The sequence below is a fragment of the Cibotium barometz genome, chromosome 9 (assembly GCF_041138505.1).
Source record: "Cibotium barometz isolate CiBa-2024 chromosome 9, ASM4113850v1, whole genome shotgun sequence".
NCBI classification, from domain to species: Eukaryota; Viridiplantae; Streptophyta; class Polypodiopsida; order Cyatheales; family Cibotiaceae; genus Cibotium; species Cibotium barometz.
In genome coordinates this window covers 11,364,732-11,508,910 of record NC_141054.1, presented here as the reverse complement: position 1 = coordinate 11,508,910, position 144,179 = coordinate 11,364,732, and the positions used below count along the sequence as shown (strand labels likewise).

The 144,179-nt window shown below is 43.0% G+C and overlaps 2 protein-coding genes across 3 annotated transcripts in view; both read left to right on the top strand.

Annotated features, from left to right (window-relative positions):
• Nucleotides 1–10,097, top strand: part of LOC147635268 (thioredoxin reductase NTRB-like) — a 16,137-nt gene extending 6,040 nt beyond the window's left edge. The window contains exon 2 of the mRNA XM_086802496.1: nucleotides 9,742–10,097. Within this exon, the coding sequence (XP_086658622.1) occupies nucleotides 9,742–9,812 (71 nt within the window). The 3' untranslated portion in view covers nucleotides 9,813–10,097. The remainder of the gene's footprint in view (nucleotides 1–9,741) is intronic.
• A 65,125-nt stretch (nucleotides 10,098–75,222) lies between these two features.
• LOC147635267 (uncharacterized) lies at nucleotides 75,223–136,199 on the top strand. 2 transcript variants are annotated; one of them, XM_086802494.1, is made up of 3 exons: nucleotides 75,223–75,356; nucleotides 135,676–135,820; nucleotides 135,927–136,199. In XM_086802494.1, the coding sequence occupies exons 2-3, from the start codon at nucleotides 135,692–135,694 to the stop codon at nucleotides 136,032–136,034; spliced, it is 237 nt and encodes a 78-aa protein (XP_086658620.1). In that variant the 5' UTR covers nucleotides 75,223–75,356; nucleotides 135,676–135,691; the 3' UTR covers nucleotides 136,035–136,199. The 2 variants fall into 2 exon arrangements, with proteins under 2 accessions (XP_086658620.1, XP_086658621.1); XM_086802495.1 differs by lacking the exon at nucleotides 75,223–75,356 and adding an exon at nucleotides 75,414–75,437.
• The last annotated feature ends 7,980 nt before the right edge of the window (nucleotides 136,200–144,179 follow it).

Sequence of the window (144,179 nt, the reverse complement as noted above, 5' to 3'; positions counted from 1 at the left end):
TGTCGGCTGGTGCTAACAACCCCGACATGTTGCAAATGAATGCCTTACATGCACATGAAGACTAGGTGTTGATGTTGGTGTTGAAACAGCTCCATATACATGCTTATGCCTGAATAATACCTAGATGTCCTAATTAATGCTTGATGATGCCATGCCACTTGTACACCTGATGGGTGTGCACGTGACACCACTGTGCACTTGGCATTGTCTGAATCCAGCGTAATACGTGATGGTCATTGCGAACCTCAAAGTCACGGCCATAAAGGAAATGTTTCCAATGTTTCAAAGCTTGAATAACTACGAGGAGTTCTTGATTGTAGACCTAGTAATTCTTTTTTGCGCAATAACTTACGAGACATGTAAGCTACTGGATGGCCATTCTGTTGTAATACACCTCCAATTGCGATGTTACTCGCATCGGTGATCACTTGGAACGGCTCGTCCCATGAGGCAAGCGGTAGACAAGGTGCTTCTGACAAAGCTACCTTGAGGTTCTTGAATGCCTCCAATGCTTGTGGAGTCATGCGAATCCGTTGCCTTTTAGTCTTCACACCCTTTAGTAGATCGGTGAGATCCGTCGACAGGTCAGAAAACTTGTATGTGTGGGTGGAGTATGCCTGGCATATACCTGATGTCATAAGCAGTCTGTGGTACTCCCTAATTGACAATCTCGGCCACCTTGGCCGGATCAAGTCGAATGTCTTCTGCACTAATTGTATATTCAAGGTAATGAACCTCGAAAAAATAAAATTCCGACTTCTCATTGACGTAGAGCTCGTTGCTTTCCAGCAACTTCAGGACTTTCTCCACATCAATGTCATGCTGCTCAACTGGAGTTGAAAATACCAATTTGTTGTCCAGAGATATGAACACACTTTCCAATCAATTCTCGGAACACCTGCATCATCATGCGGTTGAATGTGGCTAGGGCGTTCGTCAAGCCAAAAGGCATGACCACAAATTCATAGTGGGTCCGTTCTGTACGGAAGGCTGTCTTGGGGATATTCCCCTCAACAATCCTCACCTGGTGGTACCCACTCTTCAAACCGAGCTTTGAGAACACCCTTCTCGAGAATATAGTCTATTCGAGGCATTGGGAATCTACTCTTGATAGTCAGCTTATTGAGTGCACGATAATCAACACAATCGAGAAGACCCTTCCTTCTTGACAAACAGGATCGATGCTACAAATGGCGACACTGGGATGGATGAAGCTAGATTGCAATAATTCTTGGAGTTGACAGTCCAACTTTGATTCCATTGCCTTGGAAAGGTGATATGGAAACTTGCTCGGGGGTTCCGAGCCTGGGAGGAGGTCGATCTTGTGGTCCTCCGGTCTGGACAGGGGGAGCTGGGAGAGAGATTGTCCCGAAGAAAAATCTTCTAGAACTTTTCATGGAGCCAAATTCTTCTCGGAGGCATTGGCCACCATGTGGGCAGTCTCGATGTAAATCGTCGCACAATGTGCGTCTTTCCTGATTGCTAGTTTAGCTTGCAAGTGGCTTATGAGCAGAAAGTTCGGGATTCCTAGCTCACACTTAATGGTCACTGGGGGCGTTGGACACATTCCGGCTAATCTGGAAAGTGTGCTTGTCCCACTTGACATTAGGAAGGAACTTGTGAAACCAATGAATGCCCAAGATTATCTCTATTCCTACAAGAGGGGGAACCATAAAATCACGCACGAACTCTGTGCCCTGAATGACTAATTTAGCACCTAGAGCTTCAAACTTGATGCTCGTCGTCATGCCTATGCTAAAACCCTCAACTTGCTTGTCCACCGATGTCATGTGCACAGTGCGTATCTACCGTGTGCTACACGCATGCACGACTAGTTTCGAGGCTTGGGGAAGCTTGGAACTAGGCAGGCTGATTGACGAGCTGAGTTAGGGATAAACTAACGGGTGGGCACCCAAGTATGGACGGGCGGGCGGCCAAGTGTGGACGCTCGATGACCGGCCAAGAACCTATAAAAGGGTGGCCAAGGTTAGTTATTGTATTATAGAGAGTCTTGCGAGTTTGTGAGAGCTCTATGGTCTTGGAGCCTCGATCTAGTGGAGACGTGCACCTGCTTTACGCAGCCGAGGCCGGCAACAGTCTCGAGGCCCGCAAGGGCAGCTTCATGGCGGTATGGGACGTCGCGAGGAGGAGATTGGTCGGTACGTCAACCTAGTTAGCTCAGCTCGTGGCTCGGTGGGGACAGCCAAGACTGTGGGCTTGCCCACGGTTGTCATGGTTGGGAGGTGAGTCAGGCCTGCACCCCCTTGTTTGTTTGTTGTTCGTTTGTTTGTAGGATTCGAGTTTCGAACCAAGATCGATCACGAGGGGATCCGTGGGGATTTGACAGTGGTATCAGAGCATACCTCGTGAACGAGCAAGTCGGTAGGTAGAGAAGAAGAGGTCGAAGAACGGTATGTGTTAAAAAGCTTGCTGTTTTTTCTGTACATACTGCAGATTTCAAAATAGTATGTGTTTTTCTTCATCAAAGACACCCATGTTGATGGGAGATGGTAGGTTTAGAAGGGTCGCTTGCTTTGCAAGGAAGAAGAGTCTTGTTTGTGCAGTCGCATGAGAGAAAACAGAAAAAAGAAAAAAAAAGCAAGTTTGCTTTTCGTTGAACGCATAAGCGAGAGAGCACGTGTGAGACGGAGGCACTGGCGGCTGGCAGGTTGTGCGCTGGCAAGATTTGCAGGCGATGGCTACCGGCAGCTGAAGGCGCCTAAGGCTAGCGCAGCCAGCCCAGGCGGCGCCTAGGCCAAGCGGGCAGGCGCCCAGGCCACGCACAGCAGGTCGGCACCCAGGCACACGTGGACTGGTGGCCACGCTTATGTAGGGTTGTCGCAGGCACAAGATGGCGAGAGCGCAGGTAGTCAACATCCGTCAGTAGCCGTGCAAGCGCCGGCAGGAAAGCTAGCGCTGGCAGCACATCAGGCGACGGCACGTTTGGTGACGACAACAGCGCCGGTAGCTAATCCAAGAGGGATGAGAAAAAAAAAAGAAAAAATAAGGAAAGCACTCGTTTTTGGGCTTTCGTTTTTTTTAATTTTTTAAAGGTTAAAAAAAAACCCCCTCTCCAAGGTTTTCAAGGTGTTTATTTTTTTTAAGAAAATAGAATATATATATATATATATATATATATATATATATATATATATATATATTCAAAGAAAAAAAACACAAAAGAAAAAACCAAGCATAGCTTTTGGGGGCTTTTAGTTTTTTTTTGGGAAACCTTTATAAATCCCCTCAAGTGGGCTTCTTGCCACACATCTCTCAAGTTCTCAAGCTCTCAAGTTCGCTCGCACTTCTGTTGTGCAAAGATCGAATTTTCTCTCCACGTACCCTCTTCACGATGTCGACCCAAGAATCGGAGTTGGAGCCCCAGCAGGTTTCCTGTCCGGCAAAGCTTTGCTTTGATGGAAGGAACTCAACCCTAAGCCAACGACTTGGGCACAATTCGAAGACGTTTTCAAGAAAGAATTCCTCAAGAAAGAGGATGATTACCATGTTGTTGCCCGGTTTTCAGCTTTGACCATGACCTCGCAGTACCTCACTTATGAGGTCTACCTCCAGAAGTTTCGTGACTTGCAGATGAAAGCTACAAAGATGGATCCCACTACTCTTTTGGGGTTTTTCGTAGCTAGTTTACCAGACTCGTATCGATTACAGGTTAAAAATAACAAATGTAAAACTTTGGACGAGGCCATTCATTCAGCTCGTCTCTATGATGATACGATGGTCTCTTCCAAGTCGAAACCCGTTACCGAGCAGGGGAACAAGCACAAAAGAAAGTTCTCCGCACCTATGGCTAACACGACAGTGGGAAAGTCTTCGGACCAACCTTCAAAGAGTTCAAGTTCGACACCAGCGAAGAAGAAACGACTCCTTGGGGCTTTGAAGCTCAAGAAGAAAGGACGTTGTTTTATCTGCGAAGAAAAAGGACACATGCGTAACGAGTGGCCAAAGCAAAAGGGTGCAAAGACTAGCGCAGGATCCAAGCCAAAGGCAGCTAACCAGTTGTCTTTGACAGAAATTGAGTCTTGATACGACACTCAGCGACCATACCTATGAGGTACGCCTACCTGCGGGAAGGCAAGTTTGGGATCGCAAGGTGGAGATGCTTCCAATCCAGATTCAGGACTACAAAGATACTCTAGAATGCTATGTTATGCATCTGAAAAATATAGACTTGTTATTAGGGATTGAGTGGTTTAAGACTCTTGACGTCCAGATAGATTGGTCTAGTCGTATTTTTTCTTTTCAGCATAGGGACACCAAGTATAGTATTTTAGGTGATTGTATTCATCCCTCTCAGGGACCTCTTGTAAATACAATTGATTTTGGAAATATAATGGATTCTTCTTTGTATACCGCTTTCCATTGTGTATTGATTCCACTTTCTTCTTTTCTCATCCCTTCGTTGGATGTAAATGAATTAAGTGTGTTTGAAAGCAAAGAATTACAGAAGATACTTGATTCATTTCAAGATTTATTTCCTAAGGAACTGCCATCGGGTTTACCACCTGAACGGGCAGTAGATCATCGTATTGACTTGATCCCTGGTGCTCATCCTGTCAGTATTCCACCTTACAGGATGAGCCAAGCTGAGGAAGATGAGTTGGCTAAACAACTCGAAGATTATTTGAGGATGGGTCATATCCGTCCAAGTAAATCACCTTGGGGTGCACCTGTGTTGCTTAGGAGAAAGAAGGACAATACTTGGAGAATGTGTATAGATTACAAGAGATTGAACAAGCTGACCATTAAGAACCGTTATCCTCTCCCTAGATCAGATGACCTGATTGATCGGTTAGCAGGAGCGAAATATTTCACAAAGATAGATTTACGTACTAGCTATCACCAGATACGTATTTATGAAAGGCATGTCGAAAGAACCGCCTTTCGGACTAGGTATGGCCATTACGAGTTTCTCGTATTACCTTTTGGGTTAACCAATGCTCCAGCCACTTTTCAGCAAATGATGAACGATCTTTTTTGTGAACATTTGGGAAAATTTATGGTGGTGTTCCTGGATGATATTCTGATTTAGAGTCGTACTCTTGAGGATCATGTCAGACACCTCACGATTGTCTTAGCTATTTTAAGACAGAATCGATTATATGCTAAGTTGAGTAAATGTGAGTTCTTTATGACTGACATCATTTACTTGGGACACAAGATCACTAGAGATGGATTGAGCATTGACTATGACCGAGTTCAGAAGGTTCTGGACTGGCCTATACCGCGAACAGTGAAACAACTTCGTTCTTTTCTCGATTTTGTAGTTTTTCTTCGGAAATCTGTACGGGAGTACTCTCAGCTCACACTACCGATGACTGACTTATTGAAAGGTCGTGGATGTAAGTCAAATCAGCCTATCACTTGGAATAACGATTTGGATATAGCCTTCAGACTTTTGAAAGATAAAGTTAAGGAAGCACTTATCTTAGCATTGCTTGATCCTAGTCGGCCTTATGTTCTTGAAACTGATGCCAGTGACTATGCTATCGGGGCTGCTTTATTTCAAGATGGTAGACCGGTTGCTTTTGAAAGTAAAAAGCTAGACGACACTCAATCTCGTTGGCCAATCCTTGAGAAGGAGCTTTATGCTGTGATTCATGCTCTCAAGGTTTGGAGACATTATTTATATGGCTCCAAGTTTGTGGTATTGACTGATCATCAGTCAATCAAGTATGTGTGTGATGCGGATGATTTGAGAGGAAGGAAAGCTCGTTGGACAGAGTTAATGCAAGATTTTGATTTTGAGATCCGTTATCGGAAAGGGTCCATGAATAGTATTGCAGATGCGCTTAGTCGGATTAGAGAGGTGAATACTTTGTCGTTCACCGAGATTTCTACTGACTTATTTCAGTCATTGAGAGGGCTTTGCAAGACTGATAGTTATTTTGGTCCATTTTGGCAGAAGATCCAGAACGAGAGCTCATTGATTGACCAAGACTCGGTGACTGAGCAGTCTACTATTCAGGCTACAGGAGGCCAGTGGATGATTCGGAATGGTTTACTATTCCGTAATGACAAAATTTGTGTACCACAGATCCCGGACATTAGGTCCAAGATTCTTAAGGAGTGTCACGACGCCCCTTCTGCTGGACACCCTGGGGTACACAGGACGCTATCATTAGTGAAACACACCTTTTATTGGCTGAAGATGAAAGGGTATGTAGAAGATTATCTTCTCAAGTGTCAGATTTGTCAGGCAAATAAAGCTGAACGCTTTAGACAGGCTGGGTTGTTGCATCCTTTGCAAATCCTAGGTAATAAATGGAAAAGTATTTCCATGGATTTTATTACCGGATTGCCAAGAACACATGAAGGCCCCAATTCTATTTGGGTTGTGGTAGATCGCTTGACAAAAATGACTATTACAGCTACGCAATTAGCTCGGCAGTTTATCAAGCAATTGTTTAGATTGTACGGGTTACCGCAGGACATAGTCAGTGATAGGGACTCTAAGTTTACGAGTGATTTTTGGAAACTTGTTTTTGAGAAGTTGGAAACAACTTTGAATTTGAGTTCCTCTGATCATGCTCAATCTGATGGCCAGACTGAAAGAGTGAATCAGATTTTGGAGGATATGCTTCGCGCATATGTATCCAAAAGACAGAGTTCATGGGAGGATTATCTTCCTATGTTAGAATTTGCATATAATAGTACTAAGCATACGAGTATAGGATTTAGTCCTTTCATGCTTATGGATGGTTTTCAACCTAGATCACCTGTTACAGTTGGATTCTCAGGACTTCAGCATGATGCAGCACGCAATTTTTTGCAAGATATGCAGGAAATGTTACAAGTTGCGAAGGAATCTATTAGAAGTGCTCAAGATCGAGATAGGTTTTATTCTAATTGACATCGTTCACTTAGAGAGTTCTCTGAAGGAACGATAGTGTATTTGCGAGTTCCGAAAGATTCCGAGACTTTACGGACAGGTAGATCTCCGAAATTATCCCCTCGATACTGTGGACCATTTCGTGTTACACGACGGATTGGTTCAGTTGCATATGAATTGGATTTGCCTTCTCATGTGAAAGTTCATCCCGTATTTCATGTCAGTAGACTTAAGGAAGTACTGGGTGGAGCAGATCAGTTAGTTACTCCTCAAGAAATAATAGATGTTGAGGACATGACATTTGTTCCGCACGAACCTGAAAAGATTCTTAGATTTCATGAACGAAGATTGCGTAATACGCTTATCACGGAATACAAGATCAAGTGGAAGGATCGTGTTGAGGAGGACGTTACATGGGAGACATTGACTACTCTTCAGAGAGATTATCTTGACTTTTTAGTGAGCTCAGGAGTGAGCTCTTAGAGGAAAGGGAGTATGTCACGTCCACAGTGCGTATTTACCGTGTGCTACACGCATGCAAGACTAGTTTCGAGACTTGGGGAAGCTTGGAACTAGGCAGGCTGATTGACGAGCTGAGTTAGGGATAAACTAACGGGCGGGCACCCAAGTATGGACGGGCGGGCGGCCAAGTGTGGACGCCCGATGACCGGCCAAGAGCCTATAAAAGGGTGGCCAAGGTTAGTTATTGTATTATAGAGAGTCTCGCGAGTTTGTGAGAGCTCTATGGTCTTGGAGCCTGGATCTAGTGCAGACGTGCACCTGCTTTACGTAGCCGATGCTGGCAACAGTCTCGAGGCCCGCGAGGGCAGCTTCGTGGCGGTATGGGACGTCGCGAGAAGGAGATTGGTTGGTACGTCAACCTAGTTAGCTCAGCTCGTGGCTCGATGGGGACAGCCAAGACTGTGGGCTTGCCCACGGCTGTCATGGTTGGGAGGTGAGTCAGGCCTTGTTTGTTTGTTGTTCGTTTGTTTGCAGGATTGGAGTTTCGAACCAACTTCAACCAAGATCGGTCTGTGGAGTGGTAGTCTTCTTAGGACACTCCCGAGCAGTGTGTCCTTTTGTATGACAAAAGAAACACCTACCCTCCTCCTTGTACTGAGCTATCTCCTCAGTACTCAACTTACCATCGATCTTACCTGCCTGAGTTTTCTGGTATGGAGTAAAGCTTGGGCTCATTGGTTGAGTTCTTAGAGCCAGAGGCTCCCACGCTCTGTCCTGGGGAAGACCTCGTCTGGTTTTGGCCTTTTCTCCCCGAGGTGTTAGCCTTGGGAGTAGCAGGCTGGGGAGTCTTGGGCTTTCCGCGATTGTGCTTCTGCGCAAGCGAGAGTGCGTCTTCAAAGGTGGTTGGCCTAAACATACGCACCTCCCACTGGATTTGCGTGTTAAGGCCATAAAGGAATTGCCCTTTCTTGTCCTTATTAAATAAGCCCAACTGCAAACATAAGTTTGAAAATTTATTGGCAAACTGAAGGACTGGTTGCGCGTTTGGACGCGCTCCCCTAAACTCGTCTTCAAGTCCCTCAAGGTAATGGGGCGGTAGAAACCATTGTTTAAGGTTGAGGACAAACTCGTCCCAAACATAAGCCACCATACCTAACTGGTGTGGGCATGAGCCCACTGGGTCCACCAAGGAATGGCCTCACCTTCCAAATACCAACTAGCTAAGATCACCCTCTCAGTATCACTTTTCCGAATTACAGCAAAGTAAGCTTCAAATTGATGCAACCATGAATAAAGAGTTGTGGGGTCGAGTTTACCATTATACTTATTGAAGTTCAATTTCTCGGGAAAATGACTTGAGGAAGCCGCTGGTGTCAATCTTGCGTCCAAAGTTGCAAGGTATCGTTCATGTTCCACGCGCCGCATGGCATCGTCTTCACGTCGTCGAATCTCCATTGCACGCATCTACAACTCAAGCATCGAACTCGATTGCGGTTGTGACTCTTCTAAAGGGTCCCTGTGTAGAGGATCTGGAATGTGGGAAACGGAAGGAGAGGGAGGAGGAGACGGAAAAAGAAGAGCTGGAGAACGGGTGCGCTCTTCCAGAGCCAATATTTGTGCCTTCTGCTCTTCCAATTTGGTACCCTGCTCTGCGATTGCTCGCATCATCTTTTGGAACATCTCTAGTACACTCATGCTTGATGCCCTAGATGGACTGCTTGGTGCACTTCGGTCCCAAGGTGCTTGTTCTCTCTCGTCGTCGTAGCTCGCCATAGCAGGAAAATGCACTACCTTTCCGGAGTGCAATCTGACCATCCACTGTGGCACACCTCAGTAGGAGAAGCCATTTCAGAGGCAGTGGCTCGCAGATACAGAAGACGGCCAACAAATGGATAAGGTAGACAGTCAGCGACAGCTAGCAGGTACAGGCGACATTCAGCTGTAGACATGGCGACCAGGAACAGGATACACACACACACACCACATGCATGCACACTCGCTCTCTCGTTCATACTCACTCACACTCACACTCACACTTGGAAAATGATACCTAATGTACCTTGGTCCTTAACCTAATCAAAACTTTATGTAGACATACTCTATGTACTGTACTCGATGTTTCTAACCACATTGGTTTCATGTGAAAAGCTTCCTTTTGAGATTTCTCCTTGGACCACGTATAATTTTTGGCACTCTATCTCCTAATAGTACTAGCTTATTATGTCGTACTCTTTTAGTGATGCAATTTATAAATTTTTTTGTCTGCTACTCTTGTAGTGATGCAATTTATAATTTTTGGCACTCAATCTCTCCTAATAGTACTAGCTTAATATGTCTGGTACTCTTTTAGTGATGCAATTTACATGCATTGAGTCAGTATTGTTTGTTTGAATTGACTTGTCATCTTAATGTGGACTTTGGTTTGCCAGGATGCATGGCTGCATTGGAGGCAGAGCACTTCTTACAGGAGCATGGCATCCAGAAGAACAAGTCAGATTGACTAAGTTCGGCAAGTGGAACTCCTCTCTTACATAGCTCAACTCAATCCTGCCGGTTGTGATTCTCATATGGTGTAATGCGTAGTTTTTTGGAGATTCTTTTGTGGGGGATGTGGAGAGGTTATTAGTAGTTGCTGCTATTTGAGTGAAGAGGCTTGCAATCAGTGACAAAAGCTCCTATTGATTGAATTGATTACTATCGACTCAATTAATTATCATTTAAATGTCAGCTTTATTATCACATCAGTTGAATCAATTATCACTTTATATATCAGCCTTTTATCTCAGCTTGATCTGATTCGACATGCTAGCATCTTTTGTTGGGCATAAATCATTAAGTGAATCTCAGTGTTGTACAAACTTTGGTACACGGCAAGATCCTCCAGTGATCCTTGAATAGGTCCTTGTTTTTTGGCCTGCCCTTGCAAAGGGAGGCATTACTTTTACTACAGAACGAAGTAAAATTTTGTTAGTGAATGCCTTTGTACGATCGACTTTAGAACCTTTTTCTTCTCCCTCTCAATTTGTTGAACTTTTTTTGATCTGCCTAGGCAGGACTAGCATTTCTTTCTATAATCAGGAGAAGACTGCATCGGATATATTATCACATGACTTCATTAAAATCTTCACCCCCCCCCCCACCCCCCCAAAAAAAAGCCCTTATGAACCCATAATATTTGTTTTCCCTTTCTGGCCCGGTTCAATACATACCACTTTTGAGATTTATGCTTTGGCCCATCCAGTATTGCAACATCACTATCCCATGATAAAAATAGTTGCACTAGGAGTTAAGAGTTGACTCATGCATCTAGTTTATATGCTCATCACTTTGTTGATCATCCTCATCCTCATCCTCCTCCTTGGAGCATTTACAGTTCTATTCGTTGTGTTTGAGGTTATGTCAAAGTTGCTTTGTACTAATATTTTACGGCTTGAGTTTAAATTGTGGTTGAACCCTCTTAAGTTTTGCAATTAAACCTAGGATTTGCTCAAAGCCACAATCAAGGTTATGAATCAGCATTTTGTGATCCTCATTAACGTATATATCAGACCAAGTAGCTTATCCCTTTCTTGATTTGCTAATTTGATGACTACGCGTATGTTTTGTAGTTATGGACATGCCTATCAGTCTTGTACAAGTCCTCTCTTTCAGCTTGTAGCAATTATAGATTTTGATACAACTTGATATACAACTCTTTAGATTATAGGGTTCCATAGAAAACAATAAATCCCAGCAAACACCATAAAAATTGCATGGGCATGTGTGACTTGGCAATGTGAGCACAAAGAGTAGGCGTTGACACCTGTTAGGTCAAAATTGTAGAATGCCAAGGTAGAGATGCTTGGAGGTCTTGCCCCAAAGCTAGACCTTTTCTTGTCCCTTTGTTAACCACTCCATTGGTTAATATGGTTTCGCTCGTCTGACTTGTTGTAAGGCGCTGTGCCAACTTGTAACTTTTGTAAGACGATGTTAGAACATATAAAACAACCTTACCATGAGCTTAATGTCAAATAGAGAACAAGATAAAGATAAACATCATAGTGTATTCCATTTCATGTATATCATATTGTGTACATAAGAATCATGTACAATTTGCATACAAGAGGGGCTTTATATAGCCATCCAACCATGTGACTCTTGGGATACCCATGTGACTATTAGACTACCCATGTGACTATTGGGCTCCCATACATTAGGAGAAATGTGGGCTCAGTTTTTGGCCTTTTAGTTTTAGAGAGAGAATGGCGCTCAACCAATGAAGAAGAGGCTTCCGTAACAGAGAAGTGCGGCATTTCTTACTGACCTTAAAATAAGAATTTAATAAATTACAGTAAAATAATACTCAAAACGCATCTTAAAATAATAATAACTCAACTTAAAATAATACTAAGAATATAATCATGAATCTTCGCACATACAAACTTCGAAGCTGAAAAGATAGTGGTACTTTTTTTTTCTAAGTTCCCTCAAATTTAGCTCTCATGTTCTTCGTCTCTCTCTCTCTCTCTCTCTCTCTCTCTCTTTTGCTGCACAAAATGGCAACCTTTAGGAAGCCTCGTACTAGCATTTCAGCTGTTACTGTATTCAATAATTATAATACAGACGATGGGACATGGATACCATCCACAATTACATAGTTATAATAGCATTTCAGCTGTTACTATATTCAATAGTTATAATACAGATGATGGGACATGGATACCATCTACAATTACAATCGGGAGTTGGGTACTTTTACAGAGGAGGAAGAGGAAGAGGAGAAATGCTAATGAATTTATGGAGCCATACAAGGGACGGGTTAAAGAGTTCAAGGTTTGTGAATCTAGCAAGCGTGTGACAGAGGTACTAATACAACATGTTTTTCAGCATGTAGACTTTAGGGTGAAAACATTTCCAACTTTGAGTAATATCATCCCAACTTTGGGTAATATCTCAATAAGAGCTTCTTTATGCTATTTCTTTAATTGTTGTTTTAAAAGTGTCTAATCTTTTGGTATTATGCAGATATTTATCTATCCAATAGGATAGATTAGCAACCGATGGAGAGTATACGTGGGATTTTTGATGCTTTCCATGCATATGTAGGAGAACAAATTTACAAATGAAGAACTCAGAGAGAGCTTGCAGAACATGGCATATTAGATTGGCCATTGCAGGGATGGTCACCGAGGGAGCTTTTCTTGGCTACCCTCTCTCTCTAACTATTGCCACCACCATCTCCGCCCACCACCGCCTAGCCCAGCCCAGCCCACCAACCTAGCCCACACCACCCTCTCTCTCCTTCTCCCACCCTCTTCCCTCCCCCTCTCTCTCTTCCCTCCCTTTTCCTCTGCCACCCTCCCTCCCTCTCTCATCCTCTGTAGGAGAGAGTGTGGTGTGGGCTATATCCATCTCTATATCCTCCTCTCTCCTTCTCCCACCCTCCGTCTCTCTCTCCCTTTCACTCTCCCACCCTCCCTCTGTAAATAACGGTGGATATAAGTTGTACATATGAGGCCAAGGGCAAAGCATAAGTTGTATTGGGCCAAAGGGTCAAGTATAAGTGGAGACATAGACTTATGGGCCAAAAGCCAAGTAGGGTGGACATTAATAAGTGTGTGAACAGGGGGCCATGGTATATAGGCCAATGTGAATAGCTAATCACAATTAACTCACACTAATTAAATTTACAAGAGCTAATCAGCTTTCATGGCAATCTTGCCCTTCTCCTTACTCATGGATGGTGCTCCTACACCCATGTTTCCACTCCATGCTTTGAGTGGCCATAGCTAGTTCTTTGCAGTGGTATAAGAGCTTTCCATTGATCCCATTTTTTTCAAATTTCATCGTGTATTGTTGCAAAATTTTAAGCCCCCCTTTTGTGCTCCAAGAAAACCCTAGAATCCTTTAGATTTCACCAAATCTAGTGCTCAAACTTCATGTCCATGTAGCCAAGCCTCCAACCAAACATTATTCATGATTCTTGAGCACCATGGCTACTTGATTTGAGCTTGGTATTCTCTACAGCTGGGCGGCGAATTCAAAATGCCCGGAGGCAAAAATCGTCAATATCACACTCCATAAAGCTCATCTACATGTTTAGATGCTTCATTTGCCGTAGCAATGGTGTTTCCTACCATACTTGACTAATTTGAGGCACTATTTCTTGATCTATGAAGCTATGGGACTCTCCAAAATCTAAAAAACAAAGATCCACATTTTTCTTCATGGCAAAGGCATTCTCCACCATACACTCATAAGCAAGGCCTTGAGGTAATCTTTGAGCATTTGCTAAGCTTCTCCTTGCATTTCTTGCTTGAATCTTGGAGTTCTTGAATCCTCCCTTGAGATTTAGGGCTTTCTTCCAAGAAATCCTAATTTCTTGATGTTGGCCATTCCAACTTGCCATTAGCCTTGTCTAATCATCATTAATTACACTAATGATGCCATTACACGAGCTAATGCTTCAAGTAGACCAATGATCAAGCCATTTGTCTCAAGTTTGGGGGTTTTTTATTAAATCCATACACCATGGGATGCCGTTGGAACCGTTTGATGCTTCTTCATCATTGGTGTGACATTCAAGCCATCTCTATGCTTGAGAATGTCAAGATACATGCCAATCCATATGACTTTTGCTTCACCTTGTTTGTTGCATTGGTGTTGATGGTGTTTTGGACAATGGAGCTTGGGAAGTGAAAGTATAGCATGAGTACATGCTAATGTAATAATGGATTGTGCATGAGTTCATGCAAAGCATGGTAAGTCATCATACCTACATCTTTGAAGGTCAAATCACACCTATCACATCACTTTGTACCATCATCATCTCTTTCCCCTTCTTGGTTTAGGTACAACACCCCCTCCTCAGTAGCTCTAGGAGCTACACATCTTCGATTGAGAAGCTGTCTTTGCGGGAGCGGAGCTACAGGGAAGGTATATTGTCCTATTGGATAAAAAAATTTCCAGCTAGATTCGTGTTTCGGGCGCATTACGGGCCCCGTTTCGTCACTGCAGAGGGCAATTCTCTGGAATTTCTTGTAGAGAACTGTTTTTGCTCGAAATCTGGTTATTGCAGTGTAGCAATGCATTTTGGAAGTGCAGACAGGGTTTGCACATGCATTGTCGATACTGGGTGTATGTACATGTGCTCTGGTCACATTTATGGACACACAAGCTGTGCTGAAGTACCGCTACTGTAGCAGTATTCTAAGGAGATACTGCTGCATTACAGGTTGCATACAGAAGTTATCTATTTGCAAGTTATTTGATTGTTGCTATAGGAAAACATGTCTGACGGAATTAATCAGATTGTTAGTGAGAAGCTGGATAAGAATAACTTCCATGCTTGAAAGTTCAAAATAACTAATTTTCTAATGGGGATAAAGGATTTTGGGATTATGTAGAAGGAGACAATGAGGAGCCTCCAGAGTTATCTAAGGACAATGCCATTCCTGCAGATATAAAGGCGTTCAAGGATTGGAATCAGGGTGCAAGAAAAGTTATACAGGATGCAAACACTCCAGCAATTGCATGAAAGTATCTCGTTCAAATGTTCCAGACTAACACAAAGGCAAGGAAGTTGCAGTTAAAGCAAGAGTTGCATACTGTAAAGCATGTCCATCAATGAATATGCCTTAAAGATCAAGGGCATTGTTGAATCCCTTGGGTCTATCAATGTATCAATGGAGGATGATGATTTTGTGAGTGTCTATCTTCTGAATGGGCTTGGCAAAGAGTACAAGTCATTCAAGATCTCCAGTGTAGTTAGGGAGAATAGTCCCAACTTTCAGGACTTGATATCTATGCTGATCATCATAGAAGAAAAGGCTTTAGGTGAGGATTCTTCTTCACAAAGTAAGAACACATCGGAACATGCCTTCTACTCTAATGCAGATAGAGGCAGAGGTAGAGGCCGTGGTCAACAAGGAAATCAGAATTCTGGACAACAATAGTCCAATGATTCACAGCAGTAATTATACATAGGTGGAAGAGGCTAGTCTAGAGGCAGGGGGAGCCAAAGAGGCCGAGGTGGTTGGCAAAGAAATCAAAATGAAAATATCATAGAGTGCTATTATTGTGGCAAACCAGGACACATGGCAAAAGACTTCTACAAAAAGCAAAATGACATTAAAAGTGGGAAGTTGCAGCAAGGCAACTTTGCATCATCTAGCAAACATGGAGGTGATGACAGAAGTGAGCAGATGTTTGTGATGCAGCACATGCTTAGTTCCATAACAGGGGATGTGTCAGGATCTCAAGATATATGGTATGTGGATTCTGGCACCTCTAACCACATGACCAATCATGCTGAGTGGTTTAGAGATATGCAGAAAATGGAAAAACCAGGTAATGTAGAAACATGTGATGATACTGCGCATCCCATTGCACATGTTGGTAAAGTACCATTATCTATGTAGGATGGAAAAATGAAGTACTTGGCTGATGTACTTTATGTTTCGAATATTACAAAGAACTTGGTTTCTGTTGGACACATGGTTGAGCAGGGTCTGCAACAAGTGAGGTTTAATCCTCAAGGATGTTTTATGTGGAAGACTTCAAAAATAAGCGTCGCTTGGTTGCAAAGGGTAACAGAAATGGCAGGATGTACTTTGGATGTGAACATGCCTGCTGAGATAAAGGCAACCATGTTTGCACATGGAACATGTGTCATTGTACTTTGGATGTGAACATGCCTGCTGAGATAAAGGCAACCATGTTTGCGCATGGAACATGTGTCATTGTAGATATTGACATATGGTACAAACGCATTGGTCATGTGAATGTACAATGACTGAAGTCTATGTAGGCCCAAAATATTGTTGCAGGTTTGCCAAAGTTTAAAGGTTGACGGTATGCATAAGGTATGTGAAGCATGCTAACTTGGTAAAGCATGCCAAACATGCTTTCCCACATGAAAAGCACGTCAGTGCAAGGCTATTGGATGTCATACATTCAGATGTATAGGGACCTGACCAAGACTGCAACAATTGCAGGTTACAGGTACTATTATGTTACATTCATTGATGACCACACTAGGAAAGTGTGGGTTTATTTCATGAAGAAGAAAAGTGAGGTGTTTGCTCACTTTCAGAGATTTAAAGCCTGGAAAAAGGCATGCAAATAAAATGCCTAAGATTAGATGGTGGGGGAGAATATTTCTCCAATGAGTTTAACGATTTCCTGAGAAAGCAGGGAATCAAGAGGCAGTTTACATGCAGGTACACTCCAAACAGAATGGTGTTGCAGAAAGGAAAAACAAGCACATTGCAGAAGTGGCACGTGCCTTGATGGCTGAAAAGAATATGCCACATTACTTTTGGGAAAAAGCAGTAGAGCAACTGTGTACATTATGAACAGGACACCCATTGCAGCTGTTCATGGTATGACTCCTGAACAAAAGTTTACAGGCATAAGACCGGATGTGTCTCACTTGAAAGTGTGGGGGTGTATTGTATATGTACATGTTCTTGATGAAGTGAGAACAAAGTTGATCCTAAGGCAGAGAAATGTATCTTCATTGGTTATGCTATGGAGCATAAAGGTTATAGATGCTATAACCCTACCACTTGTGAAATGCGAGTACGTAGAGATGTTGTCTTCGATGAGATGAGTAGCTGGTATGCACTAGTAGTGAAGGCATAGAAGATGAAGATGTAAGAAGTGCTGATGTTGCACCACATGTAGAGCAACAATCACATGTGTTGAGTGGACCTAGGGAGTCCTCGAGTAGTGGATCCAATGTTAGCCCATGGTTAGAGGCAGGTTGAGGAATGATGCAGGTACACATGTATCATGGAAAGGGAATGAAAAGGTACATCAACCTTTTGTGCTGTGCCTGATCTGTCAGTAGGTCACTCATATGTGGATGGTGACTCTAGTGGCTCTAAGCAGAGCCTTGATGAGGAGCTTGGTATTTCATCTGTGGTTACTCTTGGTGTAAGGAGAACCACGGCTGTTTTGAGGACACTTGGCAGTGATCCAGGTGTACGCAGGTCTACGAGGGTTAGATACCTTGTTGACAGGTTGAGATATGATGGATATACAACCCATCATTATGCTTACATGGTAAAAGCAATACAGGAGGTTGAGCCCACTTGCTTTGAGTAGGCAATTGGAAATAAGAAATGGGAAGTTGCCATGGATGAGGAGATGGTAGCATTGGATGCAAATGTAACATCGGAGAGTTAGTGCCTTTGCCTAAGGAAAAGAAGGCAATTGGATGTAAGTGGGTGTATAAAGTCAAGCACAATGTTGATGCTTCAGTGAGACAGGTACAAGAGGCAAGATTGGTTGCCAAGGGCTATGCGCAGACTTATGGCATAGACTATGAGGAGACATTCAACCCGGTTGCAAGAATGGCAACCATGAGAGCTGTCATTGCTATGGCTGCAGCGAAGGGTTGGTCTTTACATGAAATGGATGTAAAGAATGCTTTCTTGCATGGTGATTTGTAAGAAGAAGTGTACATGATGTAGCCACCAGGTTACGAGAGTGATGCACATCCAAATTTTGTATGCAGGTTACGCAAAGTCTTGTATGGCTTGAAGCAGGCACCTAGAACATGGTCAAACAAGATCGGGGAGTATCTTGTTATTTACCATTGGATTTCAGATATCCAATGCAGATTTTTCACTATATGTGAAAAAGATAGACATAGGGATCATGCTATTAGTTATCTATGTTGATGACTTGATTATCACTGGTGATAGTGATGCAGACATACATGATGTTAGGATGCTTTTGAAGCAGAAGTTTGAGATGAAGGATTTGGGTAAGATGCAGTATTTCTTGGGCATAGAGGTGGTAAGATCACCTCATGGCATTTTGCTATTTGCAGAGGAAGTATGGCTTGGACATGTTGTCCAAGTATGGTATGATAGGCTGTAAGCCTATTTTAGTGCCATTGGAGCAGAACACAAAGCTTTCCGTCGCAGATACAGGTGAGCTTTTGGAGGACCCCACTACATACAGGCGCATAGTGGGTAGTTTGATCTACATGACCATTACAAGGCCAGACTTGAGCTATGCTATTAGACTTGTGAGTCAGTTTATGCAGGCCCCTAGGAAGCCACACTTGGATGCGGCTAGACAGATCCTTAGGTACATAAAGTCCATAGTTGATTATGGACTTTTCTATGAGGCTGTACAGAGATACAATTGCATGGGTACATAGATGTTGATTGGGCTGGTAGTATTGCAGACAGGAGATCTACCAGTGGTTTTATGTTCTTATTTGGGAGTGCTGCTGTGAGTTGGAGCAGTAAGAAGCAGCCAACAGTTGCCTTGTTAAGTACAGAGGCAGAGTACAAGGATGCTGCTATGGCAGCTTGTGAGATAGCTTAGTTTCAAAAGCTACTTGGTGACATGGGAGAGCCCGTGGATAGGGCAGTTGTCATATATTGTGACAACATGAGTAGCATACAGTTGGCCAATAACCCAGTATATCATGCTAGAACAAAGCACATTGAGATGCATTATCACTTTGTGAGGGAGAGAGCTATTAACCTTTTGAATCGGACACCCCCAAATTAGGGTTTAGCAATAAACTAAAAACCCTAATTCAGTCATAGAACCTTAGGGTTGTCAAAAAGGTGTTTAGAGGTCTTCATAATACTCCCTTAGAGCTATCCAATGAGCCAAGAACCACTCTATTCGGACATCATTTGATACATTAGGACATTTTGGAGGTCATTCGTAGGGCCTTGTAAGAAAATCGTCGATTCTTATTTTCTCTCTCTAGAAAAAATCTTGAAATGCTAAAATAAAGAGAACGTAAAAGTCATAAAAGTGTAGTCTCTGAGCCAGAGGTAAATTTTCTCCTAGGTGGCCATCTTAAAGTTCGTTAGAACCCTCTTTGAAATGATACATTCGAAACTGCAAGAATAAAGTTCGTTCAGGAGGATATTATTTGCACGGAAGATAGTTTGGATGGAATTAGAATCTTCATCTCCAATTTCAAAAGACAAATACAAGCCTTCTCTCACCATAGCGAGTCATATTCTTTCACTTTGCCTCATATAGTATACTTACTCATTCCTAGAACAATCCAATGGAGAACAACCATGTACACACTTATTGTATTGAAGAGTCTAATCATGAAAGCATTAAGAGAAATTATCATCTGCACATTGATTTACATAGTGCGTATGCGCCCATTCAAAAATGCAGAAGTGGACAACTATTGCTCTCATCAGATTTCAAAGATCATATGAGGTTATCGGGGATGCAACACATAGACCTTTGGTGTGATGGCTCCTTCTATTCTATTGATCCCCGTATTGCTTCACATCCTCCCATTTCAAATCCCACAACTCTCTTGCGTTTTGCAGATGATGGTGCAAAGGGTTACTAGGATATTGCAAGTCAATTTCTTACATGCAAGAAAGAGAGGCATTATTCACAACACTTAGTAAATGAGCTTCTTGTGCAAGACACAAAAAGTTAAATTGGAAGAACAAGAATGTCAAATCAACAGTCTATCATCATCATGGCCATTGTCACCATCATAATAATAAAGGTCTCTCCTTTAAGGATGCTCATGAGTTCTCAAATTGTCCATTTTGTGTCATAAAAAGGTTGACTTTTTGATTCTCACTTGCCTTTTTGGGAAGATGCCAATATATCCCTAATTTAAAATTCAAAAAATATCCCCCCCAAACAAGGAAATTCAAATTTTCCACTAGACTGCGAAAAAAAATCGCATAAGCCACGTAGCTCATGCCGTGAACCATTTATGCACTCTCATGCCTTAAGGGTTCACGTAAAAAAAATGAAAAATTGGTTCATGTCTTAAGCGTTTCATGGCGTACATGTTTATTTATGTCAAACAGTGTGGTAGAATTAATTAGAAAACAAATTGACACGTGAGTAGGGTGGAAAGTGGGAGGATTAGCCACAATTATAAAGTTATGCTTACAAAGTCAACTCGTTTTGAAAGATAGCGGGCAGCCAATGAATAATTAGCAACACAAACCTACAAAGTTAGGAAAGCAATATACAACAACCTATACAAGCAGAATTGAATACCAACAGTGGAAAAAGCTTCATAATGCAGTGAAAGACCATGAAGGTGCTTCAAGGAATGTCAAAGCAGATGTTTGGCATTCAATTGATACTCTGTTCCAAATGTGTGAGAAAGCCAACTACTCCCGCAAGACAAAAAGAGCTTTCAAGACAACTTACAAGCATTCAAAAAAGCATTCAAAGCTGCTTGGACTGACACCAACATTACACACTACATGGTATGCTTCTAGCTTACTGTTGTTTCCTAGCCCTCGATACTAACTTACATTGTATGTTTTCTTATGCAGCATATTCTCTATAACCACATGCCTTACTTTATCAACAAGTACGGAGATCCTAGCATTTGGAACACACAAGGTCTTGAGAAATCACACTATATGGCTCGAAATGCATATTTCAGGCACACACAACATGGTGGTGGAAAAAGTAAGGCAAACAGCCTACAAGAAGTGTTCCAATGGTTCTATAGAAGGATACTACAACAACTACACAAAAAGAAACCTTGAGGTCATCTAAACTGATGCAGACACTCAAACATATGGAAAGGAAGAGATTGAAGCATTCCAAAGCATTTAAAAACTCAGATGCCATACAAGCACAAAACAAATGGAGAGAACAAAAGATTTTTGTTAATCATCGTTGGACAGATAGATGTAACACATGTCTTTTACAATGTATCTTTCCATTCTAATGACTTGCAATTCTTGTGGTTCTGGCTTTTGTTTATACTTTAGCAAACGGTGTTTTCCATACTCTTCTAGTTCCTCTGGGTTCTCTATGCCTAGAGATAATGCTACTGTAGCATATGTATGAAATTATCCCCTTCGGGTGGTGTTGGCATAACCAGGGTAGCATCCAAAAATTTCTAAGGCAGTAGACTTCTCTATCAAAATAATCTTCTCATAACTTTTAGGAATAATTATTCCACCTAGAAACATGGACAATGTCTTAAATAAAAAATTTGCAACTCTCCCTTCCTGGCTCATGGCATTGTGGTAGATTATCATCTTTGCCTAGACAATTTAGGTAGGTAGTGAGAGAGAGCTACGTCTCGGCACGGAAGGAGAATAAACAAGAAAGAAAGATCCATAAAAGATATAAGAGAAAAATAGAGCAAAAAAGAAATGGATATAAATAGAGGTGATATAAATAAAGGGATAAATAAAAATAGAGGGATAGATATAAATAGTGGTATTGAAATTAGGGTTTTGAAAGAAGATAAAGAAGGAACAAAAAAAGAAGAAGAGAAAAAACAATTAAAAAAAAAGAGGAGAGAAAAAGGTATAGAGAGAGAGAGGAAAAAAGAGAGTGAAAATAGAGTTGGTGAGAGAGAGAAAGAGAGAAAGCTTAGGATTTAGAAAAGTAGAGAAAAAGCTTTTTTGAAAAGAGAGAAGGGTTTTATTTGGGGGAAGTATGGAAAAGTAGAGTTGGTGAGAGAGGACAAGGCTTAGGATTTAGAAAAGTAGAGTTAGTGAGTTGGTGAGTTGGTGAGAGAGGACAAGGATTTTGGGAAAGAAAACAAAGCTTTTTTGAAAAGAGAGAGAAGGGTTTTGTTTGGGACGAGTATGGAAAGAGTTTTGGAGGGAGGGAGAGAGCGCTTTGTTTTTTTTTTTTGGGGGGGGGGAGGGCGTTTTGAATTTGGCGAGGGAGAGAGAGAGAGAGAGAGAGAGAGAGAGAGAGAGAGAGAGAGAGAGAGAGAGAGAGAGAGAGAGAGAGAGAGAGAGAGAGAACGCGTGGAATGCTAGGGGGAAGGAGAACGCGTTTTGAATTGGGAGGGGGGGAAAGGAGAACGCATTTTGAATTGGGAGGGTGGGGGGGAGATTGTGTGGAAAGCTAGGGGGGAGAGAGAACACGTGGAGCGTAGGGGGGGAGAGAATGCATGGAACGTAGGGGGGAGAGAGAGACAACGCGTTATTTTGGGGGAGGGGTGCCCCACTAAGGGCTACCGGGTTGCCCTTAGTGGTGGGCAAGCCCCACTAACGGCAAGCAACCCCCCCAAATAATGCTCTCTCTCTCTCTCTCTCTCTCTCTCTCTCTCTCTCTCTCTCTCTCTCCCCCCTCGAGGGGGTCACTCGTATAAATATGTAAGTATCACGTGGGTTCAACAGAAGGACATTTTAAATATTTAAAACTTACAGAAATATATTTACCGAGGGGATTTATTTATTGTATTTATAAAAAAAATTACAGATTTGAATAGGAAAGGATGCATTATATTCACTAAAAAATTCACAGATAAGGGACTTTTTAAATAGGCCTTGAACGCACATGATATAGAGGATTTACATATAGTGACCCCCCCGAGCTCTCCCCCAAATAAAGTGCTCTCTTCCTCCCTTCCTCCCCCCCCAATAACACGCTCTTTCCCTTCTTTCCAAATAACACGCGTTCCACGGTGCCATGTAGCCATGGGATCTTAATTAAAAACAAGTGGTGATTATGGACCTCTTTTACATTCTCTTGATCAATTTAAAGCATCTACAAAACCTTTAAAAAAAACTGAAGTTCAAGACATCTATATGTAAGAAATTGTTGCATTTTGAATCTTTTCAAATTCTCCCATGCATTGTTGGGCAATACAAGGATGTACTCTTTATTTGAAATAAAAATGGATGGAATCATAAAAGAGATGATAAAAGTTTAAAACTTAAATTGGGATCATGGCAGAGATAAAGTTATGCAATCATTATATGACAGTGGGCTATGGAATAATCATTATATAAGAATTAGCTATGGAATAATCATTATATAGAAGTTAGTTATGGAATAATCATTAAATGAGAGGTAGTTATGCATGCATTTATTGTATAGTATAATTAATGAAAATGAATTTTAGATTTTGTGTATTAAATGACATTATTTATAATGATCATTTTTATAAAATAAGTATATATATATATATATTAAATTCTAATATGTATAGAATTCGTGTTGACTTTGAATTCATTGTCATTACTTTGGTGTATGTTTGTGAGATGGTTTTTTAGAGCTTATGTGTTACTGAGCTAGTTTTCTGAGAGCTTTTATTGCCATGGAGAGCACTTATTTTCACATTTTTGTGGGAGGTTTGGAGAGTGATCCTATTGTTAGAACTGTACGGGGTCGTTATTATATTACTATAGTTTATGATTTTGATGGAATATTATGTCCTCACTCTAGATTGAAAGTTTTTGCAATCAAACCATAAGATGATGGGGTAGAAAATCTTATACCTATCCAGTCAGCTAGACCCACTGGAGAGGAACCATGTTATAACAACATAATACCTTGTTATTCCAATAGTAGGAGAGTCAAGCAACACTACAGCAAGCACCCCAAAAGAAGTTATTATTGACCTTACAATAGGAGATTCTCCCACAGGTACACAACTTTAGAAGAGTGTGGTCAAGTACTTATTGTCTGAGGAATCTCATGCTGGTGTTCTTCGTAGATTGTTATTAGCAAGCACACATATTGATAAAGTAGAAGAGATTCCTCATATCTATAATGGTAATGTGTCTTTTGAGTTGCCAAATGTACATGATCCTTCAGCCTCTCCTCCAATGCAAGGAATGGAGCAAGCACATGATGGCCATTGTTGGGTGAAACCTGCAGAGAGTCATGTGAAGTTTCCTAGGGTTGTACGAAAGAGTTCTTGTGGAGGCTTATTTGAGTGCACTTCTGCCTTGTGTGGAAGCAGAACTATGAATGGCACACCGAATACAACATCATGGAGTTGTAAGCTTATTGTCTTGGCTTAATTTCAGTAAACTTTGATTTATAAGAGTATTTATTAGAACTTTGTAATTTTTCACATAATAGGAAAGCTCACACAAAAACTTCCCTCTTTGGGATTAACAACGGATGTATATGGATCACTAGCTTGTTTCTACTGTAAGAACAAACATGTATATAGAAGAATGTGTAGTGCTACGATGTGCTATTGTATGCCTGTTGATCCACATATGTCGAGATTGATGATACATCAAGGGAAACATTTGCATGAGGTGTAAAGGGGCACATCAAGGCAAACATTTGCAAAAGATAAGAGAACTTGTGCAAGAGGTAGTTTCAGAGGTTGCTACAAGTGGTCCAAGTGAAAGATCCCTGCCCCCTCCACGCAAAGAATTCGGGGGTGCTAGCAGCGGGAGTAGCACTTCTTGCGCGGGGCAGGGCCTCTCACTCGGGGCCTCGCCCACGGATATCCGGACAAGAGACTAGTCCCCCGGTTCTTCCAAAACCAAACCCGAAAAAACTTCCCCTGCCCGGAAAGCACGGCGATTCCTCCAAAATATTTTTACTCTAACGTAGTCAAGGTCATCTCTGACCAAACTGATCCGAATGAACCTGTAAGTCACTTGGTCAGATCAAGGAAGAAACTTGCACTTGGATCATAGAGACCAACGCTTTTTTCCTCATTGAGAGGCACAGCTGCCGTTGATTCTTTTCTATAGAATAATTTTTATCCAGGATTTACTTCATCTATCGTACCATAACCGAATTGAGTCTCATTTTAGGGATCCATCAGTCCAGCCTACTAACCCCATTCCTGTGGGTTAGCCAACCGCCCAACCATTGTAGTGATGGGATCCAATTAAGAATTTGGTTAGGTTTTGTCCCGTGTACCAAGGAAAAGAGTTCCCAGGCCCCCTAGCCGGATATTCATGCAAACTTAAAGCTGGTCACACCACTTACACACCCAATATGAAATTGCCTTTTTCACAGATTTAGCTAACTTTAAAACAATCTTTTAATAAAACCATAGTATCACTGATCATAATCATTCAAAATATCTGGTTGGATCCTAATTTTCAATTATTTCTTCATCGGCGTACCTATGGCATCACTGGCAACTAGAACGCATAAAAATCAAAATGAAATCTCCGTTGAAGATCAGCAAGATCAACTAACAGATCCATATAAAAGAGCCATGGACTCACCCGTTGAGGACCAGCAAGGTCAATCAACCAGATCCATGCCCGAATTTAGAAAACAACTCTTACTCCTTGTTCCAATATCTTCCACGACGCACCTGTGGGTATCTTCGGCGACCCAGAGCCCGAGCACCGTATGGTCAGCACCCTCTAGGAACCTTCGCAGGTCACCTAGCACTTCACTCATAGACTGCTTCCTTTGTCCCTCATCCACCGTACCACCAAAAGCTCACCATTTAAATCGAACCGAGGCTAGTCAAGACCTCGGCCGACCTTGCTACGCGAGATGTCCTCCATTGACTCTCCGTCAGTTGTTGCAACTTTAACAATTAGGTCTCCACGACCTCATTCACAAGACGGTCAAAATGCTTCCCCAGTATTATTGACATAAAACAGTCATTTTAAAACAGGTCATAAATACAGTTCCTATAATGAACTCTCGTCTTTCCACATTGTTCCACATCAATCTACATTATTTAATCTATTAAATTTGCAACAATGTGATGAGCTATGGTAGATTAAATGCTAGAATCAACATCATTAACAAAGAGATTAGATGATAATTAAGACGTGATTAGTGAGCAATTAACTGATAGCTTAATGTAGGCATGGATAATAAAAAACCAGCAAATTCTCATTAGGCCAATGTCTCAATTTATAGAGTTTACATCCAAGCATCTAATCCCACTGATTTCTCCTTAATTCACTCCACCTCTTTTGCTTGATTCTCTCCACCTCTTATTTTGCTTGATTCTTTAGTCTAAGGAGAGGCCCCCAACCAATCAATTGTTTAGTATGTTGGTGAAGACTCCAAAGAAGGTTGAAGAGAGAGAGAGAGAGAGAAACTCCATTCTCTCCAAATTGTAGAGGATTTTTAGAGGATAATAGAAAATATCATTATTTCAATATAATACTGGCATGGTATAGTTCACATATTTTGTTTTACAAAGGGCTAAGGATCTATTTATAGGTGAGGGAGGTCTCTAACGAAGTCCAACTAGTTTCTAGAATTTTCCAGGTCCAATTTGGCTTAATTTGGATAAGATTTGGACCAATTTGGCTCCCTTTTTTATTTGGTTTGATCCAGAAGAGAGGAGAGATAAAAAATATCTTATTATTTTTGAGTTTAAAACTCCTCCTTACATGTGAAATAGGCGCCTCCTTGAAGAGCCCCCTTCTCCTTACCAAGGTGTCAAAAATGTATCATTATATCCAAAATATCTCATTTTTTTAGTAATATTCATAGTTTTTTACTAATAAAGCTTGTACTCAGTCAACTCTTCATCTTATGTGGGCATGTACTCATTTTTGGGTATTTTTCTTTTATAAATTAGATTTATCTCCTCCTCACACTTGGATTGATCCTATTGATCCATAGGAACATTAATCGGACCATAATCTAAAAATTTCTGAAAATCTAGACCCTTAGGCTAAGGTCCTTTATACCTATTTTCAATTGATTCCAATTGCACATTGGAAAGTTGTTTTTGAATCTCTGTTTTAGGGGAAACCATTTTAGACACTAGGAGGATTTTTATATCCAAAAATATCTCAATTTTGGATTCTCTCTCTAGATATTTTCTTTCTCCAGGCCAAAACAGGATCTTTCTTTTATTTCACAGGGGAATAATTATAAGATCAGAAGGGGAGGTTCTTACACCTGTACACCTCAAAAGCTGGAGGGAGGAATCTTACATCCCACCCCACCTAAAAAACGTGAGAGGTCCTCATCTCGCCAAACTAGAGGACAACTCTTTCCCTTAAGATCCAACTGATTCAGGGGTTCCTTATAGTCTGGTCAACCCAAAAGAATCCTGGGATAAACATCCCTTATATAGAACTCATCATCAGATAACAATTCATCAGATCATGTCATTCATATCCTTAACACAATAATGGTCCATTAGACCAAAATTTCCATCTGAACATTCCTCCATGGAAATTTCAATTATACAGGTTTTTAATTTGTCATCCCTTAACTTGATCCATTGGGTCAAGTGTTAGCAGTATTTGTCAGCATAATTCACTAATCTGTCATTCCAGTTACGAACATCATCACAGGGACTCGTCCCATTCATCCTCATTGTGGTTTTGCTCAGCTTATGCCTTTCAACCAAAATTCAGGAATCATCAGAGTTTCCCACTCAGGGCCTCGCCCACGAATGTCCGGACAAGAGACCAATTCGGCGGCTCTTCCAAAACCGAACCCAAAAAAAAAACTTCCCTCGCCCAGAAAGCATAGGCGATTCCTCCAGGAAAAATCTTCTAACGTAGTCAACAGCCTTAACTATCCTTTGTATTCCGACTGACCCCGCGGGTCACATGGCCGAATCAAAGGAGGAACTTGCACTCGCGGTTCATAGAGACCACACTTTTTTCCCCATCTAAAGAGGCACAGCCGTTGATTCTTTTTCCATAGAACAAGGATTATCCTGGGACTTACTTCAACTATCGTAACTTGAATAGAATTGAATTTTATTCCATCAGTCCAGTCTAACCCCATCTAGTCCCATGGGTTAGCCAACCGCCCAACCACTGTATTAATAGGATCCATTATGAAAATTTGGTTATATTTGTCCCGGGTAGTACCAGGGAAAAGAATTCCCAAGCCCCCTAGCCGGCTCTCATGCAAAACTTAAATAGTCACACCACGGGCTGCTGTGCAGAGCGGAGGAATCAACCTTGCGAGACCAGGGACAAGACCAGGGACAAGCAAAGGTCTTATCAACAAAGAATGTCCCTGAAAAAGCACAAGATGCTCAAGAAAGAAAACCATGAAGATTAGCAAGGGAGACAACTGGGTAGTGAGTGGTTTGCAAGCAAGGAAGCGGTTTATGAGTGAAGCGCTAGGTGACTTGTGAAGGATCCTAGAGGATGCTGACCATACAGTGCTCGGGCTCTGGGTCGTCGAAGATACCCACACATGCGTCGTGGAAGATATTGGAATAAGGAGTAAGAGTTGTTTTCTGAATTCGGGCATGGATTTGGTTGATTGACCTTGCTGGTCCTCAACAACGGATGAGTCCATGGCTCTTTTATATGGATCTCTTGGTTGATCTTGCTGATCTTCAACAACAAAGATTCCATTTTGATTTTTATAAGTGAATATATTGCCGGATACTATGAGCTAGGAACTATCGAAAAAGGCCCCTCAGTGGATAGGTGGTGAGCGTTCTGGTTGCCAATGATGCCATAGGTACACTGATGAAGGAATAATTGGAAATTAGGATCCAATCAGATATTTTGGGAGACTATGATCAGTGATACTATGGTTTCATTAAAAGATTGTTTTAAAGTCAGCTGAATCTGTGAGAATGACAGGTGAATCTGTGAGAAAGGCAATTTCATATTGGGTGTGTAAGTGGTGTGACTAGCTTTAAGTTTGCATGAATATCCGGCTAGGGGGCCTGGGAACTCTTTTTCCTAGTACTCGGGATAAAACCTAACCAAATTCCAAATTGGATCCCATCACTACAGTGGTTGGGCGGTTGGCTAACCCACGAGACTGGATGGGGTTAGGCTGGATTGATGGATCCCTAAAATGAGACTCAATTCTGTTATGGTACGATAGATGAAGTAAATCCCGAATAAAAATTGTTCTATGGAAAAGAATCAATGGTTGTGCCTCTCAATGAGGAAAAAAGTGTTGGTCTCTATGATCCAAGTGCAAGTTTCTTCCTTGATCTAACCAAGTGACTTACAGGTTCGGTCAAATCAGTTTGGTCAGTGATGACCTTGACTACGTTAGAGTAAAAATATTTTGGAGGAATCGCCCGTGCTTTCCGAGCACAGGAAGTTTTTTTGGGTTCGGTTCTGGAAGAACCGAGGGACTAGTCTCTTGTCTGAATATCCGTGGGCGAGGTCCCGAGTGAGAGGCCCTGCCCCGCACAAGAAGTGCTACTCCCGCTGCTAGCACCCCCGAATTTGTTGCGCAAAGGGGGCAAGGATCTTTCAGCTGGTATCAGAGCGAATTGGCTAAAGTGGATCAAGCGAGAAGCCAGAAATGTCAAAAATTTATGAAGTAGCAGTAAAAGGTTGGAATTGTGTGATGAAATTCATACAAGTTGATATTCAGAATGAAGATTCATAAATACGTAATTGGGTCTTCAGATGGAAGTACCGCAATTGTATGGAATCCATGACTTGCTTGAGGCCTAGACATGATGGTATTTACCTTATAATTCCAAGGACTGTGACTACCCATACATACCGACGACGGTATAACTGCGGCTCTTTACTGGTAGTATATACGAGTAAATCTAAGACCTTGAAATTATAAGCAAAAATGCAATCCAGATGAAAAATGATGATTCTTGAATTTTGGTTGAAAAGCGATAAGCTGAGCAAAACCACAATGAGGATGAATGGGACGAGTCCCTGTGATGATGTTCATAACTGGAATGATGATAATGACTTCAGCAAATCACTATGAGATTAGTGGATTGTGCTAACAGATTGCTATTGTTAACACTTGACCCAGTGGATCAAGTTAAGGGATGACAAATTAAAAACCTGTATAATTGAAATTCCCATGGAGGAATGTTCAGATGGAGACCATTATTGTGTTAAGGATATGAATGATATGATCTGAATGAATGGATATCTGATGATGAGTTCTATATAAGGGATCTTTATCCCAGGTTTTTGTTGGGTTGACCAGACTATAAGGAACCCCTGAATTAGTTGGATCTTAAGGGAAAGAGTTGTCCTCTAGTTTGTAAGATGAGGACCTCTCGCGTTTTTTAAGTGGGGTAGGATGTAAGATTCCTCCCTCCAGTTTTTGAGGTGTACAGGTGTAACAACCTCCTCTTCTGATCTTATAATTATTCCCCTTTCTAAAATAAAAGAAAGACCCTGTTTTTGGCCTAGAGAGAGAAAATGTCTAGAGGGAGGTAATCCAAAATTGAGATATTTTTGGATATAAAAATCCTCCTAGTGTATAAAATGGTTTCCCCTGAAATAGAAATTCAAAAAGAATTTTCCAATGTACAATTGGAATTAATTGAAAATAGGTATAAAGGGCCTTAGCCTAAGGGTCTAGATTTTCAGAAATTTTTGGATTATGGTCCAATTAAGGTTCCTATATGTCAATAGGATCAATCCAAGTGTGGGGAGGAGATAAATCCAATTTATAAAAGAAAAATACCCAAAAATGAGTAAATGCCCAAAAATGAGTAAATACCCAAAAATGAGTAAATGCCCACATAAGATGAAGAGTTGACTGAGTACAAGGTTTATTATTAAAAAACTATGAATATTACTAAAAAAAAGAGATATTTTACGTATAATGATACATTTTTGATACCTTGGTAAGGAGAAGGGGGCTCTTCAAGAAGGAGCCTATTTCACATGTGTGGAGGAGTTTTAAACTAAAAAATAATAAGATATTTTTATCTCTCCTCTCTCCTGGATCAAACCAAATAAAAAAGGGAGGTAAACTGGTCCAAATCTTGTCCAAACTGAACCTGGAAAATTCTAGAAACTAGGTGGACTTGGTTAGAGGCCTCCCTCACCTATAAATAGATCTTTAGCCCTTTGTAAAAAAAAATATGTGAACTATACCATGCTAGTATTATACTAAAATAATGATATTTTCTATTATCCTCTAAAAGTCCTCTACAATTGGGAGAGAATGGAGTTTCTCTCTCTCTTCAACCTTCTTTGGAGTCTTCATCAACATACTAAACCAATTGATTGGTTGGGCGCCTCTCCTCAGACTAAAGAATCAAGCAAAATAAGAGGTAAAGTGTGATTTATGGTCTTTTTCTTAATCTCTAAATGTTTCTCACTTCTCAACCCCTCTCAAGCTTGAGAAGTATTCAATTGAATGGCTCTTTAATGCAATTGAAGCTCTCTAATGAATTTTAGTGATAAATCTTATAAAGTTTCCATTTATACTTAAATTAAAATGTTTTTTTTAAAGCATATCTCTCTCTCCCCCCAAAGAATGGTCATTCCTATGACCTATTCTATATTCATTTAATGCTTCTCATGGAGAAATTCTCTATTCATAAATCAAACTCTAGGCTTGTGAAGCTAGAGGTTTAAGAAAATGGTTTTTATACTTATATGCTTGTAAAATATGGTAATATTATGAGATAAATCCATAAATTAGATTTAAGAGTAAAAGATAGTTATACTATCATAATTACATTACTATGTCTTATTCTTTTCATAAAAATTAAAAATTGCCAGTGATAGCAGTGGACCTATGGTAAATTTTTTAAGAAATTGATGCATAATTCGTTCTTACGCATAACATGAAAAGAGGACTTCCGATCATATTCTAGGATTGAATATATCCTAGGTTAAAAGAATGGTTTTTGTCACATTCAATGGAAAACTAATTTTTAAGTTTATGTATAATTAAATAATTAAGAAATGAGAAAATTATGATAATTATATTTAATGATAAAAGAGGAATTCCTATGACAATTGAAATTCAATCATTTAGATGGGAAAAGAGAAACTCCTAGCATATTGGAATTATTGGATATTTTATTCAAATTCAAAGATGAATTTTAGATAAATTTTGTTTTATCTATGAGAAATATTTAAATGGTAAAAGAGGAAAATAACATTTGGAATCCAATCATTTAGGTGGGAAAAGAGAAATTCTTAGCACATTGGAATTATTTTATTTGAATTTAAAGATGAATTTTAGATAAATTTATTTTATCTATGAGAAATATTTAAATGGTAAAAGTAGAATTCCTATGACATTTGGAATTCAATCATTTAGATGGGAAAAGAGAAATTCCTAGCATATTGGAATTATTGGATATTGTATTTAAATTCAAAGATGAATTTTAGATCAATTTATTTTATCTATGAGAAATATTTAAATGGTAAAAGAGGAATTCCTATGACATTTGGAATTCAATCATTTAGATGGGAAAAGAGAAATCCCTAGCATATTGGAATTATTGGATATTTTATTTAAATTCAAAGATGAATTTTAGATAAATTTATTTTATCTATGAGAAATATTAAAATGGTAAAAGAGGAATTCCTATGACATTTGGAATTCAATCATTTAGATGGGAACAGAGAAATTCCTAGCATATTGAATTAATGGATATTTTATTTTTGATGAATTTATTTTATGAGACATATTTGATGATAAAAGAGGAATTCCCATGATATTCGAATGCAAATAATCAAATGCAAAAAGAGTAATTCCCATGATATTTGAGGTCCAAGAAATTAAAATGAGAAAAAGAGAAATTTTTAGTATAATTCAATTTATGATTATTTATCAGAAGTGGAAATATGGGTAGAATTGATTTCTGTAAATCCCATGAATTCTTCTATTTCAAAAGAGGAATATTGAATATAATTCAATTGAGGAATTGAGAACGAATATAGAAATAGTCTTCGAGAAAAAGAACCTTTATCTAGGCCAATCAATTGACAGAAATTTAGAAAAAGTCCCATTATCGGTATCAAAGTAGTAAAAACTACTAAATGAGAATAGGATGTGGAACAGATGTGATAAGATGTAAATGGGATGTGATAGGATGTGAACGGATGTGATAAGATGTAAATGAGATCTGATAAGATGTAAATGAGAGGTGATAGGATGTGAATGGATGTGAAAAGATATAAATGGGATGTGATAAGATGTAAATGAGATATGATAGGATGTGAATGGATGTACTAAGATATAAATGAGATGCGATAGGATGTGAATGGATGTAAATGAGATGTGATAAGATGTGAATGGATGTGATAAGATGTAAATGAGATGTAAATAAGATGTGATAAGATGTAAATAAGATGCGATAGGATGTGAATGGATGTGATAAGATGTAAATGAGATGTGATATGATATGAATGGATGTGATAAGAAGTAAATAGGATGTGATAAGATGTGATGTAATGAAAATGGATGTGGATGTGAATGATACGATGAGAATGAGATGAGAGGATATGTGAAAGGGTGAGATGGGAAGTACATGGATGTGGATGTGGATGTGGATGTGGATGTGGATGTGGATGTGTATGTGAAAGAATGGATGTGGATGTGTGTGTGAAAGAATGGATGTGGATGTGTATATGAAAGAATGGATGTGGCTGTGTATGTGAAAGGATGTGATGTGATGTAAAGGGATGTGGATGTGAATGTGATGCAGGTGTGGATGAAATGTGGTGTGATGAAAAGAGATGTGGATCTGAATGTGATGTGGATGTGGATGAGATGTGATGTGATGTAAAGAGATGTGATGTGATGTGAATATATGTGGATGTGAAGTGATAGATGTGAATGTATGGATAGATGTGAATAGTCGTGCATGTGAATGATTGGATGGATATGGATGAATGAGATGAGATTCGTATGAATGAGATATGATATGGATGTGATGTAATGTGGAAAGAATGTATGTGATGGGATGGGGATACAATGAATGTGATGAATGTAGATATGATGTGATGTCATGTGAATCGGGATGTGAATGAATGATATGGGGTGTGAATGGATGATATGTGATGTGAATGCATGTGATGTGATGTGAATCAAGATAGATGTCAATGAATGAGATGTGAGGCAAAATGGATGTGATGCTATGTGATGTAATTTGGATCGGGGTAGATATGAATGGATGAGATGTGAATGAATGTGATGTGATGAGATGTGGATATGGGTGGATGCGAGTGGATGAGATGTGAATGAATGTGATGTGATGAGATGTGGATATGGGTGGATGCGAGTGAATGAGATGTGATGAGGATAAATGAGAAAAGATGTGATGAGATGGGAAATGATGTGATTCGATGAGAATGGAAATACATATGAATTGGATGGGGATTAAATAATGTGGATTGATGTGGAACAATGTGGAAAGATGAGAGTTCATTAATTATATTTATGATTGGTTTTTAAATGACTATTTCATGTCAATAATGCTGGGGAAGCATTTTGACCGTCTTGTGAATGAGGTCATGGAGAGAACCGTCTTGTGAATGAGGTCTGGAGACCTAACTGTTAAAGTTGCAACAACAGCTGACGGAGGACGTCTCGCATAGTAAGGTCGGCCAAGGTCTTGACCAGCCTCGGCTCTATTTAAATGGTGAGCTTTCGGTGTAACGGTGGATGAGGGACCAAGGAAGCGGCCTATGAGTGAAGTGCTAGGTGACCTGCGAAGGATCCTAGAGGGTGCTGACCATATGGTGGTCGGGCTCTGGTCTGGGGGGTCACCGAAGATACCCACACGTGCATCGTGGAAGATATTGGAACAAGGAGTAAGAGTTGTTTTCTGAGTTTGGGCATAGATCTGGTTGATTGACCTTACTCGTCCATACGGATGAGTCCATGGCTCCTTTATATGGATCTATTGGTTAATCTTGCTGATCTTCAACAGAGATTCCATTTTGATTTTTATAAGTGAATATTGCCGGGTACTAAGAGCTAGGAACTATCGAAAAGGCCCTTGAGTGGACATGTGGTAAGTGTTCTGGTTGCCAATGATGCCATAGGTACACCGATGAAGGAATAATTGGAAATTGGGATCCAACCGGATATTTTGGAGGATTATGGTCAGTGATACTACGGTTTCATTAAAAGATTGTTTTAAAGTCAATTGAATCTGTAAAAAAGGCAATTTCATATTGGGTGTGTAAGTGGTGTGACTAGCTTTAAGTTTGCATGAATATTCGGCTAGGGGGCCTGGGAACTCTTTTCCCTCTGGTACCCGCGACAAAACCTAACCAAATTCCTAATTGGATCCCATCACTGCAGTGGTTGTGTGGCTGGCTAACCCACGGGACTGGATGGGGTTAGGCTGGACTGATGGATCCCTAAAATGAGACTCGATTCTGTTATGGTACGATAGATGAAGTAAATCTCGGATAAAAATTGTTGTATGGAAAAGAATGAACGGCTGTGCCTCTCAATGAGGAAAAAAGCGTTGGTCTCTATGATCCAAATGCAAGTTTCTTCCTTGATCCGACCAAGTGATTTACATGTTCGGTCGGATCACTTTGGTTAGTGATGACCTTGACTACGTTAGAGTAAAAATATTTTGGAGGAATCGCCTGTGCTTTTCGGGCAGGGGAAGTTTTTCTAGGTTCCGTTTTGAAAGAACCGAGGGACTAGTCTCTTGTCCGGATATCTGTGGGTGAGGCCTCGAGTGAGAGGCCCTGCCTCCCACAAGAAGTGCTACTCCCGCTGCTAGCACCCCCGAATTCGTTGCACGGAGGGAGAAAGGATCTTTCAGCTGCTGCTGGTATCAAAGCAAATTGGCTAAAGTGGACCGAGAAGCCAGAAATGTCAAAAATTTATGAAGTAGCAGTAAAAGGTTGGAATTGTGTGATGAAATTCATACAAGTTGATATTCAGAATGAAGATTCATAAATACGTAATTGGGTCTTCAGATGGAAGTACCACAATTGTATGGAATCCTTGACTTCCTTGAGGCCTAGACATGATGGTATTTACCTTATAATTCCAAAGACCGTGACTACCCGTATATACCGAGGGTATAACTATAGCTCTTTACTGGCAGTATATACGAGTAACTCTAAGACCTTGAAATTATAAGCAAAAATGCTATCCAGATGATGAATTCAAATGTGGTTGATATGATTTTAAAATTCTGGTTGAGAACTAATGAGTTAATTTGGATTCTGATTGAGCTCACCATTTAAATCAAAACGAGGCTGGTCAAGACCTCGGCCGACCTTGCTACGCGAGATGTCCTTCGTTGACTCTCTGTCAGCTGTTGCAACTTTAATAGTTAGGTCTCCACAACCTCATTCACAAGACGGTCAAAATGCTTCCCCAGCATTATTGACATAAAATAGTCATTTAAAAACAGGTTATAAATACAGTTCCTATAATGAACTCTCGTCTTTCCACATTGCTCCACATCAATCCACAATATTTAATCCCCATCTAATTCATATGTATTCCCATTCTCATTGAATCACATCATTTCCCATCTCATCACATATTTTCTCATTTATCCTCATCACATCTCATCCACTCGCATCCACCCATATCCACATCTCATCACATCTCATCCACTCACATCATCTCATCCACTCACATCATTTCATCCACTCACATCCACTCGCGTCGTCCACCCATATCCACATCTCATCCATTCATATCTACCCCGATCCACATCACATCCATTTCGCCTCACATCTCATTCATTGACATCTATCCTGATTCACATCACACCACATTCATTCACATTACATATCATCCATTCACATTTATCCCAATTTACATCACATCACATCTCATTCATTCACATCCCAATTCACATCACATTACATCTCCTCCATTCACATCCCGATTCACATGACATCACATTATCACATTCATTTTTTGTATCCCCATTCCATCACATACATTCTATCCACATTACATCACATCAAGATCATATCTCATTCATACACATCCCATCTCATTCATCCATATCCATCCAATCATTCACATGCACGACTATTCACATCCATCCATATATTCACATCTAGCACTTCACATCCACATGTATTCATATCACATCACATCTCTTTACATCACATCACATCTCATTCACATCCACATCACATTTAGATCCACATCTCTTTTCATCACACCACATCTCATCCACATCTACATCACATTCACATCCACTGTGACATCACATTTAGATCCACATCTCTTTTCATCACACCACATCTCATCCACATCTACATCACATTCACATCCACATCCCTTTACATCACATCACATCCTTTCACATACACATCCACATCCATTGTTTCACATACACATCCACATCCATTCTTTCATATACACATCTACATCCATTCTTTCATACACATCCACATCCATTCTTTCGTATACACATCCACATTCACATCCACATCCATGTACTTCCCATCTCACCATTTCACATATCCTCTCATCTCAATCTCATCTCATCATTCACATCCATATCCATTTTCATTACATCACATCTTATCACATCTATTCACATCCTATCGCATCTCATTTACATCTTATCACATCCTATTTACATCTTATCACATCCATTCACATCCTATCGCATCTCATTTACATCTTATCACATCCCATTTACATCTTATCACATGTATTCACATCCTATCACATCCCATTTACATCTTATCACATCTCATTTACATTAATTTACATCCTATCGCATCTCATTTACATCTTATCACATCCATTCACATCCTATCGCTTCTCATTTACATCTTATCATATCCCATTTACATCTTATTACATCCTATCACATCCCATTTATGTCTTATCACATCCCATTTACATCTTATCACATCCGGTCACATCCCATTTACATCTTATCATATCCGTTCCACATCCTATTCCCATTTAGTAGTTTTTACTACTTTGATACCGATAATGGAACTTTTTCTAAATTTCTGCCAATTGCTTGGCCTAGATAACGGTTCTTTTTCTCGACGATTATTTCTATATTCCTTCTCAATTCCTCAATTGAATTATATTCAATATTGCTCTTTTGAAATAGAAGAATTCATGGGATTTACAGAAATCAATTCTACCTATATTTTCACTTTTGATAAATAATCATAAATTGAATTATACAAAAAATTTCTCTTTTTATCATTTTATTTCTTGAACCTCAAATATCATGGGAATTCCTCTTTTTGCATTTGATTTTTTTGCATTCCAATATCATGGTAATTTCTCTTTTATCATCAGATATTTTTTATAAAATAAATTCATCAAAAATAAAATATCCATTAATTCAATATGCTAGGAATTTCTCTTTTTCCATCTAAATGATTGAATTCCAAATTTCATAGGAATTCCTCTTTTACCATTTAAATATTTCTCATAGATAAAATAAATTTATCTAAATTCATCTTTGAATTTTAATAAAATATCCAATAATTTCAATATGCTAGGAATTTCTCTTTTTCCATCTAAATGATTGAATTCCAAATGTCATAGGAATCCTCTTTTACCATTTAAATATTTCTCAGAGATAAAATAAATTTATCTAAAATTCATCTTTGAATTTAAATAAAATATCCAATAATTTCAATATGCTAGGAATTTCTCTTTTTCCATCTAAATGATTGAATTACAAATGTCATTGGAATTTTTCTTTTACCACTTAAATATTTCTCATAGATAAATTTTTTTAATTAAAATTCATCTTTGAATTTAAATAAAATAATTCTAAAATGCTAAGAATTTCTCTTTTCCCACCTAAATGTTTGAATTCCAAATGTCAAAGGAATTCCTCTTTTCCCACCTAAATGTTAAAATTCACCTTTTAATTTAAATAAAATATCCAATAATTCTAATATGCTAGGAATTTCTCTTTTTCCATCTAAATGATTGAATTCTAATTATCATAGGAATTTCTCTTTTATCAATATAATTATCATAATTTTCTTAATTTTTTAATTCTTTGATTACACATGAACTTAAAAATTAGTTTTCCATTGAATGTGACAAAAACCGTTCTTTTAACCTAGGATATTCAATCCTAGAATATGATAGGAAGTCCTCTTTTCACAGTATGCATAAGAATGAATTATGCATCAATTTCTTAAAAATTTTACCATAGCTCCGCTGCTATTACTAGTAATTTTTAATTTTTAGTAAAAGAATAAGACATAGTAATGTAATTATGATAGTATAACTATCTGTTACTCTTAAATCCAATTTATGGATTTATCTCATAATATTACCATATTTTACAAGCATATAAGTATAAAAACCATTTTTTTAAACCTCTAGCTTCACAAGCCTAGAGTTTGATTTGTGAATAGAGAATTTCTCCATGAGAAGCATTAATTGAATATAGAATAGGTCATAGGAATGACCATTCCTTGGGAGAAAGAGAGAGATATGCCTAAAAAAACATTTTAATTTAAGCATAAATGGAAACTTTATAAGATTTATCACTAAAATTCATTAGAGAGCTTCAATTGCATTAAAGAGCCATTCAATTGAATACTTCTCAAGCTTGAGAGGGGTTGAGACGTGAAGCAATATGGGGCCAACAGGATGCCAATGAGCCTCTTAACGCTTGGTACTGACCCGATGAGCAACATGACGCTAAGGGGGGTCAATACCAAGCAATATAGGGCAACAAGATACCACCGATTCTCTTATCACTTGGTACTAACCCCATTAGCAACATGACCCTAAGGGGGGTTGATTCCAAGTGATAATGGACTAGTCGGATGTCTGCGAAGAGCAACTTATCACTTGGTAGTAATAACCCCTGCTAACCAGATGTTATGGGGGGTTTGTGAGTAACATGAGCCTAAGGGGGTCAATTCCAAGCAATATGGGGCCAGCAGGATGCCAACGAGACTCTTATCACTTGGTACTAACCCCATGTGCAACATGACCCTAATGGGGGTCAATACCAAGCGATATGGGGCCAGAAAGATGCTAACAAGCCTCTTATCGCTTGTTGGTACTGACTCGGTGAGCAACATAATGCTAAGGGGGGTCAGTACACCAACCAATATGGGGTCAGTACCAAGCCTCTTATCGCTTGGTACTGACTCGGTGAGCAACATAATGCTAAGGGGGGTCAGTACACCAACCAATATGGGGATAATAGGATGCCAACGAGCCTCTTATCACTTGGCACTGACCTCGATAGCAACATGACCCTAAGGGGGGTTGATCCCAAGCGATAATGGACTAGCAAGATGCCCATGTGATGAGCAACTTATCGCTTGGTACTGACCCCCCTTAACAAGATCTTATGGGGTGTCTGTGAGCAATATGACCCTAAGGGGGTCAATTCCGAGTGATATGGGGCCAGTAGGATGCCATTGAGTCTTTTATTGCTTGGTACTGATCCTGTGCACAACATGACTCTAAGGGGGGTCAGTTCCAAGCCAACAGGTTGCCACAACGAGCCCCTTATCACTTGGTAATGACACCGTTAGCAACATGACCCTAACAAATCACAATACCGATAATATAAAGAGCTCAAAAAATGCATGTGAGTCCCTAATTGCACAGTATTGACCCTTGAGCAACCCCTAAATCCTAAGTCTAAAACTGTCAACAATATCTACAGACGCGATGGATGTAGAGGGGTGAGTGCACAAGACCCCGTGGAGGAGATGCTCTAGCGATGAACCCTCAAAGCCAGAGGAGACCACTGGTGATGGTGATGGCATTGGCTAATATAGGGGAGGAGGTTGATCAGGAGGCAAATGGCAATGGCGATCGATGCGGAGGCAAAAGAAATAGGGAACCACGATAAATAAATCAATCACATGCAGGAGAGGAGTGAGCACCTACCATTCTGACGCGTCATTCATGTGTTGCCACTTACGATCAGTACAAGTGGTGCTAAGACCACGTGGTACGAGAAAAAATTAAAATAAATCAAACATGCAGAAGAGGAGTATTCTCTAGAGTACCTACCATATTGACGTGTCATTCACACATTCGTTCATAATCTCTCTCTCTCTCTCTCTCTCTCTCTCTCTCTCTCTCTCTCTCTCTCTCTCTCTCTCTCTCTCTCTCTCTCTCCTTCTTGCTAAATATTTGATTTTGTATGGTTTGGCCCATTGTACATTGTACATATGTTGGGCAAGGTTTATTTTTGATGAGATACCTTAAAAGCATTGGACTATGGTTCAATTTTGTATGGTTTGGCCCATATGTTGGGCAAGGTTTATTTTTGATGAGATACCTTAAAAGCATTGGACTATGGTTCAATTTTGTAAAAGTCCAAGTTTGGAAAAGCTATGCTATTTATGGTTCCAAGGGCTAAATTTATGATAATACGATTTAAATACCGCGTGTGGGAGTGGATCCACACACGTTGGGGGGGGGGGGTGGGAGATTACACCCAATCTTGTGTTCTTTGATTTTTATGCTCTTGAATTATGCTATGGTGTATATGGTTTATTCTTCTATTATTCAATTGTTTAATTATTCATATTGATTAAGAATATAAATCCATGTATCCTATTTTGATATACATTTATTCACTTTCTTTCCTTTTTACTAATGCTAACCTAACAAGGTTTATTTAATGAATCTAGATTCTAAACAGATAGACTATTCATCAACTTATGTGTGAACAAAAAGATGTTTAATCTCTTAGGAATCAATGGTCCATTTCGTCATCATTCATCCTCAATTTGGTATTGGATAATCAAAGGGCTTTCTATCAAGTATTCAATTCATTTTATTATCATTACAATAAATTTTGCTTTAGACTTTTTATAAACTTCAAGGAGAGTTCTTATGCATCAAAAGTATAACTTCAAGGAGGAACTGGCCCTTCCATCTTAAACTATACTTCATGAATTTTTCACTATGTATTAGTCTTGTGGTATGGGACACGAGATTAATCTTGTGTGAAGTATTCCGATGCATACTTATCTCTATATTTGTGTGGGATAATTTCTGGTGGTATGGGGCACTAGAATTTTTTACGCACATAAGTCCTGGGGATACAATGTCTCTTTTACATGTCTGTGAAGACACTCATGTTACTATCTGTGAGAGATACTCGTGTTGGTGTCTGTCAAAGATACTCGTGTTAGTGTTTGTAAAAGATATGCAACTGAGGTCAGTTACAACCCAAGAAAGAGGTAATGCTATGAATAATAATATCGACTATTTATTTGGGGTGATCCAAGTGTGATTAAAGAATAAATTGGTTGTGAGTGCATCCAACCAATTGTGACATGCGTGATGCATGTAAGGAATGTGTGAGTTTGATTGTAAGTGAATCCAATCAACTCTTGTGAAATAAATTCTTGATGAGGGTGACCCAATGTAGTATAAGAATCAAGAGTGAATCTGATTCTTTAGAGGGTGACCCTAGCTGGTTGTGAGTGAATCCAACCAGCTATGATACGTGTGAAATGTGTGGTGTACTCTTTGAATATGTGCGACACATATGAAGACATTGTGAGTGAATCCAATGTAGGAGTTTGATTGTGAGTGAATCCGACCAACTCTTAGACACGTGTGATATGTGTAAAGGTCATGTTAGTTTGATTGTGAGTGAATCCGATCAACTCTAAGACATGTGGGACATGTATAAAGGTTGTGTGAGTTTAATCGTGAGTGAATCCGATCAACTCTAAGACACGTGTGATGCGTGTGAATCCAATGTACAATCTACAATTCTGCCCGTACTTGGGCTTGCATCTCGCCCTTCATCTTTGCATACATGTCTGCATACGTTTCAACCAAACAGGCATGTGTTTCTTGCTGCATTTCTTGCTTAACTTCCTCACGCAGGAGGCGTATCTCTGTCCTGACCAATTTGTGTATCTCATCATTTATTACTTCATCGATTCTCTTGGATGTCTTCCCTAGTCGTTTTGACCTCGGGGAGAGTGTCCATTCTCTACCTTTTCTCACATGAAACTTCTTAACAGAAGGGGAGGGAGAGGGGACTTTACCGGTGTGTATGAAATGCAGCATCGGGGGCTCCTCCGAGTTCGGCGACAATCTCCTCTTCATCCATGTAGCATTGGTAGCTCCTCCAAGTTTGGTGACAATCTCCTCTTCATCCATGCAGCATCGGCGGCTCCAAGTGAGAGAGAGAGAGAGAGAGAGAGAGAGAGACATGAGAGAGATGGATAGCTGAATTTTCTTCTATCTTCCTCTTCTCTACTCAACCAACAAAGCGGCAGAGAGAGAGAGAGAGAGAGAGAGAGAGAGAGAGAGAGAGAGAGAGAGAGAGAGAGAGAGAGAGAGAGAGAGACAAATTCAGAATAGGACCATGGTACATGGATATTAGAATATTCCATAAATTGAATAATAGAAGAAATAAACCATATACACCATAGCATAATTCAAGAGCATAAAAATCAAAGAACACAAGATTAGGTGCAATATCCCCCCGACGTGTGTGGCTCCACTCCCACACGCGATATTTAAATCATATTATCATAAATTTAGCCCTTGGAGCCATAAATAGCATAGCTTTTCCAAAATCAGGCTTTTACAAAATTAAACCATAGTCCAATGCTTTCAAGGTATCTCATAAAAAATAAACCTTTGCCCAACATATGTACAATGGGCCAAACCATACAAAATCAAATATTTAGCACACATGTGCTCGGCTAGATAATCTCGTCCATTGTCCACCTTGGTTATTCCCGAACTCATGATCTATACTCATCAACATAGTCCACAATGTTAGATCACCCCCATTAATTTGGAATCACTCTCAAAAATAATTTTGACAAATGGAAATCATTCACTACCATGCTTTTCACATAAACCATGAATCACACATAATTAATTAGATTCAATCTAAAAAATCTCACTCTCGTGATAGTCTTCCCGTTTAAAAAGACAATCGTCTCCTTCGTTGTAACTATCAGCACACACATAGGAGATTTAACACATTAATTTGGAATTAAGGGCAGAGTTGAATGGATGGAAAAGTTAGACCATCAAAATGAGGGACAAAGCATGACTGCAGCACCTCAAATACATGAGGAAATAAAAGAACTAAAAATACAGGTGGAGAAGGAGATAAAAACCTTCGTCGAGGTTGCAGAGTGCACCAAGGCGGAGGTGGAAGAAAATGCTAAGTGGATTGATGTGGTAAAAAAGCACAAGGGGATGCTTGACAATAAAGTGGAGGTGATGAATGCAACCCTCGAAGAAGAAGCTAAATGGCGAGCCAGAGCCCTACATGTATGGGGAGAAAGGTACTCCTCAAGAAGATGCTAAGACACTGAGTACAAAGATAGGAGCCATAGAGATTCCTATAGTAGTAGAGGCCTAGAGAGTGGGAAAGGATGCCACCAGAGCACGAGCATTGATATTGAAATTTGCGGATATGGATAAGAAGACCTTTCTCGCTAAGAGGGCTGCGCTTAAGGGAGAGAAAATTTATCTAGATGAAGATCTTGCGTCGGCCCAGGTAGCACACCGGAAGGAAAACATGCCTCGAGTGCTTGAAGCACGTAAGGAGGGGAAGTGGGCTGTATATAGAGATGGGCAAGTATTTATCCGAGAGCGCCGATCATCCTGATGGGTATGGGACCTTGAAGTTATCAGTGTGGAACTGCAATGGAGCCCTACGAGTAGATGCAAGGTACTTCGAGGACACTTTTAAAGGCCGGGATATTGCCATGTATATAGAGACACACCAATGTGCAAGGAGTTAATTACCGGTTCCTGGGTATAGATGGGACTAGAGGAAGTGGGGGGGTAGCAGTACTGTTTTAAGGGAGGACTTATGGGAGGCAATACATGTGATGCATAGAGGTGCAGACGTACACTACATGTGGATCGAAGTGAGCACAAATAAACCTTGGGACATTTACATTGCAGTATGCTACTTCCCACCGGCAGATTCTAGATACGCTATGCCAAGATAATCACCATATATGCCGCTGTACGAGGACATCATGAGATTTGCGAGAGCTTGGGAGATGTACTACTAATGGGGGATTTTAATGTTTGTACAGGATGGGAACAATCGGCTCTCTATGCTATGGATGAGCCCATGTACCGCGAGGCTAGCAGCATAAGATGAGATAGGGATGCAGAGATCTGCCCAGGACACAGGAGAGGTGACAAAATATGGGAGACACTTCCTAGCTTTCCTAGCTTTGGGGAGTGCACATGGGCTAGTTATCCATAATGGCCTATCCCGTTGGCCAGGTTCATATGCTCTCACATGCTGGAACAAAAAGGGAGGAGCTAGTACTATGGATTACCTGATGGGCTCACCTACCTTGATACATGATATACAAGATCTCTCCATTTTAGGCAGACCCATCGGGATAGCAGTAGACCATGCATATTTGACATTTTCTGTGACTTGTGGATATGTTAGAGGCACACCACCCGCTAGTCATACCAGATACCCAAGATATCACTTTACGCGGGAGACCTCTAGGGTATATGGAAGTGTAGTATATGATGTTCTGTTCACTCTTGACGCGAGCAGTCCACTTGATGAGCTTACGAAAGAGTTGGCACATGTATTACATGGTTCAACAGCATATGCTTTCTCGTATACCCCCCTCTTTCTACCCCTCCTTGCCATACAACCCCATAGAATGGTTCGTACGATGATGAATGTCGCGAGACTCATGATTGCTTTACAGCGGAGATCACCCTTGGCATCCACACACATACACAGGCGAGAATGCTCTTCAAACGCCTTGTGCGAAAGAAGAAGCGGGATTACCTGGACAAGCTTGAGATGGAGATATACCAACTATTTTTGGGGCAAGACATCAAGAGGGAGTGGAAGATGTTCCATGAGCGACAGCAACCCACACCTATCACATCACCTGAGGCATGGCATGAATATGCAAGAACTTTATATGAAGTACTAGGGCAGCCCCCCATCCCTCATAGTACTTTTGTCACCATTTGGATGGTTTTGGATGCTATTGACAGACTACATAATGGAAGAGCCCAAGACCAGGATGGTCTGGTGGGGCAGAACATTTTTCACATGCTAGAGATGTATTGGCACCACTGCTAGTACACATGTTAATAGGGCCATTTGCGAAGGTTTCCTAGACAGCTGGTCGGCACATACTATTGTACCTCTATTTAAGAGTGGTGACCCCATGATACCAAGGAACTACAGGACCATCGTGGTTGGCCATTGCTTGGCCAAGATATTTGGATCGAGAATTGAGTAGATGGGCTGAGACACATGGACTCATAGCACCTAGGCAGGCACATTTCAGACGAGGTTTCACGACTTTGGATCACATATTTACCCTCAGGGCACTCATTGAGGAGGACGAGCATGGGGGAAGAGGATATATTGTTGCTTTGTGGACTTTCGCAAAGCCTTTGACACGGTGACACGTGCCAGACTCATGAGGAGATTGCATGACATTGGTGTCCCGAGGAGATTGCATGACATTGGTGTCCCGAGGAGATGGAGTGGGGCATTTATGCATTACATGAGGTGGTGATAGGTAGAGTAAAGACTCCCGGAGGCATGTCAGATACAGTGACTAGCACCATTGGGGTGAAGCAAGGATGCCCACTATCACCCACCCTTTTGGACTTTACATTTATGAGATATCCGACTACATTGACAGGATGGGGGGGGATAGGGGGCCAGTCTGGTAGGGGTTTGGATACCCATACTACTATATGCTGATGACATTGTACATTGCAAACTCCCCTTAGGGTTTGCAATAGCATTTGGATGCTTTGCAGTCATTCTGTGCAGGTAGGGACCTCACAGTGAACCTTGGGGAGACTAAGATTATGGTCTTCAATACCTTAGAGGCTTGGGTGACTAGATCTGACCTTTTAGAGGTGAATCAGTGGAGTACACCAGATTATATGTGTACCTAGGATTCACATTCAGCGGACCATAGTTCTCTATGAGAGGCAAGCAACAGAGGCTAGGTTGGCACGTGGATATGCAGCCCTAGGGGCACTAGAGAGACAATGTGCCTACATTCAGTTTCAGGAGCCGCGCACCAAACTCTGGTTGTTTGACACATTGGTCACACCTACACTCTTATATGGATCACCCATATGGGGACCCAGCCTCTACCACATGAGGGAGCCGCTTGTTGACCAGGTCAGACCAGAGAGAGATTTCTATGATGGATGGCAGGTACTAGAGAAACCACTGGTGACTATGATCGCACGCATGATTCGGAGCAAACCATTGGTACCTCATGAGATTGTCAGAGCAGAGATAGGAGCCGCACCAGTGGTTATCGAAGCCCTGTTCCAGTCAGTGACATTTTTGCAGAGGATATGGGAGCTCCCTAGACAGAGATACCCACACCTAGCACTTATCTCTTCTAGGCAGTTAGAGAGCAGATGGCAATACACGATGTTGGTACACCCAGATGTGTACCTGGCTGAGATTACATGGCATGACGATTGATGCACTCCCTCCATTTGATTACAGCTTGGACTGCCCCTTCTTGGACCTTAGTCACTCGAGCATAATAGGGTGATCAGGATGGAAATTGCGAGGCTAGATGCAGAAAGGACATGGTCCAGCCCCCCTACCACTAGGCACGAAGATGGCCCACTATCGGAACCATTTTCTACATCTTTCCCCGGATGGCTTTGTGACACGGACTACATAAATGGACACCCATCTCTCACATGGCATTCGCAGTACCATTGGACAGATCCACACTTCATCACATCAGTTGAGGGTAGAGACTGGTAGATACGAGGGGATGAAGCCAGAAGACCGTATTTGTCAGGGGTATGTCACCAGGAAGTGGATCAAAGGAGCACTACATATGTCACCAGGAAGTGGATCAAAGGAGCACTACATATGTCACCAGGAAGTGGATCAAAGGAGCACTACATATGCCGATGTACTATGTACTATGAGATACAAGGGAGATACTAGTGTCTCTTCCGAGAGGGTTTTGGACCATTACAACATGTGATGGAGTTTGAGGATCAGAGGTGTTTGGGGCTTTTCTTATTGGAGCTCAAACACCATCAAGACGCTCTCCTATGAGCCAGGACAACACACAAGGATCCACCCTGCGAGCCATGACATATTTTTTCAGGGCTAGGACCACCCCGAACAGATATGACCACGACCTCCACTACCCCCTTGGTGAGCCAGACGTCCTTCAGGAGGATTCACCCTTGAAAGAGCCATAGCACTTTGTCAAGTGAGATGCCCACACTTACCAGGACCTCGTCCACGGCCACTTCATCACCGGTGGATTAGAGCCATCATCACCCACCAAAACAGGAGACAACTGCCCCGTCACTTTAGTTTCTCTATCTTACAGTACCCCATGAGAGAGATACTGAGATGAGCAGATTACACTAGTCTTATGCTAGTTGTAAATATTATACACTTTTATTGTACCTCAATAGGAGTATTTTCCTTTCATAGTTGTTTAGGACTGTTTTAGGACTTTTTTAGTCCTTTTTATCTTACTTTTAATGAGACACCATCAGCTGTGTACTATGTTTTGGTCTCATAGGCCACTTCGCAGGAGGCAAACGTTAATATATCTTTCTTTCTTTCTCTCTCTCTACTACATATTCATGATCTCTCTCTAACTAATAAGAGCTAATAGGAGAGGAATACCTACCATATTGACGTGTCATTCATGCGTGAGACATTATAAATGCCATTTATGATCAGTATGCACCACAAATGTGGTGCTAAGACCACCACAAGGGTCTATAATGACCCGAATCTCTCTTGGGACATTCATTCACGTGTCGAGTTCCCTGAGAGCCCTCCCATCACCTTGGTGTCGAGCTCCCTACCTTTTGCGTCGTCCCTCTATGTCACCATCGTTGCTCTACGTGGCCATCGACTAACCTCTGCCTTGCCATTTCCGATGTGTCAAGCTCCCCTACTGCTACCATCATCGTCGCCCATCACCAAAGTAGGTATTCTTGTAGTGCCTTGTAGCTTATTTTACTTACTCCCTTTTCTTTCATTTTGTTATCAGGGTCAATACCAAGCGGTCAAGGGCTTGCAAGTGTCGCATAAGCCCCTTATTGCTAGATACTGACCCCATTTGTTTCCTTGTTTTTGTGTTCAATACCAAGCAATAAGGGGCTTACCCCTTTAAGTCTCTTTTGTAAAAGGGCAAGCGATGAGGGCTTGTAGACATTGCATAAGCCTCCTACTGCTTGATACTGGCCCCTTGTAGTGTCTTTTAAGCACTAAGGGGCTCAAGGGCATCCCTCTAGCTCCATATGTCCACGTACTAAACCCCTTTTATTTACTTTAATACACAAGGTGTTAGTACCAAAAGCGGTAGGGGACTTGCAAAGCAGGCATCACATAAGCCTCTTATTGCGCTTGATATTGACCTTCTTTTATTTTCTTTTGTTTTTGGGGTAAATACCAAGCGCAACAAGCGGCTCACAGCATTGCCGTAAACCCCTTATTGCTTGATACCGACCCCCTTTTGTTTTCTTTTGTTCTCGGGGTCAGTACCAAGCGACAAAGGGCTTGCAGGCATCGCGTAAGCCCCTTATCGCTTGGTAATGACCTCCTTTTGTGTTCTTTTGTTTTTGGGGTCAGTACCAAGCGATAAGGGGCTCACACAGGCATCATGTAAGCCCCTTAGTGCTTGGTATTGACCCCTTGTGTATTAAATATGCTTGTTCTAATTGACTAAAATGTTTCTTTAGGCATGTCGGTGAATGAGTTGGATATTCTCTTGTATATTAGGATGATGAGGCGGAAGAGACTTGCATAGAAAAGCTATATATGTTCTTATACACAATGCACATTCCCACCACCATGCTCCTAAACTGTCCTTAATGTTCAATGCAAAATTTCCTTTTGAGAACATCATCAAGACCTCTCGGATTGTTCTCGGTGACCGGGAGCATGATTATGAAGAGATTGTTTCTGGCAATATCATGATGTCAGATGGTAAACAATCTGTTCATCCATATGATTTTGTGACAGATAAAGTTATGAGGAGAAGGCCCAACTGTTATCTTAAAAATATCCCCAACTGCGCCATTAGAGTAGAGGAGAAATGCCCAATATACTCAAAGAAGTCCTTCTCCAATATACTCAAAGAAGTCCTTCTCCAATATAGTTATGGATTTCTTTATTTTTTGCATCTCGTTTCTGCTCATGAATTTGAGCCTTAGACAGCAAATTTACTAAGTAGTCAAGTGCCAATTGAGGATGATGGAGTTAAGGAAGAGGTGGCTATCGATGCAGCAGAGGAGAGGGCGACAGAGGATGAAAAGGAAACATTTTTGGCTAGTACATCCCTTGTCCCTTTCGATGCAACACCTATGAGTATAATCCCATTGCAAGCCAGTGAATGTAATGAGGATGAATAGGGAGACTTGTCACTTCCTTGTATGTGTAGCTTTACTATGGCAGAACAATTTGATTATGTATTATTAATGGACCTAATGCATCATTTTAATATTCATGAAGACTATAGCTTGGCCGCTTTAGCAAATTATAGTGAAGCAGACATGGGGTGGGTAGAGCAAGATGTTAACAAATACCTCCTAGTTGATTCTGCAATCAAGGACTCCGAGTATCTGCCTGGCAAAGGAGATTCTAAAGGACATGTTCAATGAAGCTAGGAGATATGAAACCCAATTGCCTTCCAAGGAGGATGCTGTAGTAATTGCAGTCCAGCTTGGTGGTTTGGCAGAGATGGGAAAATCAATAGGTAATAGTAGCAATTTATTTTTGAGATATTAGTATTTGATTTACATGTATTTTGTCATTTAAATGTCTTACATTGCTACTAGGTTTTTGTATATGATGATGAATTTATGAAGAGAGCAGGAGGCTCAAAATCATCTGGTGCTAGAAGTTCAAAAGCAACAAGTCATCGAAAGGATGCTGAATATATAAGACATTTAAATCATCAAAAGATACATATAAATTATGACACTCACACTTAATTATAATTGATAGTTAGTTGACTTGAATCATGATAATTACAATTTTGATCTGCAGATCATTATATTTCAAAAGACAATGCACAATTTTCTTTATTCACATTGAAAGTACTCTCCATGTTTTGTGGTGGATATGATGTGCCTTTGAATGCTGAGAAAGTACACTCCAGGTTTTTGTGGTGGATATGATGTTCCTTTGAATGCTGAGAAAGTGGTGCTAGTTGAGAAACAATTTGCATTGTGGGTGTTTGGTCAAGGGCATGGATGTCAAGCGCTAAGATGCCCTTACTACCTGCCATACACAACTCAAGCTGTTGCATTGGGAATTAAAGAGCCGGACACACTACCTCATTATGGGAAAAGATATCTGATGAGGACAAGAAAGACCTGGTGTATTCTTCCTCCAGAACCATTACCTCCAAAGGTGCAACTGCCAAGAATAGATCTCCCAGTAGAAGAAGAAGAAGAAGAAGAAGAAGAATGAAGACCACTTCATCTCCCGGCAGATGAACTCGAAGAAGAAGAAGAAGAAGGAAGACCATTGAATAAGATCCACCTCCTCCCAACCTTGAGTCTTGATTGATGCCACAACTCATGGTGCTCTTTTGCAGATGACTGATTCCAGGTGCGTTCTTATTTTCTTTATTAATCAATTGTATTGCATTTGTCACTAATGAGAACTTCAATTTGTCTCTTTGTTCTGATCTATGAATCAATTTCATGTGAGTCCATTGATGTAACTCTAGAAGACTACTCGGTCGTCTTATAGGCATCTCGGTAGTTTCCTCAGTGTTACTGTTCATTGAGGGAATTGAAGAGGGTACCTGCTTAGGTGACGCCCGAGAAAACATTAAGAATTAAAAATGTTCAAGTAGAAGTACTTGTGCCAGCTCTGCTGCCCAGATTGGACACCTTGCTCTACTTCACTTTCGTTGTTAATATTGTCATCAGCACCACTGTGCCCAAACCCTAAGGAATGAAGACCAATAAGTCCACTCATAGATCTATACCTGGTGACACCCCATTCTTGGTTGGCTTCACTAGCAAGTCCTCTGACTAGCGGAAAAGGAGACATAACTTTCCTGATCCATACCCGAATCTGTAGTTGTGAGATTGAGGGCTCTTAAATCCGGCCTTGGACCCAGACCAGATGCTAGGTCTGCAAAGTCAAAAAGCTCCCAAGTAACATAAACCTGTGAACTGGGGGCTGTTGGTACCACCATGCCCTTGCCTAATATTAAGTGGATGGCTCTTGAGACAGCAACATGCAAACTAGATGTGGTCCCAATGCCTTTGCCAGTGAAGACAAAGGATCTTGAGGTGGCTTCAGACAAAATTGACACCCTCACGTAGAATCAAGAGCTCCTGTAGCCAAACCGAACGTAGATGCAGCAATGGAGGTTGCGAGACGAAACACCTAAATTAGGGCATAGCAATAGTGCCAAAAGACCAAAACAGAGGCAGCATCACTATCCATCATGAGGGCACACATGCTTATTGAAGCGCTTGGGAAAGCACCTAGAAGCTTTCAATCTGTTCTGAAAATGCAGATCGTGGCAAGGCAACCCTACAAGAGATGTTGAGAGAGAGAGAGAGAGAGAGCTGAAAGGGAGGCGTGTTTCTCTCTCTCTCTCTCTCTCTCTCTCTGTCTCTCTCTCTCTCTCTTTCCTTTAATGGATGAAGGGCTTGATGGGAGCACGCACAGCCTAGATGAAAGTATCCAGCTTTTGGCCCTTTCTTGACTCAAGGCTCTTGAAAACGTAAAGCTGCAAGCCATGAATCAACATTTCATGAACACCCTTTGTGAATGCTTTTAGATAACTAAGAATAAAACTCCCAAAATAATTTATAATATAATCTCAAAGATCACCAATAATCATGCTAATCTCCCTTCTCATGGGGTTTTGAGAGAGAAGATAAAACATTATGGGTAATGTATAATCAAGAAAATCAAGAAAGAATCACCAATAATCATGCTAATCTCCTTTCTCATGGGGTTTTGAGAGAAGATAAAACATTATGGGTAATGTATAATCAAGAAAATCAAGAAAGAATCATGCATGCTACTAATCTGCCTTTCGGTAAGATGCTTAAGGATTAGATTCTAATCAAGAGATTATGGGCAAGGAGAAGATTGAAGCTTCTCGTCCCACCATTATCGCCAAGTGTTAGCGTAGCCTTGCTAACATGGGAGAAATCACATGCTCCTACACACATAGCCATGGAGTACACATGTACACATGAGTATGATGTAAGAGGCATGGATCAAGAACAAGATAAAAGGCACAAGATAAAGATACAAGAAAAACATCATAGTGTATTCCATTTCATGTATATCATATTGTGTACATAAGAATCATGTACAATTTGCATACAAGAGGGACTTTATATAGCCATCCAACCATGTGACTCTTTGGATACCCATGTGACTATTGGGCTCCCATAACCTCCACAAGATCCTTACTCCCTACTAGCCCTCTTGTATGGCACTTCTTGATATGACATCATTTAATGACCAAATTCCACAGCTCATTAGCCTAAGCTAATGCTACTAATGCTACGGGTGCTTACACCCAAGCTAATGCTAAAATGCTAGGGGATGTTCACACTAGTCACAGCTTGGACACGTGAGCCGTGAGGTAAGTATATCTAATATTGTATGAACCAATTATTACTACCATAAAGACTCGTATTATGAACACACCTACTCATATCCTAGGAAGATTTTCTTCTCATAGAAAATTCTTGTCCTTCGTAATTATTAGGAAATTAAGTATATTATTACCCATACCAACCTTGTCATATGCTCAGTTCCTAGATTTTTGTGCCTTAGATAGGTTCCTTTTATATAAGGGAAAAAGACAAAAGATGTCTACATACGTGAACCTGGACACATGAGCCTAGAGACGTGAACCTAGATATGTGTTATAAAAATAAAAATTATTGAAATGGTATTTTTGTGACGTGTTTCATTTATCATGGATATTTATTTTTGATTATTTGTTGCATGGTTAGTGACTTATCCATAACATACTAGCACCATGTTAGGTAGATAGTCACTGGATATAATATCTGGCATATGTTTTTGATAGTAGATCAGTGGTAGGGCTAGTGCGGGCGACTCAATGACGGTTGCACATGAATGCATATTTTTTGGCGACATTATATTTTTATAGTATATTTATGGCTGTTATTATTTTGGATTTATAGACATCATTACTTTGTAGCCAAATGGCGGTCGATTACATTTGTTTATATGGTTTATTTACCCTTAGTATGTTCATGGCCCAATTTATTTAAAGTTATAGCAAGGTTCATTCATAAAAGCTTACTTTTCTACTTTTAAGAGCAAGGCTCAAAGTGTCTAGTGTAGAATCTATTTTTGGTTTACAAGAAATATAAAAAGATATCTAAATACACTTGCTTGTAAGCATGAGCCATCAAGCAAGTGGAAGAGATTTAACCCATTTTGGTGTCGTGCATCTTCTTCTTCTTCTTCTTCTTTGTGTATTCTAGCAAGTTGGATATATTTTTATGCTATGGTTTTGAACAAGTTGGATATATTTTTATGCTATGGTTTTGAACAAGCAATTAGAAAGAGAGAGATATGGGCATTATTTTTGTGTAAGAGAATCATCACTCTTTTGCAAGAGTGGTAATCTGAGATAAGGACAAGTCTAAATCTTGAAGCCGTGAATGCCCAATGGACAAGAAGGTAAAGAAATTGAAGGGAGAAAGGCCTAATCAAAGGTTTTAATCAAGCCTTAAAAACCAGAGATAATTTTATACATTGTTATTGTTCAAAGGTCTATAGGAGGTGAAAAACCATTTATGGTTTCACAAATCCACTCAAAAATACAAAACTATCATAATCCTCTTCCTAATTGGACACCATAGATGTGTTTTTCCAAGCATAGGAGGCTTCAAATGCACTCAAACATGATCAAAAAGATTTAATTTCACCCTTTCCAATAATAAATGGCTATAGGTAACTCCACAAATTTATTTATTTTTTGAAAAACCATGGTTTTAATGCTTGCACAATATAATCTTATAAGTTTTTAAGCTTAAAAAAGACCATATTAAAATAATTAATGGCTATAGGCAACTCCACAAATTTTTTTTTTGAAAACCATGGTTTCGAAGCGTGCACAATACAAGCTTACAAGCTTTTAAGCTTAAAAAAGACCATATTAATTATTATTATTTTTAATTCTTTTTTCCAAATCGCATGCTAAAAATTTTTGTAGCTTCCTTGAGAGTTCCAAAATTTTATCCATATTTTTAAAAAAATTCCAACGTTACCATCTACTCTCCAAATATCATTTTAACCCAAAACCCAAAAATGTAGAAAAATCCCAAATAAATGCACTAAAAATATTGGAGTAAGTGCACAAACTTTAACTTCATTTCATGTTTCTTGAATATTGTGCAACTAAGGCTTGCTCAACAAGCAACAAATTGAGAGACAATGATTGAAAGATTAATTGAATCTTGAAAACTTCTGACAAAGATTGCACAACAATTGCAAATAAATTCTGAAAGCTTCAAGAGCAGTGAGTTATAGAGAACAGCAACGAATGATGCAATTCTTGAGCAAAAAAGTGTGCAGAAATTGTTAACTTTTTTCAGATTTGTGCAAAAGCAAGGTCTTATCATAGATTATTGTTAATCTTTCAAAGATTAGTACTAAGCATACTTCTATAACAAAGATTAATCAAGCTATACTAATTTTGATGCAAAAGTGTATAAGCTTTACAATTTCAAGACAGAAATTCATTTACAATTCCAAGTGCAGAAATTCAAAAAAGTTTGTTGGTTAACACTATGTTTGCAAATATGGTCATGCTTGGAATTGAACCCACTCCACTAGTGTGAGCTAGTGTGCCCCATACACCACAGGGTTCTCTTAACTTGCATATAAGGTTTCTTGAGTGTGAAGATATCCAAGCAATAGTGCAATAGTTTGTAGCTTGGATGTTGGCATCATTAAGCCTTGAGTTTCCAGCTCCCTTCAAGGATTTACAGTGAGTTGGGCAGCATAGGAGGAGTCTTCTAACCTAGCTAACCAAAGGGAGCATCAAAGTGTCTTGACAACAATAGGAAAAGCCTAACATCATCACAAATAACCAAGAAGCTCTTGACAACAGTAACAAGTTCACACATAGTCTCTTCATTGAGCTTTTGTAGCTCTCTCAGACATTGGTTGTAGAGCACCATTGGAGTGGAAAAAGGGCAAAGCATCATAGCCTTGTGGGGCTCAACAAGCAAGCAAGAGGTGCTGAATAGTAGTTAAGGGTAGACATGGCATGCATCTCATGTAAATTTGACACTCAACAAAATCAAGATGGGAATTAATACTGGTTTGAAGACTTAAAGGCCTTGCTATAGACAATACAAGCTTCTCAAACGTAGCCATTTGTGAAGCACATGCTACTGTGAAGTCTGTGTCCGGATAGAAGGAAACCCATCATACTTCATGCATATGCACAAGAGGCAGTGCATCATCAATGTGACATGCATAACAGGCACCCATCCTCAGAGGCTCAGCATAGAATAAACAAGCAATCAAATGCAGACTTCAGCTTACAGTGCATAAGCTTGACATCATAGAGCCTAGAGCTCTCAGCTAGGCAGAGCTGTAGGGCGTCCTGTGCAGCGCATCATCACGGTGTAATTCATTCGATGAAATGCTAACATGTACTTGCCCTTTTGCATGATGGTTGTGAATCTCAGCACGCAGCATTCAAGTAACTCTTCGGTTCATCTCAGGCCAGCAAAGATTGGAAGTTTTTGTTTCATCTCAGGCCTTGTTTCGTCTCAACTCAACAAAGAAAAGCGCTTGTTGCTGCAAACCTGGATCCAACACAGTAGCTCGAGGCCATCGTTGCTTCATCAAAGAGAGAAACAGTGAGAGAAGCGCAACGTTCAGCGACTTTCTCTCCGTTTCATCACAAGTAGGGTTCAATGTAGCTCGAGGCCATCGTTTGCTTCAGTAACGAGAGCAACAAGCGTTATAGCGCATCGCTCTACTGTTTAGGGCATTCTAGAGCAATCTATCGTTGGCACGCGTTGTGCAGAAAAGAGTGTAGCAAATCTCTTTCACAGAATGCGGATACCAGCAGATAGCCACAACATAGCTGGTAACGGCATCACCATGACGTAGCTGGTAACGGCAACCCCTGCCACTAGAATCATTTCACTATGATCCGCTATGATCCGCTTGTAACGTCTATGTGCAACCCCTGCCACTAGAATCATTGCTTCAGTAAGTGTAGAGACTTACTGCAACACTTCATCGCCTTTACCTAGGAGGCTCAGCAAGCTCAGACGTTTGTTCACAGCGGGGTCAAGCCAACGTAAGATGCGCTTCATTGCCTTTTAGACTCAGTACATAAAAAAAAAAGGGAAAAAAAAGAGAGAGAAGGAGCCACCATCATTGACCTCTCAGGTATTGGCTGCCTGCATTTGAGGGAAGGAGAAGGAGAGAGTTAAAAGAAAACAGGCCACCAGAAGAGAAGAAATGTTTTGTTTTGTTATTTTTTTGTTTTTCTCTTAAACCCCAAACGATCCTCTAGATTGTCAAGCCCACTCCCACACTCATCTACAACTTGGAACTCTTTACAAGAGCCCTAAATAAGAATGTCACTTGTTTTTCTGCTTGCATCTTTTTGTTGTATCCTTGCATTGATCTCCACTCGTCACGCAACACAGACCATCCCCCGGCTCTGCCGGGTGCCTGGAGTGGCCGGAGCAACGGGGGCAAGGGGGGAGATCATGACTGTTTGGACCGCCTCCACCTCCACCTCCATCTCCATCCACCTCACCTCCATCTCTGTCCACATCGCCCTCTCCCTCACCATCGCCGCCGCCCGCCCCCATCTCTAAGCATACGCCCGGGCTATCTTCTCCACCGCCGCCACCTCCAACACCGCTACCGGCTCTAAAATTAACAGAAAGAGAACAGCAGAGAACAGTACCTTACCTGTTCGAAGTTCAGAGATGCGTTCACCAGCAGAGCTGAGTTGAGAGTATCCACACCACCTCTTTTCCTTCACAGCAAGCACTAGTTCATGAGGCTTAGCACTAGTTCTATTTGTGGTCGAGATGGTTGGGTCTTTGACTTGGAACTAATATAAAAAGATACATATAATACTTAGAACCAATAAATGTATATATTTGTATATTTTTTTATATATTTGTAGATACATATATTTTTTTTATTTGTATATTTTTTAATATATTTGTAGATACATATATATTTGTATATTTTTTTATATATTTGTAGATACATATATATTTGTATATTTTTTATATATATTTTTTATCTCGTGACCATTCTCAATCGTGATTGCTCCACCTTGTTTTATCATTTCAACCGCCTTCATTCTCAATCGTGATTGCTCCACCTTGTTTTATCATTTCAGTCGCCTTACCTGACAATGATTGATTCGGCCTAGATACCTGATCGTCTATTTTTGTTTTATAAAGTCCACATGTTCCTTCGTTTTTATATTTTCATTTCACATTTTCGTCTCTCCTGTCCTTTCTGCATCTTCGTATTGCCTTCCCTGTGGAGCACACTGTCACCTTTGAGAGTGGGAGCTTGATGGCTGCAGCAGCAAAAAATCTCAAACTTGAATACTTCTCCACCAGACCATGCTTGTCAGTCATGGATATCTACAAGGGTTTCTGCCTTCATCACACGCCCTTTCTGGAGTGAAAGCTACTAGGACCAATGGAAGCCTACAGGAAATCATCGCTCATTATGATATGGAGGGCAATAAAAACAACCTTGTAGTAGATATTACTCGAAGTAAAACATATATGCTACAATGTAGTCCTCTCTATGCTGCTAATAGTCTTGATTCTAGTGCTAATGACATTGCCCAAGATGTCCGACATTTGGAGACCTCAGTGGAGAAAGAATTAGGGACACAAAACACCCATGTTCATATCTTGAGCTCCTCCTCTGAGAGTGACTTGAATGGCTCAGCAACTGTTTTGCAACCAAGTGAAGGCACAAGCAATCCAAAAGGTTCAAAGCACAATATCTCTGAAGATGAATGTATTGCTTCAGAGAGTATACTTTCAGTTCTTCGTAAAGAAGGAGCAACCTTCTCTTCTACGTTCATTGTTGGAAAAAGTTACTCGAGTCATCCAAGTCCAGGAGGTGCCAAGACATTATGATGGTGATTCGATCCTAGAGTTTCCACCAACATATGGCAAAATAGGAAATATGGATGGAATGGAGCAAAAATATGATGGTCACCTATGGACACGTCCAGTAACATCAAACATGTCTGTAAGTTGTACCGTGCGTATTAGCTATTGTGTTGGTACTTTGGAGTGCCATAGGCTCATCTGTCCTTTTTACTTGAACAATAAAAGGTATAACAACACCTTCTTTAATGGACATCTAACAAAAAAGATTGCAGTTGGACTTCTGACAGAGGATGAGAAAACTAAAATAGTTTGTCACTTTTGTCGCAAAACTACACACTGTGTGCAAGTGTGTAGATGTGTTGTGTATTACGTAATGCCTCGTGACACAACTATTACAAGAATGATGCTCCACACTGGGCTGTATGAACATCCAGTTCAGCCAGGAACTTCAAGGTCAATGTTGGAGCACGTGAAAATGTTTGTTTCTCAAGTGTTGAAAGCCCAGAGAAGTGCAGGTCCTCGAAAAATACAGATGGATATTATGAAGGATATGGTGTTTTCCTCCATGATGAATCAAAATAATGAGCTACCTACAAGTATTGGGGATCATGAGCTCTGTAATTTTTTGGAGGAGTTGAGTCCTCTTGTAGAAAACCAGAGGTGAGTATTCATTCTGTAACTTAATTATATTTGGATGTATTTTTCTACATTCGGTCCTCTCTTTATTGTGAAATTATATTTTTTAGGTTTAGACGCATTGTATTCCAAGAGAAAAGAAAATTGATGCTGATAGGAGAGGGCTTTGATAGCATCCTTCTTATACAGAGAAGATCTCGCTATTCATTTATACAAGGTAGCCGTTTCCCAGGACAAGGTGGCCCTGATGACAAATGTTATGTCTTTAAAAAGTCTTTGCGAGGACCAGCATCAAGCGTGGACTTGGTGAATCGCATGCGGTGTGATAGTGGAGGTGACTTGGCAAAGTCCTGGGTTTTGTTTGATCACTCATCAAGTTTTTGGTTGGTCAACAATGGCTTGTCATGTTTACGACCCAAGGTGAGACTACGTACTTCAATTTTTTTTCTTTCTTTCATTTACCTTGAATGATAGCTGATTAAAAAAAATTCTCTCCAAAATCCTATAGTGTTCAAGAGCTGTTGACAATTGCCACATGCGAAATGAAGGAGGAGGATACAAAAAGCCAAGTACTATTTTGGGGGAAATGCTGAATAGCACAATGGAGCAATGCCGTTATGCACCCGCACACTTCTATGGGTTTATGGCTGATGAAGCAGGGTCAAATTGTTGTGCAATTAGGACCGTTTTCAATGGGGGTCCGCACAAGATTATGGAGGACAGGGAGCGAACGTGCTTATTCCATTGGAAACAAAGTTTGATGAAGCATGCTAAACAATGCGTGAAGGCAGAAAGTCGACAACACCATATTGACTTGTGTGAAGAATGGAGATTGGCAACCAATAAGGAGTCAGCTTTCTTAAAAAGTAAAGAGATTCGTGAGTGATGGAGAAATGGACATGTTCATGAGGAAAAACTATCAGTAATGGATACGTGGATGAGTTGGTGGGAAGTACGAATAGCACATTGGGGCAACCTCATGTCAAGGGTGAGAAATTTTATGGAAAAATGATATGTTGTATGGATGTATTTGCATTGGAGTCAATTTTGTGAATTCATGTATGAAACCTCTTATGTGCAGGTGGTCTTAAGCTCGGTGGATTTAGCACAAACCCCTCGAACAAACTTATCTGAAAGTGTACATGGGAGTTGGCTTGCTGGTGAAGGATATAAGGAAAAGGTTAGCTTGTATGATGCGTGCATTTCAGATATGGCAAACGCTTTACTACAAAGTGCAAAGCAATATGCATATCAGATGGGGAAGCACAAAGGTGAGGGATCAAGCTTGAGCAAGTTGCTGGACAGGGTGGCAGCAAGGTCAAGACCGACACCACCACAAGTGGCTCGCATGGTCCATGAAACAGTAGCTAATACTCCTATGTATGAGGAATCAAGGCCTCTAGATGGAGATAAGGAGACTATTCAACGGAGGGTGAGGACAACAGAAGTAGACCAATGCTCACATCGTCCAGGTTATGTCATGCAGAGCAGACATCGTCAAAACCGGGGAACAGCAAGAAGAGTAAGTTTTGGAGATAGATCTAGAACAAACAGTGCAGCAGGGAGGACCAAAAAGTCCAATGACTGGAGGAAACAAAGATGTCGGACATGAAGAGCCTAAACAACATTATGGCACAATGAGCGGAGGACAAATGCATGTAAAGGAAGAGGCCGTTGGATGCACAATGTGGGCCATTAGACGAACCCCATTGAACTCAAAAGTCAAATGTTTGGGAGGTATTGATGGAAGACTTAAGTGCAACTCATACATACAGGGAAGCTCTATTGGAGTTGTTGCCCCTACCTTCTACTCAGAGCGACGACATCCTGGTCTGGGAGGGCCAAAGGCTCAAATGATGTGGTTTTGTCCTTCAGATGTTTCACACACATGGCATGTAGATCCAAACATAATATACAAGCCACCATGTTTGGATCTACATGGCATGTAGATCCAAACATAATATACAAGCCATCATACCCAGATATGTGGAAAGTGGATGTTGGGACCAACATAACCAGCCAAGAGGTAGAGAAATTAGTAAAGGCAGGGTTCAAGGTAGATGTTACTCATGAAGAACCTTTTGTATCAGGGGTGGGAGAAACGTCCACACAAGCAGCGGGCAACAAAGAAAGTGACAAGAGGCCACATGATGCTACACAGAATACAAAGAGATCAACCAAGTGGCGGCATTGGATTTCCAAAGAAGCAGAAAAGAGGATTGGTAGTGCCGAGGCCATGACAGCGACAATCCTTAATGAGAGTGCAATGCAACCGTCCCTCTACTCTATTTTTCATTTGGCATGGGAGAGTGGAGAGGACTATTTTATACACATCAAGGTACACCCTTGGTGTACATGTCCTGATTTCATGCAAAGAGAATCTAGAGGAAAGTCTTACGTTGCATGTAAGCATATCTATTTTGTCTTCTTGCGAGTTTTGGGATTACATAAGAATGAGGATATGGTAATGCTCACCAGAGGATGTGGGCAATATACTATCACGTCCTCAAAGCAAGGATGTTTGTGCCTATATTTAAGCTTTAATCAAGCCTCTCATGTTTATGCCTACTTAAGCTTGTAAGGAAATGTGAAGTCAATCTTTTTGTAAGAAAATTTGAACCCAATATTTTTGTCTTGCTTTGGGATGGAGTATAATGTTACGTACTCTAAAGTCTTATTGTAGGTAGCTTGCAACGCTATGGTGAAGGAGTTGTACCAACCATATATCTTCTTGTAAGGAAATGTGAACTCAATCTTTTTGTAAGAAAATATGAGCCGTGTATACTTGTTTTTACTTGTGTTAAAATTATATTGGAAGAAAGATACATAGATAGGTATGTTTATGCCTATATTTAAGTTTCTTTGACATAAAATGTGTGTTTATATATAGGAAGGTAGGTAGGTAGGTATGTATGTATGTATGCATGCATGTATATGTTTGGAAGTATGCATGCATGCATGCATGTATGTATGTATTGTACAAATGTGTGTATATATGTATGTATGTATATATGTATGTATATATGTAGGAAGGTAGGTAGGTAGGTAGGTAGGTATGTGTGTTTGAGAATATATTGTATGCATGCATGTATGTGTATGTATTGTACAAATGTGTGTATATATGTACGTATGTATATATGTATGTATATATGTAGGAAGGAAGGAAGGTAGGTAGGTAGGTAGGTATGTGTGTTTGAGAATATGCATGTATATATGTATGTATGTATGTGAATGTATTTATTTCTCTTTCATAAATACTTACTATATAAAAGCTCACCAAAATGTATAATTTTTCTTACAAGCTCGCATAAAACTATCTTATCTCCAAAAAGCTCGCCAAATAAAGCTCGCAAAAAAATCAAACCCAAGATAAACGAACGGTGTCACATGTGCCACATGGAAAAGGACGCATTCGAAAGATGGATGAGTCCATGTGCAAAAAGGTCATTACATTTTGTCTTCTTAACACTTATGTGATGGAAAAGTGGATTGCGAAATATGAATATGCAAGAAAGATAAGAGTAGAGGAGAGAAGAGCATTTAAGAGATCAACACAAAGGCACATGGCATACCCACCCAACCTAAAGGCTTTTCCAAAGGATTGCAATATTGAATGGCTTAGAGATTCCCTAGAGCAAGCCAAAAGGACGGGAGAGTAGATTACAAGAGAAGAATGGGAGTATGCTAAGGGGATGTGACTACCATGTAAGTAAAGATGTTTTAATATTTAATTAACATATATTGTATTTTGCTAAGATATATAATGTTGAATACTAAATTGCTTACATATAAGCTATATTAAAGATTTTTGATTAGGTTGCAGTATAAAGTGCATAATACAATGTGGTCAGAAGGTCAAAATTTTTGCACTCAACGTGTGGACTCCAAGAGAATCACATATAATTGTGGTGTAATGGCAAGTTTTGACCAAGATAGTCAAGCTAGTAGAAGAGATAATAATATTATAGCGGAGAAACTTGAATATTGTGGAACAATTCAAGACATCTTAGAGATTGGATTTAGAGCTTTCAAAGTGGTATATATCTAGAGGTACACAAGCAACCGTCAAGAAGCATCCAAGTGGATTTTTTACAATTGACTCAACTAAATCATGGCAAGATTCAAGAGACACATATGTTCTACCACAACATTGTGAACATGTTTACACTTGATTTTCAATTTTGATGAATCTATAGATGAAAGGAAGACATTGTATATAATTTCTTATAAATATTTTGTTGTTCTTCTTTTTAGGCTGCGTTTCATCAAACCAAAGATCATAGTGGTATGTAATACAAGTTACTCCTCGATCTAAACATATATTTTAAGATCCAGATGTTGAAGAAGAAATGCATGGTGGACAATCAATGGAGGATGCAACTAACAATCAATATGATGACAATGAGGACCATGATGATAATACATCTACATCTTCTTTAAGTAGTGGAATAGGACTTTGTATTGATATAGGAGCCATCGAAATAATGGATTTAGAGGTAGACCAATTGGCATGCATGGATTTATTGCAAGATGGATTTGATGATAGTACTAATTAAATATATATCATCATAACATATGTACACATTGATCGGTTTATATAACGATTTGGTGATTTTTTTTGTTTTATTTCAAAAATATTTAGATGTTTGTCAAGCTTTTTGGATTTTAATTTATTTTAAGTTTTTATTTCCACTCAATTTCAACATTCTGTTTTTTTCCCAGCGGACTCTCTATGGCCTTAAGCAGGCTCCTAGAGCATGGCATGAGAAGATTCATTCATACTTGGTTGCAAATCATTTTTGCGAGCAAATAGTCCAACAAAGAGTACCCTCTATGTGAAGAGGAGTAAGGACACATTTTTTGTCATCCTTCTATACGTTGATGACATGCTGCTCACGACGGGACCCAATATAGATCAGATTTCAGCCTTTAAGGCTGATTTGCAATCATCATTTGAGATGTAAAATTTGGGACCCTTGCATTACTATTTGGGGATTTAGTTTATGCAGCGCAATGATAGCATTGTTATGCTGCAGTCTAAATATATATAGAAGCTCTTGAAGAGGTTTAATCTTGAAGACTGTAAACTTGTACAGGCTGTTAGATCCCTTCTTTATGTATGCAACATGAGGCCAGATATACAGTATGCAGTCTGACAGTAGATCAGATTTATGCATAGCCTAGGTACGAAGCATTGGTAGGCTGTTAAGCGAGTTTTCCACTATTTACAGGGCACTCAGTATTTTGGATTGTTTTATCCAAAGGGGAGTGAGTCACAACTGCATGCTTTCAGTGATTCAGATTGGACTGGATGTTATGACACATGAGTGTCCACTAGTGGGTTTTGCTTTCACCTTAGTGATTTATGTATATCATGGCTCAGCAAGAAGCAGCATACAATGGTGGCCACTTCTAGCTATGAAGCTGAGTACAGGACAGCTTTTACACCTACATTTCAGTGTGTGTGGCTCAAACGTCTTATGGACTGATTTGGGTGTTAGACAGTTGTCTAGCACTATGATTTTCACTGACAGCTAGAGCGCATTAGCAGTTGCGAGGAACCCAGTGTTTCATGCTCACACTAAGCACATTGAGGTGCATTACCACTATGTCAGGGAAAGACTCTCTGCAGCAGAGATCAGCTTGGTCTATGTGCCTACACATGACAACATGGCAGATTTATTCACGAAGGCTCTTCCTCGTCGTGAAAAGTTTGAAGCTTTTCGTAAAGCTTTGGGCTTACTAGCTTTTCAGGATTGATCGGCCATACCCTGTACATGTTCACATCATCACTCTAGGGGGGATTTGTAGCATTATATGGTAGTGATGTGTGTGAACACACTTAGGACCGTCGGGGCACTTTTTTCCTCACTGGGAGGTTTTCCCCCGTGCGTATGTACCCCGCTTATCTACTCATTTTGGGGTGTGTACTTATCTTTTGTATCTGGCACACATTTGTTCATTCTAATCTAGTGAGTTTGTGGGCTCTCAAGCTTCTCTATCTTGTGTGTGTGCATTGTTGTAACCCTAACCCTAATTCCAACATACAGTTGCCTACAAAACTAAGGCACTCTATGGATAGTTGTTTGAAGATGGGGAGAAGCTTGCTTGATTAAATATTAAAGAGCCCAAACTTTCCCAAGCAAGGATGCCAAATTGGTTGGTCGCACGCCTTAGCAACAACAACAAGTGGGAGTTGCACTAGTAGAGATAGGTTGAAATTTTTGATAGGGTATGGGCATCATGGGTCAAACCTAAGCTTAAGGTTTTAGATGGCGTTTAATTCACAAGGGCATGTGGGACTATGTAAGGGCTTGAACAATGTCATCTCTTGTTTTCCCCCTGTGTTGTCTCAAAGACAAAACGTTGTAGCACCTATTTTAGGATTGTAAGATCACAAGAAAATGTTTATAGTGGGTGTGGAAAGTTGGGGTGTAAATGATAGTTGTGGAGTGAAAATGGTTGGATTTCCTTTTTGGGGAAGGCTGGCATGAAGATTCAGAAAGGATAGTATGGATGATCGTTGAAGCCTTGTGGGCTTTTTTGGTGTTGTGAAACTAGATTATCTTTTGGGTCGAGGAAAACCTGTAATAATCAGCTTTGTTCCTACTTATCCATGAACTACAACAAGATTTGATCATGCTTTGAGGTCAATTATGAGAATTGTTGAATGTCTTTATTGGGAGCTTAACAATGCCTAAGTTGTAATGTGTAGGTTTTCCATCCTTTAGGTGGCCACATATTACCTTGGAAAACCTTGTACATTTCAAAAGAAGTGTTAATTATGACCTTCCATGTCTCGCAACAACCAATGGGAGTGCATCTGTAATGCCTTGTATGATAACATCACATAGAATGTGGGCCTATTGGGGCAGATTGATATGGAGAAAATTTGGGCAACAATAGAAGTTGTACAAGATAACACATGAAATGATTTAGAGCATGGTGATGAAACTGCAAAATGAAGACATTAGTGGGAGTGCCACGAGCTTTGGGTCCATTCTCACTTCCATTAACAACCACCTTAATGAAGAAGAAATATAGTTTAGAGAGGATAAATTTGCTATCTTGGAGCCAGCACTCGATGCCACATAACATATCGCTAATCTGATCGACTAGGGAATGAAGTCGACTGCCATTGAATTGACTACTATAAGTCACAAGTTATGTTGCTCTATTAGTCTCTATGAGGGACAAACCACAGCCTCTTAGAAAATGTCCTTGATGCTATTTACAACTCATTTGGTATGTTTGGATTTTTTGTAGGATACACTAATTGGATAAAACCGTGTCCTATGAAGGCTTTTCTATGTAATTTTATTCTTGTCTTTTAAAGTAATATAGCTATAAAAAAATAATTTAAAGAAAGCTTATAACTGATTGGGAACTCTCCCCTATTTAAAGGCAATTTGCATGGCACACATGATGGAGTCTATCCCATCTCTCTCTCTCTTTTTCTCTTTCTCTCAATAGCTGACCTCCAATCTCCTACTATTGTGACTATATATCTCCTTCTAATAGCATAATAGAGGAACACTACAACTTCAATTTTATTAGCGTTATTTGATGTTTTATTTTTGTACTATAGCTTTATCTTAAGATGTTATTGGTCTTCTACTTCCTAGATGTAATAAAATACCTTTTATCTTGTAAAATTTTTTGGTCTTCCAGAGATGTTAATATAACATTATTTCTCTCTCTTGTTTTTTTTTAATACATGCACACACACCACGATAGGTTATCATGATTTATGAGGATGCCACAACACAATGCTATCATGGTGAGGAGGTCTAAACGTGCTCGGATCACTTCTCTATATTATATAAAGGTTTGGGGATTTTTGGAAAGAGAGCATTTAAAGCACCTTTCTTCAATCAAAACTTTTTGGAATTTGAAAAAAGTGGACTTGAACACTTTATTTGGGGAGAGGAGAGTAGGTTGATGATTGCCCTAGATTTGGGAGAGAGGTGATTAGATTTTGCAATGGGGGACCCTATGCATCCCCCTCCCTTTCTCTTTTTTTTTTTGACTATAACTTTTTCTTTGCATGCTTACAAGTTGCAGGTTATCACCTTCTACTATTTTCTTTTGCTTTTGACTCACCTTCTAGTATTTTCTTCTGCTTTTAAAAACTTCTTATTTTTTCTTGAACATGTGAGTGTGATGTAGAGAGAGAAAGAGAGTATATTTTTAACTTCTTCTTTTTTGCACGTTTTTGTAGGTTGCAAGTTTTCATCGACTTTGAAAGGTGAGATCTCAATCAACATATGATTTTTTTAATGGTTCAATATGTGTGTGTGATGTAGAGAGATGATGCATGCTTGAAACTATGTGCGTGCATGTGTGTGTGTGTGTATTTTAGTATGTATGTATGTATATATGTATACACACACACACACATATATATATGTATAGCCTAAACATATATAGCTTATGCACTTGTGCCTGGAAAATTTGCAACAAGCTTAATGATAAGCTTATTAAATGTATTTTTGTAGAGTATAGCTCTAAAAGTAGGGTTATCGTCTCTATCATCCTGCTACCAAGCGGATTCTTGTGAGAAGAGAAGTTGTATTTGTGGAAGATGCAATTTAGCCCTTACTTTCATGTAAAAAACAGCAAAATGTATGTTCGCAGGATATATTTGACACTCTCCTTCCATTGTTCAATGCAAGACACATTGATGTAGAGCATTTGGGTAATCAAAGGAATGCTGAAAATCAGCCCACACAAGTTACAAAAAATCAGCATGTATTTCGACCCACAGATCGGCCTATTGATGAGGCAAATGTGGATGATGTAGTTGATGAGGAAACAAGGGAAATTGAGGAGTCAAAAAGTATGCCAAAATGGCTAGTGCAGACACTACATGACATCAAACTGGCCACTTCTTTTCTTAGAAGCAGATACGTGCATGTTCTCATCATGCATTTAATGTTGCTACATGTCATGCTCTTATTGCCAGTTTATATAATGAAGAGGAGCCTATATCCTTTGATGAAGAGGAGCCTATATCCTTTGATGAAGCAAAGGAATCTAAAAAATCGGATGAATGCTATGCAATCAGAGAATGATTTGCTACTAAAAAATGATACATGGGATTTGGTAGCCTTGCCTCATGACAAGAAGACCATTGGCACAAAATGGGTTTACAAGCTTAAACGTAAAGCTGATGGTAGTGCATGCGATACAAAAAGCAGGGCTAGTTGCAAAGGGCTGTGCATATGAAAAAAGCGTTGACTATGGTGAAACCTTTGCACCCACATGTCGTATGACTACCATGCAGAGTATTATTGCATTGGTACACATAAAGCTTGGAATGTATGCCAGTTGGATATCAAAGCTGCCTTCTTGAATGGATATTTGCATGAGGAGGTCTATGTATCTCAATCTTGTGGTTTTGTTCAGAAAAGTTGAGAATCAAAAGTATGCATATTAAAGAAAGCTTTATATGGTCTTAAGCAGGCTCCCAGAGCATGGTACGAAAAGATACATGTATACTTGGTTGCATAGGGTTTTTGCAATAGCCCAACTGATAATACCCTCTATATTAAGAGGACTACCTCTTAATATAGAGAACTAAGGATGTTTTATTAGTCATTGTGTTATACGTTGATGACATGCTACTCACAGGCCCTAATGATGATCATATTTCAACTTTTATAGATTGATTTAGAGAAGTCTTATAATGATCATATTTCAACTTTTATAGATTGATTTAGAGAAGTCTTATAAGATGCTAGATCTTGGACCGTTGCACTATTATTTAGTCATGGAGTTTTGGCAATGTAATGATGGCATTGTTATGCTGTAGAGAAAATACATAGATGCATTATTGAAGAGGTTTAATCTTGAAGACTGTAAACCTGTGGCTACACCTATGGAGCCAGGTTTATAACTAAGTCTTGAAGATGTAGGTGAACCTTTTGATGCTGGCTTGTATCAAGAAGCTATTGGATACCTTATCTTTTTGTGTAATACCAAGCCAGCTTGACATTCAATATGTGGTCTTAATATTGAGCACACTTATGCATAGACTAGGCACAAAGCATTGACAGTCTATCAAACGAGTGTTTTATTACCTAAAGGACACTAGGCACTTTGGGTTATTTTATCCCAAGGGGGGTAAATCATAGTTGCATGTATTTATAGACTCAGACTGGGTTGGATGTTACGACACACAAGTGTCCATGAGTAGTTTTTTCTTTTGCCTTGGTGATTCATGTATATCATGGCTCACAGCAAAAGAAGCAACCCACTATGGCCACTTCTAGCTATGAAGCTGAGTACAGGGCAGTGTTTATAGCTACAATTGAGTGTGTTTGCTCAGTCGCCTTATTGCTAATTTGGGTATTCATGAGTCCTCAGCCACTACCATCTGACAATTAGAGCACTAGGTAGTTGCAAGGAATCCAGTTTTTCGTGCTCGCGCGAAAAGCACATTGAGGTGCACTATCATTATGTCATGGAGAGATGCTCTACAAGGTAAATTAGCTTAGCTTATGTGCCAACATAGGACAACTTAGCAGATTTGTTCACGAAGTCTCTCCCACGAGAGAGAAGTTTGAAGCTTTTCCCAAAGCTTTAAACGTACTTCCCTTTGGGGACTAGTCTAGGCTCCTTATTACTACAGTCCAAAGAGCCTGGCACATCTCTGTACTTCTAGTGCCAACTCACCCCTTATTCATCATCACTCCCAAAGGGGATTTTGTAGCCATATTTGGTAGTGATGTGTGTGAACGCACTAGGACCAGCCGAGGTACTTTTTCCCTCTTTAGGAGGTTTTTTTCCCCATGCTAATATACATCCATCTTGGGGTATACTTATCATCTTTATACATCACACATTCATGATCTATCTATCATCTCATTGTGTGCTCCCTCGAGCTTCTCCACTGTGTGTGTGTGTGCATTCCTGCAACCCTATTTCTAACAACAAGTACATGAATGTAGGGAGCAACATGAGTATAATAATCAAACCCAGAATGTGCTAGCACAAACTTCTACAAGGAGAGTCGGAGTAGTTGATCTAAATCAATATATATTTACTCATTTGGATGTCACATGTAGAGCACGTCGCAACAGTGCTACACAAAGGATAGTGGTTGGAAATTAAGCATCTAGGTGAACAAAGGGTGGTATTTAGGAAATGAGTAAGTGAATGTAGAGATCAACTTGAGTGTAATAATCAAGGTTAGAATGTAACACTATGGACTTCTAAACAAAGAGTAGTAGTAGTTGATCAAGATCAAAATAGTAATCAAGTATCTAGGTTTATAGGAGAAAGGATATCATGTGTTAGAAGAGGAGTAAGTGCATGTAGGGGCATCAACTGAGAGTATCAATCAGGCCTAAAATGTGACACTACATAGTTTTATAGAGAAGTAAGTGCATGTAGAGATTAGAGATTAACCTGAGTGTATCAATCAGGCCTAAAATGTGACACTACATAGTTTTATAGAGAAGTAAGTGCATGTAGAGATTAGAGATTAACCTGAGTGTATCAATCAGGCCTAAAATGTGCTCTGGTCCTCCCTACTTAGTTACTGGTTAAGCTCTTAGATGTGGAAAAATTTGCGAGTTAATATTGTAACCTTCTTTTGTTGATTATTCTTTGTGAAGGAGATAGTGTTCTCTGGTACATACATAAGTATAAGGGATAGTGTTATAATAACAAGTATATTCTTGATGTATCTATGTTTATTTTGACTTTTTGGGCATGATCCTTACGGTCTTGAGTGAGTATTTTGTTTTAGCTTGATGGGGTTGTAGGCGTTAAGGGTTCATTTTGCATTGATGTGTTCTTTTTGGCTACTAAAATCCTGTTAACTGGGAGCCTATGGGACATGTTTGTAATGAGAACTATTTATATAGCTTTTTTGAGGTCAATCTGTACTCCTGTTGAAGAAGATGTAGCATCTATTAACCAAGGTTGGTTGAATATCGTGATTATATAATTATAGAGCTCTTTATCTTTGAAAATCCAAAGTTCTTATGGGTTGTATATATTAACTAGGTATGGTCAACTCCAGAGTATAGGTAGTCTATTTTGTTGGCTATCTGTGTGATGCAAATTAAGTTTGAGAAATTTTATGTGCTTACAAAGCTTTCTATTTTAGCCTCTGCATACACATTGACACATATCTACTTTAAATAGGATTAGGATGATAAGATCTTTTACGTTTATCACCGACTCTGTTGCTCAAATTGAAGGTAACAAATGTGCAAGTGCTAAACATTTAGCTTTTGTGTTTTTAAAAATAATACTAAAGTTATTTACCTAAGAAAATATGTAGATCCCTTTCAATGATCTGTCCTCAATTATTGGTTGACCCCTCAAGATGGTAAGTCTTTGTGGATATTTTTGCTGCTAATTATTCTTTATGAAGAAGAGGGTATTGTTTGGTTCATATATAATTGAGTATAAGGGATTTTCTTTTTGTAACAGGTTCATTCCTGATGTGGATATGTTTATATTGGAACTCTCTGTATGTGATTTGTTCTTCCATGGAGAATACGTTTTGCTTGGGTTTTATAAGGTAGATCTTGATAGGGTTTTGCAGGCCCTTGCAGTTTGAATTGCATCACTGTGTCTTACTTAGGCTATCAAGAGCCTACTGACTGGCAAGCTATTGGGCATGGTCATAATGATGACTATATGTATAGCTTTTTGAGGCCTATCCATACACGTGTCCATGAAAGTACGTCATCTATTAACCAAGGTATGTTAAATATTATGATTATATAATTGTAAAGCTCTTTTATCTAAAAAATCTGAAGTTGTTAATGGGTTTTTATGTATCATAGAGCTGGTAATTTTGAGTATAGGCGTCATTGTAGCATGTGTAGGACAACACGTAGACATCGCCTTTTTGATGACGAAGGATGCTCTATGTCTATAGCACACCAAGATTCTATGGCACCATCTGATTCTAATTAGATATTTTATATTTTCTAGTTTAGGGTCGTTGTATATGAGTTTTTTTTGGTGATTCTTATATAGGTTATGATGACCTTTGTATGTGAAATGTTTTGGTTACCACATTTTAGTATAGTCTTTTATATTCATGAGACTTTTTGGTGACCAATATATAGCTTATGGGGACTTTTATATGAAAAACTTTTTGGGCACCACATTTTCGTTTAGTTTCAAATGTATTATTTTTTGTGTATAATGTTTATTTATGATTCTAGTTATCGTTTTGGTCACTTTGTTGCAAATTTTTCAAGTTGAGAGAGAGAGAGAGAGAGAGAGAGAGATTGTAGAAGATGATGAAATCTATGAGAGAGATTGGATTACCAATTGAATTGGAGTGGATTTATACCTATGTCCAACCTATCGTCTTGGGGTGAACCCAACAAGTTAGTAGTTTTGCTACACTAGAGTGAAGACGCTGCATAATCTGTTTACAACATGGTGATGTAAGTCAAGTTACAATCATTTATGTTATGATACCCATCATTCATGTCCCAAAATGTAAGCTTTGGCGGGACATTGGATGGTAAGGTTGTTATGAGATTAATGAGAAGATGGTAGGGAGATGCGTAGCCCAATATGAAAAGGGAAAATATCCATATTCCAATTCATAGAGGAGCTCTGTTTGAGCATTTGAGTGAAATTGTGCCCAACCCCTACCCGAAGATGGGTCATGTAAGGAAAGGAAACACCCTAACCAACAAGGGCTTTAGTACAAGCTTCCAAGGGCTTAAATATAAGGTCAACCATGAAGCTTCGCATGAATATATATGTATAATAATATACCAGCTATCTAATTATTTGGAGTGATGCGCCAAGCTTATTAGCGACATAGTTATCCATGAACACATAAGCCCGTTCAAAAAGATAACGGGGGACAAACAAACCTTGTTCTTTGAATTAGCCGGTCCATAAACAGCGTAAAGCTGCCGCCCTCTTGTTATCTCTTCAATTGGAGCTATTGTGCGAGAAGAACTTGAAATGTGGTTTGTGCAAGTCTTTCATGCAATACCCAAGCATAGCTTCAAACGTATGCATTCTTATTTGACGTAAACCTCTACACATGACTATACCGCCTTCTAGTTTGAAGAAGTCCCAATGCAAGCACCTTTTGATAATCTTACCAATGCTTATGAGTGACGAAGCCATGAGAGTGACCATCTGGAAATGTAAATGATTAAGAGTGCCTCCTTTCTTCAATGCAAACAAACCCTTCAAACATTCCATTCTCACAAACTCTTCGAGCGGTTCCCAGGAACACAGATTGATGTTTGCATTTCCTATGGCAATAATGAACAGAGACTTCAAAAAGTTTTGTTCTCTTTTCTATTGGAAACAGAGGTGTCTTGTGCATAGAAGGCTTTGACTCAGTGTGCTTATCATTTGGTTGCTGAAATGGATTTGATGCAGGCTGCTTAGCTTTCACGGCAGCCTCTGAGGACCTTAACATGACAAAGATGACAAATCATTAAACAAATAAGTGACAATATGCACACAAAATAAGCAAACAAACAACTGACAATATGCATATGGACGCAAAATAAGCAAACAAACAACTGACAATATGCATATGGACGCAAAATAAGCAAACAAACAAGTGACAATATGCATATGGACGCAAAATAAGCAAACAAACAAGTGACAATACCCATGCATACCCGACGACCGTGCTTTCTGTTTTACTGCACGAAGGCTGCGAACTATATACTGCCCTTCCGAAGGTGTAACAATTCGAGAACACACTTGATCGCATTTAGCCCTAGGTACAGTCGATGTGAAAGGTTCACCTTCGTGACCGAGCAACGTGGAAGAAGAGGGGCGACCATGTCCTTAACGACAAAGCAACGAGACGAGGAGCATGGACGATGGTCAACTTTCATCAGGTTGGTAATATCATCAAGAGCCTTCCTTCTAGTAGGCATGATGTTGACAACACAAGAGGACTTGACGACATAAGCAGTAGAGGCCGTTATATAAGCAAGATAGACGTAGTAAAGGTTGTTATATAAGTGACAAACAGTCCACAAATAGCAAATATACATGACAGTGTGGCAAATAACAGGAGATACCAATGATAGAGAGACATGCATGCTGTTGTAGAACATGGCACGTGAAGAGTATGGCAGAGACAATGAGAGGACGACATGCACGCACATGTAGAACCTGGCAAGGAAATGAACGTTGCATAAGCCAGAAAAAGAAGGCACTGTTGTCACAACGAGCCGCTCCAAGACGACGTAGGCAACAAAACTCCACAATCATGAGACGGTGAAGCTTCTGCAAAAGACCACAGCTGGTGAAGCTTCTACAAGGGCAAAGCTGGCAAATTTTCTACAAGGCCACAACTGGTGAAACTCCAAGACCATAAGGCCATAGGCAGTGAAGACGATGAGCACCTGACAAATGACCACACCCAAGGAACAACCAATGGCACAATGACGAGACGACAAGAACGGACATCATCTTGAGGAGAAGGACAACTGCTGAAGACCCAAGTGACCAGAGCGGACGCATGATCAGCCGTGCAAAGATCCACGCAACGAGCCACTCCAAGACGAGGTAGGCAAGAACACTCCAGAACCACGTAGGCCACAACTGGGAGCCTGCGAATCTTCTGCAACGCCACAACGAGCAGAGCGGCCGAACGATGACCCATGCAAAAAAGACGACCACATAGGCCACAACTTGTAGCCTACAAATCTTCTGCAATGCCTTAGCGACGAGGAGAGCGGGTGAATGATGACCCATGCAAAAAAGACGGGAAGATCCACACTAACAAAGTAAATAGACACGTGTCTGAAAGCCATGCCGCACAAGGAAAGTTAATTAATTAAAAGCCACCCATAAAAACGTTTTGGGTGCATATATATTATCGATTATTTATTTATTGACGTAATACAATTTACTCAATATAAATAATAATGATAAGAAGAAGAAAGTAACGAAAGGTAGAAGTCGGATGAGCGAGCTATCGAAGAAAGTTACCACACACAGCAAGGTTAGTAGCATTGCAAATTGTTTTCACCGCCTCATCTTCTACCAAAGATTTGCCCTTTCCCTAAAGATCCATACTCTGTGTGTGAGTGTGTTTTTTTTCCCTGTTTCGAAGAAAAGCTCCTTTCATTAATCGGAAAAGAATTTGTTTGTTTGTTTTTTTGACTGCATAAAACCAAATATCGTCCTCATCTTCGATAGGTCAGAAAATTCTCTCTTGAAAAAAATTTAACATACATTGCCATATTCGTGATATATGCATATTAACATGTACATGGTATGTATACTCGTGTGCATATGCATGTATGCATACATAGACTTCTCCAACCTATTCGTGATATATGCATATGGACGTGTACATGGTATGTATACTCGTGTGCATATGCATGTTATTTCCAAAGAAAAGTGGCCCACAAAAGATACCGATGCGGCTGAACCGTATCAAGTGAAATGGCCTCAATCTAGTCCACTCTACCCAATCATGTTTTACAGAAGAATGTGTATCACTATATTGTTTCTACCCAGCTATGAAGTTGGCCTTATACTCATATAAGGTACAGTTATCACCACCCACCATCATCTACCTCCCAGAAGCTGCATATTGACATCGTCTAAGGCTACCCTAGGCAAAGAACATCGAAGATAGAACACATGGCCACATAACAAACATAGTAGCTAGGCGTTTCATGAAGTCCGTTTCCTAAACGTTTCTCAAACGTTTCATAAAGATCCTAGATGTTCCAAAAATGTTTCATACAGATATGCCTTAAAAAATGCTAGATATGCTACATGCATAAATAAACTTGACAGATGCAATTCAGTGTAAAAAACACACATAGATAAAAGTTCAAACTTAAGACTTCAAACACAATGCACATGCAAAATATGTAGACAAATTGGCGACATGCTGCACAAGTGCTCTCAAAATAGCACGGAGTTTGAAATGCCAAGGAAAGACCCGAGGCATCACAAGCTGGTCATAGTAGTAGGGGCTAGAGTAATCAAAATCACAACAATGAACAGTAGTGTAAATGGCTTGAAAAGTGTTTAAAAAGTTTGCTTATGTTACCATATGGTCGGGGGAAGGGATAATACTCTAAATATGAGTGTGGGTGCAAAAAAAAGGGAAAAAATTTAACAAGCAATTAGTTGACCCCTCTTTCAACTTCACATTTTTTAAAGGGACTCTCCTATGTAAAGGGAGAGAAAGATGGTTCTGAAAGATTGTGGGCGAGCATGGGCCATTTCATCCAAGGGAAGGGATCTCTTCCCAACTCTCTCGTGCTTCCCCCCTCCCCCCCCCCTCCCCATGGTAAAGAGATCCTCCTCCGCCTCCCCCCCCCTCCCCATGGTAAAGAGATCCTTCTATTAGTTATTGAACAAAACAGCCATACTATCTAAGTACAAACTCAGCTGCATAGAGGGGAGCAATAATCAAGAAAATTGAAAAAAGGGGAGGGTGCTCTTCTCCTTCAGTTGCCGCTCTGGGAGGAGAAGGCTACCTCATACAATGGGGGGTGGGGGTGGGGAAGAGAACCATACACGTGGTCTATAATGCCAAGTGGGCTCAACACCACTGTTAGTGAGAAAAGGACCGTGACGCCAAATCAACAGGAAGGCCCCACGACACTTTCGCATATGGTCGGAGCCACCTTGAAGCTTCCTCCACTGTCCACAGAGGGTATGAACGATATCAAGTGAGATGCTCCGGTTGCGGGGTGAGTGTGCCCTCGATGGCCTTGCTATAGACGAGCTTTCCAAATATACCACGCAGGAATACTGTTTTGCAAATTCCCATCTTTGGCAAGAACCGGGAGTCCAATGATCAAAAGAGGGAACTAGAATTGGAACTGCACAGACACGGAGATGAGAGACCTACAAGGAAAGTTCCCCACCATCCTCCTTATATGCCATGGTGACCTTGGCCTCAGTGGCCCAAGCAATTGTGGGGTGGGAGGGTCCACCGGGGTGTTTTGGGGGTCGTACACTGTGACCCCATTGTGAGCCCTCAGTCCAAGGACAGTCAAGCACGAGCTACGTAGGCCAGTCTTCGAGCCACAGAGGTTAGTCTGGAGTCAGTCCGCTTAACCCACTTGGAAAATTCATTAGATAAGTGCATGTAATAGTTAGCCTTAGTAGTAGGTTTGCATTAGAAGCATGACGTTAGTGGGGATGTTTTAGTATCTAGTCCATACTATGCATAATGGAGTTGATAGTTATATAGTCTTGTGGGTTGACTACCATGAGTATATAACATGCACATTCCTAAAAGGTGAATTTGGGCATGTTCCTGGATTCATCTAGGTATATAATTCAGCCATATTAGCGGACATGCAGATTTCACATTGTGAAGTTTTCATCCGAGTTGCGGGCAGTTGATATTGTGCTTATTCTTTCTATCTTTAGCGGTGCATTTGCCCTATCAACTACTTATTTGTTGTACTAATTCTTTCTATTTGCTACTTCCCTTAGTGCTAGGCTTCATTATGGTTGAGTCTGCCCTGCATCTCTGGAGGTTTGACAGAAACTCAGTACGAAGGGCTTTGTGTTAATATATGCTCTTATGTGTGTGTGTGTGTGTGTGTGTGTGAGCATATCTTGATACAGAGTTCTACACCTACTATTGGGCACTAATGACGTTAGTGGGGATGTTGTAGTATCTAGTCCATACTATGCATAATGGAGTTGATAGTTATATAGTCTTGTGGGTTGACTACCATGAGTATATAACATGCACGTTCCTAAAAGGTGAATTTGGGCATGCTTCTGGATTCCTCTAGGTATATAATTCAGCTGTATAATACGGAAGCGTGTTCACAGAAAACCTTATCCCATACATAACACCATGGCATAATACATAGCATCTGACAATACATAATGATACTTCGAAACCACTAAATCAACAATATGAAAACCTGCACAAACCACAACACTAGGGGCTGAAGTTGGTGTCACAAATCCCTATATTCTAGGGACATGCGGATGCGTGTCAGGCCTAGAAACATGCGGATGCATGTATGTATTATACCTGGGCATGTGTATGGATCATATGAGTGGATGCATATGAGTCCAAGGACATGGCAGGACATTTGTGGACTTTCGGGCGGTGCCCGTGTGGATTCCGGTCATGCACACATGGTGTGTTATGATGGCAGGCGGAATATTTTCAAGTACAAGAATGATGATAGGTGGTTCTCCAAGTTTACATGTGCACAATGCATAAATGATGCATGCCATAACTTTATTTTACTTTGTGTGACTTTGTCTTACTGCCTGGACAATGCTTGTTATTTTGGCTTGTGAAGTTTGAGGGACCGGGGACGCCCGGGCACCTTGTGGACGCGTGTGTGCACTCCTGTGTGGGCCTAAAACTGTGGGCTTATGGGTTTTACAGGTGGTAAGTGCGTCCACACTCAATTTACAGCTTATTTCATTTACTACTAAATTTTATTGGTTTACAGGTACACACTCATTAATAAGTGGCCGGACAACTTATAATGCGTTCGCATTTGGTTGGACCAAAATTAATGAAGTCCGGACAACTTATGGCCATTTTCCATTTGGTTGGACCTAAACTTATACAAACAGGACAAATGGAGCACTATGGGCTGGACACCTACCTGGACACCTTATGGGGATACTTGTCAGCCTGTATGTGTACCCACCAAGCCCCTTAGGTGGCACTGGAGAAAGGCGCCTCCTTCAAGAGGCCTTTTGGGCTGTTTTATTCACTACTCAACACATTGGAGAGCTGGTTGAAGCTTTTGGAGTTGCTACAGGGCTGGTTGCTTGCTTCCCGGACTCACACAAGCTTCCCCCCGGCTTCTAATCAGTTGACCGTAACTGAAAAGCCTCCAGATAGGCCTTCAAAAGATCTGGGTAATCCTCGAAGTAGGCCTCATCCATCCATTTCGCATCCAAAGCTGAATAATTCTTGAACTTCACAAGGTACCTACGAACAAGTTTGTCTCCCGCAAGCTTCCGTTCTTGTGAAAAACAATCTGTTCAAGTTGAAGAATCTCTTCCAGCTCATCCACCTCGGGTGGGTCTTCCAAAACCGGCTCAAACGGTGTTGGTCCCACATAAGGCCTCAATAGGCTCACATGAAAAGCATTATGCATGTTCCAATGATCTGGGAGTACAAGCCGAAATGCAACATCATTGATCTTCTCTAAGATCTGAAAAGGTCCATAATACCTGTTGGAAAGTTTAGGGTACTTTCCCTCTTTCCCTGGCCTCTTCCGAAGGCGTGCCTTTTCAAATTTTAGCAAGACCCAATCACCTTGTTTGAATTGTACATCCTTTCTATGCTTATCAGCTGCCTTTTTAATCTTGGTTTGAGACCTCTCTATGGCTGTCCGTACCTGTGCAAATGCAGTATCCAAGTCTCTGACATACTCATCTGCTGCAAAAATCTCATCCTTTGTACGAAGGATGGGTGGTAGTACTACCTTGCCATAGATAATCTCAAAGGGCGCCTTGCCCGTAGAAGTATGTACCGTATTGTTGTAGGCAAACTCCACAAGTGGTAAATACTTCTCCCAATCCGATTTGCGGTCAGATACATAAGATTTCAGCAAGTCGATGACGGCTGAATTTGCTATTTCACTTTGCCCATCTGTCTGTGGATGGTAAGTTGATGAGAAGTTCAGCTTTGTACCCATATTGTCAAACAATGCGCATCAAAATAAGCTTGTGGTTCTAGGATCTCTATCCCCCACAATAGATTTAGGCATGCCATGGTGTTTGAATATCTGTGCCAAAAACATCCTAGCCATATGATCTGGCTTTATTGTCTTGCGCACGGGAATGAAATGTGCTTGCTTGCTAAACCTGTCAATAATGGTCCAAATAGCATCATTTCCCTGTGGCGTCCTTGGCAAATCCATAATGAAATCCATAGCAATGCTTTCCCATGGTTCATTTGGTACAGGCAAAGGCTGAAGCAATCCAGGTGTTTTATGTCAATCAAACTTGACCTTTTGACACACCATACATTCACGTACATATGCTTCAATATCCTTGCGAATATGTGGCCAAAAGAAATACCTCTCCAAAGCTTGTGCTGTGGCCAAAATGCCTCTATGACCTGCATATGGAGGAGCATGACACTCATCCATAACCTTATGGCGAAGGTTCTTTACCACACACATACGATTTTGCATCATGAGATATCCATCTCTTATGACATAAGATGGGACAGCAATACCCTCTTGCAAATCAGCCCATACATGTGCAAAATCCTCATCCAGATGATAAGTATTACGCATATCCGATAAGTCCTCATGGTATGCAACTGTAATAGCATGAACCTGTGGTCGTCTAGATAAGGCATCGGCCACCACATTCTTTTTCCCTGGAGTGTGTAAAATCTGAAAATGAAACATTGAGAGGAAATTTGCCCATCTCATATGCTTCTCTGAGAGCTTACTTTGAGTCAAAAAGTATCTCAAACTTTGATGATCAGTTTTGACCATAAAATCAGCCCCTAAAAGATAGTGTTTCCAAATAGTAAGGGCATGAATTACAGCCAACAACTCCTTCTCATAAACCTGTAAGTGAAGTTCTGCATGTTGCAAGCGTCTGCTCTCATAGGCAATGGCATGTCCTTGGTTCAAAACAGCCCCTATGCAGTCCCCACTTGCATCACATTCCACCACAAAAGGTTTGTGCAAATCCGGAATAATGAGTACCGGTCCCGAGATGATTGCACTCTTCAACTTTTGAAAGGTATCTCTCTCTTCTTGTGTCCATTTAAAGATTGCTTTCTTCTTCGTTAGGTCATGTAACGGAGCGGCAATGAAAGCAAAATGCTTGACGAACCTCCTGTAGTAAGCACATAAACCAAGGAAGCTCCTCACTTCATGGACTGATTTCAGCTCTGGCCATTCTTGCATGGCTTGTATCTTTGCGGGATCCATGCGCACACCATCCTTTGATACAATGTGACCAAGATAGTGAATCTCTGGGAGGAAGAATTCACTCTTTTTTGCATTTATGTAGAGCTGATTTTCCTTAAGCTCTTTAAACACAATAGCCAGGTGCTCACGATGTTGGGCTTCATTCTTTGAGAATACAATAATATCATCAAAGAATATACCTGTGAACTTTCTATGTTTTCTGAACACCCTGTCCATCATCCTGTTGAAGGTAGCGGTTGCATTTGTAAGGCCAAAAGGCACCACCAAAAACTCATAAAGACCAAAGGCTGTCCTAAATGCAGTCTTGTGTACATCTTGAGGTGCCACTCTCACTTGATGATACCCACTCTTGAGGTCTATTCGGCTGAAACATGCCGAACCTTCAAGCTTGTCCAAGATGTCATCAATGCGCGGAATCGGAAACCGATTCTTGATGGTTATCTTATTGAGGGCACGGTAATCCACACACATCCTGTAAGTACCATCCTTCTTTTGAACAAGAAGTACCGGCGAGCAATATGGCGACGAACTAGGCCGAATCAAACCCTTTTCCAAAAGTTCATTCACCTGTGCCATAATCTCTTCTTGTTGACTAGCACTCACCCTGTATGGTGGCCTATTAGGTGGAGAGCTACCGGGAATTAGATCTATGCAATGATCTTCCGGCCTCTCTGGTGGCAACCTTGTTGGCAAAGCATTTGCAAAACAATCTTTGAATTCATTCAAAAAGTTAAGCTTGTCTTGATCTAATGCACTAACATCAACACTAGAATGTTCAATGGTATCACGTACAAAAACCAAGTAAGAACAAGCTGATTTCTTTATTGCCTTATTAATTTGTACATGGCTTACAAGAGGTATGGTACTTCCAGTAGTACCAGCATCTATAGAGTGCTCGCGGCCTCTATGTACAAAGCTGATTTTCTTCTCTTTGTAAGCCTTAACAGGCTCTAAACGGTGATGCCAGGGCATCCCCAACAAAACATCACAACCTGTAAGAGGAGCCACTAAAAAGCTCTCATAGTCGAGGTAGTCCTGTATATGTACACGGAGCTTACCAATGACCGGAGTTACATCAACCTGTTTGCCCTCAAAGGCGGCATCTGCATTCATTTGCATTCCCATGTCATCCACATTGAGACCTATGGCGGCAGCCATCTGTACGGATATAAAGTTATCTGTGGAAGCATCATCAAAAAGAAACAAAGCGGGCTGATCCTTCAATTTGCCCCAAGCCTTGCATATGACTCTACTCTTGGGCTCATGCCCTGTATTACCCTGCACATCGGGTACAACATTCACAAGAGGCTTTTCCACATTAGGCTCAGCATTCTTAGGATTCTGTGGGCATTTAGGATATATATGATCTTTACTGCCACACTTAAAGCATTTTCTAGCCTTCCTGTACTCTTCCAATTGCTGTTTTGAGAGCCCAAAATTGTGGCGTTTACCCCCCGGCTTCTTTTCGGAGTCATCCTTTGCATCTTGGCTATCTTTGCGAGCATTCTTAGGTGGCTGTCCACCCTTTTTCTGGTCATAACCAGCCCTGAATTTGCTCTTGTTTTGACCTGCAAATGGCTTATTTGTGGGTGCTTTTATGTGCAAGTTCTCCGCAATCATGGCTGAGTGTATAAGCTCTTGTATGGTCTTATTTGGGTACACTCCCAAGCTTTGTTGGATGATGTGATGGAGCCCCGATTCAAACTCTCTTCTTCTCGTCCTCTCCAATCTTCATGAAGGGAGTAACCTTCAGGAGGACTTTCCAAAACTTTGCTATGTATGAAGCAACGGACTCTCCCTCATCTTGGGACAGCCAATCCCACTCCTTGCGTACATCCTTTGCAAAGTTTGGTGGTAAGAATTGATCATAAAACTGAATTTTGAAAGAAGACCAAGTTGGGGCAGCACTTCCATCAAGTATTTTTGCAAGCCACCAATCACTTGCCGTATCCTTGAGATGCATTACCACATGCCTGAGCATAGACTTTTCCGAAAAGTCTTCATTGCAAAAAGCTATCTCAAATTGTCTGATGAAAGCAAGTGCTTTGGTAGAGTCCATCCGTCCCCGAAAGTTTTCAAACTTTACATCCTTGTCACCGGACTTGAACTCTCGAGGCTTCTTCCTTCTAGAAGCATCCCTATGTACATCCTGTTCATCTGCATGATGATGATGCCGCGATGAAGATTCACGATCCCTCTTCGTTCTCTCTTGAGCCACACTCTCCAAATGAGTGGAAAGCTCAACACGAGAACGGACATGTCTTCTTGGAGCAAAGCAGGAATGAGTAGAGGATCCCTCATCCTTACTCTTCTCTTGACCTGCATCAAGCCTAGCACCAGGGACTCTTGTCCTTTCAGCATTTGGCACTTGCTGTGCTCTTTCTGCTTGTTGTGCATCATATGCATCACCACGGGCAGCCATGAGGGGTGGCTTCTTGAAAGCCAAACTACCATCTGCTTCAGTGTATACATCACCCTTAACCATTAGGTATGCAAGTGCAAGCTCTCGGGGTTTCTCAACATCCATTTCCTTTGCAATTGCTTCAAAAGTGACTTCATGGACTGAAGCCTTTGTCTTCGCAGCCAACACCCTTTGTACATCCGGGTCATTTTTCAATGACCTAAGCTCTTCGGTTTGAGCCCTATAGCGTCGCACTTGACGCCTCAAAGATTCCAAATCAGAATGCATAGTGTCATGAGTACCTGCATCTCCATAGACATCATTGCCTGCAGCATCTCTTGCATCCCTTGTACCATGAAGTTCACGGTCCTGTGTGTTCTCCACACTGTCAGAAATGTGGCTGTCCATGACACTCAAATCAGGTCACCACTTATGATTCCAAGCCTCAGACCGTTTTCCAATGAGGGGAAAAACTGAGCTCTGATACCAATGTAATGGGAGGCGGACGCGTGTATTGGAATCGTATAAATGTGAACAAGATTCTGAGCACTTAACACTTGAGCATTACAACCACAAAGCTGAAAATGACAGTACACCACATAAAGGGGCCGATGATAGGCTGACCCCCCCCCCTTTAGGTTATATTACCAAAAGAGTCTGCAAAGTACAAGATTACGAGTGCCTGGGGATTCACCACCAGCCTGCACCTGATTCTTCCAAATACATCATGAATGAATACATTTCAAACAAGAGAATCTGTAGGTACATCCGCCCTACACACAGGTACATCCGCCCTGCACAAGCCTCTTCACAGGTACATCCGCCCTGCACAAGAGTATCACAATCCTCACAGGTACTCCGCCCTGCACAAGATGTAAATGGATCTTTAGGCCCTGTTTCCACGCGAGAAACTGATCCAGAAACCTGTGTTCTCCGCGAGCAAGTGTCCCCAATGCTTGCCCTAAGCACCTGTTATACCAGGAATCCTTGAGACACATCCATGCTCACATATTCCATTGCTGTCCGGCCTGTTTTGTGCAATAACCAGTCCAAAACAGCAACTTTCTATCGCGAGAAATCCACCTAAGGGGTCCTACAGCCCTGTGGAGGTCCCTAGAGCTGTCCTGTACTGTCCAAGTTGACTTTGGACACCTGTAACCAGCCCAAAACTCGCAATGACCAGAAATTACAGGTCTGAAATTTACCAACCAGCCCTTTAGAAGAGTGTGGGGATCGATATCCAAGCTTGTGTGAGTCCGGGAAGCAAGCAACCAGCCCTGTAGCAACTCCAAAAGCTTCAACCAGCTCTCCAATGTGTTGAGTAGTGAATAAAACAGCCCAAAAGGCCTCTTGAAGGAGGCGCCTTTCTCCAGTGCCACCTAAGGGGCTTGGTGGGTACACATACAGGCTGACAAGTGTCCCCATAAGGTGTCCAGGTAGGTGTCCAGCCCATAGTGCTCCATTTGTCCTGTTTGTATAAGTTTAGGTCCAACCAAATGGGAAATGGCCATAAGTTGTCCGGACTTTATTAATTTTGGTCCAACCAAATGCGAACGCATTATAAGTTGTCCGGCCACTTATTAATGAGTGTGTACCTGTAAACCAATAAACTTTAGTAGTAAATGAAATAAGCTGTAAATTGAGTGTGGACGCACTTACCACCTGCAAAACCCATAAGCCCACAGTTTTAGGCCCAAACAGGAGTGCACACACGCGTCCACAAGGTGCCCGGGCGTCCCCGGTCCCTCGGACTTCACAAGCCAAAATAACAAGCATTGTCCAGGCAGCAAGACAAAGTCACATAAAGTAAAATAAAGTTATGGCATGCATCATTTATGCATTGTGCACATGTAAACTTGGAGAACCACCTATCATCATTCTTGTACTTGAAAATATTCCGCCTGCCATCATAACACACCATGTGTGCATGACCGGAATCCACACGGGCACCGCCCGAAAGTCCACAAATGTCCTGCCATGTCCTTGGACTCATATGCATCCACTCATATGATCCATACACATGCCCAGGTATAATACATACATGCATCCGCATGTTTCTAGGCCTGACACGCATCCGCATGTCCCTAGAATATAGGGATTTGTGACAGTTGGGCCACCCACCGCCCCCCCCGAGGTATCTTTATTACCAACAGAGTGTTCCAGTACAAGACGGGTGCTAGAGAGTAAACACTCTTCAGACTGGCACCAGATACATCCAGAATATGATCAAACAATCTCCTGAGACTTCAATCTCAGCTTTCCAAGAGTTCGTGGGGCACAACCACACTCTAGTATGTGATCACACCCTCTAGCAGTGGTGCTGTCCCAAATAACCAGCCATGAAAACCTTGGCTTTGGCCACCCGAAGGTTCCACCCTTAGAGCCACAGGCTTCACGTAGGTTTAGATAGTGTTTGCCTTTGAATCTGTCGCGAATTGGACTGAACAGCACTGTTTTCAGCCCACAAACATGTTGTACAGGTCACCCCAAGAGATGAGATGGGTGCCCTGTTGTTTGCCTTGAGTCCAGAGCCTTCGGAGCATCAAATCTCAGCCCTGAAACCTGTTGTACAGCAGTTGACCAGCCCTGTAGAGAAGCCAGAAGGGGTTGCCTGTTGACCAGCCCTAAAGAGCTGTTTTGCATGCCAAATTGACACTTGTATGAAGCCCAAGGTGTTCCACCTCCAAAAACAGCTGGAAAGGGGGCTGCCTAGCTGATTTTGGCCTTTCCCCTCCAAGAATAGCAACTCGTGGATCTATTATGGCTTGATGGGCTGCCCACCTTGAGTAATGGCTAAGTTTCATTAAAAACTGGTCCTCTTGATGTGAACACTTTAAAAATTGTCCGCCCAAACTTAAGTGTATGTGAACACTTTATAATTTGTCCACCCAAATTTAAGTGTATGTGAACACTTGCACTCATAAACCTTGGTATAATAAAATATAAGCTGTAAATTGAGTTTGGGTTTGGAGTAAAAATTTCATCCTTTGTGCGAAGGATAGGTGGAAGCACCACCTTGCCATAAACAATCTGAAAGGGTGCTTTCCCAGTGGAGGTGTGCATCGTATTGTTATAAGCAAACTCCACAAGGGGCAAGTACTTCTCCCAATTTGATTTCCGCTCAGCTACAAAGCATTTGAGCAAATCAAGTGCAGCTAAATTTGCAATTTCACTCTGCCCATCTATCTAAGGACGATAAGCTGATGAAAAATTCAGCTTTGTGTCCATATTATCAAATAAACCCCGCCAAAACAAACTTGTGGTTCTCGGATCCCGATCTCGCACACAAGTCTTTGGCATACCATGATGCTTGAAAATCTGGGCCAAGAATATTCTCACCATGTGCTCAGGCTTAATATTCTTTCGCATAGGAATGAAATGAGCCTGCTTGCTAAACCTGTCAATGATGGTCCATATGGTGTGATTTCCCTGCTGTGTTTTAGGCAAATCCATGATAAAATCCATGGCTATGGACTGCCATGGCTGATCCGGAATAGGCAACGGTTGAAGCAAACCAGGTACCTTATGCTTGTCAAACTTCACTTTCTGGCAAACCATACATTCGCGCACATAAACATCTATGTCTTTGGGCATGTTTGGCCAGAAAAGTATCTCTCCAAAGCTTGCATAGTGGCAAGAATTCCTCTATGCCCTGCATATGGCGGTGTATGGCATCATCCATCACCTTAACGCGTAAATCCTTATGCACACAAAGCTGCGCACCCCCCCATCCTGCATTGCGTTGTTGCCGACGCCCTCCCCCCCTTGCGTTTGCTTTGCCGTCTGCACCCCCCTGGCTTTCTCTTCCCCTTTGCCTTTTCTCTTCCCCCCTTGTTTGTGCCTGTGCCCGCCCCCTTGTCTTGTCAGACTGCAGCCCCCCCTCCCTTCGTTGATTCTTCCTGCGCCCCCCCCCCCACCCACCTCCCCTTTTGCTGTTTTTTCCTGTGCCAGCCCTTTCTCCCTTTGCCCGTTTCTTTCCTCCCCTCCCTTTCCTCTTTCTGTGCGCTCCTTCCCTCCCCCCCTTCTCTCCTCTTGTTAGCGCCTCCCTCTCCTCCCCCCGCCTGCCCCTCATTTCTTTTTTTTTTTTGTAGCCTCGCTTCCCCCTCCCCTTCGCTCTCTAGCCCTTCTGCTTCCCCTTCTTCGTCTCCTCCTTGTTCCTCCGGTAGCGCTCTCAGGTTGTGGGGTGTTCTCTATTTTCGGCAAGTTTCAGCCTCTTCTGGTCTTCGCCCTCAGGAGGACTCCATGGCAGCTGCTCGGTCTCCCCCAACGGAGGCCACCCTTACTTGCCTTTCGTTTTCTGAAGCACGGTGGCAGCACGGCTTCGACCCGGCATTCGAACCTTTAGCTAGAGTTTCAGGCTTTCCTGTGATAGTCTGCTTTCCAGGCCTCAGGAAGGAATACCTTCCTCTTCTCCCGGTGATTGGTGGTGCCATCGGGAGAGAGATGGAATCCCCCCCCCCCACCACTGCCTCGGCCCTGGCACGAGCAGTCGGGATTCCATCTCTCCGCATCTGGGTTGCCTCACCGGATTCTGTGCCTCACATGATATCTATTCCCAGCCTTCGGGCGACCCCATTATGCAGCGAGTGGAGTATTCCGGCCTTCCAGGCCAGTGCTTCATTTGCAGATAGATAGGTCATTGTCACATGCACTTTGCACTCAGTGCATGGTGACAAGATGGCTCATCATCAGAAGTGCAACAGTTGTACAGTATTAGAACCCAGTAGGATGATAATTGTCGTACGCCGTGACCCCATTGTACATCCTCAGTCCAGGATAAGTCACGTCGAGCTACGTATGTCACGTGCATCCCGCACTTGGATGCCACGTAGACATTTCTGTACAGAAGGTGCAGGACCTGGGATGGTGAACTGGTCCCATGTGAGCCCAGTCCGGGATGAGTCAGCCAGGGATCCATCTCAGATGTCTGAGGTCAGGTGTGCATTGTCCTGCACAGGAGTCTAAGGTCAGGTGTGCACTGTCCTGCACATGAAACAGTGCCAGTCCGCGCTGTGAGTCTCCCTCTAGAATGATGTCAGTGGTTCTATGTATCTGGTATGGTACCGGATGCCAGATCACTGAGTAGATTATGTTTAGGACAAGGGGCGAGCCCATAGGGCTACCCTGGAGCTTAGTATGGGCATGGGAATGGTGTGAAAACCATCCCCATGAGGGCCAGGAAGGCCCAGGCTGGACCCACCAGCCATGGAAGGGCTGTGGGACAGCCTTAGGGCAAAGATAAGGCTATTTTCAGGAGCATACAGTCTTTAGATGGCTGTAGGGCATGTATGGGGCAGCCCATACAGGCTGCCCAGCCTTGGGATTGTGGACAAAAGTGGTGTCCAGCCAATCAGAAGCAGGCGCATCACTTTCAGCCTGATAGGGAAAAAAGGCAGTATTTTTTGAATTTAATTCAGCATTTATTGCTGAATTTCCACCAGTCGTGGGGCATAGCCTGTTTTTCAGCTGGCCGACTGCTCCTGAGGAGGAGTATAAATAGTGGAGGCCATAATCCCATCATTCATCTCAGTTTTCACCAAGTGCTCAAGCCAATCAAGGGCCAGTCAAGCCAAGGAGATTGCCAACCAAAGGGGTGGACTTCTGAAGGTCAAGGGCAGGATTTTCCAGCCAAGAAAAGGTCAAGTTTCCTGTATTTGTTTTCAGATTTACATCATTCTAATAAAGCAAATACACCATCCGTGGTGGGGGCCCTACAGAGGGTAATTGGGACCCAATACTGTGTCCTCTCCATCTCCCCCTTCTCTCTCTATTTTCTGCACATCTCCTTTCAGTTTGTGCGTTAATTTCCATCGCGAAAAGAGTGCTGATTTCTGAGTTTTGAACTACCGATCCTTCTCCGAAGCTTCCGCATACTACAGTGGTATGAGAGCCTACTTCAAAGACAAAGATTCAGCAAAGAAAACCAGAAAATTTTCTCGCTCGTGTGGTTGGTTTTTTGACGCCGGTGGACTACCCCTTTCGGAGTGAGTCCTGTCCCTCGAAGGACGGTTGGTTTTTAGCCTCCGGAAGCCTCCGAAAGTCTCCCACACAGATAGTGGATGGTCAGATTGCGTTTCGGAAAGGAATTGCATTTTCCCGCTATGGCGAGCTTCGGCGACGAGAGAGAACCAGAACCATGGGACCAGAGTGCACCAGGCAGCCCAGCTAGGGCTCCAGGCTTGAGTGTCACAGACATGTTCCAGTAGATGATGCGAGCAATCTCGCAGACCAGACAGCCAAGTTGGATGAGCAGAAGGCGCGGATCTTGGCTCTGGAGGAGCGTTCTCGCTCTCTAGCGTCCGTTTTCCATCTCCTCCTCCCTATCCTTCCGTATCCCAGATACCAGATCCTCGTCACAGGGACCCTCTCGTAGGGTCACAGTTGCAGCCAAGCTCCTTGCTTGAGTTGCAGATGCGTGCATTGGAGATTCGACAACGAGAAGACGACGCCATGCGACGCGTGGAACACGAGCGTTACCTCAGAGCTTTGGACGCCAGATTGACACCGGCGACGCCCTCGAATCATTTTCCCGAGAAAATGAATTTCAGTAAGTATAATGGTAAACTCGATCCCACAACTCTTTATTTATGGTTGCATCAATTTGAAGCTTACTTTGCCGCAGTTAGGAAAACAGATACTGACAAAGTGATCTTAGCTAGTTGGTACTTGGAAGGTGAGGCCATTCCTTGGTGGACTCAGTGGGCTCATGCCCACACCAGAGCAGGTATGGCAGCTTATGGGTGGGACGAATTCGTCCGCGACCTTAAGCAACGGTTTCTACCGCCCCACTACCTTGAGCGACTCGAAGACGAGTTCAGGGGAGCGCGTCAAAACGCGCAACCAGTCCTTCAGTTTGCCAATAAAATTTCGACCTTGTGTCTGCAATTAGGCTTATCTGATACGGACAAGAAACGGCAGTTTTTGTATGGCCTGGACACGCAAATGCAATGGGAGGTGCGTATGTTTAGGCCAGCCACCTTTGAGAACGCACTCTCGCTTGCGCAGAGTGCAGAAATGAAACACAATGGTGGCAAGCCCAAGACTTCCCAGCCGGCTTCTCCCAAGGCTAACACCTCGGGGGGCAAAAGCCAGAACCAGACGGGGTCTTCCCCAGGACAGAGCCCAGGAGCCTCTGGCTCCAAGAACTCGCACAGTGCGTCTAAGCTTACTCCAGACCAAAAAGCGGAGGCAGGCAAGACAGGTGGCAAGTTGAGTGCTGAGGAGCTTTCTCAGTACAAGAAGGAGGGTAGATGTTTCTTTTGTCACACAAAAGGACATACTTCTCGGGATTGTCCGAAGAAGCCTCCACAGGCCGCTGCCACCTCCACAGCTTCCGTGGTGAGCACAGCTCCCACACAGACCCCAGCGGCTAGCCCTAGTTCTTCAAACCCCGGTGCTTCAGTTGGAGCAATTATTAGCCGGGAGCTCGAAGATAAGCAGAAGGGCGCCCATGACTAGGAGTATGAGCGCAACGAATTGCTCAAGTCCTTTGGCTACATAGGTGGCCAGAGAGTCGTCGTCTTGTTTGACAGCGGCAGCACGGAGGATGTGGTCACGAGTTGACTCCGGTGGACAAACAGGTGGAGGGTTTTAGCATAGGTATGACAACGAGCGTCAAGTATGAAGCTCTAGGTGCTAAGTTAGTGATTCAGGGCATCGAGTTTGTGCGTGACTTTATGGTTGCCCCTCTTGTAGGAGCAGACATAATTTTGGGTATCCAGTGGTTTCACAAGTTTCTTCCTAATGTCAAGTGGGACAAGCACACGTTTCAAATCAATCGGAATGTGTTGAACACCCCGGTGACCATTAAGTGTGAGCCAGGTATTCCAAACTTTCCGCTCATAAGCCACTTGCAGGCTAAGCGAGCAGTCAGAAAAGGCGCACAGTGTGCGATGATTTACATCCAGACAGCCCAGACAGTGGCCAGTGCTTTCGAGAAGTACTCGGTCCTCCATGAAAAGTTCTAGAAGATTTTTCTTCGAGACAGTCTCCCTCCCCAGCTCCCCCCGTCCAGACCGGAGGATCACAAGATTGACCTCCTCCCAGGCTCGGAACCCCCGAGCAAGTTTTCGTATCGCCTTGCTAAGGCAATGGAATCGGAGTTGGACCGCCAACTCCAAGAATTGTTGCAAGCTGGCTTCATCCGCCCCAGCGTGTCGCCATTTGCAGCACCGATCTTGTTTGTCAAGAAGAAAGATGGGTCTTCTCAGTTGTGTGTCGATTATCGTGCACTCAACAAGCTGACTATCAAGAGCAAATTCCCGATGCCTCGAATTGACTATATTCTCGAGAGGCTGAATGGAGCTAAGGTGTTCTCCAAACTGGATTTAAAGAGTGGGTACCACCAGGTACGGATTGTAGAGGGGGACATCCCCAAAACAGCCCTCCGTACAGAACGGGCCCACTATGAATTTGTGGTCATGCCATTTGGTTTGACGAACGCCCCAGCTACATTTAACCGCATGATGATGCGTGTTTTCTGGGAGTTGATTGGAGAGTGTGTGTTCATATTTTTGGACGACATACTCATATTTTCAGCTACAGTTGAGCAGCATGACATTGATGTGGAGAAAGTCCTTAAGTTGCTGGAAAGCAACGAGCTCTACGTCAATGAAAAGAAGTCAGAATTTTATCTGTTCCAGGTACATTACTTGGGATATATAATTAGTGATGAAGGCATTCGACTGGATCCGGCTAAAGTGGCCGAGATTGTTAACTGGGAAGTACCACAGACAGCTTATGACATTAGATCATTTGTGGGTATATGCCAGGCATATTCCACCCACATTGACAAGTTTTCCGACCTCTCGGCAGACCTCACCAATCTGCTAAAGGGAGTGAAAACAAGAAGGCAAAAGATTCGAATGACTCCACGAGCGTTGGAGGCATTCCAGAACCTCAAGGTGGCTTTGTCAGAAGCGCCTTGTTTAGCCCTTGCCTCGTGGGACGAACCATTTCAAGTGATCACCGATGCGAGTAACATCGCAATTGGAGGTGTATTGCAACAGAATGGTCATCCGGTAGCTTACATGTCTCGTAAGTTACGGCCCGCCGAAAAGAACTACTCAGTCTATGATCGTGAACTCCTAGCAGTTATACAGGCCTTGAAACATTGGAAACATTTCCTGTATGGCCGTGACTTCGAGGTTCGCACTGACCATCAGGCATTGCGCTGGATTCAGATGATGCCAAGTGCACAGTGGAGTGATCGACAACACCGCTGGAGTCAGATATTCCAGCAGTTCGGTGGTATGATTGAGTACCTTCCAGGAAAGGCCAATCCAGTGGCCGATGCTTTGAGTAGGGACAAGTATCTGCGATTCAGACCACTAGACTTGACCTTGTTGGTACAGGACTAGAAGACATGAGCACACGTGCGCGGATTCCGAGGAAATCGGTACTCAGTGGGAACAGGCATTGGATGCCACAGGACCATGCCATTTCCTGATACGCAATGGTTGGCTTTTCTACAAAGGCCGACTATGTATCATGAAATCATTCCGGGCAGCTCTTCTCCATGATGCCCATGACGCCATTACAGGTGGTCATAGGGGCATGAATTCGACTCTGGAGAAATTAGAACGGCAATACTATTGGTCAAAGATGAGGCGTGATGTGTTTACATATGTACAACGCTGTGACATTTGTCAAAAGGTGAAAGCTCCTCGTGGAAAGAAGATAGGGTTGTTACAGCCTTTGCCAATTCCTGAGGGTCCTTTCCAGGACATTTCGATGGACTTTGTCACAAATCTGCCTCCCAGTCCGAGTAAGCGTAATACGCAGTGTTTAACTATTGTTGATAGGTTCAGCAAATTTGTTATGCTTATTCCTTGCAGGGCCAATGTGACCGCCGAGGATGTTGCCCAGCTATTCATTCGGCATTGGTACCTGATTGGCGGGATTCCTAGAACCATAGTGTCAGACCGAGATGCCAAGTTTACCGATCATTTTTGGAGGGCATTGTTTGATAATTTTGGTACTAAGTTGAATTTTTCCAGTGCATTCCACCCACAGACAGATGGCCAGACAGAGATATACAACCAGTTGGCCTTTGATGTGCTGAAGTGTTATGTCCACGATCAGCAAGGTACGTGGGAATCGTTTTTGCCTTTAGTTCAAGCTGTTTTGAATGACTCTTTTTCTTCAGCTATTGGCAGGACTCCATATGAGGCAGCGTTTGGAAGGCCTTTCCAGTCGTCATTAACCAGGACTTCGTCTTCAGTACCGGAGGCGAACAGAGTGACGGAGTCTTACCAGGAGATCCTAGCGTTCATTAAAGACAGATTGACTAAAGCGCAAGAGGCCTACACTCGACGGGCCAATAAAGACCGAAGGGACATGGAGGATATTTTCATTGAGAAACCCTAGTATCTCTATAGACACCTGCCTATGACATACGGATTGCTATTGGTCAGCTGAGGGTGTCTCCTCACCGACTCTGGGTTGAGACAGGGTAACAGGGCAAGCTGAAAGTACCAACCCAAACCCCCCCCCCCCCCCAAAAAAAAACACACACACACACACACACACACACACACAAGGCTCCGATATGCAAGCTACGCAAGACCAGGAAGACGGAACCCAAGGAAAATTACTTGTTTTGAAGCCTGTTTGCCCCATCTCCCAGGTGATGCACCATGGATATCAAAATGTTTGGATTGCACCCAAACCTCCATCATATATTTCTTTGGCTCTCAATTGTGTTGTTACATACTTGATGCTAACCACAAGGTTAGGCAGCCTAGTCTAATCTTGGGTTAGGGGACCCTCAAGATTAGTGCAGCACGCTGATTACATGGGCTAGGGTGTAAATTAGGGTTATCCCATAAGCTATAACTATTTACAGGTCAATAGTAGCTATATAAGTGGGGTTTTGTTGTCCAATGGGTCTGCTGGCATCGTTGCCACCCAAACTAGAGCATGTCTTATCAAAATCATTACATAAGCTAGATAATGATCAATTCCATTTCAGTATAAACATATATACAATGAAGAGGGCTAGGGCTACAATCCCTCCCTCTTAAATCTATCTTGATCTCAAGACGTATCAAGCCTGTACTTCAAATACATCTGGACCAACTGCTTCCTCATAAGCTCGAAGAATATCTGGGTAGTCCTTGAAGTACTCTTCTGGCATCTATTTTGCATCCATAGGCGAATAATTCTTGAACTTCAAGAGGAATTTTTTGACCACTATCTTTCCTCTTGTTCTCACGGAATGGAATACAATTCGTTCCGGCTCTAAGATTTCTTCTTGTTCTTCCACTTCTGGTGGATCCTCCAATACAGGATCCTCTGGGAATAGTCTTGGAAGACATTATGTATCCTCCAATGATCTGGAAGGTCCAAATGATAACATACATCGTTGATCTTCTTGGTAACCTAAAAAGGTCCATAATACCTAGGGGCAAGCTTGGGTTCCTTGAGCTCCTTAGCTTATCCGTGCACATCATATGGCAAGATTGTTTATTCAACAGATCTTCAAGCATCATGGATTACCCAAATCCATTGTAGGGGATATAGATCCTCGGACTACCAGTTTCTTTTGGAGAGCACTTTTTGACAACGTGGAGACAAAGCTGAATTTTTCTTCGGCTTATCATCCTCAAACAGATGGGCAAAGTGAGATTGACAACCTCACTATATTGGATATGCTTAAGTGTTATGTTCTCAAAGCGAAGGATCAATGGGAGAAGTACTTGCCATTGGTTGAGTTTGCCTATAACAACACTGTTCACTCTTCGACAGGCAAAGCTCCTTTTGAGATTATCTATGGCGAACCGTTGCTGCCTATTTTGAAGACCAAGGAAGAGATCTTCCATGCGGACGAGTTCGAGATTTGGATATGGCCTTTACATAGGTTCAAAAGGCTATTGAGACATCTCAAGCCAAGCAAAAGAAAGCTGCAATCAAGCATAGAAGAAAGGTCACTTTTAAAGAAGGAGATTGGGTATTATTGTGATTTGAAAAAGCAAGACTTAGAAAGATGGTCTTCTTCACTGGAATGTAGTGGGCTTGCTTACTGGACCTGTCAATAATAGTCCATATTCCATCATTCCCAAATCCTGATTTTGACAATCCAAAGATGAAGCCCATAGCAATACTTTCCCATGGAATGTTGGGAATTGGCAAAGGTTGTAACAATCGTGAGGGTTTTTGTCGATCAAACTTGACCTTCTGACAAACCAAACATTCTCGAACATATTGCTCAAGATCCCTTCTCATGCTAGGCCAAAAGAAATAACTTTTCAAAGCCTGAGTTGTTGTCATGATACCTCTGTGTCCCATATAAGGTGGGGCATGGCATTCTTCCATTACTTTTGGTCTCAAGTCCTTGGTCACACATAAACGGATTTGCATCATAAGAAACCCTTCCTTGATGACATAAGAAGTCACCAAGTCTCCATTCTGTAACCTATCCCAAATGTCCTTGAAATCTTCATCTATAGCATAAAGATCTTTCATTATAGTGAAGTCCAAATGATATCCCATGGAAACTCCATGGGTCACATGGGGGTCTTCGAGATAGAGCATCTGCTACTTTGTTGTGTTTCCTATGAGTATGCATAATTTGAAAATGAAATTGGATCAAATAGCTAGCCCATCTTATATGCTTTTCTGATATCTTAGGTTGGGACATGAAATACCTAAGACTTTGATGATCTATTTTAATAACAAACTCAACACCCATAAGATAATGCTTCCAAATCTTCAAGGCATGAATGATAGCCATCAATTCTTTCTCGTAAGTGGATGCGGTCTTTTCGGCTCCTTGACTTCAACTCTCATAGGCCACGGCATGGTCTTCTTGGTTTAAGACTGCTCCAATGCAATCTCCTGAAGCATCACATTCTAGCACGAATGGCTTCGACAAATCTGGAATGATCGATACTGGTCCTTTGCTAGCATAAAATTTTAGTGCTTCAAAGGATTCTTTTTCAGCTTTGGTCCACTGAAATCCCACAGCTTTCTTTGTCAAATCATGTAGTGGACTTCCTACCACAGCAAACCACTTGATGAACTTCCTCTAATAAGAGCATAAGCCAAGGAAACTTCGAACTACATGCATACTAGTCAACTCTCGCCATTCCACAATAGCCTTGACCTTTACTAGGTCCATCCTGACCCCTTCCTTGGACACTATATGGCCCAAGTAGTGAATCTCTGACAAAAAGAACTCTCTTCTTGCCATTCACATACAACTTGTGCTTCCACAATTCCTGAAATACCATATCCAAGTGCTTTCAATGCTCTTCTTCATTCTTTGAATGAATGTCATCAAAGAAAGTAGCTGCAAACTTTCTATGTACTCGAAATATTATGTCCATCATTCGGTTGAAGGTAGCCGGGGCATTGGTAAGACCAAAAGGCATCACCAAATACTTTCATAGAGTCCAAAGGTAGTCTGGAATGCAATCTTGTGAATGTCTTCTGAGTTTTGAAGTACCGATCCTTCTCCGAAGCTTCCGCATACTACAACGTAGGTCATTCCTCAGCCTTAGCGGGTCAATCAGTCAGTCAAGTCCCTTAACCCACTTGGAGAGAACCATTCATGCATGTAGAGTCAGTAGAAACCTTAGGGTTTGCATCAGAAAGCACTCTGCATTCTGCATAATATGCATTCATATGCTTGTGCATCATTTAGAACATCCCAGAAGCCTTAGGGAATTTACTAGGATTTATTTGGTATTTTTTCCATATTTTATAGTATTTATTTAGCATTTTTTGTCATTTATAAATATAAACTTTATTAAATGACCAGCCAACTTGACCAACCTCTAGTTAGTATAAATAGGCTTGCATAGGGCTTAGTTTCTCATTCAGTCTTCAGTGTGCTAAGAGCTTTCCTCCTCTGCCCCAGGAGTTTCCATTGCCTTCAGCACTAGACTAGTCTCATCCAGCCATTAGAGTGCTTGAGGTTGCTTCAACCAGCCCTGTTCATCCAACGCCTGTAGTTCAGCAGTCCCTACAGTCATAGGCGCCTGCATTCAGCATCAAATCAGCCCCTGATTCAGCATACAGTCCAGCCTCAGTTCCCAACCTCAGTTCAACGCCAGAATTCAGCCAGCGTTTTCTGCATGTGAACCAGCCGTACAGTCAGCCTGCGTTTCTGTCCAGCAGCAGCCGTACACCTCTGCGTTTCTGTCCAGCAGCAGTACAGCCTGCGTTTTCAGTCTTGCATCAGTTCTACAGCAGTACCCCGCCTTCTGTGCATCATCCATACATGCAACAGTCATCTGGTGAAGGTAACACAGCATTCATAAGCATTTACAGCATTCTAACATAGCTTAGAACAGTCCACCATCTCCTTTTCTCAGCCTCAGGTGTGCAGCCCTTCCTCATGCCGCCCTTGGGAAGAGTGCATAGGCTCGAGATCAGGTCATCGAGGTGTTTCTACAGCCGTGTACAGTTCACCCAATCTCCGATCCTCCGAGATCTTGCGTTTGGCTTATCTACAATCCACAGTCATTCTCTCTAAAGAAATAAAGCAAATACTATCTCGTTATCAGGATAGGGGGCCCTTCAGTGGGTAATTCGGGACCCAATCTGGTGTACAGTTCTCATATCTCTCTCTCGCATCTCTTTAAAGTCTGAAGTATTGAAGTGGATTGCTAAACTCACGAAACTCAAGATACAGAAGACGATGTGAGCATTTGTGTGATAGGATCTTCCAATACAAAGACTTCCGCTGCATATCACTAGAGGCTATCTTCCTCCAAAGGAGCAAAGACAGTATCAGTCAGAAAACAGATGTTTTTTCTGTCATACCATTGGGCATGGTAAGAAGGATTGTCCAAAAAGACAAGCGGAGCAAGCCTCCAAAGAGCCTTCTGCCACAGTTGCCACAGTATCCCCCGCTCCTCCAGACCTGCCTGCTACCACCAATGCGGTTCAGATCTTACCTTCTATGCATTCCATGCCATCCGTGGTACTTGATGCTAAGCAGGAGGGTGAGGCAACAACCACACAGAAAAGCCTGATCCGAGCTTATGACTCTGCCAAGGGCCGACAATTCATAATCCTTTTTGACATGGGCAGTTCTGAGGACGCCATCTCTCCCCAGTTGGCTATCAACATGAGCTGTACCTTAGTGCCCTATCATTTGGAGGTAGACGGGTTTACACCTGGTCTCCGCACCCACATCTCTCAGAAGGCACAACAGCTTTCTTTTCAAGTTCAAAAGGCCTCATTCCAACGAGAATTCATGGTCTCTCCTCTTTTGGGATGTGACATGATCTTAAGAATCCAGTGGTTTCGTCAGTATGAACCTATTCCCAATTGGGGGCAGGACACCTTTATTATCCCTAAAGGTTTTCCTGAGCCTGTCATGATTCAGGGGGATAGGAGCATTCTTAGCGTTCCTATGATTTCTCATCTCCAGGCCCGACGAGCTATGTGCAAGGGAGCAGAAGGAGCATTAATTTATGCTCAGACAGCTTCTATCTCATCAATAACCGCTGTCTCATCATCTTCAGTCCCTCAGTTAGCAGATCTCCTTTCTCTTTTAAGGATGATCTCCTACCCAGTATTCCACAGTTAGCAGAACCTCCTAGCAAGTTTCCCTGTTGTCTTTCCAAGACTTTCAAGGGCAAGCTAGAACAGTAGTCAGTTCTCAATCATTTGAAACATGTTCCTTATGGACACATTTTCACAGTCACCACATACCACCAAGCACTTAAGTGGCTCCCGACGATGCCAAGTGCCCAGTGGAGTGCTCAGCACACTAGACAGGGTCAGCTCTTCCAACAAGTTGGAGGAATGATTAAGTACATCCCTGGTCAGCATAACCCAGTAGAAGATGTTCTTAGTAGAAAGACCAGCATCCCGACCAGTCAGGAGTCTACCATTCTCAACATCTCTGGAAAAGACTTAGAAGATCAGTATGTCGATTCCGCAGAGTTTGGTACTCAAACCAGTTCCCACCCATTTCTAGCCCTTGGCTAGGATGGAGCTTGGAGGTTTTGCTCATCGAGGCCAGGGCGGGAAGATGGTAGTCTTAGCTTGGAGGTGCTTTTTGTCTTCATGCATACTTCTGTCGCGGTACCTCTTCCCCCCTCTTATAGATACCTCTATTGTGATAGATGGGGTCCGGAGCATGCCTACACTCACGCTCGTACAGAGTGGCGTTACATGGAGGACAGGATTAGTGCCCACCTCGCGCACCTTCGCCCCCGCATGGATTGTGATTATTCCTCGTCTAAACCCTCGCCCAAGACTCTTAAAGTGGAGGGTAGTTCTGCTAGTGCCGCATCACACAGAGACTGATATGCGGATTGTTACATGGAACATTTAGGGTTTAGGGGAGCCTCAGTGCTTTCAGAGATGAGGTGTCCTATGAGGCGAGCTCTAGAGAGCCATGGTTGGGGGACCCATAGACATTTTATTCCTCCAGGGGCACCACCTCTCAAAGGGGCGCACCCGCAGATGCGGAAAGATTCTTGTAACATGCGGAAGCTTCGGGGGAGATCGGTAACTTCAATGCTCAGAAATCAGCACACTTGTCGCGATGAAAATAATGCACAAAACTAAATGTAGATGATCCGATCTGTGACCCTCCTTTGCACATGGGCCCACACAGTCTGTCTGCAAGCATCCTGAGCCTCAGTGGCTGGCTCCGCTGAAAGCAGGTCTCTATAGAACTCAGTGGCAATGGCTCTGATCTCCCCGGGCTCAGTGGCTACCGATCCGTCCTGCCTCCTGAGCTGGCGGACTCCTGCTCGGGCATGGCGAAGTCCAGTAATCTCAAAAAACTCCCCAGTCACTCTATCACCAAGCTGCATCCACTGAGACGCCTGGCAACGATAGTAGAACTCATGTCTCTACTCCTCTGCCTCTCTAACCTCCTGGCGTGCCACCCACTCACATGTAGGCTGCTGCTCCTGAAGGCGCTGAAGCAAAGCAAGGCTACGTCTCAGCCGACGCTCCCGCTCGCGTGTCAAGGCTGCAGCGTGCAAAAAAGAGCTGAGCTCGATGAGTCCCTGGGCACACTGGCCTGCTGCATCCTGGTCAGAGCTCTGGCTATCATGCCATATCCTCTCAATGTCCTCAGCGAGACTAGGATCTGTAAGTACCCTCTCTGGGATCCTCAACTTCAAGCTGGTCTCCCGTGTCCTCTCCTCCAGTGTCAAAATAACTGGCGCATGGTCTGAAAAAGAGGTGCCAGCGAGAATGCCAACGGAGCCCCCTCGCTCCCCTAACCTGTCGCCCACATAGAAGCGATCAATCCGTGATAGATTAGTCCCTCCCTGCCGGCGATCCGACCGAGAGAAACTAAGACTGTCCTGAGAGCGGGAGAAAGCCTCATGCTGCCATGCATCAGTGATCCTCAGTGTCATGCAAAATCGCTCCCAAGCTGCAAGCTCCGTGCCGTGCACTGTAACATGACTGCCTCCCACCCTATCGGCCGGGTCCTCAAGCATGTTGAAGTTTCCCCCGACACACCAATGTGCGGCCTTTGGCAATGCATCCGTAACCTGGGTCCAGAACTCTGCTCTGGCACTAGCATGGTTGGGCGCATAGACACTGAGCACGCCAAAGAGCTCATCATGCATCCTCAGAATGACATACTGTGCTCTACCAAGCACAATGATCCCGCGATCCACAATGGCCTGCCGCCATACATCCGCAATGACCATACATACTCCTCCCTGCCCACCCAAGGGGCCAAACCCTGCAGACCAAAAGGTGTCCCATCTACCAGGCATCACCGAACCGTATCTCCGGATCCTGCTCTCACCCAAATGGTGCTCCTGCATCATCAAAATATCAATACTGCCCCCAACCAGGCATCTCTGAAGCTCCTACCTCAAGCAACCACGATAACGTATATAGTGTGCGCCGCCAAGGCACTGTACGTTCCATGAGATGATCCTCATGGATGACCTGCTGAGGTGGAGGCTGTCTTAGCAGTACAGCGGGTCTTCGCAACAAGCGGCTTGGATGGAGAATAGCCCCCATCCGAGCGGCTTACGAATCTGCCCACCCGGTGTGCTGCAAGAATCTCGGATCAAGCGCCAGTGGCTGTGTCCCATGGCGACTGCCTCTCGCTCAGACAAAGCAACCTCGTGTATGCATACATATCCAGGGTCGCGTGCTAAGTCTGCCACTATGCGAACCACCAAATGTCGAATCCCGGAGGCATCCACACTCCCGGGATCAAAGAAAAAATGAGCCAACTCTCATAGTCGGCCTATCACGTCTGTCACCTCCAGATCGCTCACATGGTGAGAAAACTCAACTGCCTGAGTCTTCAAAGTGCTAAGAGCGAGATCCATAGTCCACTCTCGGTCGCTAGGGCCACAGAGAGGGAATGAGAAGGCCACCGCTGAATCAAGTGCCTCCTCCCCTCGGGCCAGAGGTATCACTACATGAACTCTGATGGGTGCTAGCTCATGGGGGCCCTCCACTCCAAAAAGCCGTGTGAAGGAATAATCAAAAGCCTCCGAGCGCTGTCTAGTGTCGAGACGACTCAGCCGACTGCGGATAGAGGATATCCGTGAAGCCCGAATCGGCATGGTAAGTCTCCTCTGTGGTGCTCGAGCAAGGTCAGTGCTCAGTGTTCACCGGACTGCAGGTGAGCGCCAGGGAACTGCTAGGGCCTCCTGGGGAGCTAAGGCGAGGGGGGGGGGTGGAGAAGGAGCCGCTGCCAAAACCGGAGCGGGGACGGGAGGAGGCGAAGGTGGAAGCGAGGCGGGAGGGGGGTGTAACGGGAGGCGGACGCGTGTATTTGGAATCATATAAATGTGAACAAGATTCTGAGCACTTAACACTTGAGCATTAAAACCACAAAGCTGAAAATGACAGTACACCACATAAAGGGGCCGATGATAGGCTGACCCCCCCCCCCCCCCTTAGGTTATATTACCAAAAGAGTCTGCAAAGTACAAGATTACGGGTGCCTGGGGATTCACCACTAGCCTGCACCTGATTCTTCCAAGTACATTATGAATGAATACTTTTCAAACAAGAGAATCTGTAGGTACATCCGCCCTACACACAGGTACATCCGCCCTGCACAAGCCTCTTCACAGGTACATCCGCCCTGCACAAGAGTATCACAATCCTCAAAGGTACTCCGCCCTGCACAAGATGTAAATGGATCTTAAGGCCCTGTTTCCACGCGAGAAACTGATCCAGAAACCTATGTTCTCCGCGAGCAAGTGTCCCCAATGCTTGCCCTAAGCACCTGCTATACCAGGAATCCTTGAGACACATCCATGCTCACATATTCCATTGCTGTCCGGCCTGTTTTGTGCAATAACCAGTCCAAAACAGCAACTTTCTATCGCGAGAAATCCACCTGTAAAGGGTCCTACAGCCCTGTGGAGGTCCCTAGAGCTGTCCTGTATTGTCCAAGTTGACTTTGGACACCTGTAACCAGCCCAAAACTCGCAATAACCAGAAATTGCAGGTCTGAAATTTACCAACCAGCCCTTTAGAAGAGTGTGGGGATCCTTGTCCAAGCTTGTGTGAGTCCGGGAAGCAAGCAACCAGCCCTGTAGCAACTCCCAAAGCTCCAACCAGCTCTCCAATATGTTGAATAATGAGTAAAACAGCCCAAAAGGGCCTCTTGAGAGAGGCGCCTTTTTTAGGTGCCACCTCAGGGGCCTGGTGGGTACACATGCTGGCTGACATGTATCCCCATAAGGTGTCCAGGTAGGTGTCCAGCCCATAGTGCTCCATTTGTCCTGTTTCTATAAGTTTAGGTCCAACCAAATGGGAAATGGCCATAAGCTGTCCGGACTTCTTATTAATGAGTGTGGACCTGCAAACCAATAAACCTTAGTAGTAAATGAAGTAAGCTGTAAATTGAGTGTGGACGCACTTACCACCTGCAAAACCCATAAGCCTACAGTTTTAGGTCCAAACAGGAGTACACACACGTGTCCACAAGGTGCCCGGGCGTCCCCGGTCTCTCCGACTTCACAAGCCAAAATAACAAGCATTGTCCAAGCAGCAAGACAATGTCACACACAGTAAAATAAAGTTATGGCATGCATCATTTATGCATTGTGCACATGTAAACTTGGAGAACCACCTATCATCATTCTTGTACTTGAAAATATTCCGCATGCCATCATAACACACCATGTGTGCATGGCCGGAATCCACACGGGCACCGCACGAAAGTCTACAAATGTCCTGCCATGACCTTGGACTCATATGCATCCACTCATATGATCCATACACATGCCCACATATAATACATACATGCATCTGCATGTTTCTAGGCCTAACACGCATCCGCATGTCCCTAGAATATAGGGGTTTGTGACATTCCCCCCGGCTTCTAATCAGTTGACCGCAACTGAAAAGCCTCCAGATAGGCCTTCAAAAGATCTGGGTAATCCTCGAAGTAGGCCTCATCCATCCATTTCGCATCCAAAGCTGAATAATTCTTGAACTTCACAAGGTACCTACGAACAAGTTTGCCTCCCGCAAGCTTTCGTTCCTTGTGAAAAACAATCTGTTCAGGTTGAAGAATCTCTTCCAGCTCATCCACCTCGGGTGGGTCTTCCAAAACGGGCTCAAACGGTGTCGGTCCCACATAAGGCCTCAATAGGCTCACATGAAAAGCATTATGCATGTTCCAATGATCTGGGAGTACAAGCCGAAATGCAACATCATTGATCTTCTCCAAGATCTGAAAAGGTTCATAGTACCTGTTGGAAAGCTTAGGGTACTTTCTGTCTTTCCCTGGCCTCTTCCGAAGGCGTGCCTTTTCAAATTTCAGCAAGACCCAATCACCTTGTTTGAATTGTACATCCCTTCTATGCTTATCAGCTGCCTTTTTATTCTTGTTTGAGACTTCTCTATGGCTGTCCGTACCTGTGCAAATGTAGTATCCAAGTCTCTGACATACTCATCTGCTGCAAAAATCTCATCCTTTGTACGAAGGATGGGTGGTTGTACCACCTTGCCATAGATAATCTCAAAGGGTGCCTTGCCCGTAGAAGTATGTACCGTATTGTTGTAGGCAAACTCCACAAGTGGTAAATACTTCTCCCAATCCGATTTGCGGTCGGATACATAAGATTTCAGCAAGTCGAGGACGGCTGAATTTGCTATTTCACTTTGCCCATCTGTCTGTGGATGGTAAGCTGATGAAAAGTTCAGCTTTGTACCCATATTGTCAAACAATGCGCGCCAAAATAAGTTTCTGGTTCTAGGATCTCTATCCCCCACAAAAGATTTAGGCATGCCATGGTGTTTGAATATCTGTGCCAAAAACATCCTAGCCATATGATCTGGCTTTATTGTCTTGCGCACGGGAATGAAATGTGCCTGTTTGCTAAACCTGTCAATGATGGTCCAAATAGCATCATTTCCCTGTGGCGTCCTTGGCAAATCCATAATGAAATCCATAGCAATGCTTTCCCTTGGTTCATTTGGTATAGGCAAAGGCTGAAGCAATCCAGGTGCTTTATGTCGGTCAAACTTGACCTTTTGACATACCATACATTCACGTACATATGCTTCAATATCCTTGCGAATATCTAGCCAAAAGAAATACCTCTCCAAAGCTTGTGCTGTGGCCAAAATGCCTCTATGACCTGCATATGGAGGAGCATGGCACTCATCCATAACCTTATGGCGAAGGTTCTTTACCACACATATACGATTTTGCATCATCAGATATCCATCTCTTATGACATAAGATGGGACAGCAATACCCTCTTGCAAATCAGCCCATACATGTGCAAAATCCTCATCCAGATGATAAGTATTACGCATATCCGATAAGTCCTCATGGTATGCAACTGTAATAGCATGAACCTGTGGTCGTCTAGATAAGGCATCTGCCACCACATTCTTTTTCCCTGGAGTGTGTAAAATCTGAAAATGAAACATTGAGAGGAAATTTGCCCATCTCATATGCTTCTCTGAGAGCTTACTTTGAGTCAAAAAGTATCTCAAACGTTGATGATCAGTTTTGACTATAAAATCAGCCCCTAAAAGATAGTGTTTCCAAATAGTAAGGGCATGAATTACAGCCAACAACTCCTTCTCATAAACCTGTAAGTGAAGCTCTGCATGTTGCAAGCGTCTGCTCTCATAGGCAATGGCATGTCCTTCTTGGTTCAAAACAGCCCCTATGCAGTCCCCACATGCATCACATTCCACCACACAAGGTTTGTGCAAATCCGGAATAATGAGTACCGGTCCCGAGATGATTACACTCTTCAACTTTTGAAAGGCATCTCTCTCTTCTTGTGTCCATTTAAAGATTGCTTTCTTCTTCGTTAGGTCATGTAACGGAGCGGCAATGAAAGCCAAAAGCATGACGAACCTCCTGTAGTAAGCACATAAACCAAGGAAGCTCCTCACTTCATGGACTGATTTCAGCTCTGGCCATTCTTGCATGGCTTGTATCTTTGCGGGATCCATGCGCACACCATCCTTTGATACAATGTGACCAAGATAGTGAATCTCTGGGAGGAAGAATTCACTCTTTTTTGCATTTATGTAGAGCTGATTTTCCTTAAACTCTTTAAACACAATAGCCAGGTGCTCACGATGTTGGGCTTCATTCTTTGAGAATACAATAATGTCATCAAAGAATATACCCGTGAACTTTTTATGCTTTCTGAACACCCTGTCCATCATCCTGTTGAAGGTAGCGGGTGCATTTGTAAGGCCAAAAGGCACCACCAAAAACTCATAAAGACCAAAGGTTGTCCTAAATGCAGTCTTGTGTACATCTTGAGGTGCCACTCTCACTTGATGATACCCACTCTTGAGGTCTATTCGGTTGAAACATGCCGAACCTTCAAGCTTGTCCAAGATGTCATCAATGCGCGGAATCGGAAACCGATTCTTGATGGTTATCTTATTGAGGACACGGTAATCAACACACATCCTGTAAGTACCATCCTTCTTTTGAACAAGAAGAACCGGCGAGCAATATGACGAGGAACTAGGCCGAATCAAACCCTTTTCCAAAAGTTCATTCACCTGTGCCATAATCTCTTCTTGTTGACTAGCACTCACCCTGTATGGTGGCCTATTAGGTGGAGAGCTACCGGGAATTAGATCTATGCAATGATCTTCCGGCCTCTTGCGTGGCAACCTTGCTGGCAAAGCATTCGCAAAACAATCTTTGAACTCATTCAAAAAGTTAAGCTTGTCTTGATCTAATGTACTAACATAACACTAGAATGTTCAATGGTATCACGTACAAAAACCAAGTAAGAACAAGCTGATTTCTTTATTGCCTTATTAATTTGTACATGGCTTACAAGAGGTATGGTACTTCCAGTAGTACCAGCATCTATAGAGTGCTCACGGCCTCTATGTACAAAGCTGATTTTCTTCTCTTTGTAAGCCTTAATAGGCTCTAAACGGTGATGCCAGGGCATCCCCAACAAAACATCACAACCTGTAAGAGGAGCCACTAAAAAGCTCTCATGGTCGAGGTAGTCCTGTATATGTACGCGGAGCTTACCAATGACCGAGTTACATCAACCTGTTTGCCCTCAAAGCCGGCATCTGCATTCATTTGCATTCCCATGTCTTCCACATTGAGACCTATGGCGGCAGCCATCTGTGGAAGCATCATCAAAAAGAAACAAAGCGGGCTGATCCTTCAATTTGCCCCAAGCCTTGCATATGACTCTACTCTTGGGCTCATGCCCTGTATTACCCTGCACATCGGGTACAACATTCACAAGAGGCTTTTCCACATTAGGCTCAGCATTCTTAGGATTCTGTGGGCATTTAGGATATATATGATCTTTACTGCCACACTTAAAGCATTTTCCAGCCTTCCTGTACTCTTCCAATTGCTGTTTTGAGAGCCCAAAATTGTGGTGTTTACCCCCCAGCTTCTTTTCGGAGTCATCCTTTGAATCTCGGCCATCTTTGGGAGCATTCTTAGGTGGCTGTCCACCCTTTTTCTGGTCATAACCAGCCCTGAATTTGCTCTTGTTTTGACCTGCAAATGGCTTATTTGTGGGTGCTTTTATGTGCAAGTTCTCCGCAATCATGGCTAAGTGTATAAGCTCTTGTATGGTCTTATTTGGGTACACTCCCAAGCTTTGTTGGATGATGTGATGGAGCCCCGATTCAAACTCTCTTCTTCTCGTCCTCTCCAATCTTCATGAAGGGAGTAACCTTCAGGAGGACTTTCCAAAACTTTGCTATGTATGAAGCAACGGACTCTCCCTCATCTTGGGACAGCCAATCCCACTCCTTGCGTACATCCTTTGCAAAGTTTGGTGGTAAGAATTGATCATAAAACTGAATTTTGAAAGAAGACCAAGTTGGGGCAGCACTTCCATCAAGTATTTTTGCAAGCCACCAATCACTTGCCGTATCCTTGAGATGCATTACCACATGCCTGAGCATAGACTTTTCCGAAAAGTCTTCATTGCAAAAAGCTATCTCAAACTGTCTAATGAAAGCAAGTGCTTTGGTAGAGTCCATCTGTCCCTGAAAGTTTTCAAACTTTACATCCTTGTCACCAGACTTGAACTCTCGAGGCTTCTTCCTTCTATGTGCATCCCTATGTACATCCTGTTCATCTCCATGGTGATGATGCCGCGATGAAGATTCACGATCCCTCTTCGTTCTCTCTTGAGCCACACGCTCCGAATGAGTGGAAAGCTCAACACGAGAACGAATATGTCTTCTTGGAGCAAAGCGGGAATGAGTAGAGGATCCCTCATCCTTACTCTTCTCTTGACCTGCATCAAGCCTAGCACAAGGGACTCTTGTCCTTTCAGCATTTGGCACTTGCTGTGCTCTTCCTGCTTGTTGTGCATCATGTGCACCACCACGGGCAGCCATGAGGGGTGGCTTCTTGAAAGCCAATCTACCATCTGCTTCGGTGTATACATCACCCTGAACCATTAGGTATGCAAGTGCAAGCTCTTGGGGTTTCTCAACATCCATTTCCTTTGCAATTGCTTCAAAAGTGACTTCATGGACCGAAGCCTTTATCTTCGCAGCCAACACCCTTTGTACATCCGGGTCATTTTTCAATGACCTGAGCTCTTCGGTTTCAGCCCTATAGCGTCGCACTTGACGCCTCAAAGATTCCAAATCAGAATGCATAGTGTCATGAGTACCTGCATCTCCATAGACATCATTGCCTGCAGCATCTCTTGCATCCCTTGTACCATGAAATTCATGGTCCTGTGTGTTCTCCACACTGTCAGAAATGTGGCTGTCCATGACACTCAAATCAGGTCACCAGTCATGATTCCAAGCCTCAGACCGTTTTCCAATGAGGGGAAAAACTGAGCTCTGATACCAATGTAACGGGAGGCGGACGCATGTATTTGGAATCGTATAAATGTGAACAAGATTCTGAGCACTTAACACTTGAGCATTAAAACCACAAAGCTGAAAATGACAGTACACCACATAAAGGGGCCGATGATAGGCTGACCCCCCCTCCCCCCTTTTGGTTATATTACCAAAAGAGTCTGCAAAGTACAAGATTACGGGTGCCTGGGGATTCACCACCAGCCTGCACCTGATTCTTCCAAATACATTATGAATGAATACTTTTCAAACAAGAGAATCTGTAGGTACATCCGCCCTACACACAGGTACATCCGCCCTGCACAAGCCTCTTCACAAGTACATCCGCCCTGCACAAGAGTATCATAATCCTCACAGGTACTCCAAATGGATCTTTAGGCCCTGTTTCCACGCGAGAAACTGATCCAGAAACCTGTGTTCTCCGCGAGCAAGTGTCCCCAATGCTTGCCCTAAGCACTTGCTATACCAGGAATCCTTGAGACACATCCATGCTCACATATTCCATTGCTGTCCGGCCTGTTTTGTGCAATAACCAGTCCAAAACAGCAACTTTCTGTCGCGAGAAATCCACCTGTAAAGGGTCCTACAGCCCTGTGGAGGTCCCTAGAGCTGTCCTGTACTGTCCAAGTTGACTTTGGACACCTGTAACCAGCCCAAAACTCGCAATAACCAGAAATTGCAGGTCTGAAATTTACCAACCAGCCCTTTAGAACAGTGTGGGGATCGTTGTCCAAGCTTGTGTGAGTCCGGGAAGCAAGTAACCAGCCTTGTAGCAACTCCCAAAGCTCCAACCAGCTCTCCAATATGTTGAATAATGAGTAAAACAGCCCAAAAGGGCCTCTTGAGAGAGGCGCCTTTTTTAGGTGCCACCTCAGGGGCCTGGTGGGTACACATGCTGGCTGACATGTGTCCCCATAAGGTGTCCAGGTAGGTGTCCAGCCCATAGTGCTCCATTTGTCCTGTTTCTATAAGTTTAGGTCCAACCAAATGGGAATGGCCATAAGCTGTCCGGACTTCTTATTAATGACTCATGAGTGTGGACCTGCAAACCAATAAACCTTAGTAGTAAATGAAGTAAGCTGTAAATTGAGTGTGGACGCACTTACCACCTGCAAAACCCATAAGCCCACAGGTTTAGGCCCAAACAGGAGTGCACACACGTGTCCACAAGGTGCCCGGGCGTCCCCGGTCCCTCGGACTTCACAAGGAAAATAACAAGTATTGTCCAGGCAGCAAGACAATGTCACACAAAGTAAAATAAAGTTATGGCATGCATCATTTATGCATTGTGCACATGTAAACTTGGAGAACCACCTATCATCATTCTTGTACTTGAAAATATTCCGCCTGCCATCATAACACACCATGTGTGCATGGCCGGAATCCACACGCGCACCGCCCGAAAGTCCACAAATGTCCTGCCATGTCCTTGGACTCATATGCATCCACTCATATGATCCATACACATGCCCATGTATAATACATACATGCATCCGCATGTTTCTAGGCTTGACACGCATCCGCATGTCCCTAGAATATAGGGGTTTGTGAGGGGACGGAGGAGGGGGGGTGGGGGCAAAGGAGGGGGTGCTGGCATCTCCTGGTCCTCAGTCGGCGCTGGGGTCTCCTCCTGTAGGGGAGCAAAGCTGTTCCTCACGAGAACCCAATGATGCTGAGACTGTGGCTGCTGCTGCATCGGTCTCTGGGCGTGCTGCTGGGGCTGTCTCCCTCGACGGCGCCCTTGTCCAGGCTGCACTCCGAGGTCTCTGTGGGCTGAGCAGGTGTCTCGGAGGCTGCCTGCCGAGCCGCATCTGTGGGCGGGCCATCAGGGGCCTGCTGCTGCGGTGAAGGTCGTGGTCTCCTGCGAGGGCAGGCCTTGGACAGGTGGCCGACCTGCCTGCAGATAAAGCACTGGTTCGGGAGCCCCGGAAACTCCACTCTCTGATCAATCCATCCCCCCCCTATCCTAGCTGAATGACCGTCGGAAGGGAGGAAATGTCCGGAACCAAAACTTTGACCGAAGGTAGCCCAGCTGCTCTGGCCACCCCTGAAGCTGCTGTGGGGCCAGTCTCAAGTACCGAACCCACCAATGCTCCTAGCCTAGAAAGGAGCGGAAGGTACTCACGGCGGAGTCCAGGGAAGCAAACTGTAACATGGAAAAGGCGCTCTCCCTGCTCGGCCGCTGCTGCTGGGTCAAAGCCATGCTGCCAAGGTTTGAAGAATGCCCGAGCGCCCCTGATGTCAAGGGGACTCATGGCTAGGACCTTAGCCACGCTCTGGGCTGTCTCGAACTCGATCTGGTAGTGTCCACGTCCCAGTAGCTGAACGTCCAGGATCTTGCCCACATCTGCAAGAAGGCGGGCCTGGAGAAGATCTCGGATCTCCCCTCTGCTGGGGCGAGTGCCGACTATACGGCCATGGTTAGTTAGTACGAAAGGTACGATACGGTACGGTACGATAAAATACGGTACTAATTGGTACCTTAAAATTTTTTGAGGTACGGTACGATATTAGTACGTTTTTTAAAAAAAATACTTCCTAAACTTAAAAATTGTAGACAAGAAGTTACAAAATAGTAGAACCATGAACATAATGTCATCATGCCATTAGAGTACAAAATTGCTACAAAAGGATAGGCCAAAAACTCATGGCATGGGCGACCGCCAACATGCGTACATACATGATACTACATACTACAATACATCATCAAGGGCTAGAAGGAGATAGATGCCCAATGCCTAGAGAGCTATAACATATCAAAAGTCTACATCATCACCAACATCTGCATGATCATCAACATGATCACTACTAGAGTGTCCATCAAGAGAGTTCTCTGAAGAGGACTCTTTGAAGGTGGACGAGACACTCTGGGGATCATTCTCGCTAAGTAGGTTGCCATCATCATCAAACAAGGGCTCTCTAGGCAGTGGGGTATCATCAAGAGGGGGCAATGGAATATCATCATGAAGGTGGGGATTGGAGCTCGAGGATCCCCGCCTCACATATGTGCGAAGGCCACCCTTTGCCGATGCCGAAGGTGGAGGCCTATGAACTCCAACTGCTCGGCCCCGTCCATGCTGACTCCTGGTGCTGCGAGTATCTGCTGCCACAAGCTCACTATAGAGCTCCATGAAGATTGCCTCCTCCTCCTCATCAGGCAATATGATCGCTTGCCTAATATGGCAATGGCAAGTGCACACGCTCCTGACAAACAGCTCCCTATAGGCTGCAAAGGGCGATGAATGGCTCTCTAGAAGACTGAAATTGCTCCACGCAACAACAACAACAACACACACACACCCCCCCCCCCCCCCCCCAAAAAAAAAAGCGTACGGTATCGTACGAATCCGTACGGTACCGTACGATGCAGCAGGTACGTACGGTTTCAGTCGTACGACGTACGAACTAACCCTGTATACGGCAGATGGTGGAATGTGCCTGGAGGCGTTCCACCTCTGCGGCGAGGCTCGCTTCCTCTTCTGGCAAAAAAGAAAACCTAATGGGGGTATCCTCAGGGGCGGGCGAGGGGGCTGCGGGAGAGTCCCTCTGAGGTGGAGCGGGAGGAGCCTCCATCAGAGTCTGAAGCTATGTCGAAGGCGGAGTGAATGCGGAGTCCTGTAAGAACCGAGCTGCACACAAAGGGCGGATGGGGGAAGGCGGAAGCAAAAAAACCCCAGGGGACGGAAAAACAGAAAGAAGGGGAGGGGGGGTAAGGCGGCAAAGACAAAAAACCCGGGGGGGGGGGGGGGGGGGGGGGGGGCGGAAGCAGCGTGAAAGAGAGGGGGGGGGGGTGGGGGGGAAGAGAGGGCGATGGCTGGCGGATGGGGGGGGGGCGGGGCGCTGAAGAAGGGAGGGGAGGCGCGAAGGAGAGGAGCAAGGGGGGGCGGCGGGCGCTACAGCGTTGGGGCACGCAAGAAAACCAGGCGGGGAGGGGGAGCATACGCGAGGGCAGGCGGGGGGGGGGGGGGGGGGGGGGGGGGGCAACCACGTGGGCGGGAAGGGGGGGAGGGCGTGCAGGCAGCAGCGCGAGCAGGCGGGGGGGAGCGTGAGCTTCAGCGAGCACGAGTTGCCAAAGTGTACATGAGAGGTGTGTAATCTAACTGTGGATACAACACTTAAGCACATCAAAGGCCAACTGGTTGTAGATTTCTGTCTCTGTCTGGCCGTCCGTCTGTGGGTGAAATGCACAGGAAAAATTCAATTTAGTACCAAAATTATCAAACAATGTGTCACGTGCATCCCGCACTTGGATGCCACATAGACATATCTGTACAGAGGGTGCAGGACCTGGGATGGTAAACTGGTCCCATGTGAGCCCAGTCCGGGACAAGTCAGCCAGGGATCCATCTCAGTCGTTCGAGGCTAGGTGTGCATTGTCTTGCACAGGAGTCCAAGGTTAGGTGTGCACTGTCCTGCACATGAAACAGTGCCAGTCCGCGCCGTGAGTCTCCCGCTGGAATGATGTCAGTGATTCTGTGTATCTGGTATGGTACCGGATGCCAGATCACTGAGTAGTTAGTTAGGGTTTGCTTTTAGAACAAGGGGCCAGCCCATAGGGCTGCCCCAAGTCTTAGTATGGGCATGGGGATGGTGTGAAACCACCCCCACGAGGGCTAGGAAGGCCCTGGCTGAACCCAGCAGCCATGGAGGGGCTGTAGGACAGCCCCAGGGGCATGCCAGGGGCAGCCGACAGTACATGAAGCTTTTATAGGGCTGTAGGGCAAGTTTGGGGCAGCCCCATACAGGCTGCCCAGTCCCCAAGGCAGTCTAGATTCAGTGCCCAGCCCATCTAGAATCATGGCGCATGATATCCAGCCAGCCATGAAATGATGCGCAGCTTTTTGTGTGTTTTTTCCAGCATTTAATGCTGATTTACAGTCGTGGGCAGAAAAGTGAACTGGCCGCCTAGATAAGAGCTGGCCGACTGCTGTTTATGAGAAGTATAAATAGGAGAGCCACAATCCCATTGTATTATCTCATATTTCACCAAGTGCTCAAGCAATCCAAGGGGCCAAGACAACCAAGGGCTTGCTAACGCAAAGGGGTGAAGGACTGAAGGTCAAGGGCAGGAATTTCTTAGCCAAGAAAGGTCAAGATTTCTGTATTTTCTTTTGAGATTTACATCATTCTAATAAAGCAAATATACCATCCGTGGTGGGGGCCCTATAGAGGGTATTTGGGACCCAATACTGTGTCCTCTCTCTCTCTCTCTCTCTCTCTCTCTCTCTCTCTCTCTCTCTCTATTTTCTGCACATCTTCATTCAGTTTTGTGCGTTAATTCTGTCGCGAAAAGACTGCTGATTTTTGAGCATTGAAGTTACCAATCTTCTCCGAAGCTTCTGCATGTTACAGTGGTATCAGAGCCTACTTCAAGTGCAAAGATTCAGCAAAGAAACCAAAATTTTTTCTCGCTCGTGTGGTTGGTTTTCAGACGCCAGTGGACTACCCCTTTCGGAGTGACTCCTGTCCCTCGAAGGACGGTTGGTTTGCAGCCTCTGGAGGCCTTTGGACGTCTCCCACACACATAGTGGGATGGTCAGATTGCGCTCTGGAAAGGAAGTGCGTTTTCTTGCTATGGCGAGCTTCGACGATGAGAGAGACCAAGAACCATGGGACCAGAGTGCACCAGGCAGCCCAGCTAGGGCACCAGGCTTGAGTGTTACAAATATGTTCCAGCAGATGATGCAAGCAATCGCAGACCAGACGACCAAGTTGGAAGAACAAAAGGCGCAATGGAAGAACGTACCCGTTCTCCAGCGTTGCGTTTTCCATCTCCTCCTCCCTCTCCTTTTGTATCCCAGATTCCAGATCCTCGACGCAGGGAACCTCTCGCAAGGTCACGACTGCAGCCGAGCTCTCTGCTTGAGTTGCACATGCGTGCATTGGAGATCCGACAACGAGAAGACGAAGCCATGCAACGCGTGGAGCACGAGCGTTACCTAGCAGCATTGGATGCTGCAGCGCCCTCGAATCATTCTCTCGAGAAAATGAACTTCAGTAAGTATAATGGTAAACTCGACCCCACAACTCTTTATTCATGGTTGCATCAGTTTGAAGCTTACATTGCCGCAGTTAGAAAGACAGATACTGACAGAGTGATCTTAGCCAGTTGGTACTTGGAAGGTGAGGCCATTCCTTGGTGGACTCAGTGGGCTCATGCCCACACCAGATTAGGTATGGCAGCTTATGTGTGGGACGAGTTTGTCCGCGACCTTAAGCAGCGGTTTCTACCGCCCCACTATCTTGAGTGACTCAAAGACGAGTTCAAGGGAGTGCGCTAGAACGCGCAACTAGTCCTTCAGCTTGCCAATAGAATTTTGACTTTATGTTTGCAATTAGGCTTATTTGATTCGGACAAGAAAGGGCAGTTTTTGTATGGCCTTGACACGCAAATCCAATGGGAGGTGCGTATGTTTAGGCCAGCCACCTTTGAAGACACACTCTCGCTTGCGCAGAGTGCAGAAATGAAGCATAACGGTGGCAAGCCCAAGACTTCCCAGCCGACTTCTCCCAAGGCTACCGCCTCCGGGGCAAAGGCCAGAACCAGACAGGGTCTTCCCCAGGACAGTGCCCAGGAGCCTTTGGCTCCAAGAACTCGAACAATGCGTCTAAGCTTACTCCAGACCAGAAAGCGGAGGCAGGCAAGACAAGTGGCAAGTTGAGTGCTGAGGAGCTTTCTCAGTACAAGGAGGAGGGTAGATGTTTTCTTTTGTCATACAAAAGGACATACTTCTCGGGAGTGTCCTAAGAAGCCTCCAAAGCTCGCCGCCGCTGCTTCCACTGCTTTCGTGGTGAGCACAGCTCCCACACAAACCCCAGTGGCTGCCCCTAGTTCTTCAAACCCCGATGCTTCAATCGGTGCAATTGTTAACCGAGAGCTCGAAGATAAGCAGAAGGGCGTCCATGACCAGGAGTATGAGCGCAATGAATTGCTCAAGTCCTTTGGCTACATAGGTGGCTAGAGAATTGTTGTCTTGTTTGACAGCGGCAGAACGGAGGATTTGGTCACGGAACAGGCCGCTAGGCGTGCCCGTTTCGACTTGACTTCGGTGGACAAGCAGGTTGAGGGTTTTAGCACATGCATGACAACGAGCGTCAAGTACGAAGCTCTAGGTGCTAAGTTAGTTATTCAAGACAGAGAATTTGTGCGTGATTTTATGGTTGCCCCTCTTGTAGGAGGGGCAGACATAATTTTGGGTATTCAGTGGTTTCACAAGTTTCTTCCAGATGTCAAGTGGGACAAGCACACGTTCCAGATCAATCGGAATGTGTCAAACGTCCCAGTGACCAGTTAAGTGTGAGCCAAGAATTCCGAACTTTCCGCTCATAAGTCACTTGCAGGCTAAGCGAGCAGTCAGGAAAGGCGCACAGTGTGCGATGATATACATCCAGACAGCCCAGACGGTGGCCAGTGCTTCCGAGAAGTACTCGGCTCTCCATGAAAAGTTCCAGAAGATTTTTCTTCGGGACAGCCTCTCTCCCAGCCCGTTTAGACCGGAGGACCACAAGATTGACCTCCTCCCAGGCTCGGAACCCCCGAGCAAGTTTCCGTATCGCCTTTCCAAGGCAATGGAATTGGAGTTGGACCGCCAACTCCAAGAATTGTTGCAATCTGGCTTCATTCGCCCTAGTGTGTCGCCATTTGCAGCACCGATCTTATTTGTCAAGAAGAAAGATGGGTCTTCCCGTCTGTGCGTCGATTATCGTGCACTCAACAAGCTGACTATCAAGAGCAGATTCCCGATGCCTCGAATAGATTATATTCTCGAGAGGCTGAATGGAGCAAAGGTGTTCTCGAAACTTGATTTAAAGAGTGGGTACCACCAAGTGAGGATTGTGGAGAGGGACATCTCCAAGACAGCCTTCCGTATGGAACGGGCCCACTATGAATTTGTGGTCATGCCATTTGGCTTGACGAACGTCCCAGCTACATTTAACCGCATGATGATGCGTGTTTTCCGAGATTTGATTGGAAAGTGTGTTCATATTTCTGGACGACATACTGGTATTTTCAGCTACGGTTGAGCAGCATGACATTGATGTGGAGAAAGTCCTAAGTTGCTGGGAAAGCAACGAGCTCTACGTCAATGAAAAGAAGTCGGAATTTATCTGCTCTAGGTGCATTACTTGGGATACATAATTAGTGCAGAAGGCATTCGACTTGATCCGGCTAAAGTGGCCGAGATTGTCAATTGGGAAATACCTCAGAGACTGCCTATGACATCAGATCCTTTGTGGGTATATGCCAGGCATACTCCACCCACATAGATAAGTTTTCTGATCTGTCGGCGGATCTCACCGATTTGCTAAAGGGTGTGAAGACAAGAAGGCAAAAGATTCGCATGACTCCACGAGCGTTGAAGGCATTTAAGAACCTCAATGTGGCTTTATCAGAAGCGCCTTGTTTAGCACTTGGCTCGTGGGACGAGCCATTTCAGGTGATCACCGATGCGAGTAACATCGCAATTGGCGGTGTGTTACACCAGAATGGTCATCCAGTAGCTTACATGTCTCGTAAGTTACTGCCCGCAGAAAAAAACTACTCAGTCTATGATCGTGAACTCCTAGCAGTTATAGAGGCCTTCAAACATTGGAAACATTTTCTTTATGGCTGTGACTTTGAGGTTCGCACTGACTATCAAGCATTACGTTGGATTCAAACAATGCCAAGTGCAGAGTGGAGTGATCGACAACACCGCTGGAGTCAGATATTCTAGCAATTGTGTGGTATGTGTCACGTGCGTCCCGCACTTGGATGCCACATAGACATATCTGTAAAGAAGGTGCAGGACCTGGGATGGTGATCTAGTCCCATGTGAGCTTAGTCCGGTACGAGTCAGCCAGGGATCCATATCAGTCGTCCGAGGTCAGGTGTGCATTGTCCTGCACATGAGTCCAAGGTCAGGTGTGCACTGTCCTGCACATGAAACAGTGCCAGTCCGCGCTATTGTCAGAATACGCAACGGAGATGATGACCAGATCTGGGAACACAAGAGCAAAACGCATGCAGAAAAAAACAGCACAAGAGAGAGAGAGATGTAGGCGTGTAACTCTGCTCTATATACACAAGAAGATCCCGGGTACGATACACAAATGGTATGGGGGCAGGGGGCCTATTTATATGCCCCCATATGAGCAGTCGGCCCGCTGAAAAAGGCACTCCATGACTGCATCATCAGTCGGCCAACAATAAACGAGGCCCACGACTGCATACATCCAGTTGGCCAGCAATACAGAGGTCCACGACTGCTGTTGGGCAGTCGGCCAGTCACATGTCTGCTGATGGGCCAGTCAGTCAGCCAGCCACTCAGTGCTCCTGCCAACCTCTGGCATCCCTCCACACCACTGGAAAATGGAAAAAATAGGAAAAAAATACGGGGAGTGAGGAAAAATGATAAAACACCTCATAAGGGCGGGCACACCCACAACAAAGGCCCTGGTGTATAAAACTAGACAGGAGATGACTTCTAACACCCCCTCTCAGCTCCTGGCTGTGAAACCAACCACAGGGAGCTGGGGTGCCGCCTGAGCAAATCCTCAGAGAGCGACTTCGTGAAGAGGTCCACCGTACTGTCCTCCGTCGAACAGAACTCTAGCAAGATGTCATCAGCAACGATCTGTTCACGAACAAAGTGCCTCTGGATGACCATGGGTTCCTCTAGTGGAAGCCCAAACCTGCAATGCAACCTCTGCATCCTCACCACCTCACAAGCAGCATCACAAGCAGCCCGGTACTCTGCCTCTGTGCTCAACAAGGCAAAAGATGACTGCTTCTCACTGCTCCATAAACTGCTCCTGGGCCTGAAGTAGATCTCCTCGTGTTCGGATCTCCTCCCCAAACTGAGTCACTCCAACCGTGGAGTCGGACTCCATCCAACAATCCCCCTCCTGTGTACAAGAGTCCATGATCCTTCGCATGCCGCAGAAACCACAGGAAACGCAATCCTGCCTCCCAAAGAGTCATCTGCAACCATGAGCTCAACTGCCTCATCAGGAAGCTCCCGTCCAATCTGGTGTCCATCAACCAGATCAACGAACCATTCTGCTTCTGAGTCAAAGAGGCATCACACTGCTCACAAGGATCAACACCTGTTACGGTGCAAAAACAAGTCCTGGAAACCTGATGAAGACCACACAAGGCCTTCTGAAACGTGTCAACTACCCCCTCTGTTGGGGTAAAGGCATTATGCCCACCCTTAGAGTGTGTACAAGCCCATAAGGTAAAGGCATTATGCCCACCCTTATAGTGTGTACAAGCCCATAAGTTTTATAGTACATAGTACACTTAGTACTTTTAATGTACTAAGTGCACTATGTGTACTAGAGCAAATATACATGTGTGATAGGGAAGTCACACACTCCTACTTTGTGAGTTGACTTATCCCCACATGTCTCTCTCTCTCTCTCCCTTCTTCTCTGTGTGTCTCCCACATGAAACCCTAACTCTTTCAGCTAAGCTTCTTTAGCTCCCTTCACCCTCTGAATCCGGAACCACAAAGCCTGGAGTATGCACCTTCTTCTGCAAGTAATCAACTGCCACCTGCCTGGCTTTCCGAAAGGTCCCCATGGAGAGAACATCCTCATCTACTGGAGGTTCTTTGTCCCGAACACTACGAGACATCAGAGCATAAGTGACTTGTTCAGTTTCCTCTGACTGACGAACACAAGAACCACCAACATCAGTACTGGAGAGTTCTTGCCAACTGCTGCCATCTACTGGTAAGATATCCACCATCTGGTCCCGGAAAGCCTGTACCTGCAGCGTATCCACACTTAAGTGGCCATTACCAGACTGCCACTCATCACAAACCTGAGGACCTGGGAGAGAGAGTTCTGAAAGCTTGTAAACTCCATTCTCCACTCCGCCTTCCCAAACCACTTGGCCTGTTGCTTTGTCCCGGAGAGCAACAAAATGCTCATCAAACTCCACCCGTACGCCAGTCTTGCAAACCTAATGCACTGACAACAGATGAAAACCAAGTGTCGGAACATACAACACCTACGAGGAATGCTTCCCCCCTCTGCCATTGGGAACTATCTCCATCCTGCCCTCACTGTGAACTGGGATAGTGGACGTATCCCCAGTAAGAATGTGACCAGAACACCTGCAGAGATCTTGTAAACCGGAACGAGAAGGAGTCATGTGCCTGGAAGCACCACTATCTAGAATCCACTCCCGAGTATCCGTTGCGGAGAGTCCTCCAATCTCCTCCCTGCTTGAAGAAAATGAAACATCGGTGTCCACCACCTCTAGGTGCACAAAAACCGGAGTCTTCATGATTGCTGCTGAGGAATCTTCATCCTTCTCGATCTTCCGCTTGGGACACTGCCTCCAATAGTGGCCTTTCTCGCCACAATCATTACAGGTCCTCTCTGCCTTCAGTTTCTCGCGGTCAGTAACGGACTTCTTCTCAGAAGACTTCTCCGACGAAGCCTTCCCTTTGCCCGTGTTACGGCCTTTCGACCGTTGGCCAGTTAAGGCCTCCAAACCTCCACCCTGAGGAGGGTTCGTGAATCGTTCCTCTTGGTCCAGGACCATGGGCACAAGCTCCTCCCACATGATGGTGCTGAGCCTGCCACTGGTAATCAAAGACGAGTAAAATGCTGAGTACGAAGAGGGCAAATGTGACAGCAACGTGATGGCCATGTCCTTTGACGATATCTCCTTCCCAGCCTGAAGAACTTCCTGCTGAAGAGCCTACAGCTTGTTAATATGCTCCCGCATCGTCGACAACTTTGCAGGGTTCATAACCCGCATCTGTACTTCCAAGGAAATCCTCTTCATGGGCCATACCCTGTTGTAAAGAGAGGCCAAATGCTGCCATATACCTCTGGCCAGCGTCATATGCTTTACATGATTGATTACCTATGGTGTGCAGTCGAGAAAGATAAACGAACGGACCCTGGCGTTGACACGATCCCACATCTGTGTCTGAGCCTCCCGGTCCTTTCGGATTGACGGTAACTCCCCTTCATCTACTTCCGGCCGTGGAACACCAACAACGACGAAATCAGCGAGGTCGTAAGACTCCAGAACAGATTCCATCATAACCTTCCATATGCCATAGTTGCTCCCATCCAACTGACGGTCCACCGGGAACGTGGGGAGTGTCGGGATCTTCACATGCCTCTCGGCCATCTCAAACAGATCTGCTATTGCGGGGATGTACTCTGAAAAGGGTGGGTGGGTGGGAACAAAGAAGAACTAATACCTGCAAGTGGCTGTCCAGCAAATCAGCCCGCCACCCTGTTGCTTCTCCTCTTCCCGAACAGTCCAAAACAGTCCACCAATCAGCCACACAACAGTCCCCCTCTTGCTCACACAAATCCCAAGAACTATCTAGAGCCTAGGGCTTTGATACCATGTCAGAATACGCAGCGGAGATGATGACCAGATCTAGGAACACGAGCAAAACGCATGCAGAAAAAAACAGCATAAGAGAGAGAGAGATGTAGGCGTGTAACTCTGCTCTATATACACAAGAAGATCCCGGGTATGATACACAAATGGTATGGGGGCTGGGGGCCTATTTATATGCCCCCATATGAGCAGTCGGCCTACTGAAAAAGGCACTCCACGACTGCATCATCAGTCGGCCAGCAATAAATGAGGCCCACGACTGCATACATCCAGTCGGCCAGCAGTACAGAGGTCCACGACTGCTGTTGGGCAGCCAGCCAGTCACACGTCTGCTGATGGGCCAGTCGGCCAGCCACTCAGTGCTCCTGCCAACCTCTGGCATCCCTCCACACCACTGGAAAATGGAAAAAAATAGGGAAAAAATACGGGGAGTGAGGAAAAATGATAAAACACCTCATAAGGGCGGGCACACCCACAACAAAGGCCCTGGTGTATAAAACTAGACAGGAGATGACTTCTAACAACTGTGAGTCTCCCTTTGGAATGATGTCAGTGATTCTGTGTATCTGGTACGGTACCAGATGCCAGATCACTGTGTAGTTAGTTAGAGTTTGCTTTTACAGCAAGGGGCCAGCCCATAGGGCTACCCCAAGTCTTAGTGTGGGCATGGGGATGGTGTGAAACCACCACCATGAGGGCCAGGAAGGCCCTGGCTGAACCCAGCAGCCATTGAGGGGCTGTAGGACAGCCCTAGGGGCAGGCTAAAGGCAGACATTTAGGAGATGCAGCCTTTGTATGGCTGTAGGGCAGGTATGGGGCTGCCCATACAGGCTGCCCAGCCCTCAGATTGTTTGGAAAAGCATTGTCCAGCCATGTAGAAGCATTTGCATAATGCCTAGCCAACAAGGGTAAGAAGCACTGGAATTTATGTGATTTTTTCAGCATTAAATGCTGAAATACTCAGTCGTGGGACATTTAATGCTGGCCGCCTGGACTTCAGCTGGCCGACTGCTCTAGGTGTAGTAGTATAAATAGGAGAGTCCATAATCCCATCAGTTCATCTCATTTCTCACCAAGAGCTCAAGCATAAAGGGGCTAGACAAGCCAAGAAGGTGCCAAGCAAAGGGGTGAAGGACTGCAGGTCAAGGGCAGGGAATTCCCAGCCAAGAAAGGTCAAGATTTTTGTATTTTCTTTTCAGATTACATCATTCTAATAAAGCAAATACACCATCCGTGGTGGGGGCCCTATAGAGGGTATTTGGGACCCAATACCGTGTCCCCTCCATCTCTCCCTCTCTCTCTCTCTCTCTCTCTCTCTCTCTCTCTCTCTCTCTCTCTCTATTTTCTGCACATCTTCATTCAGTTTTTTGTGCGGTAATTCCGTCGCGAAAAGAGTGCTGATTTTCGAGCATTGAAGTTACCGATCCTCTCCGAAGCTTCCGCATGTTATAGTGGTATCAAAGCCTACTTCAAGTTGGTTTTCAGATGCCAGTGGACTACCCTTTTCGGAGTGACTCCTGTCCCTTGAAGGACGGTTGGTTTTCAGCCTCCGGAAGCCTCCGGACATCTCCACACAAATAGTGGATGGTCAGATTACGTTGCGGAAAGGAAGTGCTTTTTTCCGCTATGGCGAGCTTCGACGACGAGAGAGACCAAGAACCATGGGACCAGAGTGCACCAGGCAACCCAGCTAGGGCACCAGGCTTGAGTGTTACAGATATGTTCCAGCAGATGATGCGAGCAATCGCAGACTTGACAACCAAGTCGGACCAGCAGAAGGCGCAGATCTTGGCTCTGGAAGAGCGTACCCGTTCTCCAGCGTCGCGTTTTCCATCTCCTCCTCCCTCTTTTTCCGTATCCCAGATTCCAGATCCTCGACACAGGGACCCTTTCGCAAGGTCAGAGCTCTTTGCTTGAGTTGCAGATGCATGCATTGGAGATCCCACAACGTGAAGACGAAGCCATGCGACGCGTGGAGCACGAGCGTTACCTAGTAGCTTTGGATGCCAGATTGACACTAGCGGCGCCCTCGAATCATTTTCCCGAGAAAATGAATCAGTAAGTATAATGGTAAACTCGATCCCACAACTCTCTATTCATGGTTACATCAGTTTGAAGCTTACTTTGCCACAGTTAGAAAGACAGATACTGACAGAGTGATCTTAGCCAGTTGGTAGTTGGAAGGTGAGGCCATTCCTTGGTGGACTCAGTGGGCTCATGCCCACACCAGAGTAGGTATGGCAGCTTATGTGTGGAACGAGTTTGTAAAGCCATATGCAGGTCCTATCGCTTCAAAAGTCAAAGACGAAGCGGAACCAGATATAGTTGATGAAGCAGAAGTTACGGTTCCAGAACAGATCCTTCTGCACCGTTTCAAGCATGGCTCAGGCCGAAGACAAAGACAGTTCCTCACGAAGTTTCAGGACCGAGGGACCCACGAAGCGGTATAGCTCGACGAAGAGTTTTTTGTATACTATCCGGCGTTATTGACAGATTATTTGGAGGCTATGTAGCTTCCGTCAAGTTAAGCATAAGGGGATGTCACGTGCATCTCGCACTTGGATGCCACGTAGACATATCTGTACAGAAGGTGCAGGACCTGGGATGGTAAATTGGTCCCATGTGAGCCTAGTCTGGGACGAGTCAGCCAGGGATCCATCTCAGTCGTCTGAGGTCAAGTGTGCATTGTCCTGCACAGGAGTCCAAGGTTAGGTGTGCACTGTCCTGCACATGAAACAGTGCCAGTCCGTCTGTGAGTCTCCCTTTGGAATGATGTAAGTGATTCTGTGTATTTGGTATGGTACCGGATGCCAGATCACTGTGTAGTTAGGTAGGGTTTGCTTTTTGAACAAGGGGCCAGCCCATAGGGCTACCCCAAGTCTTAGTATGGGCATGGGGATGGTGTGAAACCACCCCCATGAGGGCTAGGAAGGCCCTGGCAGGGCAAGTTTCGGGCAGCCCATACAGGCTGCCCAGTCTCCAAGGCAGTCTAGATTCAGTGCCCAGCCCATCTAGAATCATGTGCATGATGCCCAGCCAGCCATGAAATGATGCGCAGCTTTTTATGTGTTTTTTCCAGCATTTAATGCTGATTTACAGTCTTGGGCAAAAAAGTGAACTGGCCGCTGGATAAGAGCTAGCCGACTGCTGTTTATGAGAAGTATAAATAGGAGAGCCACAATCCCATTGTGTTATCTCATATTTCACCAAGTGCTCAAGCAATCCAAGGAGCCAAGACAGCCAAGGGCTTGCTAACGCAAAGGGGTGAAGGACTGAAGGTCAAGTTAGGCATGTACACGGAGGCACAAGACCCAACGGAAAGCCAAGTCCACAGTATCACATGAGTGGCATCAAGCCCCGGCATATACAATTGCCATGGACACCAGTCCAATGTACATACATGATAAGAAAGCACGGGTGGACCGATTGGGTGGCCAAATGGTGACAGAGATTGTCTCGAAGAAAAATCTTCTGGAAATTTTCATGAAGAGCCAACTTCTCGGAAGCACTGGCCACCGTCTGGAAAGTCTGGATGTATATCATCGCACAATGTGCACCTTTCCTGATTGCTCGTTTAGCCTGCAAGTGGCTTATGAGTGGAAAGTTCGGAATTCCTGGCTCACACTTAATGGTCACTGGGGCCTTTGACACATTCCGACTAATCTGAAAAGTGTGCTTGTCCCACTTGACATCAGGAAGGAACTTGTGAAACCACTGAATGCCCAATATTATGTCTGCTCCTACAAGAGGGGCAACCATAAAATCACACACAAACTCTATGCCTTGGATAACTAACTTAGCACCTAGAGCTTCATACTTGACGCTCGTTGTCATGCCTGTGCTAAAACCGTCAACTTGCTTGTCCACCGAAGTCAGTCCAGAAGAGATCCAAGGCCCCGCCAGTTTGTCTCTCACAAGACCGCAGTCATGACATCAGCTGAATATCGAGAATTTCAAAAGTTCAAAAGGTATCTTCAAGATGAAGAGTTCCTAGCTTGGAGACCCAAGAAGGAACAAGACTACAGAAGACCCCAATGTTCGAAGACTTTATCAAAGACCAGACCACCGAAGCCGAAGGTGTGGAAGCCGCCAAAGCTTACCTACGAGGTAAAGGGGTTTCCTTTCGAGAAGAACCCAGAGCCACTCGATCCATCACTTATGGAGGACAGAGAGAAGCTACCCCTAGACCCGCTATATCAGATGCAGCCTCTTCCGGCCAAGCAAAAGAGAAGAAGGCAAAGGAGCCTTCAACCGGCAAAGCAGACTTCAAGCCAGGAGAGAAAAGCGTAAAGTTTGATACCTTTTATGGAAAGCAGGACACTTAGAAAGCTCTATCCTTCATCAAACAGTTTGACGCTGCCTTTGGAGGAGAGGACTTCTCCGAAAAGTCCAAACTCCGCACGGTTCGTATGAAGTTGAAAGATGCGGCCTTGAATTGGTGGGTAAAGGTGGTCCAAGAAGGGACCGAACCTACCTCATGGGCTGATTTCAAAACCATGTTCAACAAGAAGTTCCTTCCCGCTACCTTTGAAGCAGATGTACAAAAGGAATGGGACGAGGTAAAGCAAAAAGCGGGAGAAAGTGTGGCAACATATCTTAATAACTTCTTAGCCGTCTCATTGAAGTTTACCTCATATACTCCTATTCCACCATTGATGGAAATGTGAAAGTTTGTAAATGGATTGCAACCAAAGCTTTATCAAGCAATCGCGCTGCACACTTGTTTGGGACTAACAGGTGGTCGTATGGATTTTGCATGTGGTAAGTGTATTTTCCAATTCTAATTTATTATTTTAAGTCATGTTACTAAGGTTCATGAAGACAGATTCACACGACCGCAGGGTTGGAGATGTCCCAGGACAACCAAATCCCCCAGTTGGGCACTATGATGGGGGGGCTACCATTTGGAAGGGTCACAGGACACGGGCACCCAGATTGTGCATGGAATTATCAAGTTTGGGCCATTTAAGAGAGAAAAAACAGTTATAAGTGACTTTCAGGTATTTTTGGCAATTTTATTAAAAAAAGAGCTCTATCTTCAGTGAAAAAGCGGATCGCGACTCATCGCGCGGGGTTTTTCAAGACAACAAGACTTGCAGAAATACCTCGTTTTGCATGCCATTTGATCCTGGCTGTTGGGTGTTGGACTCACACACTCACACACACAAACCTGCACATTAGGGCTAGGTGCAGGGTAGAGAAGCTCACACACAGAAATGAGAGAGAGAGACAGAGAGCCAAAAGTGTGGTATCCACAAAATGCAAGTCAACCCTTGCATGTGTGCCACATCCATATAATATAGAAGTACAAAATATTATATGTTAGAGTGTCCTTTCACACTTGATGTCCAAGGGGAAAAACCACATGGGAAAAAGTGCCTTGGTTAAGCCCTGTTCACACATAGCACTACCATAAGTGAGCATATGCCTACAAATCCCCCCTGTAGTGGAAGTGTGAACCTGTACAAGGTAGCAGATCACTCTCTGTATGAGAGTAAGCCCAAAGCTTTGCGAAAAGCTTCAAACTTTTCTCGAGGTAAAGCCTTTGTGAATAGATCTGCAACATTATCCTGTGTAGGGCAATAAGATAAACTGATCTCCCCTGCATGTAGCCTCTCTCTGACATAGTGATAATGAATCTCTATGTGCTTGGTACGTGCATGAAATACTGGATTTCGTGCCACGGCCATAGCACTCTGGCTATCAGTGAGAATGGTGGTGGGTGTCTGCTGACACTCACGAAGATCAGCCAGTAGTCTCCTCAACCATACACAATCTACTGTAGCTATAAAGACTGCCCTGTACTTAACCTCACAAGTAGATGTAGCAACAGTGGGTTGCTTTTTACTCAACCAAGATATGCATGAGCTGCCAAGAAAAAAACAATTCCCACTAGTGGATTGCCTGGTATCATAATCACCAGCCCAATCTGAATCACTGTATGCATAAAGCTGCAAGCTGCCCCCCCTGGGATAGAACAAACCAAGATCCAGGGTACCCTTAAGATATTGAAAAATGCGTTTGACTGCTTGCCAATGCTTTGTGCCTGGGCTGTGCATGAATTTGCTCAACAAAGACACCCCAAAAGATATGTCTGGCCTCGTGTTACACAAGTAAATGAGGCATCCCACTGCCTGGCTGTAAATGCCGGCCTCAAAAGGCTCTCCAATATCATGCATAGTAAGCCGTACACCTGGTTCTACCGGAGTAGAAATGGGCTTACATTCATCCATGTGAAACCTTTTTAGCAAACTTTTTATGTACTTAGTTTGCTGCATAACAATGCCATCATCTGTATGCATAAACTGTATGCCAAGATAGTAGTGTAAAGGCCCCAAATCTGACATATCAAATTCAGCTTTCAAATCAGCTTTGAAATCTGAAATTTGTGCTTTGCTTGTACCTGTAATGAGCATGTCATCTACATACAAGATGACTATGAGAATATCGGAATTGGTTTTCTTCACATATAATGTGCTTTCAGCTGGACTATTCTCATAACCTTGGCTGGTTAGATGAGCATGTATCTTATCATACCAAGCTCTTGGAGCTTGCTTTAACCCATACAATGCTTTGTGCAACCTGCATACTTTATGTTCCTCACCAGGAACTACAAAACCAATGGGCTGATTTACATATACTTCCTCCTGTAAATCCCCATTTAAGAATGCAGTTTTGATATCCAATTGATGCACTTTCCATCCTTTATGGGCAGCCAATGCAATCACTGATCTTATTGTGGTCATTCTCGAAGTAGGAGCAAAAGTCTCTTCATAATCTATTCCCTTTTTTTGGGAGTAGCCTTTAGCCACAAGTCTTGCTTTGTACCTGTCAATAGTACCATCAGACTTTCTTTTGACTTTGTACACCCACTTTGTTCCAATTACATGCTTGCCTTTAGGCATATCCTCAAGATCCCATGTATTATTCTTCATGATAGAAGAAATTTCAGCTTGCATAGCTTGCAACCAATGCTCATTCTCATGTGCTTCTTCATAAGAAGAAGGCTCTTCTGAATCAAAGAGACCACCCATTGCGAATGCAGACTCCCCACGATGTACATTCAAAGCATGGCTGGAACTAGCCCTTGTTCTACCTGTGAGAGGAGTTGCAAGTTTGCTTTCTTGCAAAGTTTTCAGCAACCATCTTGGCATTGACTTGGCTGTGTCTATGGCTGTTTGCTCTTCCCTGACAAGATCTTCCACTTCTTCCATAGAAGGGGGCTGAATGGCTGGCTAGTCCACATGTTCTACATGTGGATTTTCTTGTGTAGGGGCTGGCTGATCTGAATCCCCTCTAATTGCAATGGGTAAAAGTCCATCAAACATGTCATGTAGGCCTGTATCATTGCTTTTATACAAGCTGACCATGGGCTGTTTTGAATTTTCAGCAAATACCACATCTCTACTCACAAAAATCCTTCGTGTAGTTGGATTATAAAGACGGTATCCTTTGCTTTCATTGCTGTAGCCCACAAAAATGCATTTAATTGCTTTGTCATCAAGCTTTGTTCGGAGTTGTTCTGGCACATGTGCATATGCCAAACACCCAAATGTACGCATATAATCCACAGTTGGCTTTCGGCTATACCAAGCCTCAAATGGTGTTATGGTTTTCAAAGCTTTTGTTGGACACCTGTTCAACACATGAGTTGCACACATTATACCTTCCATCCAAAATTTGTGAGGCAACTTTTGTGCTTTCACCATGCATCTTGCCATCTCCATGAGAGATCTATTTTTCCTTTCAGCTACACCGTTCTGCTGCGGTGTATAAGGCACAGTACATTGGTGTTGGATGCCCTTTTGAAGCATATAATCCTTGAATGCATTTGACATGTATTCTCCACCTCTATCTGAGCGGAGTGTTTGGATTTTACATCCACACATATTTTCAGCCATTGCTACAAAGTGTCGAAAGCATGTAAACACATCTGCTTTCGCTTTCAAAGGGTAAGCCCAAGCAAACCTGGAGTAGTCATCAATGAATGTGACAAAGTAAAGATGCCCCCCTATGGATGGTGTCCGCATTGGACCACATACATCACTATGTATGAGCTGTAATTTACTTTCAGCTCTAACAGCTCCATCTTTGGGGAATGGTTTTCGTTGTATCTTTCCCAAAATACACCCCTCACATACATGTCTTGGTGGAGACTCGAGGCGGCATATTATCAACCATATGATGCTTCTGCAAAAGCATCAAAGTCTGAAAATTTACGTGCCCAAAACGAGCATGCCATAGCTCTGCATCATGCATAGCAGGAGTGTGGGCAGCCACTGTATTTGCATCATAAGTGCGCTTGTCATAGCTGTCCAGCTTATACAAGCCTTTGTATCGTGTTCTAGAAGTGACTATGTCTAAAGCACCTGGTGTGTCACTAGTGCATGTGACCAAAAAAGTGTACTCTTCCTGGATTACATTAGCTGATTGCTGTGCTTTGTCATTCGAAGAGTCTGCTACTGCATTGCCTGCTTCTTTCTTTTTCTCTTTTGCAATCCGCTTCCTACATTCACTGATGTAGTGTCCAAGCTTATGGCAGTAGTGACATTTGCCCTTCTTTTTGGGCTTGTTTGCATCCCCTTTGTCAGACTTTTCACCACTAGAAGAGGGCTGTCCATGACCAGCCTTGCTAGACTGTTGTCCCCCCATGCTTAAAGCCTGGACACTACATTCACTGATGTAGTGTCCAGGCTTATGGCAGTAGTGACATTTGCCCTTCTTTTTGGGCTTGTTTGCATCCCCTTTGTCAGACTTTTCACCACTAGAAGAGGGCTGTCCATGACCAGCCTTGCTAGACTGTTGTCCCCCATGCTTAAAGCTCTTTGCTTTACCCTTATCCTTGGCTGTAAATGCCTTTTCTCCACCACGGTTGCTCGATAAGTTTGCTCTTGTTTGCTCTTCCTGCAAGAGTAAACCCACGAGCTCTTCAAAGGTGACGGGATCACCACCTCCTCTCATTGAGAGGTTGAGAGAGGTGTGAAAGCCCAAGTAGGAAGGCGGTAAAGAATGAAGAGTGTTGGTAACCATCTGTCTGTCTGGGATAACCTCATCAATGTTGAGCAATTGTTCCTGCAAATCTTTCACTTTGGTGAGATGATCTGCCATGGAGTCACCCTCATCCATAGAAAGAAGATCCAATTGCCTCTTCAAGTAGGCAACTCTTGCCTCGTTGCGTACCTGATACATTGCTTCCAATGTGTCCCATGCAGGCTTCGATGTCTTGCATGAACGAATGTGCGGAATATAAGTCCTTTTCACTGAAAGAGCTATCAATGACATGGCCTGTGCATCTCTAGAGTCCCATCTCTTCTGCTCTTGTGTGGGAGCAAGATCTACATCAGGAGCTCTTTGAGCACCTCCCCTTTGAGGCGTGGCTGGCTGTATGGTAAGTGGGCGTGTGTCATCACCACACACGATGCCCCAAAGCCCTTTGGCTACCAGCAAATTACGGATCATGAAACTCCAGAGGGAGTAGTTAGATCCATCCAGCTTGTCCTCCTGGGTGAGCACACCAAATACGTCTGTAGCATTCTGTGCCATGTCAACAAAGTATAACTGCAAGCAAACCAAGCACCAATGTGCACTGCCAGGCAACCAAATGTCCTGTGCAAATGTATGCCTGCAAACCAAAGCAAGTGTAAACCTGCACCAAATTGTCCAATTACACACAATGTGTATACATACGCGACAAATCGCAGCTGTAATGCCTAATTACATGCTCCAATCAGAAAATCCCCAATTTGTATGCACTCCAATCGCTTCAATGTGCATCTAATTGGCCAATTTTTACAAAAGCCCCAAATTTCTGCAAATGTAAGAGGTTCAATTTGCCAATTTTGACCTCAATTTTGAAAACCCCCAAATTTCTGCAAATGAGAGAGGTTCAATTTGCTGATTTTGACCTCAATTTCAAAAACCCCCAAATTGCAGGCAAAGCAACATGCCCAATTTTCAATTTGTCCTGAAATTGAGAAATCCCCCAATTTGCCTGAATCCACCACTTGCAAGCTTTCAAATCTTCCTTTGTTTTCTTTTTCTTTTTTTTTTTTTGTTTGCTGAAACAAAGGTCCCTGGGCAGCCGGGAAGACCTTGTTGAAGGGAGTCGTTGCAGGTGAAGGCGTTGGAGGGAGTCGATGTAATGTTAGGTGTTGTAGGGAGTCGTTGCAGAGGACGGATGTGGGCTCTGGGCGGTGGCGGACAGCAGAGGCGAAGCAAATGTCTACCAAATGTTCGAGTCGGAGTTGCTGGGCGTTGGTGTCGGGTGAACCAGAAGCGGACGCTCAGCAGACGTGCGTTGGAGTCGGCTAGGCGAGCAAGCGTGCTGGAGTCGGCTAGGCGAGCTGGAGTCGCTAGCGACGTGGTAGGCGGAGGCAGCAACTGTGGGCCAGCATGAAGGGCCCGGAACGGGTGAAGACGGCCGGTACGCGACGGTAGTTGCGAGGAGACGGCGTGCTGGTCGAGACAGAGCAGGACCGGCGAGCGAGCGAGCGAGCCGGTCGAGATGGCCTGAACGGAGACGTCGGCCAGCGGCTGCTGTGACGGAGCGCAGGGCGGCGACTGGAACGGAGACGGCGGACGGGAGCAGACGGAGACACCGGACGTGGTCGACGGCTGGAGCGCTGACGGCCAGGGTGACCGGAAGCGTGACGGAGCTGGTCGGCGCCGGCTGCAGAGGAGGTGCCGCCCGGGGAGGCTGGGCGGAGGTGGTGGGCTCCCCACTAGTGCCGCCCGTTTCTGGCGGCCGGACGGTGGAGCAACGACGGAATCTGACGGACGGAAAAACGCAGGTGACGGAATCCGACAGACGGAAAAACGCAGGCGACGGAATTTGGCAGCCTGTGGACGGAATTTCGCAGCAATTTTTCCAACAGCAGAATATCAGGGCCAGCTCCTAGCTCCCAGCTCCCAGCTTCCTGCTCTGATACCAAATGTTGGGTGTTGGACTCACACACTCACACACACAAACCTGCACATTAGGGTTAGGTGCAAGAGGGTAGAGAAGCTCACACACAGAAATGAGAGAGAGAGAGAGAGAGAGAGAGAGAGAGAGAGAGAGAGCCAAAAGTGTGGTATCCACAAAATGCAAGTCAACCCTTGCATGTGTGCCACATCCATATAATATAGAAGTACAAAATATTATATGTTAAGAGTGTCCTTTCACACTTGATGTCCAAGGGGAAAAACCACACGGAAAAAGTGCCCTTGGTTAAGCCCTGTTCACACATAGCACTACCATAAGTGAGCATATGCCTACACTGGCCCCTTCCTACCAAGCATCCTAAAGTTTTACCCCCCTTCTGAAGCTGTTCGTGCAGTCAGAATCTTCATCATCCATCATTGGGTCATCCTTGCTTGCTGTTTTTGTTGGTTGCTGGAACTATTACACTTTCTGGCACTTCTCTTCATGCAAGCGCATGCTACAGAGCTTATCGCTTGCTGATTTTCTGGTCATAACAGCCATTTGGCATGTTTTTTGGTGTTCTCTCTCTCTTGCATTATTCTACACTAGGGGAAGTATTTCTTACAAAACCTTGAAAGAAGCGCAAAAAGCCTTTGCAAGCCGAAGCTCTATATATGCTTTGGATGGTGGGTAAATCAAAGAATGAGAATCGAGACTCGTCTCAAAAGAAGAAGTTCAAAGGGGGATCTCAAGCAAGGAATGAGCCACAAGAGAAGAACAAAAATGAGGAAAAACTCCCATTGTACCAAAAGAAGCTATCCCGCAAGCAACTCCAGGATTATGTCAAAGAAGGTAAATGTTTCCAATGTGGAAAGAAAGGACATATGGCTGCAAAATGTCTTGATAAACCGAACCAAGAAGCCAAACCGCCCCAAAGTAATGCATTACCTAAAGAACTTCAACATCAGATGATACTCCACCAAAGCAGAGGCAACTCTTCAAAGCTTGGGACAAAGTGGCAAACCAACCTGTACTTATCCACTTTGATAGCGGTGCTACCCACCACTACATCCATCCACGAGTGGTTGAAGCCATGAACCTCCCTCCGGATAGGTTCGGAAATTCTATTACAGTAGGTGCTGCTTTTGAAGGAATGTCAGCCGAGGTGACTCCTATTTTGGGAAAGCTCCGCTTACAGATTGGAGACTATGTGGATCATGAGAATTTTGTGGTTGGTAAAATTGGACATTGTGATGTGATTTTGGGTATGCCTTTGCATAAGAAGATAGATCCGGCCATTGATTGGGCTAGAAATAAGATTAGGTTTCCTTTTAAAGACGAAAATGTAACTTTTGATGTAGGAGTTGAATTCCATTCCACTCATTAGTCATGTACAAGTTGCTAAAGCAATAAAGCAATCTATTTCCTCGTACTTGATATATGTAAGAGATCCAAAGGAATCTGAGGGTGATGAATCACTCTCAACTCTTGATCATGAAAGGAAAGGCTTCTTAAAAAAGTATAAGGATTGTTTTGCAGAGATTCTTCCAGGAGAGCTACCTCTAGAGAGACCAAAAGATCATAAGATTGACAGTATGCCAGGAAGTTCATCTCCTAATAGACCTCCTTATCGAGTGAGTCAGGCTCAACAAGAGGAGATTATGAAGCAAGTGACAGAGCTTTTGGAAAAGGGTTTGATTCGACCTAGCTCATCACCTTTTTGCTCCCTAGTTTTATTGGACTCTTTTCGCGACGGAAATTAACACACAAACTGAAAGGAGATGTGCAGAAAATAGAGAGAGAAGGGGGAGATGGAGAGGACACAGTATTGGGTCCCAATTACCCTCTGTAGGGCCCCCACCACGGATGGTGTATTTGCTTTATTAGAATGATGTAAATCTGAAAACAAATACAGGAAACTTGACCTTTTCTTGGCTGGAAAATCCTGCCCTTGACCTTCAGAAGTCCACCCCTTTGGTTGGCAATCTCCTTGGCTTGACTGGCCCTTGATTGGCTTGAGCACTTGGTGAAAACTGAGATGAATGATGGGATTATGGCCTCCACTATTTATACTCCTCAGGAGCAGTCGGCCAGCTGAAAAACAGGCTATGCCCCACGACTGGTGGAAATTCAGCAATAAATGCTGAATTAAATCTCAAAAAATACTGCCTTTTTTTCCTAACAAGCTGAAAGTGATGCGCCTGCTTCTGATTGGCTGGACACCACTTTTGTCCACAATCCCAAGGCTGGGCAGCCTGTATGGGCTGCCCCATACATGCCCTACAGCCATCTAAAGACTGTATGCTCCTGAAAATAGCCTTATCTTTGCCCTAAGGCTGTCCCACAGCCCTTCCATGGCTGGTGGGTCCAGCCTGGGCCTTCCTGGCCCTCATGGGGATGGTTTTCACACCATTCCCATGCCCATACTAAGCTCCGGGGTAGCCCTATGGGCTGGCCCCTTGTCCTAAACATAATCTACTCAGTGATCTGGCATCCGGTACCATACCAGATACACAGAACCACTGACATCATTCTAGAGGGAGACGTGTGTGTGAGAGAGAGAGAGAGAGTTCTTGGAATGGTTGCAGGTGAGTTATTTCTAACATGTCTGTCACTGGAACCAAGAAAAAGGGGGGGGGGGGGGGGAGGGGGTGTTACTTTCAGCTTGCCCTGTCTCAATCCAGAGTCAGTGAGGAGACACCCTCAGCTGACCAATAGCAATCCGTATGGCATAGGCAGGTCTTAATCCAGAGTAGGTGAGGAGACACCCTCAGCTGACCAATAGCAATCCGTATGGCATAGGCAGGTGTCTATAGAGATACCGGGGTTTCTCAATGAAAATATCCTCCGTAGCCACTGGCCCACAAGAACTGCTCCCTATAGAACTCAAACTCGTTGGAAGCTTTGGGGGTATCAACCATGTCCATGCTAGTGTGAAGCCACACATGAAATCTAGACGGATGATGTGGTTGATCCATCTGTAAACCGTCTAGTCATCTGTGAGTACCAAGACCTGCTGTCCCTCCTGTGCAAGCTGTCCGGAGGACTCAAATGCCAGTCTAGGGAGGCGGGCTCTGTCTAGTGTGTGAAATGTTAGTGAAAAGGGCATCAAGGACCCCAAGGGTACCGCTCGAAACTCGGCTAGAATGCACTTGATCATGCCGGAGAACATCATCACCTGTCCATCTATCCTCTCCCAAATCTGGCCCCTAACTTGATTCAAAAATGTCAGCAGAGGAGTGCATTTTTAATGCAGCCCAGATTGCACATACCCGGTACCTGCCCATGTGAATTCCCCTTCCTGGAAGCTGACTATGTACATGCGTGCTGTTACAGCATGAAATGATGCAACCTGTGGCATTTCAGCCCTCCTCTGTGTGTGTGTGTGTGTGTGTGTGTGTGTGTGTGTGTGTGTGTGAGAGAGAGAGAGAGAGAGAGAGAGAGAGAGAGTTCTTGGAATGGTTGCAGGTGAGTTATTTCTAACATGTCTGCCACTGGAACCAAGAAGGGAGTTTTGGAGGTCTTTAAGTTTGCCTGCTATGTTGGCATCCCAATTTCCATGATGGCACTCTTTGCCAACAATCCTGACAATTTGGAGAAGGTTATTCGTAATGTAAGTTGCATTCCTACCTATGCCATTGGTCAAGTTTTCCACCAGGTTTTGCCTTACTGGTTGTTCTTCTCATGTGTTGTTTTTTTCATCTTGATTTGAGTCACAGCGTTCCTATGTTGTGTATCCTCCCGAAGGCCCTCCACTGCCACCTCCAGAGGAGATCAGGGAAATGATTCGGAAAGGCAGGGCTGCTTCGGAGTCCTCCAAACAATGAGTTTTTGGTCTTGCCTTTCATGGGTTGTATCAGTTGGGAAGAGTCCTAAGGGATTATTTCACCATGAGGTTTCTAACTAAACTGAAAGGTTTGGGTGGTGGATTCTGAAGCTTGTAAAAAATCCTAGCTCCTGGAATTTAGTGTAAATATTGGGGTTTTTGTTTATGGAATTTTATGTTTTGAGATTTGGCTCTTGAGGTTGCATCTGTTTGGTTTTCTAAGAGGCATTGAATGGCTTTACGTAAGGACGTGCTATCACTTGTGCAGTTCATAATGTTATCGTTGATGTGATTTTTCTGCTTGAACCAAGTGACATGCGATTGGTTATGCAACTTTGTATCTACTCTTAGGTTGGGGATACAGCCAACCCTGCCTCCATTCAGGCTGCTTGTCAGGGATGGGCAGGCAAATGTGCCTAGCCAATGCTCCATGGGTGAGGAAAGTTGTTTATGTTTCGTTGCTGGGTGACTCTCTATGCTATCCAGTGCATACTTGAGGGAAATGATCATCTACTTTTGTGTCAAGTACACCAAATATGCATGTTACCTGATGATGGGTTTATGACTGAAGTCTAGTTTGTGTTTAGCATATGAACAGACTTCAGCTTGCAGTCAGCTAGCTTGTGGAATAGACAATCACTGTACCCAATCCATATTTGGGGGGGGGGGGGGGGGGGGGGGGGGGGGCATGACGACCCTAGAATAGTATCAGTTAAAAGGTGTTAATAGGGACCATTAATATTTTTATAAAACCCAATAAAGACAACCTCTGCACATAGGTGCAAATAGATTTGCATTCTGTTAGCAATCAACCCATTGTGAGTCATTAATCTATAAGCAAAAGCACCAAAAAGAGAAGTCCGCATGACCCTAGGTTCACGCCAGTCAAAAGGTGGTCCATCTGCAAGTTCTTGCGTATGGAAGGAAAGGGGCCTGTCTACAACTTTCTTTACATTAACGGACCCACACCACTCACCACCATGGAGATGCAGCTTCGAATGAAGAATTTTAATAATATACCACACCAAGGTCCTCGATCCAGCTATAGTGGCCACATGCTAGTTCTTCTAGCTTATCATTCTCATCCTTGAGGAGGTGCCAAAGAACCAATGGACAAACATCAATGCATAGGCTTCAACCTAAAATTTCACCAACAAATTGATCTCTACGGAATGATAAAATACCGATGGCCATAGGATGGTCACCTTTGAAGACATGGGTTTTGGAAACCCTTTGATATCATGCGGCAGTCTGGTTGTTGGCTTTTTTGCAAGCCCTTATCACATCATATGAGACCGACCGATTGTATCTTTGGCACCAATGCAGCTTGGTAAGTCTCACGTAGAAATTCATTCCCACGTTTACCATAATCCACATTTATCCAAAAACATTCTCTCTCAACACTTGCATATGCGAAGAATCAATACATCTATATCCAACCCGAGTTTGTGAAGATCTTGCATGAGAACTTGAGGAATTTGTATGATGATCACAAATACCGGCCCACTAATATTTGGAATACATAAGAAATATGGTTCTAGGGTTCAAGGGACAAGCGGATGAAGGTTCTTGCAACAAAGGGTCCATGGTCGTTTATGGGTTGACCATTGACTCGAGAGTGTGGATGCCAATTTTGTGCTTTATTAATGCTAAAAGGGCCAAGCCATTCTTGGGGTGAAGAGTTGGAGGTAATTATGTCCAAGATTGTGCATCAAAAGAAAGAAAGGAGGACATGGGAGCTCTTTCAGGCACGGCTATATCAATTCTGCAACGTCATCTTTGCCCAACTTGTTTACACGCATGCCCTTGTAGACCTTCCGAGGATTCTTTATCTCATTGCTCTTCTCAGATTCTGTATCAAATTCATTGTCAGGATTTGAAACAAATCTTGCATCCATCCATTCTCTCATGTCCAGCCAAAGACCGGGGTCTTTGGCTAATTTTCCCAGGGTGAGTGAAAGAACATCACTCATTCCCATTGTATCTTTTTGCCTTTTAGGATGGCCAAAGATAGGTGGTCAAATTGAAGTGATTGCGCCTTTTGAGTCCAATTTTTTTTTATCATTTATTATTGGTTGAAGCTGGAGAAATATCATCTAATGTAAGTAAACATTGAGAGTCCTAATGTCATAACAAAACCACCCTCTTTAGTGTATTTTTCATGAGTCAAATTGAGAAAAATAGGTTGTAATTTTGTTTAGCCTTGAATTTAAACATTCAAAATTTTGAAATTTTAATTATAAAATTGATTAACCTAGCATTTTTCTTATAAAAACCAGTTGAGATCCAAGGTCATCCTTTATTTCATTGGTTAGAAACAAAGTTAATTTCTAACACTAATTGATACCACCAACGTAATCAAATAGAACCAAATATTTTTGTTTTATTAAATGCGCATTATAAGCTTGTGAAGTCGTTATTTTTGTCTCATTAATGCCACAAATTCCAAGAAAAAAGCTTACTACAATTGAGTTGTCAATATTAGTATGGAAGTAATCACCAAATGTAGTGCTAGTTCGATATCATTCATTATGTGAAATGAATTTGTAAAGTTTAGATTCCTTCAAGCTTATAAAAGAGATAGGTAATAACATAACCATGCATAAGATATAATATAAAGTATGCGTGTGCATGTAAATGCATATATGAACACACACACACACACACACACACACACACATATATATATATATGTATATATATGTATATATGTATATATATGTGTGTATATATGTATGTATGTATGTATATATCTATATCTATATATACACACATATATATATACATACATATATATATACATATACATACATATATATACATATACATACATATACATACATATATATAAGTCTCCTAAGACCCCTCACAAGCAAACTATACCTCTAGATCCTCCCTCAAGGCATAAGGGCCCTTAATCATCAAACCATAGTACACCTCAATTTAGAGTCTTGACCCCTTAGAACTGACTTAAGCTAACCAAACACACCCGTAGTCTAGGTGCACTTAGGATCACAACTTCCATTAGGCACACTTACACACATATAAAAGAAAAATCACAAAAATATTGGGAAAAGACTTGAAAAATAGTGGTTTTAAGCTAAAGAGATGAATAGAGAAGTCAATTTTCTCGGGTAAATCTAGACCCCTCACACCTTTATTAAGAGATCAAAGGAAGTTTATACTTCTATGATTGTAAATTGACAAAGCTAACCCCTTGACTCTTCAACTTGAAAGACACAATTGACTCTAGACCCTCTGTGCTAAACGTTAGATTTTATTTGTTAGTTGATGATCCCAACTGTATTCACTTGTGGTCCGATAAGGTGTTAGTGGTGTAAGTCTCTTCTCTGTAGTACAAGGATGGTGATAGCGAGATTACCTCTCAAGCTCAATTCCTCTACTACCAATAAAGGAATTGGAATTTAATAATTCATGATGCCTCATCTCCTAATCAACCCTTGCTTTGACCTAGATAGCTTGTCATCTGTAAGTGAGGATTCATTGGACCAATCAATGGCGATTGGTAGACCTACGGAGGAGTTTTACATGACTAGCCATGGCCCAAAGCAACGCCACATTCCAAGAATATCAGTACCTTTGGTGAGTGGCAAAGTGGTGACCTTTTGTAGGATTGGAGACATCCCATGGAACGAACCTCTATGTCCACTGATGGGTGGTTGATTGGCATCCTTAAACAAATAGTCAATCCAATCACGCACAAATTGGAATATGTGGATGGGTAATCACCAAATAAATGAGATTGTGTAACATGAAGGGTAGGTATAAAAAAGGTGGGTGAGTCTTTTAGCCCCAAGGTTAGAATATTCATTTACTTAGATGGTTTTCGGATGTACAGTGACATTTCAAAAACATTTAGCACCCAAAATCTTCAGGAGGAAGAAACACTTGCAGTTATGCTAATGTTGAAAAAGGAGAGAGGATCTCCATCAATGTCGGGGGGTTGCTAATCACTCACCCCTTGGAGAGAGCTTTCTTCTAACCCCTAAAATGTGGCTGATGATTACTAACATGCAAAAGCTTCCACCTTTCAAGCCACAATGCCAGGACTTGCTAACATTCAAGTGAATTCGAGACATCCCCACATTTCTCAGTCAAATGATGAGCCCTTAGACTTCTTAAGAAGCCTAGCTAAGGCCCCATTGGGATAAAGCTTTAGGACTTTGAGCAATTCTACACCCTCAAATTGGATCAATTTGAGACCTAGAGCATCTTATAGAATACCCATGAGTAGTATGGTTGTTCTTCCGCCAAGAATGGCCACCAAGACCATATCTCAGCCAAAACCCTGTATTTGTTCCACCTCATATGCCCAAAATTTTATTAAATCCTATGGTGTAACAAGTAGGGGTGCTTAATTCATGTGCTTCAATTATGCAAGCACCTACCTGCTTATATAAACAACATGCAATGCAAGTAAGAGTATTTGCAGGGGAGGGTTTCCGATGTTGAGGCTCTAACAACAAAGCCTAGTGTGTACGTGTTAGTGCAAAGATAAATGATAGCTCTCCACCACGTTTTAGGTTTGGAGCACAATAGGACAATTTGCAAGGCCATGCATTAGTTCCACCAAGTTATTTTTGTGTGATGTCTTGCTTTATTTTTGTTAGACCATAGCTTTGTGTTCTACGTAAATTGGTCCTTTAGTTTGTTTCTTTGTCCTTGAGTCGATAATGATTGTTTTCCACTTTGACTTTGTTAAGGTCGACTTACATGAGGGTACCTTGTATCCTTCTAGCTTAAGGCGATTCCTTTGTTGGCACAGTAGTTGAGCTTCTTCTTTGTGTTATGTTACTTTGTGGATTATTTGTGCGGTCAAATTTTAAGGAGGATTTATGGCCTCATGTTTCTAGTCCAATGCTTCTTGAGATGGATCAATAATCTGCCTTTTCCACCTTTAAGTTCTTTATCCTTTGCTTCTTCTTTTCTTGAATGCTAGCTTCTTGTGTGTATCTTGTATCTTTCCATTTTTTCTTGAGCTTGTGATATGTTGACATTGATCTCACACTTAAAGTTAAGAACTGATTGATAATTGCTAAAGAGCGATCATGTAATTGAGGAGTTGGAAGCCCTGATGAAATTATGTCTTTTTGTGATTGAAGATTGAGAGATGGATGACCATATGTTTTTTTGGTATGTGAAAAACAAAATGGAGTGATGATATTTTCATAAAGGAGATTTGTTGTTGATCTGGCATCAGCTTTCACTATTACCTTGGCTTTACCCATTTGGTTCAATAGCATGTGGCCATAATGATGTGGCGAGCTTGGGTATAGCCGTGATAGGACTAATGGGTCCTATAAAGTCTATGCTCCATTTAGCAAAAGTTTATAAGGCCATAATAAATGAGCATATGGTCTCTCTTTTCACTGAAAATCTTTAGCACACATCACATCTTTTTATGAATTCTAATGTATCACCAAAGAGGATTGGACACCACATACCAGCCTATAAAATCCTTCATGTTGTGATTTCTACAGCCTCCACAAATCCCTACATGGGCCTCCCCCTCTAGGATTTCTATGTAATGATCTTCATGTATACAAAGCCTCAAAATGTCATATATGCCTTGTCTATACAAGTTGCAAGCTATAAGTGTATATGGAGCAGCTTCTTAACCAACTTGCGAGCCCAAATAGGAGTGATTTCTTCATCTTAGGGCAAACTAGTAAACAAAAAATGGGTTATCACCATTAGAAACTTGGGAAAAATGGGCTATCTCTCATGACTCCAATTTGAAATAGGAATTAAACAAGCCATATTCCACACCTTTGGGAGGCTCACCACCATTAAAAACTCGAGACAAATGGTCAGCTAAGAGCCCTTGCAAACCATGACCGTAAAGTTAAATTCTAATACAATCATAACAACAATTGGGTGCTATGGCCAATGGAAAAAGATTTGTTCACCAAATACAAGAGGGCTTGGTGATCCATAAAGAACACAAATTTGTTGGCAATAGTGTCTAAATTTCTTCATTGTATAGAACATAGCTAAACCTTCTCTTTATGTCGTTGTGTAATTCTTCTTGGCATCATTGAGTTGTTTGCTTACATAGCATATAGGAAAATCCATATTGCTCTCACCTAGTTATACCAGGATACAGCCAATGGCAAATGTAAAGGCGTCAATGTGCACATGAAAAATCACATACCATCTTAGTGGCCTAAGAATGGGATCTGATGCTAATTCTCTCTTTAGTTTTTCAAATGATTCCTTACATTCAAGGAATCATTCATTAGTTCACACAAAAACAATTAGCAACTTATAAAGAGGTCATTGTGGATACTATAGAAGATTCATCTTTATCATACTAAGTTGGCATGACCTTAATTTCCATTTATGTTTAAATTCTAATGGTTTTTATGTAATTTCTTTCTCTCACTCAAGAAATGGTCATACTCATGATCCATTCTCAATCCAAATCAAGCTTTTCATAAAGCTTTTCCTTAACCCAAGATTAAGCTATACTTGAGGTCAAATTAATGGCTTTTTTCTATGCTTTTAGTTTATGTATATTGATGATTCAATCCATTATGGATTAATGATCCAATTAGAGATCATTTTAATTATTTCCTTAATGATAAGCCTCATCCCTTAGAAAAATTGAGATTTATCAGTCATAGCAGCGGAGCTATGGCAAAATTTTTATAAAAATTATGCATAAAATAATTTCATTCAAAGCATAAAAAGAGGACTTCCTACCATATTCTAGGAATTATCATCCTAGATTAATTGAAAGAATTTCATTATAATCATGGAGAAATTGAATTTTAATATCATGCATAAAGGATACATTTTTATATCAAAAGTGTTATTTTTATCATTTTATTTCATGCATAGAAGTATGCATAATGGTTAAATTTTTATATCAAAAGTGTTACTTTTACCATTTTTATTTTCATGCATAGAAGTATGCATAATGGATAAATTTTTATATCAAAAGTGTTATTTTTATCAATTTTTATTTTCATGCATAGAAGTATGCATAAAGGATAAATTTTTATATCAAAAGTGTTACTTTTATCATTTTTAGATGAATCTTCTATAGTATCCACAATGACCCATGAATCTTTGGACACCCGTAAAGTTAAGGGATCTTGGAAGCTCAAAAATGACCTTGATCTTACTCTCATGAGTGGTGGATATGCCATTTGTGAAGATAACGTGTCCAGGAATTACATCGTGGCACACCATGAACAGACACTTTTTGGGGTCAAATAGAAATCTAATAACAACTTCCATGGCTCAAAGACTTTCCTTAGGCTAATCTATATGTTCTTTCTAATAGGAATTCACACACAGATTGACCATAAATATTTATAAGCATTTTTGGAGGAGATCCTTGAAAGTTGTACTCATAAACCTTTGGAACATAGTAGGAGCATTCGTAAGTCTAAAAAGGGATGACTTTGTAAGCAAAAACACCCCATTGAGAAGCAAATAAAATCTTACATTAGTCCTTAGGAGGATCAATCATCACTTGATTATACCCTAAGAGACTATTTATCGAGAAAGCTATAGACCTCTTTGGTATAATCAAAATTTTAAATTCTCTCCATTGTGTATCTATTGCATTGTCTATTGTGCTTTGTCTTGCTATCTCTTTCCGCTGTGCCATATTCTTATATGGTATCAGAGCTTAGGTTCTCTTAGCAGGAATAGTACATAAAGTTTAGTCTTTCTTTGCATAGAACCCTAGGAGTGATGGCTTCTACCTCTGCTACTGCTACTACTACTGTTGCACCAGTCTTGTGCATTTGTCCACGTGCCTTCATGAAAGGCAAGCTTGATGGGACGATCTATACTTTGGAAATTCAAAATCAATGCCATTCTAGACTCTTATGAGCTCCTAGAAACTATTTTGGGAATGGAACCAGTGGAAAGTCCCGACCCCAACAACCCTACAAACATGCTTCTGCCAGATGCTACACTTCTTCGGGCATGGAGAAGGTGCAATGCTGATGCACTTTGTGCCATCGTCACCAACGTAAGTGATTCTGTTCTCACTCCGATTCAATATACTACCAAGGCTACAAAGGCTTGTATCATACTGAGAAATTAGTATGAGACTCGCAATCAGACCAAGATTTTGAACCTGGAGAATCACCTTGCTGCTGAAAAG

Bases quoted from the DNA above. Each gene is read 5' to 3' on its own strand.
- LOC147635267 (XM_086802494.1), top strand. From the start codon at position 135,692: ATGTCTGCCACTGGAACCAAGAAGGGAGTTTTGGAGGTCTTTAAGTTT. The intron at 135,821-135,926 runs GTAAGTTGCATT...TTTGAGTCACAG, and splicing joins TGGAGAAGGTTATTCGTAAT to CGTTCCTATGTTGTGTATCC.